The 120,338-nt window shown below is 40.1% G+C and overlaps 1 protein-coding gene and 1 long non-coding RNA gene across 2 annotated transcripts; one reads left to right on the top strand and one right to left on the bottom strand.

Moving 5' to 3' along the window:
• Positions 1-9,502: 9,502 nt before the first annotated feature.
• On the bottom strand, positions 9,503-96,834 carry LOC311275397 (matrix metalloproteinase-17-like). Its single transcript, XM_084383925.1, has 10 exons — positions 96,348-96,834; positions 51,395-51,527; positions 48,610-48,745; positions 33,718-34,004; positions 25,518-25,694; positions 24,760-24,862; positions 22,764-22,846; positions 21,910-22,062; positions 21,492-21,749; positions 9,503-12,371 (listed from the first exon to the last, which is right to left on the bottom strand). Exons 1-10 carry the CDS (start codon positions 96,495-96,497, stop codon positions 12,046-12,048), a joined length of 1,806 nt encoding a protein of 601 aa, XP_084240051.1. The 5' UTR covers positions 96,498-96,834; the 3' UTR covers positions 9,503-12,045.
• Positions 33,953-35,599, top strand: LOC311275398. The gene is made up of 3 exons (XR_014624859.1): positions 33,953-34,080; positions 35,334-35,387; positions 35,534-35,599. It is a non-coding gene; the product is annotated as an uncharacterized lncRNA (long non-coding RNA).
• Positions 96,835-120,338: the final 23,504 nt, after the last annotated feature.

The raw sequence follows: 120,338 nt of genomic DNA, 5'->3' as shown, positions 1-120,338 counted from the left end.
AGAGAGAGCCACACATCCAACGGGAAATAAAAAGGGTTAGGACAGTAAGAAATGATGCAGAATTGTGGCAAATGAGTAGGGAAGTGAAAGGTAATGAGGAGAGGGAGGACTGTTGAATGTTTAAATAGAGAAAAATGACAGCTGAGAGGATGAGATGGCAGCCAAGAGAGGTTGAGATGATGGGAAAAAATGCAAGACAAGATGGGAAAATCTCAGAATAGATGACAGCAGATGGGAGATCAGATCAATGAAAAAAACTATAACTATAGGAGGGAGATGGCAGCAAGATGTAAAGGGCTTTTTTGAGAGAATAGTGACCAATACTTATATTATGTGCGAAATATATCCAAATTGTTCCAGTAATCCCAATTTGTGTCACTGTCCAGCATTATGTAAGCTGTGTAATTGCAGTTTTAACAACTTTTAGTTCTTCAGAGCAGGCAACTTTCAAAGGGCTATTTCAAGTCATGAAAATAGAGGCCCTTCAAAGTGAGGCAGAGAAGAAGAAAAGGGCTGCTGTGGAAGAGAGTTGCAAGCCAACATTGAGAATGATGATTGTCTAAAGAGATATAATGATGGGATCACTTTAATCTGTTAAAAACATGACTAATCATAGAAATATTAGGATTTCACGAGGAAGTATCTGTAACATTTACAACAAGTGCAGAAAAATGTGCATTTATTACTCATCTGTGTTTTCTATATTACTGTAACATAAAGAGTGTTGTTCCAGGCATGACACTAATGATGATAAGGTTAAACTTCACAATAAGTTACTAAGGAGTGAATAAGGAATGAATCAGGAATTAATTGATATTTAATGAATAGTTAATGAGTAATTACAGATTAACTGCGATTGGAGGACTATAGCCAATAATAGTTATTACAGAACAGACTGGGTGATATTATATTAATGAATCATTAGGTAATGATAAGTTCATAAATATCTGTGCCAAAAGAGCAACTAATGATTAAGTAATTCGTAATTAATGAGTCAACCTTGTAACTACTCAGTATTAAGCTTCGCTTTACTTGAAGGTGCACAAGAAGAGTAACTAATGATTAAGTAATTCGCAATTAATGAGTCAACACTAGATTGTGCCTCTAAGTAGCTGGTTCATAGTTAATCAGGAATAACTAATGACGAAAGTGGTCAGTATGTTGATTCACAGATATTTATGAACTAATCATTACCTAATGATTCATTATTATTGACACTCCCAGTCTTTTCTCTAGTATCTCATTATCTATGTATAGTCTTCAAGTCATTTCTGAGTCATTCCTTACTCACTCCTTAGTAACTACTCACATTTGTGTACCTTATTGTAAAGTGTTATCATCACTTTATATGTTACATTATACTAACAACACAGACACTTCATGCTTAATTGTCCTTCAGTCTACTTATAAATGATGAACTCTCCATTTTATGCTAAATTTAATGAAAGGCTTAATCTAACATAAGCTATATTTGTTATATTTGGTTGGACCGGTTGACCCTTTTCTGACAAATACAGATGACTTAATTATGAGACATTGTCCTTGAGAGAAAAAGTCTTTCCACAGCCAGGTGCAGATGATAAATGTGCTCTTAATTTAGTACAGCAACAACAGCACGGAGAGTGTGATATGAATTCATATCATCAAATTAAAGAGTTTCAAAGTGAGGGGTGTATTGTTCAGTGCCGGTGTAGCACCAGCTGTGAAACTATTTCTGTACATAACACATCCTTGTATCAAAACTCTTTCATTTTAAACATTTGGATGCTGAAGGTCTTTGCAGATTCTTCTTACACACTAATACAAGGCAGTTCACTTGCGTTGCATTGAAAGCAATTTGTGTTCATTAAAGGACCAGAGGGGGGCGGTAGAGGACTGCAAAAGGGTGCATGTTTATAGGACTGTGATCTCTTTGCTTATTTTTTTAAGCACTATCAATCAATTAAGGAAACCAAAAAGTGTTACAAGTTTGTACCTTAATTCATTATGTTCATTCTACCTTATTCTTTGGATATTAAATTTTTCTTAAACATGGAATAATTATGGAAATATTGTACTAAGGAAATGTGAATCAGTGACAGTAACATGACATAAAGTATATCTGGAAACATGGAAACGTCAAAAATCGTTTGAGAGGTTGAGTTGAAGTGGACACATATATTAATAAAAATGCATCAATTATTCCATTGAACATGACTGTTTTGACACAGAGTAGCATTTCCAGTAAGATCAGCTTGAAACATCCCACTCTCACTGACAATCAGATGTCAAAGAGCTTTTGCATCTTACCTGACATCAAGTCAGATGGCAGCCAGTCATTGTATAACACTGGTGCAGTATTGTCCAACAACACTGGTGCATGCTGTCATGAATTAGTCATGGCGGTATTCCTGAGCCAGGAATCAGGCTGCATTCACAGCGCTGTGCCGGTCTGCATAATGATGCACCACTGACAACAAGCTGCAGGTATATGCTCATGATGTGTTCATGTATATAAAACATGCTCAGTCAGTTTCTACTCCATTACTCTTCAGTGTGTTAAAAGTTAGACTGTATATGGGACAGTTGGTGTACTTTGCTGTAAGCGGCCCACCAGCTACCATCGCAGGTGTCAACTCTGCAGGGGTTTGCACTGGTTCTGAATATTTTAGCTGCTTTGTGGTTCCCTCAGAATGATTGATTGGTTCTCCCTGGCCCGCATTAAGTCTCTCCTGGTGACAGTTGGTGCAAAGGCCTTGAGGTGTTCTCTCTGGTGAGAGAAGAGCCTATAGCCAGCAGGGTCCCAATATACTTGCACACTGCAAATTTTATCTAGGTTGTCTGCTTAATTACGGTTCCACTGGAATATTTCCACACACAACATATAAGATATTATCTACTACTCCTGTATCCGCAGGCAGACTGGCAGTCATGTACGCTAACACATATGTAACCACACTTACTACACACACACACTCCCACACATACACAAGAGGTATCACAGCTCATCATGTCCATGCAAGGACATAACGACCTGTTTTATCAGGGCACACTGGATGGAGCCATGTTTAACCATACTAATGATCACTCAAGGACAGCCATGCATGTGGAAAAGAACATAAGCTTACATGGCTATAAAGTTTGGTGTATTACATTTTGTATCATATTTTTTCCATTACAAAAGCAAAACCAACTTTCTTTGACTTCTTATTCTACTGATATTTAATTATCTTAAATATATATGATTTTTTCGTTTGTCAGTGTATTCCTTTTTTGTTTCTGTAATAAAATAAATTAAGGGTCCATTGTGTGTGTGTGTGTGTGTGTGTGTGTGTGTGTGTGTGTGTGTGTGTGTAGTCTTGTTTTTCTAAATTTGTGGGATCCCAGAGTGAAAGTCAACTCATGGTGTGAGGTCTGACAGTGTTGTCGGGACCAAAATACTGGACCTCAAATAGCACATCATTAAATCTGAGGGAAAAGACTTGGTTTAGCTGTGTGTGTGTGTGTGTGTGTGTGTGTGTGTGTGTGTGTGTGTGTGTGTGTGTGTGTGTGTGTGTGAGTACCTGTGTGTGTGTGTGTGTGTGTGTGCATGTGAGGACATTTGATCTGATAACACACATGCATTACATGGAAGTATAGACCCTCTGGAGACAAAACATGGTCCCCACAATGTGAGGTCAACCATGTAGTGTTAAGATTTGTTCTGGAAAAGGATAAGGTTGGAGTAAGGGTTGCATTTAGGCAAATGTGGTGTGGTAGATTTAGGATAAGCTCAACCATTTCAAATCTAAATGGAAACACTTTAGATGCGACTAAATGCTAATCATAGTAGCATGAATGTCAGGTTACTTCAGTTTTTTTTTTTCTTTAGTGTGTGAATCAATAAAAGAAAAATCACAAATACAAACATGTTTTTCTCTTTGCAATTTCTTGCTTCTGTATAGCCAGGGTCGTCTAGTAACTGATTACATGTAATCGAGTTTATGTAATCAGATAGAAAAAAAAAAAAGTAACATATGTAACCGTACTGAGCTCAATTACATTTGAAATATTGTGTAATTGGATTGTAGTTATATGATTGTAGTCAGGGATTACTTGATTTCATTTTTGCCATGTAATTTGGATTCAGTGGCTGCCTACATTTCATTTGAGCTACATACTTTGTGCATTATAAAACAGGTTTATTGAGAAAAATGTACTTTCCATACTGAGGGCCTCCAAGGCCGCTTTTAACAGTTAATATTAAGTGTTGTGATACTGTGCCTTAAAATTTAGTTGTTTTAAGATGTTTAAAAAGAAAAAATGAATATTAATACATCTTAATGTTTGTGGCGGTCCATTTTTTAAGTATAAATTTATATTATTGTTTTTCGCTACATTAATTATTATTAAAATTGCCATGTAATTTGTATTCAGTCGCTGACTACATTTCATAGTGATCTCACCCAACTGTTTGTTGCTCCTTTCGTCGTCAGTGTAACCACTTTCAGCTACATATACCTTGTGCATTATAAATCAGGTTTAGTGAGAAAAATGTACTTCTTTGACCAAAAGCCTCCAAGGCCTCTCTCTGCACAGTTTATATCAAGTGTTGTGACACTGTGCCTTAAACTACCCACCAGGCGAAAAAGTTGCACAGTCGAATGGTCGTCGCATTTTCATGTCGAACGACAGCCACAAATCTTGCCATGAAGGTCACCGCTTTTTCAAACCCATCTCCTCGCTGGAATGAACTTTTAGGACTTGATCAGCATAACAGTTTTGTCTGCATACTGCATTTCTATGCTCGAGCATGTGATCCCAGCCAGTAGGTCATGCCAGATAATTAAACTGAGAAGCTGAGGGAAATTCAATACACTCTATTACAACTGAGGGAGCCTTGGACTCAGGGGAGACTTTGGTATTCATAGACCGAATATAAAGCTTTTCTAAAGCATCAAGTAGCTCTATTCAGAACACAAGTTGTTAAACAACTTCAGTGGTTCCACATTACAGATCAGAAAAATTACAGCTGCTGAGTGAAGGAACACTGAAGGGAAAGGTTTGATTGAACATGACGGGCAAAAATCTGGAGCCTACATTACCCAAAATGCCATGCAACCACCAACAGTTTGTTCAGAGATTCAGGTGTTTTATGCAAGCAGCGGCTGATTCAGCCTCAAGCTGCTAGCATCAAGCAAAGACGAAGAGTGGGTTTCACACCTCATTTTCGAACCGCTACTCTCCAACATCAAACGGCGCTGACTCAAGTGACATCCTTTGAGGCACTTTATCAGACTTTGTGCAACTCAAAGCAAAAAGCTTGACATGACTCTGTTCATATATGCAGCCGTCCTCCCCAACAGACTTGAGCTAGAGCTGGATTTTCAGTGGCTGAAACTGTAGCGACTGGTGTCATGACGCTAAATTGTTAACATGCAAAGCAGTACACCTTGTTTGTTTGTTATGGTGCCTTAATGAGTCACGTTCGCCCGCGTCGCATGTTGGATAATAAATGAGACCAGTGAGCTTGTGTTGTTGCTGTTTATCTCGGCTGGATTGAGGGCCTCGGGGGTATTTACCAGTCATTGCCTAATAAAACGCGTCAGTTCGCTCACCAGAGAGAGGACAGACTGATCAGGGGTGTCTGCGCTCTCATGTGTTTGACTTTTTTTAGAATACTGTTGCTCGCTTTTCCTGTATTTCATGCCATTATTAACCTGAGTGGCCTCTCTGCTCCCTTCTTCAGCGCAAGGTTGAATTATGATGCAATGACTGACATTATGTGTAAAGATTGATAGTGTGCTTTATATTCTGCTTGTCTTGCTTATCTCCTCACATAAAGGAGTCATATTATGCTTTTCAGATTTTTTTCCTTTCCTTCAGTGTTGTGCAGTGGCGGACTCAGGATGTTTGAGGGGCAGGGGCGAAAAAAATAAAAAGGGCACCAGTTGTATGCGGTGGGGCACCAGCTCACAGAAAGTTTTAGTTTGAGGGCACTTCACCACATATTGTCACCCTAGAGGACACTTTATCAAATTTTAGCTACCATAGAGTCATCCATGAGGGCATTACCGCAGCAAATTGACTCTGTGACATCACACAACGTCACCATGTCACACATTTGCATAATTGATGCCCATTGGCTGGTTCGGCATATTATTAATAATTTGTAAATTTAGCACAGCTGCCCTGTTGTTGTCAGCAGTGCTGGCTCAGGCGTGTCTCAGCTGACCAATGAGAGGAGAAGAGTTATTTGGGGGGAGGGGCCTTAAAAAGACAGGAGCTAAAACAGAGCGTTTCAGACAGACGGGGGATATGGCGCTGCAACACTGGACAGTGTGAGAAAACTGATGTGTTTTTTGAGCATTAAAGAATGTAAACCTATTCTAGCAGTAACCCAAAATAAAATTGTGACGCTGAAAATGAGCAGAATATGTCTCCTTTAAATTTTGTATTTATCCTTGAGTACCCACATGACATTGTGGCTACATACACTGCTTGTACCTTGTATTTATTTTTGCAAACACTAGCCAACATGTGTTCCATCAAGGTGAGCCTTTCCCTGTCCAGCACTGTCACATTGGTGTACCGAGATGTCAAGGGTGGAGGTGATGCTTCTCCTAAAACTTTCTAACTCAAACGGGCGCTCCCTTCCTTCCTGCCGAATCCACCAGCTTGTGTGGGCAAAAGTCTAAAAAAAATGTGACCTTTTCAGGAATGTGACGGCAGAGGGCTGCCAGAATCCAGCCTGACAAGTCTGCCAAATGATTCTCTCGCCATGCAAGCTTGAACCGGCTCCTTCTCCAGACCCCCGCCTCAACCTCACTGCCATGCATCAACTCGGCGCCGGCCCTCTTGACAGCATCACTTCTCCACAGTGCAGTGACTGTGAGACGAGCTGTTTTTCGGTGCATGCACACGCAATTACACTTGTTTTTAACACTGTTTAACAAAAGACCCTGTGGGTCAGTCCCTTAGCAGAGGCTATTTGCATTGCATTCCAACCTATCGTGAGCTTGGCCTCTGTCTGCCAAGGGGCCACACACATCAGATTGAGTTTTTTTTGAGCATTGATTGTTTGAACACTCGTAGAAACTTTTCCTCTGTTTGTGCCAAATTCTTTTGTAATTAGAAAATAATCGCAGTTATTTATTTTCCTCCGTATGTTATCCGTAGCTGCCAAATGTCTGTTGCATCTGTCCGTCTGTGTGCCTATCTTTCTTTAATTTCCCTCTCTTTTTCTTAAATTTTTCTCTCTGCCCGTCTGCTAAAACCCAAACATCATCATCAGAGCTGTATCAGTGATTTCACAAGGGTTCCAGCCAGATGTTCATTACATAACACGATGATTATTGCTCATTTACATGACATTTTATGAAATATACAAGGACAAAAGTAAAACATTTTACGCCTGATGAATGAATTGTGGATTCTGTGTTTGTATTTGTAATGTATCAGTTCTGACTGTGCTGTAGGTCGTCTGACACCAAAGTCACAGTTCAGAGCCTCGGGAGACATTGTTTTATAAAGGTTCTTATTAGGGATGCATGATATGGGTATTCATAGATTTATTGAGGTAAACTCATAGACTTTCTCTCCAAACACTTGCATATTGCTAGTTACAGTTGTGTTGTCTTCTTCTGAACTTGGAAAACAACTCCCACTCCAGCGACGACGTGTGGCAGCAGTTCTATGTCATGAACGCGACAACAGCATTGTTGTTGTTCTTCTTCTTCTCTGTATTTATTGGTGGCTGGCAAACCAACTTTAGAGGTGCATACTGCCACATACTGTCTGTAGATGCTGCACCTGGGTCAACTAAAGCAATTTGGCTTTGTATTATCAGTGCTATTTATCATTAATAATTTCATTATCTGCCAATAACTGATAATGTAAATTTTTCATTATCGATATATATTGTGCATCCCTAGTTCTTATGCATGTCAAAGGTCTTCACAGTTAAAAAGCTCAACGGGAGCTCCCCTCTCCCACAGACACTGAATAATGACTGAATAAACTGAACAAACAAATTGACCCTAAAGTCAAACACAACTTCATTCTGTTTTACTTTGTTTACATGTGTCGGACCCTGCCACCTTTCTAGCTTTAGTGTTTTTTCTAGTGTTGGGGACCTTATTTTCCTCTGAGAACAGCTTGTTTATTCAGTTATGAAAAGGAATTTGTGTTATAACCTCATTAATAAAATATTGAAATTCTGAGTTTGAATTTCTTCTCCAAACCCTATTCTAGTAGTAACCCAAAATAAAACATGAAACTGAGCATAATATGTCTATTTCGATGATGCAAACCAGCCTGGCTGGAAATATGTCACAGATTTATTAGAGTGCCAATCAAGTGATGTATTAATTCAATACAGTGAATGTGGGACTGCTGATGAAAATCACTTTTCTGGAAACCATCACTTTAAATTAAACAGTTCTATTAAAAAACACAATTGGAAAAATGTCAATTACACTTCAGCTGCAAACGTTTCCAATTCTAACAATTAGGTTTGGTTGAAGTAGCAGCTCAAATAGGATCAGCTGGACAAGCTCCTGAAAAGTGACCCCGTCCTGCTGCATTTGCCCTCGGGAGCAGGTGCTCCCCTTGGTGGCCGCCGAGCCACACCAGTTAATTAACACCACTCAAGTGTGTCAAGAGGAGGGAAGAAAAATTGCTGCTCTTAGCGGCGTCACACCCCGGGCCTGCAAGGCGTTACAAAAGGAGATGCAGGGGGAATAACAATAGATTCTGTTTGTAACTAACATGATAATAAATCATGAGCATTTAAAAAAAAAAAAAAAGTATATTGAAAAGCACAACCTATTACAGCAAAACACAAGGGCGATTGTGTTGATGCGTGTAATCTCGGGATGCAGAACACAGAATGGTATTGTAACACGCTGTCAAGCGGGGACGACAGAAATAACGGTTGAACTTATTTCACCTGAAAACTGACTGAAGTTTGTTGCGCATAATCTGGAAGAAGTCGTCTGTCGCCTCTTTGTTAATTTAATTGCTGTGATTTTGAAGTGAGCTTGAAGTCTGTGACTGACTTGTGGTACGCACTTATCTTAGTTGTCTGCCACCCACAAAGTTCACTTTGATCTCCAACCAAACCATATCCGCACCGCTGAATGTTTTGTGAATTCAGGTGACATTACCTCTCTGATGTACTTCCCTGAAAAAAATGCAGGTGCCAGCAAAAGCTGCTCATAACTCAGAGTGTGCGTGCTGTGATTGACATGACGTGGTTTGCATTCCCAATGAACAGCAGTGACCGTTACAAGAGAAACCACGCTTATAGAACATCAGTGATGGAGAGCAGCTCCCAGTTGGTGTCTGCAAGCTGTCATGTTACCTTCATCTGTCTTCAAGCCTGGGCTTGTTTTCAATGACACTAAATAATTACACACTACAGCCCACACAGCCGCAACACTGAGTACTCCAAACACACATTCATGTGACCACAGTTAGCCCAGAGAGTCATTCAGATTCTTTTTATTTTTCTACAAAAATATTTTACATTAGAAAACACACCTCGAAATATACACAGTCCACTTGGTTTTTGCACTAACCATGGAACATCTCAACTCAAATATATCTGTGTCTATATTTAAACTGTAGGTAAATATATCAGCAAGAATAAATCTGAACGCTATGTAGTGAGGTCTGCGTAACGACGTCACCAGAATGAGCTTGGATCGACGAAGGAAGTCGTCCAGCGGTGAGGAAAACAAAAGGCTCCGTGAATTATAATCTTGATCAAAGCAATATGGAATCACAATCTATCCATATTCATTACAAAAGATACAACAAAACCGATACTGCATCTGATAATGGCAGGGAATGCTTCTGAACTGGAGGCTGACAACGATGAATTTATGGAGATGCATGAGCAGCGTGGGAGGGCAGGTAAGAGATTTAAGCTAATGGCGTTAAGGAAAATGGTGTTGAGAAGCGCTTAACTTTCTGTCATACGTGGAGACATTAATAGGCCTCAGCTCCCACAGCTCAGTGAGCCCTCTCCTTCGTGTACTGGATGGTATTCGCCTGTCTACCTGTTTACAGCCTAGGCTGCCATTCATCTTACCTGTCGACATTCATGCGAGCCATTCATTTGTCTCCTTGTCAACATCCCATGGGGCCATTCATCTGGAAACCTAACTCTCTATCTACACTACATCCCAGGGTACTCTTTACCTGTCTGCTGAGATAGACGCCGGGCTGTCAGTCACCCGTCTGACTACAGTATCTATATAGCGAGTGTCAGTCTTTGCCCTGGGTTGAGTCTTTCAGGCAACTCCTCCTGTCATGCTGAATTTAAATGGTGACTCTTTCTGTAGGATTGGTGGCCCTCTACCATAAAGGTTACATTATCGATCATGGTTACCAACCTTAAGTTAAAGATAACATTTTGATTAGTAGGTCTTCTAGAGTTTAAACAATCAATCAATGTGTCAATCAAAATAAATTTGAACTGATTATTTTAAAAAGCAAAAATGTCAAACGTTTGCTGGTTCGATCTGCTACTTTTCTCTGGCATTTATGATAGTAAATGAAGAGTACTTGGGTTTTGGACTGATGGCTGGACAATAGAGGAAGTCTGAAGACGTCATTTTGGGCTCTTGGAAATTGTGCATTTTCCACTTTTTGTTGCGTTTTATTGACTAAACGATGAACCAATTAATCATGAAAATAATTGGTAGATTTTTAATAGTGAAAATAATTGGTAGATTTTTAATAGTGAAAATAATTGTTAGTTGCAACAAAATCCATATATTGGTACATAACTGTAAAACCACATCCTGTTTTTGGTTACCATAAACCAGAGCCCAGTTTGCTGTTTCACCTTTTCTTCAGTCTTAATGCTAAGCTAAGCTAAACTAACTGCAAGCTGCAGCTTAATATTTAGCAGACATGAGAATGGGACTGATATTTTCAAGTTATTTGACTATGCAACTTTTTGGGGGCCTATAAACAAACAGAGACTGAGTTCTTGATACGAAGAATAGGAGTTAACCAAAAACCAACGTTGAGCTTTAGATGTACTTTAAAGTAATATGTTTACAATTGTATGTGTAAACATGAGAGACAGCCAGTCCTACAGTTCAACAACGCCCCTTTAAAGTAAACATGTACATTGACGATTTACATGATATTTCCCCAGTGACCTGTCTACATCCCACCATGTCATTCATTATTGCTGTAAACTTCTTCTACAAGAAAAAAAGTAATTTTGTTGGGTGCTGTTTGAATATTGTTGTATATCATGCGAACATATTTCTGAACAGTCCCGAGCAACTATCGTCCTTGCAAAAATGAGACAGTTAAGCCATTCAAGAGGAAACTAAGGGATAGAACTTCAGGTTCTGTGTCACTCAAGTTGTAACGCACGGTACTAGTATTGTTACTACCTCCGCCAAGGAGCGTATGCTTTCACCTGTGTCTGTTTGCTTGTTGGTTGGTTGGTTTGTAGGCAGGATTACACAAAAACTATTGACCGCAGTAACTTTTGGTGCGGATCCAGAATTTTTTTTCACTGTCTTTAATATTGCAAGATAGGGAGGTTTTTGTTAATTTCTCAGGGAATAATGCATGGATCTTGATCAAAAGGAGGCTTATTTAGATGGCTGGTATCTATGAGTGAGTACAGTTTGATGCGGATCCAAGATCTGGGGATCTTGAAATATGTTGAAGCAGTAATGGGTGTAATTGAGAGTGATACAGGGCTATCGAGACTTGATTGAATTAAAGGGTACTGTTGGGCCTTGGCGGGGGTATGCGCTCTACAGAGTGCCATTCTAGTTGTCAGTGGATTGATGGCTACATGATATATTCTAGTATGATAATATGATTATGAATGTATGTTTGTATGTATGTACTACCCATACTGCAAGGCGCTTTAGATGACCATCAAATGGCATGTGAAATAAATAACAGCAAAATAATAGCAAAAACATACCAATTGATATTTATATGAACAAAATGTTCCAGTTTGTATTTAGACTGTCATAGTGTCCACTGGCCCTCCACCAAAGAGTCTCTTGATGAGTGAGTCTCTTCTTGTCCTGGGCTTGGTCATCATAGCAGTTCAGAGCGGAGGGCCAGCGAGAGCGTCCAGAGAGGTGGCAGCAGCCACATGGGAGACGGGGAGGGGCGGGCGCCTAAAGGCGAGGCGGTGTCCGAGGTGCAGGAGCAAACCTCGTATCCGTTCTCTGCGTGGTCCGGTTGCTGGTGCACGTTGCCTTTCGTCTCCGTGCTTTTGGGCTCCGCGTCCGGAGAGTCCGACTGCATCTCGGTGCACAGAAGCCAGTCTTTAGCAATGAGGCGGGGGTAACCTGCCTCCACCTCCATGTCACTGCCAGGCACTCGCCAGTACTCCTTCCCCTTGAAGAAATAGGACGAGCCTTCAGAGGGAGAGAGGGCAAAGAGAGAAAAAAATAATAACTTCTCACTTTTGTGTTTGCCAAGGATGCAAATTAGGTTTCAAAATACAGCAAACAGAAAATATTAGCAGGATTATTGAGAAAGACAAATGTATATCTAAAAATATTTGTTCTTTTGCTGCTTCTTCCCCTACAGTATTGTCCGTGTCAGCATACTTCTTATCCATCTCTTAAACCTGTGATTTCTCACTCACTATTCACAGTGAGTTGTCACTCCATCTCCATCTCTCTGTTTTCTCTTCTTCCTGGGCTTGTGGATGCAGCCTAAAGGCAAATACGGACTTTGAAGTGGCTCCAGTTTCCCAGCCCAAAGGTGTGCTGTATGTGAATCTGTGTTCTTGCATATACACTTACACATAATTGTATTTCTTTTCATAGAATTGGGGATTTGGTTGTGACTATCCCTGTTTTCTTTTTTTTATTCGGTCTTTTTCCTTTTTTTTTGGCTTGTTCCTACACACACACACAAAAACACACACACATTAAAGCGCTTGGAGCAGGACCTCTGAAGCTGGCGGTAGCTCAGACACAACACAGACCTCTTAACACCTGACAGGGAAAAGAGGCTTCCACACATTCAGCTGGGACTTGCTGCAGGGGAGAGAGGTGATGTTGCTTCACTCCCATGGAGAGTGGCCTGAAATAAGGACTGAGTACCTCCTGCTAATTAGTTGTTTTCGTGCCAGTTTTGAACACCTACAAGTGTGTTATCAAAGCCTAATCTGTACAGCCAAATGGTGGAGGCATTCATTAAAGGGGATTTGCTTGGTAGAAGCTGCCAAAATAAATGCAAGTTAAAGCAAACATCGCTAATCCCTTTGGGAAGGTGATATATACTCAGCATCTGACCTATTGTGATTGCTTAGGAACAGCAGGCAACCTTTCTCCAGCACCTGGGGACAACTCCGGATAAGGTCCTTGTCTAGTCAAAGGAAATGTCAGGACCAAGCCAGTAAAAAAAATGTTATGCTCCTTTTCTTAGACAAAACAAATTCAATATACAATATAATCTCGAAACGGTTCGGTCTGAAATTGAATTACCCTTTAAATTTTGATTTACACCACAACAGATTTATATTTGACTCTTTCAGCCCCAGGCCCAAAACTGTATTTTTGTCCATAAGCTTCAAATATTCCTTTTCAGGTTATTATGATGGCAATTAAGTCTTAAGCGAAATTTCATTAATGAGAATTCCAACGGATTTATTTCAGTCATGACAGAACAGTAGCACAACTAACAAGTGAATCTATGAGGTACTGCTAACACAGGATTTTTGGACCATGACAGGTCAGAGCGAGCGGGTTAGCATGCTAACTTCAGTAGATATCTTTGCAACACAAAACATAGACATCATAATTTCCAAATTGATATTTCTTCACATTCTGTCAATAATTTTAGCAATTTTTTTGAATGATTCAACTCAAATTCTTACATATTGCCCCTTTAAAGAGAATGGGAACAACCAAACTTTAATGGCTTGGATTGCCAAAACAACAGGCAAGGAGTGGAACAACCAAGAAGGCTCATTTGCTCACAGTATCAGAGTTGTGATATGTTTATATGTTGACTGATAGCAAGATCAACGCCAACACCAGCCACTTCCTGTGCAAGTCTCAATCAATGGACCTTATTCATTGAGTCCTTCTCACTGATAGGGTTAAACTGTTTGTTTTTTTTAAATCTGCAACAAGCAGCTCTATAAGTCTCTCTGTTGGCCAGTTGGTCTACAAACATTTTTCCACACTTCACACAGCCACAGTTTTGCCCCCCTGAGGATGAAATTTGGTATGGAGCTCAAGGCTCAATGCCATTTCTAATTTTTACCCCAACCCTCAGAAACAAAGGGGAAGTGGTTGAAATCTGCCATTATGAAATTAAACAACCCTTCAAGACCCTTGTACATCATCAGTTGTCAACAATGGTGTTTATGTAAATAGACACAGCTGGATATTCCAGTATGTCAGCTTCAGCTGTGGTGATTTCTCTATCCTGGGATTGTCACAATGCCATTTGCCATTTATCTGGTGGAGATAGAAAAGCATGGATGCTCTCAGTTCATTCACACCTTCACGCTATCAAGTCATCAAATAAAAAGAAGTGTTTGTGTGCATGTGAATGCATGCCTGTTTCATAAATGTGAACATTATGGCCTGTTAAAAACGGTCAGTTCACAAAAATCAGTTTGTCCCCAGATGATAAGGCTGTAATGATTCTTTTTTTATTATTTTATTCTCAAAGTAATGAAAATCATCATGTTCATTACTGTTAATATCTTTCAAGACTTTTAATGTATGACAGCTGCGCTTCTAATTTATTTCATACTTCATTTGTGATTCATTAAGTCTACAATTATCCTCCACATCGTCCTATGCGGCACATTCATTAAATCAAGTTCTGAAACAAGCCCTCATTTTCAAACCTTTTTGTCCAGGGAATCTAGATCTCAGTGGGCTTATTAATAAAAATGCCAAGTTTTAAGCTACAGACAAAACTGTACATGGTATGTACCCTATCAAAATACATTTAAAAGGAAAACCAGGAAGCTTGAAAGGCAGACATTTCTTTACATGTGGTGAGACACAACTTCTGTTTGTTTTCAGGGACTTCTACTGTATAAATTCGTACAGTTCAGTTGTAAATTTGATTTGTTGTTTTTATTATTACAATTAATTTTCCAGTGCACACTAATAATGACTCCTCATAATCAGTAATGCCATGTTAATTCCACAGATAATTACACAGGGCCCGCCGTGAGCTCACACACACACACACGCACGCACGCGCGCGCGCGCGCGCACACACACACACACACACACACACACACACACACACACACACACACACACACACACACATATTCACTCTCATATATGTGCTTGGGTTTTATCGAAGGCACTAGACATTTTATAGGAGGTAAAAGACCAGGGTGTTTTACAGGCACAGATGCACATTGTCTGTAAAGATTACTGATACGGCAGATTCAGGCATGACGCGCTCCAATAACGATCACATTACAGCACGTCCCCACTGTAAAGCTATAGCTGTACATCCAGAGAAGCAAGACGAGACGAGAAGAGAGTGGAAGGTTAGGAAAAGGTTTAAAAGTAAATTGTTGGATGTAAATATCACCTGTGAATATAACCTTGGGCTTTTTTACGTATGTATTCATCCGTGTCCGTTTGTTTTTTGGTTGGTTTGACAGCAGGAGTACACAAATACTACTGAACAGATTTCTATGAAACTTGGACGAAGGATGGGTCTCGGTTGAAACTGGCCCCATTAACTTTTAATGATGCCAATCCAGGATTTTTTTTGTCACTTTCTTAAATAAGAATCAAGCATATCTAGGTGGCTGATATCTATGATTGAGTACAATTTGATGCGGATCCTAGACCTGGCGATCTTGAATTATGGTTGAGCAGTTATGGGTTGTTAAAATTTATATTGATATAAGGTGATTGGATTAGGCTTGATTGAATTAAAGGGGATTGTTGTGCCCCATTCTTATGATTCATATTACCTCTGAACCTCTAGTAATTTGTAATAATTGCAAAGGTCGTCTGTGACCTTAATTCTGAACAAATCTGCCATGTCCTTAATTTGAAAAGAATCAAATGTCGAACAGCAGTCAAAAGCTGTGCTGTGAGATTGGCTATATTGACATTTAAAACTAGAAGAGTCCAGCAGTTCTGTTTAATTCATTCAAGCTTAATCCAATATCAAACTCGATAGCCCTCTGTCACTCTAAATTTCAACACCCTGGATCCATGCACTATTCCATGTAAAATTCTTCCCGTTATCCAGATCCACACCAAAAAGTTAACAGGGTCTATTCTGGGCAGACACCCATCCTCAACCCAAGTTTCGTTGAAACCCCTTACGTAGTTTTTGTGTGATTCTGCTGACCAACCAAGCAACCAAACAAACAAACAACCAACCAAATTTAAGTACAGCCACAAAGCATCTGTTACTAAATCTAAATTAGCTGCAAATGTGTATTACTGCTTCAACCCATGCAAAAAGTGGGCAAACAGCTCTAATCTATATTGTTAATGTGGCTGCTGAAGAACAGAGGCTCCACTTCTGAAAGGTTGATGCCTTGATCTGGGAGATAATGCAGAGGAAAATACAAACTTTGTCCCACAAAACAGATGTACTGGATTAAACTGCTCTCTTCCAACCACCTCCGCTTGTTAATTAGAAACATCCAACAAAGGCAGGTAAAGCATGTATCATAGCTCTGGGACCTGATATTAATATCTTCTGTGTGTGTCACACACATCATAGGAAATGTAGATCTGTAACTGTATTGCAAATGCCACACAGTGTTGAACAAACCCCGGTAATATTACCATTTTTTTTCCCTTATTCTTGCTCTGCATAAACAAGTCTTACCTCTGACTCAGAGTTAAATACGAAGCAGAGCTGCACTGATCAAAGATTATAACTGGCTGATTTATGCCTCAAAAAGGTCACCGGGGACGGCTGATGATTTTTTCAAGCAACTGTCAATTGCTGGGTCAGTGGTTGACCATATGTCATAAAACCTATGAGCCGATTTTCTGGCATGTCGCAGAGAACAATCCTCGTGTCGTCCATCTGGCACCGACAATTCTTCCCTGACGGGTTTCAGAAATTTCACAGGCTATAATCATATCCTGGACCCAGTTTAATTATATATGAACAGAAGGCAGTATCCATGCTGCCTCAATGAAACACTTCTCCTGTGCGACCACTCAGTGACAAGAGATGAGTAGGACACTCTCAAAAAGAGAGAAGTCTTCTCTGTGGCCACTGAGACACAACTTCAGCTCAAATGCTGCAAGCTGTAGTCTGTGTGAAGATGGTACTCAAACATGGAAGTTTAACAAACACTTCAAGCTCAAAGTGATGAGCACAGACAACCAGGGAGCTGATAAAATGGTGTTATTCTCAGCGAAAAGCTGCAGAGTGAATGGCCAAACTGAGCAGCATGATGAGGAGAAGAGGGTTCAACTAAAAAAAACTACAATTAAAAAAGCTATTTGCAACACTGGCATGCGTTAATGCTAAGACCATATGAATACTCAAATCTCTACTTTATAATTATCATTTTTGTCTTCCACTTAAAACAAAGGATCACATGACTTGCATGATAAAAACAGCGACTGTGAATGCACCTTTCCAGTGTTATTTGGAGCTAAGTGCAGAGTATTTTATGAAATAAAAGCTTGTTTCTAAATGTCCATCTCAGCTTCTTATGTTGTGTATTTCAGTCACAGTCAGCACTCTGACAAATTATGCCAGAGATATCATGTGGTTCAGCCAAACACAGACTGATGCAACCAAACACGACAAACAGCTACAGCACCAAGCTGAAATGATTAGTCTGCGACGTCATTTACTGACCATGGCAGGCCTAATTTTCAGCATATTAGCATTCTCTGATCAACATTGTAATCTGTGCATGTGGAAGTTCAAAGCCAAACTGGAATCATGACTTCCCCATTACATTGCATTGTAAAGATGAGACCACAAATCTTGAAACAGTATTAACTGATTTATTGCAGGGAAAAAAATACATAAGTAATATAGTACTTATAAATATGTAATTATTTATGGATAATTAATATTTTCTTAACATTTCAAAGATGGCACCGCTCCAGTGGCAGCCTGTTGTAGCAGCTTGCACAACATTTTTTATTTTATATTAATCTTATTTCTTTCCTTGTGTTGCTAATACCTGAATTTCCCCTCCGGCAGACTAATAAAGGATTATCTAATCTCATATTTGCAAACAGATGCCTATTTACACACCCAGCAACTTTCCGCAAACTACTTAAAGCAACATTATTAACTTTTTTACCTTAAAATAACAGCTTCAAAATCAGTTTGATGGTATAGTGTCTTATAATAGGGTGAATGGTGTCACTTTGTTTCTGCACTATCCTACCTTTGTGATCCTGTTTACTTCAAGATGCAAGTTTTCAACACATAACATTGTTGTGACGTAATGAGTTTTGTTTGAAGTTAGCACCTACATTACGTCTGACAAATGATTACAGATCTGGGATTTGTATTTACATACATATTTATGGGTTGATTACAGAATTCAAAATAAGTCAACATGCCAATAGATACAATTCAGGAAAGTAAGGTACAACTAAACTAACATGTTCATGTTCAGATCCATGACTACTCAATACTTATGTCAACTACATATCTGTTGAGTTTTGTGACTGACACAGCTGTGATGCTATAATGTTGACAACATCTATCCATAGAAAAACAGACAGACAGAAATATAAACCTAGCAAAGTACCCAAAACTGCTTCTGTGGTAGTTCCTGCTACAATAAGTGTCTCCAGGACCATGGATGTGGGCCAGGGGTGTAAAATAGCTTCCATGCCCCTACTTCTGCCCCCCTTTGCTTGGACCACGCCCACCTTCAAACTCTTCAGCCTTCATTTTGATCTCGAGTACACACTGTAAAATGTTGTGACTGCATGTTTAATGGCTGTGACGCATTTGCACTGTCAAAATCTGTCCACAGACAGACAGGTAGACCTATGAACACCTGGCAAAGTAGGCATAACTGATTCTGTGGTAGTTCCCACAACATAAGTGGTCTTCAGTGCCACATTTTGCCATGATGACACACACACACACACACACACTCACAAGGTGAAAACATCACCAGCCAACTGTTACTTGTGTGAATAGCTCAAATTACTCTCTATTTGCATATTTGCATAGTTCAGTGAGTTTAAATTGATGTTTATGGTGTAGCTACTGGTGTGTGTCTGCAGGAGCCACTGCGATGGTGACTGGAGGTCTGGCTGAGGAGGATGATGGCTGCAGGGCAGTAACTGATGCTGCAGCAGATAGTGTGAGGGCTAATGGACTGAGGTCGTTCACCAGGGGGCAGTCTGTAAAATGCATGGCTGCCCGGTCAGGGTAAAAGGAGCAGTTTCTTTCATCGGCATTGACTCTGGCGTCATTCAGGTCTTTTACAGGAGACAACTACAAGCTGACTGACTGCTCAGTTCTTCAAAGTCATATCACAAGATGGATCTACAGTGTAGAGGTTAATGCAGGAGGAAGGTTCTCAGTTAGACCTCCTTGATTAGATTAGTAATCTTGTCATTCCATTTTAAGAATAATTCAAATAGCGCTCCCACCACGTATCTGACCGACTCACAGAGGCAACATGGATTAATAAGGGGAGACCGGCTTGTGGATTCACTACATCCAACACGTCTCTCCTCTGTGTTTGCGGTGTAAAGGTCAAGGCTGTTGTTGGCAAGCCGAGATCTCAGTCTTACAACCTCTTTCTGGTAGACTGATTCAGTGTGTAATCTGAAAAGTTTGTTGCCTGGAAACTTCAGCATCTTGCATCCAAAAGGTCCCTAAAGGCAAACATACAGCTATAGTGTTCACTTTCCATAACCACAACTCGCTTTCTGTGGGCCACTTATTATTTATGATTGTGTAGGTCTGTAATATAAAAAGTCAGTTGCCTGGAGACTTGAGCTCCTTGTATCCAAAAGATCCCTAAAGTAGAACAAATGGCTGTACTGCTCATTTTTCATGACCACAGCTCACTTTTTATGGGTCAATGACTATTTGTTATTATGTATGGATACACCATACTTGTCAAAAGCCTATATATCTATATAATACCAAATTGGTATGGGATTTGCAAAGCCCAGAACAGGAGGGCTCTGCTGCGGGTGATTAAAACCATCCAGAGCATGATTGGTACCCATCTACTGAGCATCAGGGAGCCCAAAGGATACTAAACAACTCAGTCGGCAGAATAAATGTTGTCCGTGTATATTTCTGCAAACCACGGATATGTTGAAAGTTCCTTTATGTTGCAACTTAACACATTGATGTGCTTATGGTCAAGTTAGGTTTAGACATGTAAACTGTAATTGTCAAGACGTCTCATTATAAATACCCGGTGGTTCAGTGCTTCAAAATGTTGAAATGCTTTCTTGAACAGTGGTCTGTGGCTTGGCAGCCGTCTCGCCTAGCAAGAATCCTCCTCCTACTCATATGGAAGTCAGTTCATGTTATCCGAACATGGTATGACATGTATTGTAGGAATGATAGACATAAAACGTATAAAATCTAACATATGTCTGTGGGTTGCAGAAACATACAGTGCCAACTTTTTGAGTTGCGAGTGGGCTGCACTGAAAGACAACAGCACCGAGCCACAGCTGATCACCCTGCTGCTGTCTGGCAAGCAATACGGAAGCATCCACTGCCCTTCATCCAGACTACAGAGCAGCCTCTTTCCTCAGGCTGTGAGACTCCTCAATTCATCTTCATCTTCACTTCAACATAAAAAAAAGTATGAGTATGATTTTTCCTGATTATTTAATCATCAATTTACGACATTTTTGTTTTGTAAGTGGCAGCAGCAAGCATTGTGTTATAAAAACCTGTGGACAAAATAATAAATAAAAGAGCCAGAATAAATTTGACATATTGCATGTGTGTGTGCAGGTAGTGTATAGTATTCACTCACATCAGATAATGTAAGCAGTTATTTGTTAAGAATGATGACAACAATCATCAGCTTTGAAAAAGCTTCCAAATTTTACTGGAGGTAATGAAATGGATTGGATTTATGCAAAGATAAACTGAGCTAATTGTTTGTGGCCTTTGGAAGTGGCGCTGCCAGCGACTGCTGCCTCACGTCCACTTCTGCCAAATTCAGCACCGACAGTTTGCTTGAGTGTAATTTTCACATAAAATGAATGTTTCCAACTCCACGTTAAGAACACTTGAGTGAAGCATTTATTCCTCGACTTTCCAGTTTCCTTCCTGCCACATAAAACTTTGCAAACCTGTGAGCACTTTTTGAGTAGTTTTCCACTGATGAGGAAAATCTGTTTGTGTTTAAAATCTGGTTCATTTCTAAAACTCATTTAACTTTATAGGTACAGAGCATAAAGATAAAAATGTTCTGAGTGCCTTTCTTTTACTTAATCTTCTTGTGAATTTACCACCCAGCACAGAACCAATGAAGCCAGTTAGCTGAAGTATAAATGAGAAGTAAAGAAAGTGTTGATTTTATGGCTACTCACCATCAGACCACCTCATGGCGTCATCCAGGTTTGGTGGCAGCCCCTTCCAAAGCGTGCTGTCTTTAGGGTAGCCCAGGTCCATATGTCTCAGGTGGTCGTCGTAGCGCCAGTAGTGGTTGTCCTTGAAGAAGTAGGTTTTGTCGTTGTGTAGCCAAACAAAGGCCGCATCCACTCCCTCCGAGGGTAGGCCAAAGTCAGTGATCGGACGAGGATACCCCTCCTCTACGTTATTGTCTTTAAATACCCAGTACTTTAGACCTGAGGAGGGTGGACACAGAAGACACAATTTAAGGGAGAGACCAGCCTTTATCATCTGGAGTGTATCCTTAAAAAATACACCACTGCTAATTGTGCCTGATATGAGGTAGTCAGTCAACTAAACTAAAATAAACTTCAAATCAGATAGAGATAAGTTTACCTTTGAAAAAGACAATCTTGTGGTCCCCTGGCCTCTCGTACACAGCATCCACACTGTCCAGATTGGGTGGAAGGCCCCTCCAAAAGCGATGGATCTGAGCAGGACGCAGAGACACCAGGTGCTTCTCTCGGGTCAGCCGCCAGAAGTACTTTCCTGTGACAGCGAGGAAGTGGTTAGAGCTCGGAACAAGACAAGTCATGTTTAGTTAGAACGCAGTGCACTTTCCCTGCAGTAATGGACCTACTACGCCTTCACATCGAGACAACTATTAAAGTGATTCCTCTTTAAAAGATAATCATTTTCTTACCTTTGGCTACTTTTATCTACCTGTGAAAAGAGTATTAAGAAATACAGCAGCTGGGCTTGTTCTTAAGATTTGAGATGTATCTAATTAGGTATGAGGCAGAAAATTAGCCAATATGAATTATGTACTGTTATGTTTTAAGACATCATTTTCAAGATGACTTTATCTCACATGTTTTGGTGAATGGAATCTCTCTCTATAAATATACCAGCCACTTTGACCATTAAGTCAAAAAGATCCATTCCAAGCTCAGCAGATAACAAGCATACAGCAAAACAGTCTGGGCCCTGCGGGACCATTTTGTTTAGACTGCAGAATATGTGGTGGTGTGTGAGCCTGTGATACGAGCCCTGGGAGCCACACATGGCTTGGCTTTCTATTGATCCTGGAGCCACCGCTCTGTCCCGTGCCCAGCCCCATGTCCCTTACTCTTCCACTTTATCTCCTCTCCATTCACATCCTTCTCCCTCCTCTCTCTCACTGTCACTCTCTATCTACCTGTCTGTCTGTCTGTCTCTCTTGTTTACTTTCTCATTTTAAGCCTGAATACCTTTGAAAAAGAAGGCCTCCCCTCTTATTTGGGCCACGGCATCAAAGTGACTGGTGCATCTGTCGGGGGCATCTCGCGCCAGACTGAAATGGGAAAATGGAGGACGGAGGGAAGAGAAGTTGGAGAAAGAGAAGTTGGAAAAGTTTAAGAGACACTGGCTTGAAATTCATATTTTGAACATTGAGCTTTTGAGGCTATATCATACCTACCTTATTTATACATAAAACATTAATCAGACTCACTTATTCTGAGGTATGCAGTTCACGGACAGACCCAAGCCAGTTAATGCCATTTGCATACAAAATAACCCAACTATGTGATAATTGCACCCACCTGCTGAGGGAGACTGACTGTGTGCATGCGTGTGCATGTGTTTCCTTCAATTAAAAAAGGCTAAACATTAGGTGAAACGCTATCACGCTGACATGCTGAGGTCCCCCAGTGCATTTATCCCTGGGGCTAATAAGTGATTTAAAGCACTGACGTGGTCAGCCTGCCAATGATGAAGCCATTAGCACCACAGGGCTGCCACTGTGAGTGGGTGGCCGCCCTCGTATTATCAACAAAGATCTCCATTCAGAGCTCTATTAACGCGACACCTCTGCCTAGCAGTCGGCATTTGTGACCCATGTCAAACGTAATCCAGTTTTCCATGCATCATGACCTGAAGGGCAAATACTAGTGAAGAAATTCAGATTTGAAATGCCTGTTTAGTTTTGAACTAATGCAAAGTCTGTGTATGTTAATGTGAGCGTATGCATGGAGGCCAGCAAGCATTGGATGTTGTTGTCAGTGTAGTTAGAAACACAGTTTGATCACTCCCGAGGCAAGTTGCCCTCTCTTGATCCTGCTAATTCAAAAGACACATCAGAGTCCAGTTAGCTCACTTGCAAAGCAACCAGGCCCAGTTATGTTTGATAGTAATTAGCATATCACACTTATTAAGGGTAGTACTATGGTAAGGTGATAAAAAAAACAAAACAAATGTGTTGGTCAGTGCATATACATCCAAAAATATATTTAGCTTGATTGTTCTGCTGATGTACATTATAAAACTATCATATATATATATACGAGCCACAGTCGCAGACATATAGAGATAATACTAATAAGACATTTCTTGGTGGGAAGGAGCGGTAGCAGCATGACAGCCTGGTGACTGCTGTGAGGAATCGTGTGAAAAAGCAGACAAAGGACTGAATTCTAAATTCAGGTCATCACTCAAGATTCACTTATGGTTCATGTGCTGTGTACTGCTGCGCATATAGAGCGGGTCTGTTGGTCTGTCAAAGTCTTTGGTCCCAACTGAGATGTCTTTACAGCTACTGTATCCATGGTCCTTACATAAGGATTTCTCATGCTTTTGACATCCCCATCATCTTTCCTTTAGTTCCACCCTCACGTCAAGTTGTTAACATTTTTTAAGGGCGTTTGAACACTTGACACTTAACAAACTGACCTAAACATTGTTTTATATAATTTTTTTTTGTAACACCTGACATTAGATCCACAATTATATCAGTAACAGCTAGACAAAGGGCAGTTTAAAATCAAGTCAAAGTAACACAGTTGAACAGGACAGGTTGTGTCGATGAAGGAGTCCTTGAGTGCTACTGACAGGGCTGCTGGGGTTTGTCTCGCAGAAAAAAATTGGGAATCCAGTCCTAGCGGCTCTGCACTGCAGTATTTAGGGCCAGTTAGTAAGTCTTTTCACTTTTACCTGCCTGTCTGTGTTCATCTATAGGAGACATTTATTACAGCTTCTGCTGCACCATCTGCACCGAGGCAGTGGATAGACAGCTGGACAGAACAGTGGCCTGAGGGAGCATTAAAAAGGAAGAACCACAAGTGTGTGTGTGTTTTCAGAAAAGAAGAGAAAGAAAATTGGAGAGAATGAACAATGTTGTTGTACAGGGTGAAGTGAATTATTTCAGGTATTTGAAAATGAGCATAGTTCTCTGTGTTGCATTAGACGGGCATCAGATCGTCTACTCACAGGAGGGTGGATCTGTTTTCAGGAAGGTCGAGCAGGACCGGAGGTTCAGCCGTCTGGGAGGGGTTGCCTGGTCTGTTTGTGTGGGACACTGAGTCTCTGACACCTGAGTGGAATATGTGATTAAAGATCAAACAAACACACAAAAAACAAGGCAATTCATTGTAGTCGCTTTGCTGCTTTATTTGTTTTATATCAATGTCAACTTGATTCCAATGAGTTTTTGAACTCAGTTAACTTTTGAAGTCTGTCAGCGAAACGAACACTTCAAAGACGTTTGAACTTGGGATCAGCAAAGTTGTGTGAGGTACCTTTTGTCTATTTTCTGTTATTCCAATTAAACACATAATCTATTAATTGAAAAACTGAACAGTAGACATTCTGCTGTTTTCCTTTCATTGTACCAACGCAGCATGAAAAGCTTACTCTCTGTTTCGTCTTAAGTGTCTGCGCTCTTTCTAATTCAGTCCGATTCATCTCTTCCTTACAGCACCGTCCATCAGCATTCTTTCCTGCACTTTAGTCTCGTCTTCGGGATCATTAGTCTCTCCCACCGCACACTGCTGCTCTCTTTTATCAGTGAGTAGTGTGATAAGGTCATATGCCATAAAGAGCTCCAATTAACTCAATGCATGTTTTCATTAATCAATAAACTTGTTCTACAAAGCTCATCAATTACTTGCTCTCCCTCTGTCCCACGTGCACACACACACACACACACACACACACACACACACACACAGAACAGTAGATGGCCTTACCATATAGCTGCCAGACGCGGACCTTGTCTTCGTAGGGCAGGTCGTATTTCAGAGGGTCTCCGACAGGACCCTGGTAGTACGGTCTCATGATGGACTCTATGGCTGAGGTGTGGACCAGGCCGATGGCGTGACCGAACTCATGGACTGCGACCGCAAACAGATCCATCCCATGAGAGTCTGAAGACACAGAGTGAGAGAGAAAGAGAGAGAATCATTAATGGTACCAATTTTAAAAACAAGATGAAGAGAAAATTGCTGTTTAAGTCTTTTTATCACATTTGTCTTGCTCCATATCTCATCTGTACGCCAGTATCAGGCCCAACAGTGGCAAAATAGCCATTTTGTAGGTATTTTTAATGGTATTTTAGAGTTTGTAACTTTCTGGAAAACATTAAAAATGTTGATGACTCATCCTGCAAGCAAATTTAGTTTTCACTTATGTGACAGTTTCTTCTTGTGATTATACAGTAACAACTTTTGCAAAAACAGCTGCCATGTTCATGTTGTTTTTTCAGTCTAAACATTTGATATTTACATACATGATAATAAAATGTATGTTGAGTACGTGAAATATTTCTAGTTTAGAAGCACATAATAAATGCATAGCTGAGATGATGAGGCTTCAGCTAGGTTTAACCATATTTTGATGCATCAAGATATAAATAGTGGTTAGAAGAATAGACTGTAGGCCTTGGCGGAGGTCTGTGCCCTTTTAGTTAGTGTTCTAGCAGAGTTGATCATTTCTAAAAATAAAAGTCAATAAACTCTTTTTGTCACGCACTTGCATTTCTAATATTGCATGTTTGACCTGGAACTGGAATAAAACTCTCCAGTTCTGCACACAGCATATCTTTTCTTTCCAATGATATTTTCTGTCCAGCCTCGTAATAAATTAGAAGAAAACTGAAAACTCAAAAGCTTAGAGCAGCTCCTCTTTCCTCACTCTCAACATTTCAAAATGACTCTGCAAACTTTTGGGTCGTCAGAAGAAACAGTGGATGTAGAAAAAAGAGGTGCAGCGGTACTAAAGCAGAGACAGCATTAGTACCTTTTATAAGTCATCCATTACTTTAAGTTTAACTGCTGCCATCTCAGCTTACATAGCTTACCTTGCTGCTTAAAGTTTGTGACTTTTGTGGAACCACCACAACCCCTGTTTGCATGTTTATCCCTTTCATGAGTGAACTCTATACATCGTAAGTTAAGAGGCATGACAGGCAGCTCTGGTGGCTGTGAGTGCTGTTAGGCATGTGGTGTAGTGAGATAACTATGGTAATACTGCCTGAGCCCCTGGGCTGCCAATCAAAAGTCAAGTGCGGAAAGACACCTAAAGAGACTGCAGGCTATTAAAGCACATTTCCCTCGATGTTCAACTAAAAAAGAAAAGGCAAAGCCTCCAAAAACTCCTTGTCTGGCTCTGCTAAGCAAGACAAAACCTGGGGTTTAGAGATTCAGATTTGCAAAAATGTGAGTGCTAGCGTGTCGAACCAAGCTAGCTTACAGTTCCTTAGTGGCTAAGCTGAAGACTGTATTTTGTTAACCTTATGTTGGCCTCGGCTTGGGAACATCTCAGCGCTGTGCTCTGTCAAAAGACAAAGGACAATTGGAGACATGCACTTGTGCTTGCAGCACCTGGGATGTTCAGAAGCCAAATGCCAACTCTAATCTACAGGAGCACATGGTGCAGAGAGGAAAGGTGGATAAAGGCAGGGATCGAGGGGGAGAGAACAGGGATTCAGAACAAAGTAGGTACCATGTCATCGTATTTACAGTCCATCAGAGGCTGACGGAAAAAATCATAATGCCCGCGGACAAAGTCAGAGCTGAGAGATTTGGGTGGATGAGCAAAGACTCATTGAGTTAGACACTTGTGGCAGAAAGACAGAGAGCAGGAAGGAGAGAAAGAGAGCCATAGAGTACAGGCAGGAACAAAATGATACGGATGAATGTTAGAGGGCATGAGGAGCAGCATATATCCAACTGTTTTCAGAGTTTCATAAGATATTGTATTAAAAATCTCATTACTCTGATGCACATCTAATATAATATATTAAGGGGAATGTCTACCTTGGATAGAGCATGATGTATCCAGAATGCTACCAACATAGCCTGCAGCGTTGAGTTAAAAGTTTAATAAGGATGGCGTACCATACGGTGGATAGAAAGAAGCAGGAGCACAACTTGCCAAAGGCTATCTTTTTCATTTGATGTGAATCCTTGTAGTATAATGACCTTGCAATACCGTGTGCCGTAATAAATCTAGGATATTTCTACTGAGATACTTGACGTACACAATTGTTTTTACTATTTAATGCAAGTCAAACTATATTAAAAACGCTGGGATTAAACAGCACAGTCACAGTCAGTTTGTTCATTGTAGGTAAAATTAACAGAGGATGACGATAAATTCCAGCAGTCGGCCTTGCAGTTTAAATCACAAGCGTGGGAATATATTGGAATTGAAAAGGTGGCATGTGAAAGTGATTTATAAATCATTAAACCCGAGACAAACATTGATTCTAAGAGTTTAATATCATGAAAATGGCAGCCCGCCCTCGTCCTCGACTGTGAAAGCAGCAGCAAAGGAGGAAGTCAGGCGAAGTCATTAAGAGCAACAAGTCCACGGTTGGGTCAAGTAAATCAGTCAACGGTGAGTTATTTAAACTTCTGACTAATTCAGGTAGTTACGTCACATAGTTATGTAACTGAAGCGACGTATGTAACTAAGGTACGTTCATTACTAGAAAGTAGTTTTCTAGTCTAAACATAGCAGTTAGTTCCTAAAGCCAACCAAAGTACAAGGTCCAGTACGCCTGTCACTGCAACTTGCAACGGTCATGTTGTTTTGGGAAGGGTTATAGATGATGTTTTGAGAGTCCCTGGCACTCAATCTATTCAGTCTTTTAAGTGTGAAGATGTGTTGGAAAATGGTCAAGGAAAAACATTTAAGGGTCTCGATTTTATGCACAAATTGTTCAAGCAGAACAATTGTTCTGATGAGACCAAAATAATTCATGAGTTCCATAAAAATCCACTCGGGCAATATCTGCAGCCACAGTTGACATACATATTTTGTTCTTGCATTTTTTACCCTTAGAGTGAGGATGTCATTACTCTTACCGTATACGACGGATTATTGCAAGTACAGCGAAGGCTCGGTTTTATTCCATGCTCCAGTACAGCTCAGACTTTATTCGCTAAAACTCAAATAAGCTGATGCTGATATAACTTCTTCCCAGGGGGAATGAACTTGAATTCTTGGAAAATTAGACCTCTGCACTTTGAATTATTTGAGTTTATTGAGCTCCATTTCGGCTCCAAGAAGTGAAACTAAAATAGAAGACAGATCATTAAGTTATGCAGTTATGGAACCTTACATTTGATGAATGCTGCTCAAATATGTACTAAAGTGGAACGTTTTATATATGAAAAATAAAGCTGTAGGTACTTTATTATGGAAAAACTATATAATATTTATGATTTACCTCAGTTATATCTTTAGCATCCCTCTACTACAATTCCTTGTTACTTATCCCCCTGGGATGACGACAGGTAATCCTTAATGCCAATGTATTGGTCAGCCTCTGCTATTGAATGTAACATTCCCTTTTAAGCTAGTCGGTATGTGGCCAAGGAAAAGTGGATACAAAGAGCTATTATGTCATGTCAGAAATTAATTGAGAGGAATTTAAGTCTGCATCGGCTTCTTTTGTGAATATTTAATGTGTTAAATTAGGAAAGTTGGCTGCTATAGAAAAAAGATCCTTCATTCCACTGAACAGACTGGATGGCTGCTGTACAAAACAGGAGATGCAGGACTGGCACATCAATGGTCCAAATTTAATTAAGACATTTTCAGTTTGCAACAATGAGCAACAATCAACGCGCAGGCACATCTGGCTCAAAACCATCAATGGGTAAACAACGAGGCAGAACAAAGGATGCAACCTGTTGCTTTTTCTGACCAACAGACTCAATTTCAACACATCAAATGAAGACAAAACAATGTTTCCCGTGAAAAAACACTGGCGGTCCAGTATTATGAATAGGTAACCAGAATTCACCAAAACTATCTCAATATGAAATTACGATTGCAACATGTTGAGTCCTCTCTCCAACCCAACGTGGAGGCAGAGGTGATCATGTGCAAACGACCCTTCCTGGCGCATGTCTCTCATAGCTGCGCTCGCTCAAGCCCTCAGCTAGGCTCAGTCTGCCGCTGAAAATGGATGAAGCAGGTCCCAAGAAGAAGAAAAACGCTTTCAGATTTCACTCTGTTTGGTGCCTTGCCTGATATCAGACAGGACTGTCAAAGTGTTACACTGTTTCCACATTCATATTCAGAATCAGTCAACCAACGGAGTGGGCGGATTCAAACGTCTGGACCCAGGCTATACGAGACCTTCCCCTTTATTGACATTTGCCTCATGTCTCACTTCCCTGTCTTGCCTCCACTCTGCAGACTGAAGTCATGCATAATTTTATCCTTCCTCTTCTTTTTATGGTCTTTTTGGCAGTGATGTTGACTTTTGATCACTTTTTAGACATTTTGTATGTTTTTTAAATCTGTTTTACTGAGCACTTTGAATGTAAGATGAGATAAAAGTAATTTTACTTTCACATCCTTGTATTTACTCTATTAATATGCAGTGTACAACTAATCTGTGTCAGAATCGTAGGAGCTGCATGGAGTAGGTATTGTTTTTGCATTGTAACTCCTGGAAAAATAGGGTGATAATAGGCCTAAATGTCAGACTGAAAAAAACACCACACAGCTTCAGAGTTACACAGTTAATTGGGTAGCTATTATCCTGTCCAGTGCATTATAATGAAAGAGAAGATTTGAAAATTTCCAATTAGCAAGGACCTTGGCCTGGAGGTAAGTCCCAAATTGCTCAAGGCATTTCAGTTCCAAAGCAAGAGTAGGAGAAAGATAGCAAGAGCAATATCTTGTTTTTATAGCATACCAATAACATTTTCTCGAGCATACTATCTGTTTCTGAAATCACATAAACTTTAATTCGGTTCTAAAAGAATGCCGCAAAATCAAAAGCAGCAGTATACAGTGCAGGGTTGTTTTTATTAGCATTGATTGACCATAAGAAACAGAGCACAGCCGGGGAAAATGAGGCAGGTGCCTGATTTAAAAATGAAAAAGTCTGATGTGTTTTATTTGATGTACATTTCCTTTATTGCAGTGAGTGAAAGATGTAACCTTGAATCCGAGAACAGCGGACAAAGTGGGATGATTCACAGCCGGCATCGTTTCACCCTCGCTCGAAGTGAAGGCTTCCTCTATTAGACCGCCGCCACTGCTTTAATGCAAATTCATGGCTGGAAACATAATTCTTCACACAGAGAGTTTACTTTGTTTTATGTTGTTTAAATCATTGTTAATCATTATGTTTTTCATTTCAAAGAGAAATAGATTCGGGTCATTAAGACATGAACAGACCCCTCAGCCCTCCCTCCGTCACTGCCCTGCTCCCATTAACCAAACCCAGATCTATGCAGATGATTCTGTAAACTATTACACCATCATGCCATCATGTTCTGCCAATGCTCCCGCCTGCTGTGAGGTCTAATTGGAGCAGATTGAGTTGCCGTAACATATGGCTCACAGCTTTAATGGGGCAACAGCAAAGAATGGAGATGAACACAAGTCCTGGCTGCATCACAGAGTCACCGGCTGGTACAGTCAACATCATGCACACCCATCCTACACCCCTGCTACAAGAGTTACATTGTATCTCTAGGGAGTAGGGAGGGCAGCATAGTGGGCCTGTGACCCCAGGGAGCCTATTTGTCAGTGAGGTTTTAGCCACAATCATGAATGAGTATGTGCCATGGAGAATAAAAGAGTCTCTATCTGTGTATTTACACACATACAATAAGCATAATTTTTCTTGACATGGAAAGTGCAGAAAAAAAAGCCTTATCTGCACGGGCCGTTACAAGTGTTAGCTTATCAGGACTGGAAGAAGTATTCAGATTCTCTATATTCAAGGAAAAGTTTGACATTTCTGGAGAGTTAGAGGAAAAGATTGAAACCACTCACACATTGCTAATTATGTGCAAGCAGCTGGTTAACGTAGCTTAGCAAAAATACTTGCTCCAACTCCATATACAACTCACTAAATAAAACATGGTAATCAGTTTGTTTAACCCATACAAAAAGGCAGATTTTGCGGGCTGTCCTCGTCAGAAAAAGGACCATATACTGTAGGTTGACTGTGAAAGCAACTTATTACGACCCATATTTATGTTTCTTGTTCTGTATCGAAGTCTAGCGGCCTGACCCGCAGATTCCACTGGATGCGGTACAGCTACGGTACGGCTGCGTTACGGCTCCGGTTCGATTTTGCTCTGTCGTTCTCGTCCGGCAACCCCCACCAGCTGCGTTTTGAGTCCGCCACGGCGCAGCTCCGCCGATCAGCTGGAGTTACGAAACTGAGGAATTCCCGTGATAATTACATAATCACACACGACCGCAGTTATATGTACGTGGTATAAACACAACAACACGAAGTGTTCCCGACCGACGGATTAGAAGAAGAGCTTGTATTTGTCTCTTTTTTGAGGTTTTTGTGTTTTGTATCAACACGGAGTGTTTTATTTTGAAAATCAACCGGATGTCTTGTTGTTGTTTCGTGTCTGACTTCCTGTCTGCTCTGTGCTAAATTCGGCTGAGTTGCTGCATTGTGTTGCGGCGTCCGCCAGAATAGAAGTCCTGCGTATCTGCTCCGCAGGGCTGCGGACTGCCGGAGCTGGGACGCAGCAGACACGCAGCGCAGCGGACCAGGTGGAAGTTAACACATAGACTAGAGTGCTACGGATCAGCTCCGCCGCCGTGGCGGAGCCGTAACGCAGCCGTACCGTATCCAGTGGAACCTGCGGGTTAGAGAGCCACTGATAGGAGGAACTCAATAGCTACATAAAGTCACAGTCCTTCACAAAGAAATCCACAGTCAAGCAGCATTAAACAACTGTTTCTGAAATGTAGAGTACAAAAGTGCAAAGAACCGGAAATACTCAAATTGAGTTCAAGTACTTTCCACTGTTGCACCTCACTATATAGAAAAGCTGACATTTCTGCACAACACAGTGTCCACAACCCTGGAAATCTCATCAATCAGTCTTTGTGTCCAAATCACTCTCTTATCGATTTGTCATCGGAGCAGTTGTTCGTCGACATCAGAGATTATACTGTTGCTTCCACGTCTGGAAGAGACTTTTTCCTGTCATCTTTTCATTGCCAAAAATCAAAGCAAACATTTTGCCGCAGTAAGTAAATTGCTTGATTCACTTTAAATATAGTGCTTTTGTCTTGTTTTTTCTTCTCTTCCTAATTATCTGTCAAGACATTTAAAACACTCAGTTACTGTGGAAATCCTATGGCATATATAACAATCAAGCAGGTTCTTTATAAGTGAACAGTACACTTAATTTTCTTTTGGTCATGACTAAAAACAAGAAATCATGGGTATCGGTGGCACATTAGATCGTTTATGGCAGATGAAGGAAATACAAAGACGCTTTTAATGCCTCCTAATGAGCTTGTTTTAATGATCACCATTGCTTAAATCACTACTCTGAATCCTGCATTTGAAGCCATTGTATGTTATATTCATAGTTCTAACATATTAAATATTAATTATAGTATCTGGAACATGAACAAAGGGTAGAAGCACAGCTTGGCTCCAAAATCCAGTCAGCGCTCTAGTTTTGAATAAGTCTTCGTGAGTGTGGAAGTTTTCAGGTTCTTTTTCAGTTTTCTAGATACTAACTGTTTCAGTCTCCTCATTTTATACTGATCTGGGAGTCTCTAAGAAATGTTCCCCAGACTATTATTCCATACCTACTCTCCATCTTAGTAAACGCCGCCCAATCCCCAGAATAAAATGTTGGCAGTTAATGTTTCTGCAAACCACTGATAGTTAACATTCGTACGTGTACGCAACACATATTGACTTTTTTTTTTTTTCCCTGACTGTGTGGTTTTCGTGCCCATGAGACCATAAGCTTAAGATTACATAAGCACATAACATACATTTGAAAACTGAACCTAAAGAAATGTAAAATTGCAAGTTTCAACATATCCCTTGGTTGCAGAAACATACATACAGTAACCAACATTTATTCTGCCGATTCTGTTGCATAATAAAGTGCAAGTGTACAACACTTGAGCAAAGACGCTCACCTGGTGATCTGAAGGTCCAGGCCTCGTCATCATCAAAGTGCGTATCCCCAGCTGTGAACCTCTCACCGGGGAAAAATGCGTGTGCCACAGTACCCCCTGGCCCATCAAAGGGATATCCGTCATTGTGGTCGGCCTTAGTGAAGTCGATTTGAATGTCTGCATCACTTCCTGCCACCTCGTGGAAGTTAAGTGGTGCGATGTCACTCCAGACCTTCAAGGCGTAGTACATCAGGGCACGAACAGTGTCCCTGCCCAGTAAGGCCGAATCCTTAGGGAACGTCCTCACTCTGAGAGAAGAGACAAGGGGAGGAAGAGGAGAAAGAATGAAAAGAAGTTTATCCAGTGCCGCAATTTCACTCTCAGGTAAGTTGTGTTCATCTCCTCAAATAGCCCTACAGCAGTTTTCAGTAAATTCACCTCTCTGAATAGAAACCGTTTTACACCTACCCTGAGGAAAAAAAGCCCTCTCTACCCACCACACATTTGAAGGGACATACCTATCCTAACACCCTTTGGGTTGCGCTGGTCCATCCCTTTAATGGAAAAATAAACTGTGATAAATGTATAAAAGCATCTTTAATCCTCACACTCGATCTTTAAACTGCCATGTTTAGCTAACAAAATACTTTTTACCCTGTCTGATCATATCTTTTATGATTCATAACAATATTATTTATCTTTTTTATTTATTGAGACTTTGGTGGCCTTTTGTAGTTGTGAATTAGAAAAGGGACAAAGTTAAAATAGCCTGTTTTTTTGCCATCCATATAGGTGGCTCTTTCTGTATAGTTTTTAGTGCAGCTTTGACATAATTTAGCAACAGTTTGCCTTGAAAATTGACTCAGACTCAGTGAAGCAGTTTCTAACTGGAATAAATTACTGCTTCTATGAGGAACTTTCTCTTCAGAGAAAAAAGACTAATACAGTATGTTGGAGCCATGTGAGTGTTAAATGAAGTGAACAATTTAGCAGATTGGAAGTCTGTTAGTTCCAGTTGTCACATTTAGCCAAAAGGCACATTTTTATTTGCTGTCCCTGGGCAGGCTGATGTTAAACATCTAGGTTAATGTAAAACATGTCCAGAGATATTTTAGTGAAAAATGTTTTAACAATGAATACATAGTGTTTGGATTGTTATATTAAACCTAAACAGGTGTGATCTACATAAATGGGTTCATAGAACAAATATAAACATCTGTGTCAGAGCAAAAGCAGAAACTAAAAGACATCCATGGGCTTTAAAACATTTCCTTCGTTGATACAAACATTAATTTGTTGCCATGGAAAAGCAGACTGTAAATGGATGACCAATTCTGCAGAAATAAAATGCATTAAGAAATGAAAAATACAGAAATAAACATGTTATATTAACTTGATAGGGGAGTCGATTTGAGTACTTTGGGTAAAAAAACAAAAAAACATTTAAAAAATAAAAATCTAATAAGTAAATAACCAGGGGAATTAAATCAAAGTTTAATAAATACAGGAGCAAACTAAAACAGAAATATCAATCAAATATCATTCATTTATTTTTGATTTTTGCAGTTTCAGTCCTCCACAGTAGAGAGGCATTTTAACAAAGCTCTATTATATCCCACATCTTTTTTCCTCCCCAGGGTTAAATTACTCCAGATTTCCATAGTTATGCAGATGACACCACAGATGGAAAGGTGAGGTTATGCATGTCCCAAACACAGGGGTCATTCCATTATAACATATCATAGTTCACAGCTGCCAACACAAATTAACCACTTTTCTTAACATATCCTATGAAGTGGACACTACCTCCGGCAAAATATTGTACTGTATGTTCCAGGTCAGCAGGTACCTGCAGCAGAACTTCATGGAAAAAAGACACAGTGCTTTATGGGACTCTTCAAGCTCTACAGACAAAATAAAAAAATCTATCCACTGATTTTGTAAGCTGTGTTTAGACCTCTTTGTTCACCAATCTTAAAGCCTTAATCCTGATGACCCGCGGCTGTTTTATTATTCTTTTTTCAAGAAATGATAATGTCTGACTCACAACAACTTTTGCCACCAGCTACATTTCAGACCTTTGATCCCCACATGAGCCCGGGCAGCAGCTGTTCTGATGACTTGGCTTGTAGCTGAGCTTGACCGGACCTTTGCTGTCAATGTCAAACTTGTCAACACCTGCCAGAGGAGCTCCCACCACGAGAGCTCTTTAGTCCTTTAACTAATCTCTCAAGGCACACTTATACAAGTTCACACACTTAATGCAAGATCTGTTGTTTTCACCACTGATTCTGTTTTTTCTTATTCATCGCTGCTTCCTTTTAATGCACTCATTGATGTATTCATCTATACATTTATAACTACAGACAGTTATTCTTCTCTCCCTTAGTACTCTTGATTTTTCTCTGTAGAATTTGTGTCCTTTTTATTTAATCTCTTTCCTTGTCTCACCTTGCGAGGCCATATGATGCATATGATTGATTTTCCTTTAGCGGCCCAATCCTTGTAAGTGTTGTTTACGTAAGCTTCCTTGTCGTTCCCCTTTTTCTGTGCTAAAACAATCTACCTCAGGGACGATAGGTCCTTGAACAACCAAATATGCGGATTTGTTTGTTTTCAGTGAATATTTCTCTTTGGTTTTCCTCTAAAATAATAATGAAAGTAAATTAAACTGTTTGTTTGAATTGTGGATCATTACAATTAAGCTATGTTTTTCACCATTTGGTTCCACAAGGTCGCTGTTATATTCCATTTGATCTCTGAATATCTGAATAACTTTATTGATTGAGTTAGGAATATTTCAGTTACAATACCAATTTTGCTTGGATATAAAAGGAATTCTGAGCGAACAAATACTGTAAGCTGTACGAGGAACCCTCTAAACCTCTCATTTATACCAGCTGTGACAAATGTTTTCATCTTGAGTCTATATTTGTGTGTGTGTGTCATCATGGTGAAATGTGGTCCTGCAGATAGCTTTTGTAGCGGGAACTAACACAGATGCAGTTTTAAGTACTTTGCCAGGTGTCTGTCTGTCTGTCAGATGTTTGTCAGTGCAATAACTTCACAATAAGATACAGTCAGGAAACTTTACAGGTCCGTAGTTAGGATCAAAATGAAGGCAAAATTCGAAGTGCGTATAGTCCAAGCAAGGGTGCTGGAAGTAGGGGTGTGCCCTTACAGATTTTGTCAATGCCATAGCATCACAGCCATACAAGATGCAGTCGGGAAACTTCACAGGTGTGTAGTTGAGATAAAAACGAAGGTCGAGTCGTCTGGCGTGATCACATCGCAAGATGGTGTGTAGTAAAAATATGAACATTTACATTAACTAACTAACAAAGGAAAATGAGAAAAAAAGAAGAAACGTGTGCGGTTATTAGATTGCTGCACTGAACCTGAACTGAAGTCCCTGTGCTGTGTGTGTGTGTGTGTGTGTGTGTGTGTGTGTGAAACACAGACGGACAGCAGAGGACAGAAGCGGCGAGCCCATAAATGACACTGAAATGCGGAGAAGCTCAGCATAGTTATCAATCACATGAACATTTTGGTAGTAACATTTATCCATCAGTGTGGAGGATCGCTTTTAGAGATTTACTCTGCAACGAGAAAATATTGCGGCATTTTGGCGCTTGAAGGATGTTAATTTCGGTACCTGACACGCATCCACATGAAAAGGCTTATACTGAAAGATCTACCTCAGACTTTTATGAATCAAAATTGGATCATTCAAATGAAGATTTTTTCTTCCCAGTGCTAGTCAAGGCTAATGCAATACATTAAAAGCCTTAAGTAGTCCTATGAACACTCCTTCATAATGCAGTATATTAATGTATAATGCATAATAATAGTAATTTATTATACAAATGAAATGTCTGTCACCCACATTACTTCCTTCCACTGAAACCCTTTCAAGGTGATCTTTGTAGCTTGCTAACACCCATAGTTTCAGCCTACATCAGTTGATACTTTCTCACTGCTGTGCCCACTTTAGCTGCCTGTGCGTCTGCCGCTACCAAAACGTCTTTAGCACACCCAGTGATGCGAACAAGTTCATTAGTGCGGCTAATTAATGTATTAATTAGCAAATATGTCTATGTCAACATGTTGTCACAGAACACATGGGCAGTATTAGCAACGTTAGCTTGAAGCAAGAAGGACGTAGTGGTTTGAAAATGAGTTTCACTTCATTAAGATGCAAATTTATGCAGCAAGTTACTTCGAAATCTAATCAGATCACCTGCTCCGTGGGGAGACCTGTGGTGTACAGTAAGTATGAGGGTTTTTTTTTTTCTCGTGTTGATTTGTTCCTAGTAAAAATGTGCCCACACAGTCCACTTATTCATACTGCCAGAGCATCTGACCCTCACTGCAACACCACCGTTAGCCAAGGTCACCGCTAATGGTTCAACCTCCACAGACAATTCACCTGCTTATTAGTCCTAATTCAGACGGACGAGGGGAGGGTGATTGTGCTCCTCTGTGTGTTTGTGTGTGCGCGTGTCTCTGTGAATGTTGATGAGAGAGAAAGATGGAGAGGTAGGGTGCATGGTTTTGTCAGCGTCTAAGTATGTTTGCAGGTAAGTCCGCCAAGGTCAGAACAGTCCTGCCCTGCATCTCAGATGAACTGAGGAGTCCCAGGGAACCGCTCGTGTTTACATGAGGAGACTATAGATGCATAAAAAATGAAGCGGGTGTCACTTTCATGCGGTGCCTCTTTTTGCAGAGTAGGTCAGGGATCTTGTCAGTTTGTCAATGTTACGCCTTGATTTTAACAACCTCATTGATTATGTTTGAATCAAGTGACCAAAGGCGGTCAGATCTGATGTTTATAAAACGGCTTGCCCTCATGTCTACTCATGTTCTAAGGTGCTACTGTCAAAACATTTATGAGTTTTTATTTCTTCACATATGGACAAACACTGTGTGCATGACAATATCATTCCACTGTGTCATACGTATATACTGTACAGTGTACTGTAGCCCATTTTCTGTCCACAAAAATCTGTCATTTGCCTGAAGAAATTAAAAAAACATGCTGAGCACTGGTTAAATATTTCATCCAATTAAAAACTCTTAAATAATTCAGTGTTTCTGAGCCAAGCCATTTCCTATTTTTCATGGCACAAAGGTACAATACAGTGTCTGAAAATGGAAATGCAAAACTTTGCAAAAGTCTTGGAGCATTTCTTTGTATGCCATGGGTTATAGCTGAGCAGATATATTTACCGTAACGTATTATTTTCCTTAAATGATTACTTACTTTGTCAGTGAGTAATTGAAAGGATTTTATTGAATTAATATTTTTTTTAATGACCAAAAATCTGACAACATTCCTGAGGGATATTCTTGGCCAACCCAGTCTAAGACTGTGATTAAATAAAAATGCTCTAACAAGCTAAAGGGACAGTTCAACCCAAAATCAAAAATACCTATTATTCCTTTTACCTGTGGTGCTATTTATCCATCTAGATGTTTAAATGTGAGTTGCTGAGTTTTAGAGAAATCGGCTGTAGAGATGTCTGCCTTCTCCCGAATATAATGGAACTAGATGGCGCTCGGCTTGTGGTTCTCAAAGCCCCCAGGAAATACAGTTGAAAAGATCAACAACAACGTCCTTTTACAGAAATCAGATTACTCAAGATAATCCACAGACCTGGATGTGAGCAGTTTCATAAGTAGATGCTTATTTCCTTCTGCACAGTGAGGTAGCTCAAGGAAAATAGTTCCCACATGTAACTGCTCACAACAAGGTCTGTTATTATTATCTTGAGTAACCAGGTCATGACATTGCTGTTGACTTTTTTTTAATGTATTTTTTTGGTTCTCCAAAAACAGGTCCATCTAGATTGAATATTTAAGAGCAGGCAGACATCTCTACAGTTTATATCTCTAAATCTCAGCAACTCACACCCAAACAATCCTGATGGATTAATAACACTTAATGTCCCTTTGACACTATTAAAATATCCTTTAAGTAATGACACACATTCTCTTTCACGTCATCCTGTATGGTTCAAGTCAAAATATGTGTTAATACGCGTCCAAGCTGTGGACAAGTTATATTTAAATGCCATCAAACGAGATGTCATTCACTGATGGCAGTGGTCAGTGTTTATTGGCTGTACTGGAGCATTCATGAGTTTCTGGCTCGTGACATACCTGCCATCTGTTTGTAAGGTTATGTAAGTACGCTGTAAAAAAAGTGCTGTAAAAAAACAGGAGATTTTACACAGTACTGTGCTGTTCTTTGTCAATACAGTATAATACTGTAATTATTGATGTCTTTAAGGGTATTTCGTCTCTTCCAGTTAATCCAGCCATTATTTTACGGTAATAAACTGTTTATGGAGATTACAGTAGGAACACTGTAACAATAAATGACAAAAAGGACAAAAAATAAATGTTTCATGCTGGCAACTGTGGCTGCCTGTATTTTACTGTCATTTAACATTCGTCATGTCATTTTTAGGGAAGTTTGTGTATGGAAAAATTCTTATCTTTGAGTAGATAGCTGCACATGCTTCTTTGAAGTCCCCCCCCCCCCCCCGACTTAATCTTTTTCCTGTAAAGGAAGGTTCTGTTAAAAGTTGCTTGATCTAATTTGAACTCTTTCAAGGACAGTGTGATGAAAGCCGAATGCCTTTGGAGGAATTTTTTTTTTTTTTTTTCTTTGTTTAATAAATAAAGACAGCATTGGAATTTTACAATCAGTGCATCACTTTTAATAAGAACATCTTTCATGGAAAGTTTGTTCACAGAGCTGTCGTTGCCTTAATGGGAAAAAATTAAGAAAAGACATCAAAAGTTGTGGTCAAGTTTTCTTTTTTGGGCAGTGATGTAGTCGCAGGTCATTGCATAGCTCTCTCAGCTCGGTTCTAAAAGACTGAACTTGCTGCTCAAACTGATGGCTGTGCAATGATGTTTATTTATTTGAAATTTCATGACCGTGACTGATGAGCAGTTAGAAAGTGATAAACACATGAGCCAGCTGAGTTCGGAGGAAAAAAGTGCAGATGTAAGAGTTTTGTCTGCAGCATAAAGCAGGAATCATCAGTGGCTCAGTAGCTAAGGGCTGTTTAGCAGCAACAGAGCTCCTGAGTGTGCATCATTGACTCACAAATAAATATCTGAGAACAGAGTGTACTGTCAGACGTTTCCACATCAATCAAATATAATACCTCCATAAAGAACTGCTTACATCAAAGAACACCTTGACACTACTGAGCAGGCAGTCCTGGGCAGACTGTGAATCTTTTCGCTATGGTGCTTAACTGACAAACAGAGGATGGAAGAGGAGGAAATCGCTTGAGGAAGAAAGAGAGGAAAGAGAACGGGGCATTGTTACAGGCAGATGGAAATGAAGGAGAGATGAGAGAGAGAAAGCAAGCGAAGAGATGAAATATGCAAAGCAATGTCACAGTATTTCTACACATGATGATTCTACACTTGTGCATTTAATAAAACAATCTTGCTGTTTTGTATTTGTCATTTGTTTAAACCAAAGGAATAATGAACTGTTCTAGTTGATATATCTCAAATGAAAGTAGCTCTGAGATCGCTTTTACATGTTTTTCTGGGCAATCAAAGGAATTTACTAAAGAGGACTCATTGCGAAACAAACAAAAATCATTACGTCATAACAATGTTATGTGTTGAAAACTTGTATCTTGAAGTAAACATGTATGTGAAGCTGTGACCCTACCATCTCACTGAAGTTACACAATGCAGAAACAAGTGATAGGGGGGCGGAGTGGCTGAGACAGAGACACCATTCACCCTGTTACAAGACACTGTACCATCACCATGATTTTTGAAGTTGTTATTTTAAGGTAAAAAAAAACATAATGTTGCCTTAGCTGCCAACATTTTTGACTGGGCTGACTTCAAATGAGGAGGGAAATTAGTTTTGCCATTACAGACTCTATTATGCAATCTTGTCTCAGAGTAATCTTGTTTGGTTGCTATCTGAAGGAAAACAACAGCAAAATTACAATTTGCTGCTTTTTTATAATGGGATTATGCTTTAACACCTTTGGAAAACGTACACGTCATGGTCTGAGACATCCAGTGCAGGCTACAGGTGGGTGCTTTCCCTCACAAGTTACTTGTTATTGATGTAAAAGTATTTGAGGACAGCTCAGAGCCTCTGCACTTCATCTACTGTAGATAGACAAAAAAAAATCTGTGTGGCATCAGCAACTTAGAGACCTTGGAGCTGAATAAAGGCACATATGACAATAGAAGGCAGTAGGTGTGAGATAATGGACGTTTGTGAGAGTATGTGATGATTTTCCACCTCACAAAACAGCGAGAAAGGACCCATACATTTTTCACATCAAACAACATACCTGGATGAAAAAATGCCCTCATTAAATTAAACCCCAAAAGCACTCGTGAGGCAGCAGGTCTGTATAGAATATCAATGTTTTATTATGCTGCTTTATTAATAAAGCGCACCATATGGAAACCTGTCAAAATGAATCTGAAATAATAAAATAATCCACAAGTGTTTATAATAAAAGCACACTAAATTTACCATCTGTTTCTTGGCAGCAGCTCCGGGCTGAAGGAAAATCTACAAAAGACACAAGGTCTGTATATCTCAATTGTCAGTAAAACTTGGCTGAGAGCTGCGAGCAGAAAGGTGGCTTCACTGGTCTGAAAAGACAGGCTGCCTTATTTCTCGAGGCTGAGCGGGGCTGAGCTGAAGGCATCGTACGGCGTGTGATTGGCGGCAGAAAAAGGAAAGGGAAAAAGAGGGAGAGGGAGAGCGAGTGAGTGATGAGATAAGGCAAAACGTTCCAGTCATAAAACAGCAGGTCTTCACAGCAGCGTGCGTCCTGGTCCCCTCGAGCAGATGTTGACTCTGTACAACAGTTTCGGTGCAGTGGGATGCTGGATTGCTGCCACGCGGTTTTCCAGGTCAGCTAAGACCTTGCGAAAGCCCCTGTGCAATCACATCTTGACCCAAAAAAAGTCTGTATCTGTATCGCTGAAAGCTTCCAGTCGGTAGATGTGTGGGATTATTTCAACAAGGCAATGCCACAGGGACAAAGTCACCAGGTAATTTGTTATCAATAAGCCATAACCATCCTGCCCCAAGTGACAAGTGATTCATCCCTCTGCACTCATGCCTCCAGCAGTCTGATCTGGTACTTTAGCTGCTGCAAATCAGTGTGGAGCAGAAAACTCAAATCCCTGTGTAGAAGAAGCTTACTCTCCCCTGTTGATCCTGGCTGGATGAACCAGCCCATCCTTGAGAAATTCTTTTATATCGTTTGTTCTGCATCTCATAATTTATGTTCGGTGCCAATGGAGGAAATAATGAGGCTTTTATGTAACGGGGCAGAAAAGGAGGATATGGAAACTAAGACTACTTTCATGCTTGTGACCAGTCGCTTTTTTTAACCATGACCACTTTGTCTCCCAAACTGCTGTAGGCATTTTTGCTAACTTCCTGTCCATTTTGCAGTTCGCAAACCCCTCCCTCCTCTCTATGTCACCACACCTGCACGACTCGTTTCTTTTTTTCCGAGGCAGCTCTCTTTGACTCTTTCTTTTGGTCAAGTGTTTTTCATCACTTGGCCAGAAGCGCTGGAATTGTTAGCTTTCCCTGTTACTCCATTGTCAGAGTAGATACCAGACCAGGAGGATCCTAGTCTCTCCACCCTCTTCATGGAGTTCTCTGTCTTAATTGGATACAGTGGGCAGGGATACCAGGAAATGTCTTTTTTTCTCTTTTACTGCATGAGCAGGGGTTTGGGCTTTTTTATTAAAGTACGTTTTACCGATTACAGAAACACATAGATCAGCTTTGGAGAGGAACGGCAGGTTTCGGATTAACAGCAGCAGACTTTAAGATGATCGCTGCCTACAGCATCTTTGGGCCATCCAACCTGACCAGTGGGACTGCCCCAGGGAGGAGAGGAGAGAGATCCAGGATGGAAGTCATGCTAAGGTTGCTCCTGGCTAATATCCACTTGCAGTGAAATGAAATGGACAAATAGGACTCAGGCTGGTCAAACAACAGGAAATCAGAGACTGTTGTGTCCACATCTTTACAGAGCCCTGTCTCCATCATAACACCCAGGATCGAGCTGTTGCATTCAACAGGTGGACCGTGTTCCAAGCCGACAGAGGCGGACCCTGAGTTTGTATCAGTGATGCCTGGTGCTCAGTCAGTCAAAGTTGATGGACAGTGTTTCCCTGTGTCAAATTGTTTACATTTAGACGCCGACGATATCATCACCCTCTTCTTGCTGCTGTTTCCACCCTGATACAAATTAAAAAAAATGTATATATTATGCATATACGTGTATAAATAAACTAAACCAAAACCAAACCAAATTTTCATTTTGTTATGCAACCCTGTGTTGTAAAATGACTAATAAATAATTAATCAAAATTGCCAATGAACCTTAAAGAGACTGAGTCTACAGCCATGTCAGCAACCTGATTTTCTCAAACATTTCTCTGGCTCTCTGGATCAGTAGAAAAGCAGACAGATTTTTTCAAAACCATAACTCAACATTATGCAACTCATATTCCTCCTGCTGCCTCATCATCTTCACCGTCTTCTCTCAGATCTACTTTATGTTCTGTTCTGCTTTTACAGTAACTACCGCTTCTCCCCGCTCCCTCGTGTTCTCGCAGCCTTCCATCGTTCCTTCTTATCGACCTGTTTCTTCAATCCTCCAGTGTCCTGATGTCCTGCTTTCCCTCTGCATCTCGCTTCATTCTGCTGTTTCTTCTGTCCTACCTTAGATCTATTAGTCTCCTGGGTGCATCATTCCCATGCAGGTTGCTTCGGCCCATCTGGCCTGTGTTCCCACTCTCCTTAACTTATGTTTGCCTGGCTGAAGTGAAAAATTTCTTCAGACGTTTAATTTAGCAGAACTTGTCCAGCGAACAGATTACTGCTACCTTTGATTTGTGCTCACACGCAACTCATGAGAACATAATGTGACTTCTGAAGATTTATATTACAGTTTTTTTGAGTTAATGTGTCTAGAAGTAAGAAACCAGTTGGTCAGTCATCAACAAAAACAACACTCATCCATAACAACAGCTTGTCATGTTGTTTTTTTATTCCAAGCGCTGTGTGTACACTTGCAAATCAAACTTGATTTCTTGATAAACTGTATCTCCGCATCACATATTCTGAAAGTGTAGCTACGATTTTCACAGCCTACCTGTCTGCTTCACAGTGTTCCTGCTGACAGGTACACACTGCAGCTTGTGGCAAAGCAACACCCCGCTAAACTGAAATGCTGTGCTGACCTGTCAGCCATAAACACCCCGCTCCTCATCTAAACAGAAGCAATTGTACCACTTACAGTCGTGAATAAAAGCTCAAAAATAGAGTAAAACTTAACAAAACGGATAACAGCGCACTCCTGCTCTGATTTGTAGAGCCGCTTTGAGTGCTGCTGTGGTTACTACATAGTGTCAGGTGACACAAATTATCTTTACTTGAGATGTTTTATTTTTTCATGTTATTTTTCATGTGCCAAAATGTCTCATTAGCATGCCTAATTCTGCAGCTGTTAGCTCTCCTAAGGTGAAATCATAATATTTGGCAGATTTCTTTTTCCTCGTGTAATTATAAGCTTTGGAACTCCGAGGCTTACATCCTGTAACGCTGGCTGAGCAATCAACGTTCAATACAAACCCAAAAAAAAAGCTGTGTTTGTTGGAATAAACTATGAGAGGGCAGCTACAATGCTCTGCAGAGCACAAGTCAGCTGTCATTTCTTTTTCAACAAGACTTCAAGTTTATAGCCATGCGAGTGCCTCTTTGTAGAGTAGCTGTATTTAGGCAGAGTCGTGCTTTTCTTTGCAATTACAGCGATTTTCTGTTTTGTAGTACAGCTGAAGCTCACAAATGAAAGTATTGAACAGATTGAAATTTTGACCAGATGATGGCACTAGGTAGCCAGTGAAAGGATCAACAAAGCTGTTCAATTCATCTTGAGGGGGAACCATTGACTGGGAACCATTGACGTTTGTACCCAATTTTACGGTACTGCATTCAGTATTTGTGATATTTCAGTTTGAATGGCCCGTGGTGGACCAACAAACTGACAGACTGATATCACCATCTGTGAAGCCATGTCCCTTGCATGCTTACAGACAATACACTAGGGCTGTCCTGAATACCGTTTTTGGGGCTTCGGAGCTTCAGTAAGAAGAGAATTACCAATTACATGCGGATATTCGAAGCTTCAGCAGGTGCTTCCACAAGTTTTCCTCATACTTCTGGTCAGTTTTTACTCATGAGCTTTAAGGGCTGGAGGGGAGAAAGATGAGCAGCTGACTGCTCGCAGAGCAGAAATGTTCTCTGTGGAGGATTATGTGTACAGTACATGTTTTGACATTACTTGAACTCTACAGGGGAGCTAAATTTCTCTTTGCCAGTGTTTTGCCTCTTTTTTGGTGCAGCAGATGCAACATCTACTTACTCTCAGAGATGGAATGTAACTAAGCATATTTACTCAAGTAATGCACTTGTAAATACATATAAATATAAATATAATTTATTTTTACTTTTTAATATCAGTCACACAATACCTTTGCTTTGACTAAAGAATGACTTTTGGGTGTCATGTCTCGTTTGCTCTAAGGCCATGTTTTTGTTTTTCCTCGTTCTTTCAGTTCTGTTTCCTGTTTTATTTTGGTCTCTAACTCTCCACTTGTTTCAAATCCCCTTCCTGCCCTTCTGAGTTTCCCGCTGTTGTGACTGTCAACCCCTCCCCGATGTGTTTCACCTGTCTCATTGTCCCCGTCTTCCTTGTGTATTTAGTTTGCATGTTCCCTGTCTTTCCTGCAAGTTCGTCTTTGCCCTTTGTTGCAAGCGTTCCAGCATTCTCCTAGTGATAGTTTTCCTAGTGTTTTAGACTTTTGGACCTGACTTTTGCCTCTGCCTGATCCCCTTTTTGTGTATGTTTGCTTCGTTGACTGATTTCCTGTGTACTAAATTATTCTTCAGGGAAGAAACCTGAACTGTCTTGAGTCGTGCATTTGGGTCTATGTCTAGTGTGTCAGACTTTGTCATTAGGTACTTTATACAACAACGCAAAAAACAAGAAACGTTCTTAGTTTCCTCCAAAAGCCATGCAACTTTAATTGTCACCTACCACATGCAATGCGTTGTTTCAACAGGTAATAATAATATTTGGTTGGTCACCATTGATTGAAGTTTGTTCAAGACTGTCTCCTCTCACCAGCAACAACACTGCTGGTGGCTGAAATCTGGCAGAGAGCACTGACCCGTTACAAACACCTCTCACCAGCAGGGACACAGCAAAAAGAGAGAAAAATCGAATCTCAAGTGAGAGTGGGAGGTGTGTGTGTTCCTCTTGTGTGCATATTGTATGCACTGCTTGTATTTTACTGTATTTTTGTGCGTGCATGTGTGTTTGCATCAACTGTAATGATGTGTAGATCTTTTGCTGCACAGATACACACACATTACACAAACTGGTCGACACACCAGCTTAGCTCATCTCCACGTTGACTCACGCTTGGTGTGAATCAGTGCAGGCCAACCATATGTCTCACTGCCTCTTCATCGCTGTTAAACACTAAGCTGTATCCCTGACAGATGGTCCAGCTGCACGACCACTGCATGACCACTTTATTTTATCATGTTCGGTGTAAAGTGTGAAGAAGCTTTTAATCTTCAGGAATCGTGTTAATGAGTTAAGACCATTCCATGCAGCGTTCTTGTATTTCAAATCATTCCACATTTTAATTTAATACAACAACAGCAATTAGTCTCTTTGTATATCATATAAAGTTATTTAAGGTTTATCTAATCAGACTGTCAGTTTTACAAAATGCTCTATGTCTGAGTCAAATGAGTCTCGCCTATTTGTACCACAATACCTGAAAACAACCTGTAGAGAGTAAAAATGGACATCATACCAGCATTTCACTACAGTTTTACTGTCTGTATGTGTGGAATATGTCACCGGCATGAAGAGAACACACGCAACAGGTGAGGGGCAGTTTATTTCCTGTGTATTATCTTTCTTTCACTTTCTCTCCCCCGCCCTTCAGTGGGGTAAAGGAAAATCACGTCATTTATCGATAATTATCAAAGTCAAACTCCATGTAAACAGATAGGGCAGGCAGGCTATGTGAACGGAAACACGGGAGTGAGCAGCAGCAGCTCAGCAACACAGCTGCCACGCAGCACACAGGCATCCAGTGTGTCCAGCCTGTTAGGCTTAGACATCATAGTAAAATAGAAAATACTAAAAAATCACTGAACCCTTTTGTTCCCTCCAGCCTTGTATGATAAATTGGAAACATTTTCAATTGTAATTTGTGGCTTTGACTGCTTGTTTCGAATAAAAGAAGTATCCCCTTGAATCATTTTTTGAAGGATGCTCTGAGTGCTTAAAGGTAAAGATTATTACTGACCTCAAAAATGCTGGAAAACTTTGAAGTACAGTAAGAAACTGTGGCTGCTAACACCAACCTGTTTGATCTAACAGACAGTTACAGCTAAAATCAAATACAGACTGAGGAAGCAGGCAGATTTTTTTTTCTTTTGACAACTCAGAGAATCAATTTTCAGATTTCAGATTTGTTTATTTGCTATCACAGTGTTTGCAGTTGCCCAAACCTCGTTGCTGCTGATTGTCATGGCTTATTATGTGGTATCCAAAAAACGGCAAGACGCCTCTCGCTGCCAGAAACACATCTTTGTGTTCTCGTCTATTGATTCTGAGTCCATTGACTCAATAGTCTCATCTATGTGAAGCACTCTCCAGCAATCAGCACGACTACAGATGTAAATAGTGAATGATCTTGCCATTGATTTCTGGATATTCTGATCCTTGGAATAGTTTTTAAGGTGTAATCTTATACCGTCTAGTATATCATGCGGTTTATTTTTCCTACCTCCAGGACAGATGCCTCTTATTCCATTTGTTCTGAGGAGTCAGGCCTCGTTTCCTGCGGCCCATTGTCACCTCCGCCTCAGAAACATCTGGCAGGGAACATCTGGGTGTTTTCATTAGACCCAGTGTGGCTTGGTCTGAAGGAGAGAGGAGAGGTAAGTGTGACTAATTGAGGTACATTAACTGAACCTATTATTAGTACAACACCATAAATGTAGCTTTATCACTTTGGTTTTATGACAGCTGGAAGAAAAAGAAACGTAACATACAACCCTACAGTTCAACAACGGTTTGCAGATGACTGTTTCAGTAGCTGTAGCTCGTACTGTATGCCCTCATATGCATGTACAGCAAGTTATGAGTGGCCATAAATCATACATGCTCTACCCTCGATACCCCCTTTCTCAAACGCACGCTTTCTCGTAAACTACTGTACAGGCCATAAATTATACTTTCCGCACACTCTCACCACTGTGATCTCTTAAAACCCTTCACACACAGTATCACGCTGTCTGCCCTCCTCTGCGCTGAACGTTAGATAAAGCACTGGTGTGTGTGATAAAGAATAAAAAGTGTTGAGTGAAGAGAATTGTGGGGTGAGTGTGTTTGTGATTCTGACACCATGTAGAGGAGAAGGAGGCTGGTCGTCTAACTTTTTACTATAATTTAAATCCCACTGTAGCCTTAAAGGTGCAATATGTAAGAATTATAGTTTAAAACAATCAAAAAATTACTAAAATTAGCAACACTGTGAAGAAACAACAGCGTTGATGTTGTGTCAAAGATGTCTATTTATTGTTTTGAAGAGATACCCTAATGAAGTTAGCATGCTAACCAGCTAGCCGCAGCTCCTCTACCAGCAGTATAAACACCAACACTCCCTTGGTAGTCTGGCTAGCTGCACGGCTAACAAGCTAACAGTAGCTACAGATCATCGCTGCATTAAAAAATACAGTTAACAACAGTTAGCAGCTATTCTGTTGATATGCTGCCTGTATTTGTTTGTCAAAACAAAAGGGGCAGCTTATCACCGGAGTAACTGCTAACTTCTGCTAAATGTAGCTGGCGCAAGTAAGCTCAGTTAACCAAGCAGCTATCGGTCGAATTAGCTGACTCTGCCCGGACTGGGAGCTCAGAGCACCGGGGAGAGTGTTGGTGTTGTTTACAAAACTAGCTCAGTGCTAGCTGGTTAGCATGCTAACTTCACTAGATATCTCTGCAACATAATCCAGATGTCTTTGAAATTACATCAAAATTGTTATTGTTTCACATTCTGTTGATAATTTCAGTTAACTGTTGAACGACTCAAATTCTTACATAATGCACTGTTAATAGGTTCCCTTCGATGTTTACTGGGAGCCTTAAGTGTCAGGTAAGAATGGAGTGACCGTACACCCCTTTAGCTTTTTCTGTTAAAAAAAATACGGACTGTAAATTATGTCTTGTGCACACAACCATCCCCATCGTGGGGTTGGTAGTCACACACTATTGAAATGGCTGTCCCTATCTTATTTTAATGGGGGATAATAAAAATTGTAGGCAATCTTAAAAATTTAAAACATTTTTGCAAATGCAATATAATATGATATAATATATGCAATATAAATGACATCTCAGAGAGATCCAATGATGTGACAATCAACTCTGTTCTCCCCGATCGTGTGTGAGAAATGATGTGTACAGTATGTGAGAGAGAACAATACAAGGTGTACAAATCAATACACTGTTATTCTGTTGGACAGCACTATCATAAATCATATAGTATATAGCACTGTCATCCCCGAGGAAAATTTTGCTGCTCACAATAGTCTTTTCTTAGTCTCATCACAAATAAATCAGTTGCTTATTTGGAGAAGACTGAATTCTGACCTTTCTCTCCTAACCTCTCCCTTGAGGAGCAAAAGAATAAATCAGTCTCAGACAAATTATCCTGCCCGGCACGGCCTACAATGATGCTCTTGTCTAGAAGGTATTTCAATTGTATTTGTTAAAAAATCAATAAGAAACACCAAGTTTATATGTAGATCTTGTTTCGACTCATTTATGACAGAAGTGAGACAAAATAAAATACCCAGTGTTTACTGTTTCATATATAATCATGGAGACACATTTCTAATATTGTGCAGGCTTGTTTACAAGCTAATCAAGTTTCATTTTGGATCTTTCTGTTCTCTCAAACGTTGATTATGTCAGACAAATAAAAATCAGCACAATGAGAGAAAGAAAGGCTGTTTTTCTGTGTGAGAAAATGGTCACAATCTCATATTGATGTCAAATGATATTGTAAAAAGTCAGGCGGAAACAATGCGGGCGGTAACTGATCAGGCCTGTGAGAGCTGACCAATCAGAGCAGACTGGGCTTTTTGGGAGGGGGGCCTTAAATGTCTACGTCTAACAGAAACAGGCTGGACAAAGAATATATTTAATTTTTCCTTTCCTCTGGGATTTTATTGTGTGTGTGGGTTTGTGTGTCAGCAAGTCGTGAAAAGAAAAGAGAAAAGAAAAGAGCTGAAATTAACATTACTTCTCTAAGGTTTAATAGATGTTGTGTCAGAGTGATTTTGATTCAACACAGTGGAAGTTTCTACAGCCACAATTTATGTTTTCATTGATTGTATTACATGATATTGTATTATATTGTTGGGGATACCTTGTATTTTCTTATTTTCTCTGTAGTCAGGAAGTAAACACATACAAACACACACACACTTTGTGCCTTTATCCATCCAGAGTACCAACCCCCTCACATAATCCTCTCCTTTCAGCAGTCACACACGACAACATACCAAACACTCCAGTCTCCTTCAGCCCTCCGAACTTCTGCATGGCTTTGATGGCCTTGGTCAGGGCCTCCTTGGTCTGAAGCTGACCAGTCACTGGGTCAGGGGGCGGGAGGTAGCCAAACTTACTCAGCCAGTCCTGGAAGGGAAACAGTAGACACAGAGTTCATGAGTCATCACCGGCATTTCAACACCTCCAAGTATCCGAAAGCTGCTGAAAAGGTCTGACACCTGTTCGTGTTTACTGTCTGTGGACGCTGTGAGTCTTTGCATGCATATTCAGGTGCTGTAAGAGCTTCAAATCTGAATGCTACGGTTTGTACACATAGATTTGTACACAACACGCTGTGAACACAAAATGAACGACTCAGAAATGAATTTTTGAAGCAATAATTTGACATGTCATAGAAGGAAAAGCACAGGTGCAATTGATCATTAATAATGGCTGCATTCCCTGAATAGGTGGAATAGGTGGTTCAGTCTTAATATATCATATTTTATATTTTGTACTATTAAACTAAAACTGATAATTAACTTTTAACTGAAGATAAATGTAGGGGAATAAGAGTAAAATATTTGTCTCTGAACAACCCCAGACATTTCTCAGAGGGGGGGCCAGAAGGGGCCACTGAAAATCTTGGGGTGGCATCACGAGCGCTTATTATGGCAAACAAATAAAAATCAGTGCATTGAGAGAAAGGAAGGCTGTTTATCTGGAGCTGAATTTAGTGGGGTTTACACAGCAATTGTGTCAGGGTGACCATGCCCCCTCAGACCTCTCCTTGGGGCTGCCACTGCCTCTGAATTGTAGTGGAAAGCAGTAGAAAATTGAAATACTCAAGTAAAGTACAAGTACTTTAAAATTGCACTTAAATCCAGTACCTTGGTAAATACACCTGGTTACTTTTCAGCATGGACTCTGGTGTTGTGCGTGTTGGCTCACTGCACATGGCTTACTGCGACATTTAAACAGAGCAAAGCCATCATTTTTACATTATTAGTAACACCTGGTCTTTACCTTTTAGCACAAGGTAAACATCTAATATTGTGTATAAATGAAACCATGCTTTCAAATAACACACATACACATAGACCGTACAGTATCGGTTAGAAATCACCACACACTGCAGAGACAAACAAAAAGCACTACTGTAGATTGAATTTTGCAATCGCATGCTATCATAAAAATAAATTTGTCATCAAGTGGTGGAAAATTGAGTAAGAAACTTCACAGGTCTTTTTCACACCTATTATTTTACCATGTCTCAATAGGAAAAGCACAGATGTTATGAATATAATAATCACAATAGTGCCATTCTATTCAAGTGTCCCAGGAAGATCTTTAATTTCATTATTTACACGCTTTTACTTTTTTTCTCTGTAAGAAAGGCCCCACTCATCAGTTTGTTTGATTGGTTTCTCAAACTTGTGAATGATGCTGAAGAGTCGTTCCTTTGGTTGCTATTACAGTTTGGGACATTTTATTTGTATTCAAGTTGTGTCATCCATCCACTATCTGTCTGTCTTTCTTTCTCTCTTTCTGTCTCCCTTTTGCTGTGTCTAGTTCTCTCTGTCCTCCATCTCCACCCGTTCATGATCCGGTCTGACAAGCCAGTTTTTAATGGGTCTCTGATCAGCACTCATCAGAGGTGGCTGACACAGATCGATAGCAAGGCAACTGTTCTCTATTTACAACACGAGGAAAATTCCATTAACTACATGATTGCCTTTAGTTCTTAAAAAGCTGTCTGTGTGGACTGATATTTGCCCACTCATCCTTGCAGAAGATGGACAAAGTTTGCAGAATGTAGTTTGCAGATGACCCCAAAAGTCATCCAGGATGATGAGAAAGAAAAACTACTCTTGTTTGATGATACAGGAGGCAAAGTGCAAAGGATGCATGTCTGAATAACAACTTAGATAATAGTAAGGTAAATTATTTCTGATTTCTTTTACTCTTTAAAAACAAAATAATAAAAGAATCTAGATGTATAAGATAAAAGGGAAGTCAAGAAAAAATCTCATTTTTTTTGTCTTTGCTTTCTGTTTTAAGAATCTCTATAGACTGTGGTGAGACATGTCTTCTTAAAACAGGAAATGCAACACATGGAAGTTTAGCTTAAAGGTGCATTATGTAGGAATTGGCTACCTGTCAAATTCATGCTCAAAACCAATATAGGGCAATATATCACTGGAGTAATTGCTAATGGCTGCTAACTGTAGCTGCTGTTAGCTAGTTAGCTCAGTGAGCAGTGCAGTAAGCATTCAAGACTGGGAGCTTGAAGCACTTGGGGACTGTTGGTGATAACACAGCTAGCACAGGGGCTTTGGACCAGGATGGGCCTTGACTAGCTGTTTAGCATGCTAACTTCAGTAGACTTTTACCAAAATCATGTCAGTGTGTACATTGTGTAAACAAGTGTGCCACTCAGGATCTGGTCTCAAGATTTCTTATTTAATGTAAACCAGGGTATGAATCAGATTGATTGAATTTGAAAATTTAATTTACATATAAAACTCAAGTAATTGTTGATGTAATGATGTGTTTTTAGTATCTGCACTTAAGCCGGGTGGTAGGAACTTGGTGTAGATATAAGTGGTGGATGAGTGCAGGTTCGTGATTAAGGCGAGACATATCCGAGGGGTAAAAAGGGTAGAAAGCTAAGCAAAAAAAGAAAATAAATGATGGGGAAAATGTGGCAGTTGTAGCAAAACTGGAAAGATAAAAGTAAACAGCTGGTTTAGAAGTCTGATACAGTTGAGATGAAGTTTACTGTATGTACAGTGTTCAAGGTCAAAGGCATTGGGGTTGAGGTACAGGTTATGCTGAGCAAGAGGTTCTTGTGAAGCACTTTAAGGTTCAAAAGCTACCCGGTTTCATTTATAAGTTGACATGTCAGCATAACAAACTTTTTCTTCCATGTCAGTCACAGCTCAGGGTCAGCTACAGGATAACACCCCTGCAGCTACTATAGTTTCTTTGCCAACACTTACAACCCTTTCAAAAGCATCATTTCACATCACCACGGCTAAATCTTTACTGCATGCTGTCCAGAGAAGGAATAAAAATGGATGTACATCAGCTAGGATATACAAATCCAGAAAAAACAGACTCTGTGCTTCACACAAATGCCAAATGAAAAAATAAAAAAAGATATATCATATCTACAACCACACTAGGCTTCATTCCTTAGTGGACCCCTTGACAACAACTGAGGATTTTTTTACTCCACAGTTGTAAAGCAGCGAAAGGCAAGGCAATATGTGTTCATCTGTCAAATGTAAAGGCAATACAAGAAGGTCTAATTAAGGCACAGAAATTAGAAAATTTATGGACTAGGAAAATGGGAAAATAACCAGTAAGTAGAAATGAAATGAAATAAAATGAAGCACATAAATGATGAGAAAAGAGTACAGAGCAGTAGCTGCATTTAAATTAAAGATCATTGCCACGATTTAATTTTGCACAAACCCTACAATGTGCCTTTTATCGCTTCAGAAGGAGATTTGCATTTTGCATTGAGACCATGCAAAGAGCCCTTCACAAGATGGAATACAGATCATTGAAACTTTTCTCATAAAAACACAATGCAGTCGAGACAACAGTTGGAATTCAAGTGACCTGCTTCTGACTATGATTAGACTGGTTGTAATCCATATGAAAGTACAACTGCACGGCAGTTTTTGTTAAATATCAGTAGGCCTATATATAGTGGTAGCTTGTATCTAAATCAATACAGAGACATGTGCAGACTAAAAAGCCTGAAACAACCAGCAGCATGTGTAAACCACTGTGAGTCACTGCTGATGCTCAGATGCCTTGAATCAACTGTTCAGTAGTAAAATGCAAGGCACCAGAGGCCACGTTTGATTACACTGGATTCTAAAGGGATACAAAGCAAAGGTAGTTGTAGAAAGGGCTAACATCTCTCTGCTCTCCTGCAGACAAAGAAAATGCTGTATGAAAGAACTGAAGCCACCCGTGCGAGTGCATTCTCTCTAAATCTGTGATTAACTCTAGCACAAGGGGGATGACGCAGATGGCTGAGACTCCCGTCTTCTTTAATCATGTATTATTAAGACAGGCAGAGACAGAAAGCGATGGCACAAAATGATGCCTAACACTCCAAGTATTCCATATTCTTGTACCTCAAATGGGAGGAATGTATTAAGTAAACATACTCTGCCAAAGCCTGCTGCCACTTCAATGAGCTATCTTTTTCTGAAGGCTTGAACCTCCTTTCGTAGTAAGCTGTCGTGTTTCAGTTGCTTTAGTCAGCATAAAAGTTTTGATGCTGTATTTTTCTTGTTCAAGTTGGAGAGCAGAACCAAAGAGCTGACTTGACAAACAAGCAATCATCTGCCCTACAAGCTTAGAGGTAGGCTACTTGTGTCGCGTCTATTCAAAAGGCTAATGACAGAAACTTGGAGGTAAACATAGAAATACTGTAATTGTCCTTGACACATTATTATTCTGTACAAGAAATGTAGGCTATAAAAAGCCCATTCTTACATCTAAACACTTATTGTTTTTCATTTTGCTACACTGAGCATAAATAGCTAATCTAAGAAAACATTATTTCGAGACAGTAACACCATCATCATCATTGTAGTTACTTTAATTAATAAATGTAGTTTGGTCCCAACACCCTGCAATCCTTTTCCTGGCGCTAAAGTGTGGAACTTTCTTGCTGACTTAAAGAGTTATAGTGCTAGTAGCTCTGTGAGGCTGTACCAAGCCAATGTCTGGACTGTCGGTGAGCATCTGTAGCCCCAGTTGTTGTGGTATCTCCCACATTGTTGGCACTAATTAACCCTTATTTGGTGGCTTTCTTGCCGACTTAGCATGTCAAATTGGTGGCGGAGCCCACTGGTGAAAGAAATCACTCAGATTAAGAATAAGAGAAACTGAAAAAGAAAAGTACAGCCCCTCAAGTCTGTTGCTATAGGATCCATGATTTCGACGATTTAGTGCAGTTACTTCTTTTTTTTTTTTTTACCTCCAACTCTTCGCCTGCGCTATTTGCAACTTTTTATCAGATATATTCTCAATTACAACTGGTAGTAGTACAATTAACTGCTTTATCACAAACACAGTTTGTATATTTGCAGTCCTGAGTCTTCTGGTTTTCTTTTTTGAATGTGGAATACAGACAACCGCTACCTGGTGGTATGGAGATGTATTTCCTTTCGTGCCGGCACAAAACATTGGAGCTAGCTGGACGTCAGTTGTAGTCTTTGTGGTGTGTTCAAGGGCAGCTTTTTGCCAGACACAAGCACTATGAGGTGATGCAACAGTTGGCCAGTGTCGCCACCAGTTGGTTGATGTAGGTTTGGTGCGCTTGGGCCTTTAGTTTAGAACGTTAGCATGCTAACATTTGCTTATTAGCGCCAAACACAAAGTACAGTTTAGACTGATGGGAATGATGTTCACTGACCAGGTATTTAGTCATAAGTCAAAGAAATAAACAAGATCTAATGTAACCTGCTGGTGGAAGAAGAGGAAAAGTCAGGAGAGAACCCCTAGAAATTAGTCTCATATCACCATTTCTATACTGCACAAGTTACGCCCAATGCCAACATTCAGTGTCAATGCAGGAATCAGTGGGACCTTAATTTAACAAGGCAGGAACTCAAGAGGAGGTGCAGAGGTGGAGACAAGAAAGTCAGGCACTGAATGTTAAAAACTTTGCCACTGAACATAATCTGGAGTTTTGCAGAATCAACCAAAATCAATGGACTGTCTCATGATAGTGTTGTCTATTAGAAACTAGTATGTCATTGTGGTGTGTGTTTGTGGACACAGAGCAAGGTCATTGTTCTACTCTGTCAAGAGTCCCAAACCTGGCAATCTATCAGGACTGCCTATTGTCCAGAAAGGTGACTGTACAGTGACTGTGACTGACTGCGAGTGTCAGCAGGTACGAGTGAGCGAGAGCGCGTGAAAGCGAAATAATGTCAGAACTTAACCCCACAAAACACTTACACTCTCAAAATCAAGACACAACAGAGAAGAAAGGTGAGAGAAGACGAGGGGGAAAACAGAAGACGGAGGAAAGACACTGAGGGAGACAGAGGGAGACCTCTGATGAAAAAGGGCTTCTTTAGTCTTAAGATCTGCTCGTCCTCAAGGGAGCCTTCTGTTGTACAGCCTTGTAAACATCAAACCAAACCACTGACTATGATTTCACACACCACAAGAGATGGGGAGTCTGTAAATGTGCGTCACGCATGAGCTGCATGAATAATGTCGACCAAAGATAAAAAAAAAAAAAGAAGAGGAAGAAAAATCACACAGATGCACAAACACACACACATTAAGTAGCTCCAATGATTCTTACTGGCCTTATTCCACTTGATCCTCCTAAAATTGATATGTAGTCTTTCAAAACAAGGTTGGACAGAAGGTCAGGGTGTGAAGTACAGTAGTTACATCTACCAGTGTGGGTTTAAAAACCAACCTTTATGGAGACTTTAATAAATAAAAAGGGAGTGCTATGGGTGGTGTCTATCTTCAGACTGGTTTTATAAGTTCCTCTGAGCACTTCACTACTTTTTCCAGTTTTTCCCATTGAATTGGCCCAAGTTCAAGCCAAGAACTTTTTAACAGCCACTATTCAAGCCAAAAAGGGAGCATCTGTACGATAAAAAATATACAGATTTAAGGGTTAATTTTGAAAATGTAACGTCACTGAATCTTAAATAAAATTCAACCACTTTGGAATTCATCACGGAGAAATAAGTGAAAATCGAAACAGAGCTTAGACTGATAAGACGGTGATTCCATAGTTCACTGCGGAGTTTTCAAAAACAAAACTAATTTGGATCCATTTAAGAGAGATAAATGATGAAAGTACTGGCAGAATAATGGGTATCGATCAGTAAAGTTAAAGCCTTACCAGTTATTGTGCATGCGCCAATAAAGACTGTCTTCTTTAGGAGGAACTTAGAGACTTGGGCAGCATGGAGGGACCAATCATCTTAACAGGCTGTTTTAATCAAGTGATGGATGGATTGCTTGACACAAGCAGATATATGGAGTCATCACATAAAAGCATAGCTTGACAGCCCAACTGAGGATGTGGGCGTGAGTGATATCTTGAGATCAACAAATGAAGAAAAATTGTGCTAAACTTCCATGCACTTATGAGTCCAACTAATAGCTCACTTTTTAGCAGTAGGGATGGTATTATCAATCAGTCCAACTTTTTGGTCCAGACTGACACATTGCAACAGCTGTTGGATGCATTGTGATGAAATGATGAACAGGCACAAATGTTCCCGAGAGAATGAATCCTACTGCCTTTTCTAAATGGATTGCCACAACGTTTTATCCACATGATGAAGGGTTCAGTCATTTTCTACTCACCCTCATACCGATGGAAATAAGGTGAAGGTTTGAAACATAAAAATTGCTCCATTAGGGCTGTGTAACGATCTTTGATTTTTTTATGGCAGTGACTGAATTGCCTCCATGTGATCGAGTGAGCCAATAAGCCAATATGTTGCAGCAATATCTAATAGTGCTGGTGATTGGTTGTCCTGAGTTATGCCCAGAGATGGGGCTCACCACATGTATGTGTAATAAAGTCTTTTGTTAAAACGGATTTCATAAAATAGATATGGAAAAAAATATAGTTTAGGACCAGGTATTAAAGTCAAGGTATCGGTATTGGTATTGGTAATGAAATTATTTAACGATACCCAGCTCTAGGTTCCATACAGCTTGCCCAGCGTAATTAAACTCTCCAGAATACCCGAGATCCCAAATTTGTTTAAACCCTCAACACGCGGTCAAACTTGTGTACCCACTTCAGGCTAATGCTTTAAGGTTAGCAGCTACGGTGAATAATTCAGCTTACGTAGGGTCTCTGGATACTTGGATTACATCGAACACTTTATGGAGAAATTTTATAACAGCAATGCTGTTTTGCTCTGAAACTCTAGAAATGTTTTGTGAACTAGGAAACTACACTTGACTTTCCAACAGCATGGTAGTGAGTACATAATGAGTGCATTTTCATTTTTTGCTGAATTTATCCTTAAACGCCACGCTCAGGATTAATTTTAATGACTTTGGTGATCTCTCTCTCTCTCTCTCTCTCTCTCTCTCCTACCTCCCTCACTGACTGTGTTGCTCCTTCACATCCTGACACGAGGTCAGGCAGTGAACATGATTGGAATCAGTCTCTTACAAAACAGAGAAACGGGGAAAAAGAGAAGGGTAGCAGAGTGGAAAAAGCAGCAAACTGAAGAGAAAAGAACAGCGAGTTAGCAAGCACATTTAAAAGACAAAAACATGAGGATAATCTTGTCAGCCGGACGTCTTTATCGCTCAAAAGGTCAAGAAGTCAGATGAACAAGAAGTAGAGAGTAGATGTTAAGACAAGAAAAAAGAGCGTCAGACAGACAACAGAGGGATGAATGCGACGGGGAATGACGTAAAGATAGCAGACACAGGGACATATGGGCAATCATCTTTTACTGGAGAGGAACATTACCTGCACAGCGAGAGAGTGTGCAGAAATTGGTTGAATTAACATAATAACAACAGTAATAGGCCTGTGTTCCAAACAACGAACGTGAGCTCCACAATTTTGGGAATTTTTAAAATGTTTATTTGCTGAATTAAGCAGAATACATTTAAATAATTTGCTTGAAACCCACTCTACATTCATAGGGCGATGTGTGCTGAAAGTGCAGTTGTCTGACATATTGCTGCTTTTTGTGGGATTTGTATCTGCCTCTTAATGAGACACTTTGATCTTCCCCCAGTTGTTTTAATTTAGAAATGAGGCAGTCCGGAGGAACTTCTGCAACAGCAGGGTAAAGATGAAAGAATGCGGAATACATAAATACACACAAAATCATTGCATTAAACAACAATGTTTAAAAAAAGATTAGTAAACAGTAAATCATTTCTGCTTCCTGTTCTCACTATATCTGTACATTGATGTCTCCTCATACGATTCACTAAATTATCTTGTCCAGATGTTTTCTTTGCCAAACATTTCTGTATTAGTCATTACATTTGGCCCTTTATTTGCCAATATTTGCAGCACATCAAACAACTTGGTTTACAGATTATGAGACAGTTACGCAATGATACACAGAATTCAAAAGGATTAGTAAAAGCAGTGTATGTAAACAGCTAGAGTGAAAAAAACACAGCAGAGAATTCACTGATAAAGATGGTGATTTTATAACATCATTATATTTCCCATCACGCTGCACTCCTGCTTCAAGATGGCACACTTTCAATTATACACTGCTTTTCACAGACTGGGTGTAAAATACTCTGCTACAATATCGCACCGATTTCTCACATACTGTTCGTATACAAAACTCCAACAGGTTAGTTGATGGTCAGCATGGAAATGTTTTGTTTTTATGTCATGTCTGCAATTTTTTAAGTGCCACCTGCTTATGGATCACTCGAAATTGGTGCTATGGTAGAAAAGTTTCAAAAAACTTTTGTTCAACCACATCAGGCGGCAAAAGTATTTATGTTTATAGATGTTCTGAGAATTCAGAAAACATTCAAGCACCCAGTTATACATGGACTGAAAAGTACAACAAAGAGTTGTGCAAGAAATAAAAAAGAGCACTTGACAATTCAAACCCTGGCTCCTTTGTTCACCTCTGCATAGCTGGCCCTGGATGAATAAATGATGTACTTGTATGTATATCATACCTTTTTCTACACACAATAACTGCTATTTATTATATGAAGAAAATGTGTGTAACTTGAGCGTACAGTACTTTAGACCATGCTTACACATGGTTATCTAAAGATGGCTGCAGTTGAAATTATGAGGTGAACATGAAACAAAAGGTGAGAGGTGTAAATTCAAATTATTTTGATTTTAAAGTAAAATTTCCAGTATTGATATATCGGCCTATATACACACATTTTTTCGCAATGTTTTTAAGAACATATGACAGAGGCAGGATAGTTTAACAATAACCTTTATTGTCTAAAATGACATTAGTGCACTGAAGCATTTTTGCATTATTATATATATAAAAAAAAATTCTGATAGGACATTATATCAACCAATATCAGTTTTTGGATTTAACATGAACACTCTGATGAAGACTTTTACTGTAGCTTTGAAATATTTAAGGATTTTATTATACTCAGGTGTGCTTGGAAGTAAAATAGGTTAGGAGCCACTGCATTACAGGACGTTGCCACTTGCAACAAGCAAGTCACCAGAGTGTATAATACAATTCTGAAGTCTTGGATACAGCTCCAAAGCACTTCGTTCCAGTAAATAACAAATCCAGTTTGTATTTTATCCAGCGTTCCTCATAATAGGAGTTGAAAATCAATCCACACAATATTCAGAGCCGTTTTGTTCTGCTATAATTTAATAGTTCTCACATACACCTCTCTCATATAGTCATACAAATTGTCATTGGTTATTAAAGTGGGAATTAAATCATCTGAGGTTGTGTTTGTTCTATTTCGCTCCACATTATCTGTGAAATAAAATTTGTTTGCTCTAAAACGCTGAGCCCTGGTCACTGTAATCCCATTACACAGTGCGAACTCCAGCAGGTAAACAGCTACAGCACACATTTCTCCTTCTGTTTCATCTCCTTCTCTCCTTTTTCTGCCACCGTTCTCTCATTATTTCGCTCCTGTTTGTCTCCGTGGACTTGCAGGCTTTCTGAGTGATACTCACCATAAAGATGAGGAAAGAATGCGGACATTGAGACGGAAAGGCCACAGAGGTGGACAAAAACTGCCTATAAACAGCCTTTGAACAGAGCATCCTATATTTAACTCAGCTACATTCCCTCAATGTCCTGTTACTGATTAAAGTCATTCCAACATCATACGACACATCCTGCCAGATGGGACAACCTCTCTCCCCGATTCCCCAAAAAGGTTAAAGTTCACTCTGACATCCCTTCAGCCTGTATAATGCTCAATCTGTTTCATCCTCCCTGTTTGTGAGCTCCTCTGCCTGACAAAACCTCCCTCTGTTTCTCCACAATGAACAGCTGCTGAGTCTCTTCAACCTCAGCCTTATTGACAAGAAATGAGTCGCTGGGAGACGTTTAACCCCCCCGACCTCACTGTCTCTTAAAGTTCGATGAACTGGCAGTGGCTACTTTGGTGTTTACGTTGTTTTTTAATGCCCCAGGGACAGAGGCAAACCTTAAAGGTTATGAAGCAGTAAAGTGAACACAAAGCAGGCTGAAAAGGCTTCATATCGAGTCATTATGGACGACTGCAGTGCCAGGATCCAGCAAATGCCTTCATGGTTCCTTTATACTAACGTTAGACATAAGATATTTTAAGAAAAGGTCCAAAGGTCCAACTGGTGAGTAAAAAGAAGTTTCTGGATTCATTCCTTACAGCAAAGTGTAGGAGTAACCTTTAAGAGCAGCTCTCAAGTGAACAGATGATTAATTGCGTGTATGCTCAGAGAGGAAGAGCCAATCAGATAAGGATTTAACCTACTTCTGCTCCATTTCTCCTTCTTTGAAAATAATCCTTAGATTTGATTTTCAGTGATTTTTCTGCAAAAGCAAGTAGGTTTTTTGAGTTTTTCAATTAATTTGTGAGAACTTTCTGCTGTCTCTGGGAGCAATTAAATGTGCCCAGCAAAGATTATTTGGAACCAATCAAAAGTTCTGTTTACATTCTGTGTATCCTTGAGGTCTTACAAATGTGTATTTGAAAAGCCAATTAGCAAAAAGTATTTTGTATAATTGTTTGTTTACATCTATTTGCTTGCTAGCGGCGCTCTTCCTCGCCAGCTTTGTTAGGGTATTTCTATGTTTGTTTGTGTGTTACCGCCACCAGCTGAATATAAAGATGGATGGCGCGTCCCCACTTCTCGCCACTGAAGCCAAAATATCCTCAAGCGACGTGCTGCCATCTTGCTCTAGTGACATCATTTGCACAGTAGTGATTGGGTTGGAACTGCTGTATTGAGGTCCCACCCATATCTTAATTTTCCATTCACTATTTTTCAGTCACTCCTAAAACAAAACACTGTAGTCTACAAATACATCCTACCCTCCTCCCCATAGGTGCTGCCATTGTTGTGTAACATCAGACAACTGCTCCCTCTGACTTTAACATTAACAACTTTAGCGTTCCATTGTATGTTTTGTAGTAGGAGGTTGGAAATTTTTGTGCTCCAAGTTTGACTGAAACGCAGCATTAGTCCCATCTGCAAACGTGGAGGGAGCCTATACTGCAGGATTTACTGCCATCAGTTGTCAACTTTTTATTAAACTATTTGTCACATGATATACAGATACATAATACCATGGATGTGTGATACAAAACGACATACAAGCCACCACTACCTTGCCAAAGAAAATAGAGACAAAAACAAAAACCAACTGACAAAAAAAAAGAAAACAAAAAAAACCAACACAAAACACAGACAGTAAGTAAGATGTGTGTAAGTTATTGTACAATCTAACAAAGTGACACATTATATTTGTGCAAGAATGTGAGGGGTCGAAAGAGAGCTGTTGAGGGTATCCTAAGTTTTTTCAGTGGATGTCCGTGCTTTGTGGATTACAGCTCATGATCTTTCTATGAGAATATTATCCCCAAATTCAACCATTCTTTTATTGATGGAGGCTCGGGGGAGAACCATGACTGTATTATGGTCTTTTTGGCAGCAGTTAAACCTGCAAAAATAATCTTTCTAAAAACTAATCTGGTGCTAACACTGAGTATGGAGTCATTGTTGAATTAAAATAGGGTAGGTTGTTTAGGGATGGGGAAATTCAGAATATTTTAGATTCTTAGACCAACAATTAGATACAGAGTGGCATTCCCAGAAGACATGAGGGTACGTAGCCACAATATTCTGGCTACATTTAGTACAATCTGTATGCTGCATTTCAAAGCGCCTATATTGTGTTACATGGAATTTATGTACAAACTTATAGTGAATGAGTTGATGAGCTGGATGTTTTGATGATGTAAATAAATATATTGGCCCTTAATTACCCCCAGTGTTTTGGCATTTTTAGAGATTAACTAATGGTGGACACCAGCCTAGCCGAGAAACTTCGAGGGTTAACCCACATGATCAGAGGGTGGGAAGGTAAAGGTGAGTCCCATGGGACATCATGGGTACGGATATTAATGTGACAATATTGTAGGGATGATTTCACAAAAAATTAGCAGACTGAAATTTATGATAAATAATCAATAATGTGGATATAATGACTGAGTGGGTGAAGGCAAGTATCGGAACAAGTAAAACAGTCTGGCAAGTTCAGAAAATGACATCACTTTACTGTATTGCAGGCTTTAAAACCAGGAAAAGACAACACCTCTGCCATATCACGATATAACAATATTCAAAATCTCACACATTATATAGTCTCATATCATGATAACCAAATAGATATAGAATATATTGCCGAGCCCTAAGGTGAATGATAAGGAAAAAAAGGAGAAAAAAAAGCCCAGCCAAACTCCAAACCAAGAGAAAACCAAACGGGAGCAGAACTGGCAGAAAAAAATGATGCTGGCTGAGAATATATACCAGAAAGAAAAAAGCAGAACTCCATAAGACTACAGTGATAGCACAGACAAAACATGCAGAGAAAGCAAACTAAATCAATGCCAGCATTACTATGTGATTTGCACTCCTGACAAATGCAACTAAGTGGTGTAACATCCTTTATCCATTTAGAGCCAACAGTTTACAAGAAAGCAGCAGCTGCAACTGGTAAGCTACAGCTAAACTACTCTGAATTATACATATTGCTCTGGAGGATATCTGGCTCATCGTTATGACTGCTATAATTGCAGTCAATCCAAACCATGTTTCACAAGGTGTGTGCTCAGCTTTGTCTTATCACAGTTTGATGAATACAGGCCCAGATCTAAATACTGGATATGATACGGTCTCACTCCAAAATGGCACACAAAAGATATTCAAAAAAATACCAGCAGTTCCACATATAAAAGATTGATTGTGGTTTTAAAAAGCATCTCCCAGTCCACCAAAAAGTCTATTTAAAAAAAATCATACCCCATTCTGTGTCACATCAATCAGCACAAAATCTCTGCTCTCAGTCATGGAGATTTTTCCAAACCGCTTCTCTCCATAACACCCAGAGAGTGTATGCAATAGCTGCAGCGATGCTATCATTCTCCAAAGCAGTTGGAGCAGCTTTTCATTTTATATCACCAGCTTATTCGGAGAAATCGTTTACTTTAAGCATTACGCTGGGATGATATAACAGGCAGGCAATGACAGCTTGCGTGTTTGACTAAGGCGGTCATATAAACTGAAACCAATGGCAGACTTTTAGAGCAAATGTCATCTCCAGAAGAAATGAAGGATTTGGTCTCACCTGTGCAAACAGAGGAGGTGAAACTCTCAGGGTATGAGAAATACAGGTGAGAGAAATTGCAGGCGTTATAATGGGATGGTTGCACAGCCTTAGAAAACATGTTTGTCACACCAAAACATAGCTGCCATATTGCCATGTAAAATGTGAAAATTAAACTAAGAAAAGATATCATCCGTTTTCTGTGGTGCATTTTCCTCACCTGTTATCTCACTTCTCACGAACAAAGAGGCCTGCCTTCTTCTTGACCTGGAAGCCTGACTCCTCAGTTAAAGAAAGATGAGCCAGACTTTCCACCAAATGAAGATCCAAGCTACAACTGTGATTTAACACCGGGCAGATGACTGGTCTGATCTATGCTTACAGGCTGACGTGAAGAACTGTCTCAGTGGTGTAAAGAAAATCTTTTTCTCAGCGCCGACAAAACCAAAAACATAATCACTGACTGTAAATAGAAAGTCACCCATATTCCAGTAACCACTATAAACAGATATCTACACATGGATGCAGATTCTGTAGTCAAGGGACAATATCCATTAGGCTTTTTTTTTTTTTTTTAAATGCTTCATTTAAAGTTAAAGATTAGCTGAAATGTCTTCTCCAACTCAAGTTGCAAATCGGACAGTAAGCAATGACCGGAGCACATAAGAAGAAGTTTTGGCCCTGACCTTCACCCAGCATCACCATCATATATCCGCTGACTACACTGGTGAACACTGGCTGTTGTCCCCAGAGGCTTAATCGTTAATGGGTTCTGACACTGATATAACAACAATGTGCTGTGGAAATGACCACTTTCAATATTACCTTAACTAGTGTGACTACTGAATTTAAAGAAAGGATCAATACACAATCTTGTGTCTTAAAAGAAATTAGGAGTGCCATTATAGATGCAACATTGGCAGCATAATTAGCAGGAAATTGAGGTATTTAGCATGCTTTGTTATCTCAAACACACTGTGAAATTACAGTTTTTACCTTCTGTAATGTGTCGGAAAATGCAAGCACCTTTTAAAGGAATTTGATCAAATTGTTTGGGGACAATTTGCAATAGAGATCAGACACACAAAAGACAACCAGTCAACAGGGATGAGGGATGAGCTTTGATAAACAGTGGTTATGCATTTGGAAAAACTAGATGAGTGCATTACACCGTATATCTCCTGTGACAAACACAGGGCACAGTGGTTGTTTTAGGTGAAATAAGCAGCGTGAGAGTATGGGATATTTTCATCTTAAGCACAGACATGATTTTTGATGGCACAATGGCTTTCTACTTATGGTGTGAAGTGGTATGTCTTAAACAGCTCGTTGTTACTCTAAACGTGCAGCAGCCTGGTCAGTGGCTGCGCACTTCTAAGTTTGTAGTTATGCTGCAGTTACCGCTATTGTGTAAATTCTGTATGCATCCCACTAGTGTTGTAGTATTAAGAGCAAGAAAGCAGGAGTTGGGGGGCATTTGAAGTAGTTGGATGGGCCATACACAGGACTTTCAGTAGTTTTGGCGCCGAAACCTTACGAAACCCCAACCGTTTTCACAATGTTAATAACAGTACAAAAGTCATAATTGGATGGATTATCATGAATTTACCCTACACATTAATTCACTCAGGGACACCAAACAAGAACCTTGACAATGTCTTTCTTAATTCACCTGCATCTTTAAATTACCTTGAGACTCTAATTAAAATGATTTTCCTGGCTTTCAGAAAAATCTATAGCTTTTCACACATACATTATTTTTCCACTGCAAAAGATTTGCAAAATGCTAAGTGCTATATCGTAGACAACTGGACTTGAGTTTTCACACATATACACACATACACACATATATACACACACACATACACACATACACACACACACACACACACACACACACACACACATATATATATATATATACATATATCAATAAAATTGTTTATGGAGACTGTCTTTTCTGTAGTCCACATATTGTTGTACATCTTTTTCACATTGTGCAAAACATCATCTTGGATCACTTCTATGTTGCCCTCAAGAGTAGTCGAGGCAAAAGGTTTTCACTGGGTTTAAATCTATAATTGTAGTGCAGATAATAATAAATTGTATAAACGTGAACTTCAACTCCCTCCTCTCTATTTCTCCCTAACTCCCACTCGTGTGCTCAGAATGGAGGTCAGTTTACTTCATCGCAACTCTGGAAAAGTAAAGGTCAAAAATTCACAAAGGCCCTTATGTCTTTAAGTGTGTGGCAGAGCTACAGCTACGTCTTTTTATTAATTAAAATCCTTCTTTATCCCCCACAATGATCTTTACAGCGGTATTCCCTCTATAATTCCAACATTCTTTATGTTCCTGTTTTCATATTCTCAATGTGTGTTTTAAAGTAAGAATATCTTCAATCTCAATCTCAAGAAAACATATAAATGCCCAAAATATTAATCAAACGTAAGCGGATGTATTAGACCCCAAGGGCTTGTGGATTCCTTGTGTGTAGCTGGTTACAGTGCGCTGAGTGAGAAAGTGAAGCAGTAGTGCTGTGGTTGCACTACTCGAACAGCATATGTTGACCCCCAGGTCGTGCTTAATCCGAGATGTTCCTACAGTTTGTGGCCCTGTGTGTGCAAGTGTGCGACATTCACACTTGCAAGCATGATGTCAGAGGCGGTAAGAGGGACAAGCTGAATGGAAACTTGGAGAGAGGAGCGTCGTTTCTGTCTTCATGTTAATGGTATGTGTGCTTTAGAGGATAGAGACGCTGCACAAAGAGAATAACTGAAGATGGTTGGAGGGACTCTACTGCACAGGCTGTTCACATCTTGGAACTTCTGGACCAATGTTATTGGGGCTCTTGGACTGATTTAAAATGTCATGCTATTACTCACAAGTTTACTTTTTAGGAGCCGTAACATTAAATCTGTGATAGTTTTTAAATTAACATTGGATCAAATGTCGACATGTTTTCACTCCAAAATTGTCAAATATGGCATTTTGGTCAGTGGCCAAACCACAATGCTCTACTTACCCAAGTCATGCACAAAAACTACTGACAACATCCAGTTAGACTTTCAAAGTAAAGCTTGCTGAAAAACAATTCACATTAAATTACATATTATGACTTAAGGCACCAAAACTACTCTGTTAGGTTTAGGTAAACATCCTGCCAGTCCCCTAGGGGAAAGTCCTGTGTATGACCTACCCGACCACCCCCAAACTCAGAATTGTTTTGCTCTTTATACTATAGGGGAGCTTCCAGAAATGATGCTATAGGGGTAACTACAATGTCAAATTTAGAGGCATTGGGCAACTAACCAGGCTGCTGTATTTGACGCGTTAAGAGTGAAAACGAGCTGCAAATGACTGTGTGATTTTTTTTTTAGCTTAAAAAAGTTGATAAACTCACTGCGTGTTACCAGTTAGTGGAGCCCAAACCAGAGGAGGAATACTGAGCAGTAGTGAATATTTAAGTCATATTCATCATGTGGCTAGCATGATCCCTTGCGTATCCCTAATCTGTTCAAAGGCCAGTTGTAAAGAAAAATTATTGCTACACGTCCACGATTGCAATATGCACGTTAAGGGTGGGGGCAGTGTACAGCCTCTATGGGGATGTGACAGGGTCACAACAATGGTGGAAAGTTAGTTTAGTAGAAAAGATAATCTAAGATGTGCCATCTAGTGGCATTCTCCAGTAACACATGCGATAAATGGGCAGATGTGTGATTAGCTACGTTCAAGACAGAGCTGGTTGTCTAAGCAAACACTTGCTGTGAAGTTTTCTGCCTCCAGTGGGCCCAAAAAGAAAAGAAGAAAATTAATTTTAAAAACTCAAACATAGTGGACAGAGACAGAAAGAAGACAGCTTTGAAAGTGAGCGGCAGAAGATTTAAATCCCACCTTCCATCCATTGTCTTGGAAAATATGCTGTACATAAAGTCAAGAAAGATGGCGAGCAAGATGGATGAGCTCTCTGTCTTGCTCAGGACCCAATGGGAATACTGGCAATGCAGTTTTATCTGCTTCAGAGCAAAGGCTCCAGGAGAATTCAACAGGCTCCACAACTGAACTGACAGTGTTTCAACAGATAGAAGAAGACAGGAGGAGAAAGTGATATAAATAAAAGACCCCCTTTTATTCATATCACCTTGTTTTTTCAGTTTTAAGGCATGCTAGTGGTATGGCTTAAGGCATGGCAATGTCTCTTGGTTGGTCCAGAGACTGAAATATATCAACTATTGTGCTAGATTGCCATGAAATCTGTACAGACATGCATGGTCACTGGAGGATTAACCCACCTGACATTGGTGGTCCCCTGACTTTTCCTCTAGAGCATCTATTAAGTTGACATTTATGGTTCAGAGTGAACTATCTCAGCAACTATTGCATGGATTGGAATGAAATCTTCTACAGATATTCAAGGTCCCAAGAGGGTTGCCGGGTCCCTGTCGAGCTTGATATCACATTGGAAACTAACCCACTCACTTAAAAGATGGGTTACTTTGCCAAGATAGTCTCTCTTCCTATGTTTGTACTTTTTAAACAGAAAGGACATTTTATACTGTGATATTTAGATGTTTCTTTACTGGAAATAAGATACAATACGGCCAACAGCAGGTAGAGATGGTGTGTTTTCTTACCAGAAACTCTCCCTAGCCAGCTGGCACCTTATTTATGTTTGTGTAGTAAAAGGAGATGGTATTGCATAGCTAACTCCTCATATCAAGAATTAATGGTTCAACAGTCATCCATCAACTTTCAATGTGAGTGGCAGAATTTAAAATAGAAACAGGGAGTCGCACCGCATGACACTGTGTTTTTCAGTTTTAAGATGAAGAATTAGAAGTTGATGAGGTGATCTACCTTTTCAGTCTAAAGAACAAAGAATACCCTGACCAGATTAGCACTCATACAGTAATTTCACATCTCAAACACCTCTGTAATGTGTGGATACACCTCTAGTGTAAAACAGTGTTCACACAGGACATTTTGCATCTGTCACATTCACAGAACCGTGATGTGACTACTGATGATGTGGTGTCATGAGCACAAACTTGAAACCTCTTAAAGCGCTCAATAAATTCTAACATTATTCTGTCAAAACCTTTTGAATGGAAACTTTGCTGAAAGAATGGGTCAGATTATTTTTGTGCACTGCACTCTGTCAATCAATGTCACCCATCAACATGTAGAGCTTATTGAAATACACGGAAATAAATTGTCAGTTTCTGACATCTGAAATGGTGACGGGAGGCACATTAAACACAAACTGAAGCAGGCAACAAAAAGTGTTAATGCCTGTCTAGTCATTATCAGTCTCTTTGCAACCTTCATCATGCCTCTGCTCAAAAATAGAATGACTCTCTCTTGATGTCTCACAGGCCCATTTTAGGAAGGTGCGTGATTGATGTGCCAGATTAAAATAGAATAAGAAACACTTCTGAAAGCACATTTTAGTTGCTAAAGGCAGAAGTCTTTTATTTTGTCATCTCTGTCAGTAAGAAGAGTCAGATGTGCAAAAAGTCCTTTTGCATTTGACACATTTGCCTTTGACATGATCACACAGCACCTCCCATTCACCAAAGTCTTACTTATCGGGATTTAAGACGTTTTTGTGGACATTTTTCAAGCATACACCTGGTCTAACAAATAAATGCCAACTGTTACTAAGCTGCAAGGGCATTAGTACATGCAAGCTCTTGAAAAGACATGCTCATGGCTACATCTTAGGTTGTAGTATAAATGACTGAAATCACCACTCAAGGGGACAGCTTTTTCAAAGGTGTGCCAGAAATACAAGCATGGTGAGGAATATTATATGTGACACAGCTCTGATAAAACAGGAACCATTTGAGATGAAATGGAAGGGGAAAAATGAACACAAAGAAGTGACACAGCCTGTGTGTTGATTGAGGACAAGGCACCTCAGGATGTGAAAGCGATAAACACAATGGAAGAATTATGGGTAATAGGCTGCAATGTCAGGCATTCATTCAGGAAAGGATTTGAAATCTGGCCTGATTTAAACATCATCTTCATGTCACATAGATATAAAATGCATTCATGATGCGCACGATAATAATCACACAAGAAGAAAGACAAAGAAGAAGAAGAGGAAGAGGAAGAAGAAGAATCAAGTGGAGAATCAAAAATAATGTGCATGTTTTTAAGATCAAATTAAGGTGACGTCCAGTCTTGCTTCAAGACGGAGGCACTTAGTATCAATGTAGAACTCGGTATTCTTCCAAATAAGATTAACCAAGACTGAGATATTGATTCAATTAGGAGTTTCTTCCTACACGAAGGGTTCAATCATTTATTAAAATGATCTCCATTTTTCCAAAGAACATTTTAAAAAATCTTCAAGACAGCACTAGTTTAAGCAAGTATAAATCATGTCGGCGCCATGGTATGTGTAAGCAATGGTCTTTTAAAAAATGTTACATGATGAAAGATTTGACTCAGTGTGATATAAAATTCTCATCTCAAAAAGAGCATAAAGTGCAAAACAAGTGGGCAAGCCAAGTTCTGTTCAGAGGCTTCAGTCTGTAGTTTGGATTGCATCTTGCTGTCATTTCAACTTCTCATAACTTTCTCAGCATTTTGTAATCTAGTTCTTGTGTAATGTGATAACAGTCTGGGGGCCAACTGGAGCTCTCACCCGTCGATGAAACCTCTCCAAATGTGTTTCATTCATTTCTCATCTATTTCTACTGTGTTGACCTTCTCCTGTGTCTCTTGGCTACGTGACATATACATAAAATATTAAATCAAACCATGTCTTTATTCATCAGTCTGTTTCTTTGTGAGGTTTCCAGCTTAGTCGTTAGGATTTGTTTTCACGGTTTGTGCTTATGGAGCTTTAACGCCACTGCTTAAACTCTTTTTTCCAGTTCCAAAATGTAGATGATACGATCAGTATCTCTGATGAAGGAAAGTTTTTATTTCTTTTATATTTAGGAGGCAGGGACATTGGTCTCGTTTTAGTCTTTGCCACATTCAGTGGCCAGGTTTTTTGCTCTCTACATGCCACTAACATCCGCTGCTATTATTTGGCCAGAGCACCATGTTTACTGAAACTAATTGGAAATTGTTCAGCACACTCTTTGAGTTTTGCTCATAAGAGGGGGTCTACACACTTTTCAAGCTTTAATTATTTTTCACTTTTTTACTTTTCGTGTTATATAAAAGAAACTACCATTGGGTCTGCCTCTGCTGTGCTTCTGTTCTTATCAGTCCAAATGTTCATGAAGATCAGACTTCATAAAAATATAAAAACAAATAAAACATTGCCTCCCATGTAGGTGGACTGCAATGATATCAACCTGCGTTATTACCATATCTCTGAATTTACATTGAAAAAGCCTGATAATGTGTTTGCTGGAACACAAAAATATAGAGTGGGTGGGGAGGATATTTTCCCAAAGTGCGCTCTACATGCAGCAAACTAGACAAAACACACACACACACACTGTGCTTCCAGTCTCCATAGCGCTCAGCATCTGATATATTGCAGTCATTATCTAATAAAATATAGGCATCAGAGATGATACATATACGCTCTTATGTCTCTTCCCAAGTGGACACCAGAGAGCAAATAATCAGTAGCACTGCAGCAGGAATCTGCACCGTCTGTGTTCCATTAAACAATCGAGGAGTTAACTGTGTGTGGAAGGCTGGACACATTATGAGCAGACCAGCTACTACCCCGCTGAAAAAAGACTTTACTTAACTTGGGCCATGTTGTATACTAATTATTGATGTGGTGATATGAGATTAGATATCATCATTACGTTTGTGTGCAACATTCGGCTGTAAGAGTTGCAGTTAATAGAATCTAATCTTATCCTCACAGTTGATATGACTTTATTTAAGCTTAGCAGGCTTGCTGAGCGAAGAGACCACATCGGATAAGGAGCTGTTGATGTGGGAAATATTGCTGGCTGAGATACAACAGCATCGCTATCCTGAGGGGGGCTTCAGACACAGATGGGTGTTAGGGGTCAGCCGAGCTTATTTCTTGGCTCTCGGCCTCATGAATATTCTCAGTTGTAAGCAGCTGGTGGCCGGTTAGCCGCTTTGCCTTGTGTACAATGGTACATGCTGTAGTTTATCCTTGGTGCAAGTGCAGGTTGAGAGGCCACACAGCAGTGGTGCAGCCACAGATGTTCACCACATTCACACACATTTACAGGGGTAGAGAGGGTGAGAGATTTTAACTGAAGTCAACCCTCAGCTCAAGCGTTTTAAGTGTGGTTTTTCAGAGCAACACATCATCAATAGGGCCACCTCACATCTGTTAGGCTGGTATGTTTGTAGGCTTGACATACAGTACATTCACTGCAGAAAGAGGGAACAGTAAATAGACCTGTGGTGCAGCAGTGCTGGCCTTTACGTGGCATCCTGTTCAGATGCCACATGAAATCTGTTTGCTATCAACGGCATTCTTTCTACTCTTCCCTCTCCTATATTTCTCCTCACCAAAATTCTGGGCTTCAGTCAATATCCTTGGGATAGCACAGGAAATCAAGAGCGAGCTGGCACATACGTAAGCTCATACTGAATGAGTAAAAAGCACGTGGCACAGAGTTAAACAAACAGAGAAAGAAAACGATGAATAAGCAGGAGTACCAAAGCACTGGGAGCCAAGGTTGGCTCCAGAATCGCTGTGAGTCAGTGTTTGAATATTTATCTTCACCAAGAAAATATTTAGTCAGAGGACTCTAATGAAGATATTGTGTCCATATAATTTACTTTTCACACTGCAGTAGCGCTGCAACTCATAATCATTTTAATTATTGATCTGGCAAGTTATTCAGTAATATGGCACTTTTCACACAAAACCACACAAATCTTGGAAGTTAAAGTTTCTACAAAACCATGGATTCATTCACATTCGTACGTGTTATTGGCTGCTTATCATTTGCACGTCATATCACGTTCACATTACATGTTTATGACCTAATCTTTACGTCGGGAGGCGAAGGGGATGTTGGTTACAGCGAGAATGCTGCCAAGCCAGTGACCACAATTTGCGACTATGTTTCAACATTTGCAAGTGAGAAACCACCGACTATTTTTGACAAGGGACCACAGTGTTTCAGCACTGTAAGCATGACATCACTTGATGTTTATAGGGGGACCTCAGGACAGTTTTGATGAGAAGTTGGGGCATATCCAGCCATTTTTGTGGAGCCAAACTAGGCGTTATCCACGAGACCTCGTGACATCTCCAGTCGTGTTTGTAAGACAAGAACCGGTAGGTTTGATGAGTCAAGGCATATCCAGCCCTTTTTGTGGAGACTTAACTGGTGTTTTTAATGAGATGTTCGGACATCTGCAGCCGTGTTTGTGGTGACCAAAGCAGGTATTATTAGCCAAAACATGATATTTTGCTAACCCTAACCAAGTGTGCCTAAACCTAACAGGACCATGAGTACAGTGTTGTCACAACATACAATAGAAAACTGAACCTAAAGATAGCTGAAACATAAAGAAATGTAAAATTTCAGTACATCAGTGGTGCTGGCTGGTGAATTCTCACCTTTGAGAAGTTTGAACCAGCAACTGCTTGGTATTTTTACTTAATAAATGACCTAAACAATCAAACAATTATCAGAAATGTTTCAGCACTACACAACTGTGAATGCAGCAGATTGAAGACAGCGAAGGAGTGACATATAGTAATAGTCATCTGTCGAATTCAAAGCCACTGTGCTGAAGCAGATGGCACACACCCCAGCCTGCTGAAGCACTCAATCACCTCATTAGACAAGTGCTTCCATCTAATGTGCTTATAATGGAACACATGGCTGACTTGTTGTAAGGATACGTTCGGTTGGATGTGCTGGCTTTAACATCAAGTTTCCACTCCCAGCCGAATGCCAATGTTTAATTACACATATCTAACACTCGCATATAATTCAAATATAATTCAATTTAGTGGACGCACGTAAAGCAACAAATTGTGTGAGTGTGTGTTTCTCAGAGCGAGAGTGTGACAGCAAGGATTAAAATGCGGCTGGTAAGTGAATCATTTAATCCCTGGTTTAGAGACAGCTGTTTCTACAGAGAGCTGAGACACAACTCATGTCTGTTGACTGAGGCAGGAGGAGGATGGTAAAATAAGAAGGCAGACAGTGAAGAAGGAGGAGGGAGAGATTTAAAATTGGTACCGTTTCACCTCGATCTTCAACACTGAGTGACCTAGACATGACTGGGTAATGGAAGCTGCCATTTGTTCAATCACATTTAACACAGGCAGTGAAAGAGGGAAGCATGGTGGGAGTGAGAGATGGTAATAGAGGGAACTGATCTGAAAGGCAGCAGTGGTGGTATCTTACAGACAAAACAATGTTAAGTAATGACTGTAATGAATAAGGCTGTGCACCTAGGGCAGAGTGACCTAGTGCCTAAGAGACACACAACTGTGCATTTGTCCATTAGTTCTGTTCAACATTTATTATACCATCAGTACCAGTGTAATTGGTAAATAGTGCACTTGCACAACATTTTCCTGGCTGAGCAGGAAAAAGCTCCTCACAACGGTTTCCATACTCCCATGTACTAACATATTCACCCACTGCTGATGGGTCCACCATATAAGGAACCAGCCTACGCTTAGGGAGCAATTTGGAGTTCTACAGTTTGCTCAAGGACACCTCGTCCTGCCACCTGAACCACAGCCACCCACATCCACACGTTACAAGCTGTAGGTCTTAGGGATACAACAATTGTGAAATTCTGGGCTGTAACAACGTTTTTAGTTTTTTTTGTTTTTTCCATTTCTTTTATTTTGTTATTAATACCCCTTTCTGTCCCAGGCAAACAAAATACTTATCTATATTATAAGAAGAAAAATACAACTAACTACTGAATGAGAAGAATTGTTCAGTACTTATAGCCTGAAAAACTGATAGCAAGGATGTCATGGGCCAGTAGCTCATGAATGTGCCACCACAAAAATCATGCCTCACAACAGATAAAACACTGGCCACTGCCGTCAGTGAATGTCATCTTTTTGGCCGACAGCATACATCAAGGCAAATATCAGCCGATACAGATGTTCAGCTGATAAATCAGTGCTTCCCAAGTTGGATATTATCCTCTGTCCATTGATGTTTCGGATGCCAATAAAAGGGAGAAATACTACAAGAGGAGTGGCGCTGGTTTCCCCCATCGTCTGAGGTTGTCAGTGCAGTTCAGGGTAAACATGCAAAAGTGTGCAGGATGCAGGATGTCTGACTTGTGACAAAAGTCAAATAAAGCCACAATCCACTCCAGAAATGGAACAAAGTGAAATAAAAGCTTGGCCGGGCTGCACATTATCAACACTACCAAACCAGCTCATTGAACAGTATGAGCTTCATTAGATGTGTTGATTCCAGTTTTAAATGCTCACCAAATGTGTGCAATAAACTACACTTTTTATAAACATTTAACAAGTCCTTCGCATTGCAGGCCAAGAGTCATAACATGTTTCCATGAGGCAGTGTTTAAAATTTAGTGAGTTTTATTGGAAAGCCTGAAGTCTTTACTTTTCCTCTTTTACAATGTGCATATAATTTAATAAACCGTTTGCCAAACAAGTGATAAAACAACATTTCCATGAATCCAAATCCAAGAAAACAACCATTCTGAGCAGCAAATAAGCACTTCTATGTGGTTAAAAAGTGCAGTTAACATAGGGAAAAGAAAACATTTCATAATACTTGTAAAATTAAACACTGTGTGTATTGTATTGTAACGGAACATTAGGTAGAAACTGAAGTATCAAAGGAAAATCCATTGTTTAATGTGTCCAAGCTGCTATGTGAGGATTTATAAATTGCTCTCGTGGTCCCATCAAAGTGTGGCACTCACACTACAAAGGTGTCAGTATTTCCACTGCTGTCAGAGCGTAGTGCACTTCTGAGGAACATTGGACAAAATTATCCACCAAATGGCATATTTTATGTGAGCTCCAGAGGGGATTCACACAGAGTGCATGCAGTAAAAATAAGTCAGCCTAGGTTGAAAGATAAACAAACTGATGGCTTTTGGAGCCAATTAGGACATGCCCCTGCAACTGGAGTTTATTTTAACAGGCAGAAGATTCAGTGGCTCCACTGAGGGAAAAAGCCCCCAAACCTTCTTTGAAGTTCCTCTCTCTGTGGGCGGTAATGTGGCATGGCACCCAGCCAAAGCCCACAAACACAAGGATTGAATAACGCCTGCCCAGTGTCCCTGCTGTGGCATTCATCCTGTGCGCCACAATAAAGAAGAAATATGGGAAGTCACACACATACAGATATGCATACAAACACATACAGATGCTTGATTGCATGACAGATCTTCTAAACTGTCACATATGCAATCTGCCATGAATAATCTTAACTTCTGACAGGGTGTTAATCTGTGAGTGAATCTCAGTTTTGTGTGACAGTCAAAATAAATCCTGTGAATTAAGACAGACGTGTTTCTTTTCTTCTACTTAGTTTTATTTATAGGTTCGTTGGCGCATATTTTGTTCACGTGAAGTTATGAGTGATGGTATCTCTGTCGGCTCCAAGTTCAAACAAGCTCTAGGAATATATATGAGTGTATTTATGGATGTAATTTATAGGCCCAAGGGTTTAGCTATGGGGCCAGTGCATGACAACACATACTGAGAATTGGTGGCAACTGGTGTTGAACACACCGACACATACACACTACCCAGACCTCTTCCTATGGTGGATTATCCTTCCCCTTAAAACCCATTTAACATTTAGATAAAATAAAAATGGCTCTTTTGGTGTGGGCATGGACAGGAAGCAATGGTTTACACTGGTTCCACATCAACAGTGCAAGATATAATTTGTGCGAGGCAGAGCGTGTAATGGTAAGCATTACTTAAAGCTTCTGCAAAACAACAAGGATGCTATGGGCCGCATCGGATTGCAAACAGACCGCACATTCATTTTCGAACTTTGAGTCTGCATCCTCTTTCTTTCCAAGTCCAAGCAGGATAAAACAGTAGAGAAACATTATTGAATTTGTGTTTCTCTCTACAGTGAAAACTTCTTCATATCATAAAAATCTGCCTGGGTGAGAATGCCTGGGATTAGGGCTTGGCAATAATTTGATATTATATCACTACCATGACATAGGACTTTATATCCTCTCAGATTTTGGACAGTGGCCCCCCATCAGAATGCCCAGCCCCATTCACAAGTGCTTGTTTAGTCTCTTCAATTTTGACTTAAATTTAGTTCAACTTTGTCCATAAAAGTGAGGTGAAAAACTGGGACAGTGTAATGCAATATGTTTGTGCAGTTGCTCGGGAGATCATAGCTTCACTCTGTACTGAAATAAATGCTCTGTGTAGTGTTGTACTTGCACCTTCAGTGTTAAAACAGGGTTATGCTCTCTTGACACAGGATTTTACAATTCAAGATTGTAAAATGGCAAAGTGGTAAACAGTAGAATGAGCTAAATGCTAAAAGTGCTCTAACATGAACCTAATCTGCCGAATGACCTGAACTGGCAGAAGCAGAAGCAGATCTAAATTTGTAACTGGATGATCTTGACATTTTTTTTGGCCTGTTTTTTCAGGCAAGACTCCGGGATAGTGTCAGTCTGAATGCAGCCCAACATTTTGTACTCGTGTATGCTGGTTGTCTTTGATACCTCATGCGTGCTGGTGTGCCTGACTAGAAGCGTAAAACACCCCCATACCTGTCAAACAAACATCTCATCCCTACAAGGCTACAAACTTGAGTTGGTTCATTTCCACACACACAAGCTGTTTCACCCTCCAGCATGCAAAAACTTCATCACATGTTATAAGAAAAGGTCATCGAACAAAGAAGTTTTATTTAGAAACCACCCACTGCTCCCAACAGTACAACACACACCGCACGGTGACAAGCAGTCACACAAGTGTTAGCTGAGAAAAGAGGAGTAGTACCATAAGGGAGGAAGAGGAAGGATGTTAGTGAGTGTTTGTGTGTTGCACCTGCAGAAAGACATGAGCTGTCTGGATTTGTGCGGTTTCATTAGGAAGAGAGGCTGAGAGGAGCTGCACAGCAATAACACCACTGTGGATCAGCTGATTCCAGCACAGCCAGACACTGCAAGATTCAGAGTCTGGCAGTAGTGAGTCCAGAACCAAACAAAGTCAAACTTCAAGGCTGAAGAATGGGAAGTTAAATTGGAAAAAATGAGGTGCAGAGGGAGTGTGCCTCCTTTGCTCTTTGACACAGCTGTAGCCTGGAAATGAAGTCAAAGTTCAAAATCTGGCAACACTTCTGGCCTTGGAGTGAAATGGGGTGCTGTGACAGAGCCACACCTCCAGACTGTTTCTGTATGTATGCACACGCATGAGTATGAGCCAGTTTATTTCATGGCCTATCAGTTACTCTTCTATGTCTCCATTCTGAATGCGTCTCTTTCTCCATGCTGCGTGTCATCGGGATGGTGATGGTGGCGGTGTGTGTGTGTTTTGAACTCACCTCCTGTGGATAAAGCTGCGATGTTAGATGGTAATAAGATGCTTGTCTAGCAGAGCACAGTCCTGCTGCATAGCTGAGTGTGAAACTGTATACCACAGGAATTTTGGTTGGTAGTAGGAGAGAAATCGGAGTGGAGATCAGGTAGCACTGATTTACTGGTCTGGTAGTCGGGTAAAAACATTCCAGTTCAATAACTGTTTTTTTAAACGATGTCCGTAGAGGTTAAAACAGCACTAAAATGAACAGCTGAAATAACACTTGTGTGCACTTATGTGCAGAAAAAAAAGAAAACACAAATGACACAATACATCAACAGAGGTTTGGCACTGTGCTGTGCCTGTCCTGGGTTAAATTACAGTTTTGGCATTTTTTGCACATTCAGAGATTAAATACAAAACAAAAAGCTGTCATAGAAACACTATTGTCACTATTTCAAAAGCAGAACCAATTCACAGGAGCACCGTGCATCACTTTCACTGAAATCCACTGTTCTGAGTGGTCCAATTGTAAAAACAAAACCAGAAATCACACAGAATAATCAAGCAATATGATAATACTTTAAAACTGATGAATATCATACTATCATACTGGTTGTTCGCACTCTGACGATCATTTATATTTCTAGGAATGTTCCTGCTGGTTCCTGTCACGTGTGAAGAAGACACACAACACCTGTAAAAGGTTGCCACACTAACAATCAGGAAATGCTAAATTAAAAGTGCAATATTCAAAAATTTAAGTTGAAAACGTTAGCTAAAATCATCACTTGTGCTTGTGGTGTTTACACCGACATTCCCGAAATGCTCAGAGGTGTAAAATTCTTACATATTGCACCTTTAACCCCAACCAAACCATTCAACAACCACAGAACCTGCAGAAGCTAGTAGATACACATGTAAACACATGCAGTACTGTAATAAATCATAACAGAACGGTTTCCTATCATCACCTTAGGCACAGATTCCTTATCCCCCAAATCTGCTTGACAATTGCACAAAGTATAATAAAAGTAAAGATTTAGACTGAGCCTGTGTTCATGGGACAAAGGCAGCAAAGCCAGATAGAGGAGAGAGAAAGCCCTACAGTCCTGGAATATAATGAATATGTTTTTATCACACTGAGAAAATCTGATAAGACCACCAGATAAAACTGCGGAGAAACAGAGAAGTGTAAGAAGCCTGAGTTTTTGGAGCTACAGACTTTAAGTTTACATCAGCAGTACTTCAAACAATAGAGCAGCTTTAAGCAAGCACAGTTAGTTATCTGGCTGGTGATGTAAAACTGCACCTTCATCCTAATTTTACAGGCATTAAAAATGCATTAGAAATTGCAAAGCACTCCAGCAATCACACTTTGATACAGACAATAGCTTCAAGCATCCACAGGAATAAAAGGTACATACAGTTACCTTTGAAAGGATTGGTTGATTAGCAATCAGTTGTTTGTGGGACAATTAATCAACTTAACAAAAAATCTATAAATGATTAAAGTAGGTTTTCATGAAAAATGCCCTTCAAAACTTTCTTGAAGCCACTGCAGAAGCATTCTTTCAAACCTTCCAGCAGGTGTGACTTCACTGGTTTAAAAAAGCTTATGAAAAAATGACCTTGCTTCCCATTTGATTTATTACCTCAGTAAACAGTTTCCAAATTAGTTTATGGTCTCAATCACTGGTTTCAAGTCTTCTTCAATAAAGCATGATGTTCATTTGGTAAATTATGGTCCCATTTAGATGATAAAGCAGGGTATGCTTGATGGCGTGGCTTTCTTGTGATTGACAATTCGCTACAGCATAGCAATGCATATCCACCCCAGCTGCACCATCATCTCAAATTTGGTCACTTCAGGCTTCAAAACTGTCGTCCACAAACCAAAGGGTGACGTCATGGTGGCTCTGTCCACTATTCTTTGTACAGTCTATGGTTTTTAAAGGTTCCAGCCTGAAGGGTTTGCAGCCTCTCTTTATCTTAGATTAAAAAGTGAAACTTTTTTTTACTTTGTTCAGAGATAACAAGTGAAACAATAAGCATTTTTATACTGGACAGCAACCCACCAGCTTGGCTGAACTTTTTACGGCTAGGTCCGCGAATTTAGAGAGACCGCGATATATTGGGGGTCTGTTCTGCCAATATGACGCCTAGGAGGGTACACTTTTTGCCACCTTCATTGCTATGTAAATCCAAGTCGTCGATGTCCCAGCAATTGCGTGACATGGGCGAGGTGTCGATGACGTGCACTGTTGTGCGACCCACAGCCAGGAGTTTTAAAAGCAGGAAACAGCTGATCACAGCAGTCAGTTCATCATTTCATCCGTGGACGTCAAGATGAGCAACTGGAAAGCCGCTGAGATCCGGGAGATGCTAACCATCACAGCCGAGAGAATCGTCAATAACCACATCACGTGGACTGTGAAAGACCAGTTGTTCTTATTTCTTGGACATTCATTTAAATGGATGACAAATCAATCTGAATTTAATTGTTATTGAATTGATGACAAAACATTAAAAAAATCATTAAAGTCATTAAAAATTCAGCACCAATTGTCTTAGACTTTGATCAGTTATTTTCATCAAATAGCTGCTGTATACCATTTGAAGGGGCAAACCCTAAAAATCACATATTTTTGGGCTTGTGTGCTGTACAATAAATCTGTTTGTCAGAGTTCACTCAAAGTTTGGCCTTGAGTGCGATTTCCCACTAAGGATACAATGCTACTGCTAACGTCTGCATTCACATATGTTGGTCTTGTCACTTTCACTGTCTCTCTGCAGACACTCTGCCCTGTTCAGTCTGAACATACAAAGCACCGGCCACTCACATAAAATCAATACACAGCTAGAGCCTGTGAAAAGGCTCAGATTTCTAGTGAACTATAGCACACTATCCATTTCTGCATAGAAATCACATCATGTCTCTTTAGATTACATTACAATAATCAGTGTTGTGATTAAAAACAAGCAAAAGCCAAGCTTTAGGGTTATGTCTAAGGTCGTGTGATATATTCAGCATATTCTCTAAAAGTGTGAATATTAAAGTAGACATAAAACAAGTTGCTTTGACACTTGCTCGAGGGCACTCTGCTTGGCATCAACAACTCCTCTAGCTCCAGGTGGAGAAGTGTAATGTGAATGTTAGTTGTACTGCTGAAATATTTGATCTTTCCATGACCCAGTTTGCATACTGTACGACTCCTTTCCAGCTCCTTTTTTCCTCTTCAATTTGTCAAATCCAAACTGTGTTCATTAGGATTGCAGGAAAATCCAAAATGACAGCCCAGACTCGACCACAAAGAAACGGCTGAAGACTCTGTTTCAACTTTACATAATGACAACGTTCACCATATTCATAATGCCTATGAAGAGAGTGATGTTTTTATCAGTCAGGATAATAAAGTCTTTCGAAGAACCACAGAACACTTATCAGGATCAGTTAATCAACTTGGTTGAACTAAACAAGATAAAGGGGCAGAATGGCTGTCCCTGATTAACATTACATTCATCAGGATCAGTTAGATGAGACTTCATCATGGTGTATTAAAATAATCGGAACAATGAGGTGAGTAGTCGGCTGATTAGCTGGCGGCTGATGCTTGGGGAGCACTTTCAATTCAAACTGAGGAGTTTTCTGCACCACCGTGCGTATCGATCAAAATAGACTCACAGCGGAAAAAAAAAATGTTTTCCTATAAATATGCAACTGAGCACCAGAAGTTAAGGGATGCCAATTGATGGGACAAAAAAAAAGTAATATTGAAACATGTCACAATATTTACACTTGCAAGACATTATCAATACACAAGTGTCAACTATTGATACATTTTTTAAAACATATTACCACTCAGAATAGATTGAGCTTCTTTGGCCTACTTCTACCTCCTGCCTCCTTTTGGAGGCACTGAATTAATGTCTACTGTAGGTGACAATGAAGCCAGCCTGTTCATTTTGCAGTTAGCAGTCCCCTCCCTCCTCTCTACGTCAGCACATGAAACCGCATCGGTGATTGCCAGATATAGCAGCAAGCAGGATGATCCGGCTCTGTGTTCACGAGCAGACAGGACTGCCTCTTTAAAACAGTGATTACTGTTGGAATATAAGAGTAATTTAACATCTATTCTAATAATAAAAAAAAAAACACACAACATAACTTACACCGGCTTTAACTCACTCGCTACACTGCAGCATTAATACTCTACCACACTGGACATCTACAGCAACCTTCAAGGGTCAAGACTCAAACTAAATTTTCCCGGTCTGTTTAAAAAAAAAATACAGCCACCACTAGGTGGAGACATTGTGTGACAGGAGAGGACAGTACATATACAGTATACAGTATAAACATATTTTTTATTTTATTTAGTATCCCTACAGAACTAGCTTGATGAGCAGAAACAGATAAATGAGGCAGATTACTTCAAAAAGTATTTTACTCTACAATTCATATGCAGTATAGCAATGATGCTGCTCAGATAAAACCACTTGTTTCTGGTAATATGACTCAACATATGCACTCTGGAAGTATATGATTCAACTTTTTCCCATGGTCTTGTGTTAAAAAGCAAAGAAAAATCACAATAAATTGTAATATTGAATCGCAAAACTTCAAATCAAAACATCAATTAAGGAGTGTTACACTATGTTAGACGAGAAGAGGACCCAAACGCAGACAACACACAGGAGGCGGGAACTAGGGGAACCAAAAGTGAGCTTTAAGAAAATGAACTGTAAGAAAATACAAAACACAATAAATCTATACCAATGTTCAAATCAAACAAGAAACAAGAAACCAAACACCGAAACATACCAAAACGGGAGGCATGAGGAAACACTGGGAAGAAATGTGGGGAGGCAACACAGGGGAAGATGGACCAAGACAGTAACATTTAACAACACTGAGCTCACGGATTTACACAGGACACGGGACACAGGAAGGGACTTGGGACGACACAGAGGGACACGGAGGGACGACATAACAGGGAACATCATGGAATGAACTGACAAACACAAGGGAGAACAAAGACTATATACACAGACACTAACGAGGGGATCAAGAACAGGTGGAGTGAGGTGGGAAGAGGAACAGGTGAGGAAGCCAGCAGAAAAGCACTGGGAGGGAAAAACACAAGAGACACATGAGGGCATAATAACAAAATAAAACAGGAAAAACAAGAAGACACTGAATCACGACAGTGGGCATAATATCAAAGTAAAAGAAAACAAGACACTGAATCATGACAAGGAGATAAGTATATGGTCCTGGTTCTACTGGTTACCTGCTCCAGATAACTTCAGTTCTCTAATCATCATCCTAAACTTTGAGGTAATTTCTACATTATTCAAGTGGACTTCACAGTATTTGGAAAAACAGTCAGATCGGCAAATTACTTTTGTTGAGGATATGTAATTAGTTTAATTGTCACTTAGGGAGAAACTAACTGTAATACGTCTTTTTGTTTGTCTCCCATGGGCTGGAGAGAGAAAAAACACTGCAAATACTTAATTAGCCGATGAATAATTGCCAAGCTAATGGGCACCTCAAGATACGATCTTGAATGTAACAGTCACCCTCCAAATTAATGGAACTGTGTGTGCTGCGGTGGGACAAAGCGATTCTGCTCTCAATACCAAAGTCTGATTTTTATGTGCTAATGCTTATTACATCCCAGCTTTTATTATGATTCTAATAAACTCACAGTCATTGGCTGAACACCCAACGTCTCCCAGTTGTGCAGTTTGTCTCTCTGTCTGTCTTCCTCCCCTCTTTCTTCATTTCACTCAGACATACAGACAGGTTTAATTCCAAAGCACAGATCAAACATTCCCACAGAAACAGTTTTTCTTTTCCTTGGGCCGGCAGTGCCCATCACTCCTCTGCCAATGTCAGCGATGAAGATCAGTACACATCTTCCTCTGGAGAAGCAAGAACCTCTTTCTTCCTCCTTGCATGCACACAGACATACTGTATTTATTACAATTCTGCCTGTTTCAGAAGGCAAACTTCAGAGGATCTCTGTTTTGCTTTGGGGTTTCCTTTAGTTCAGTCGGCGGGTGGATTATTTTAGCTTTAACATGCAAGCAGCACCACTCCAGAAACCACCATAATTACAAGATCTGGTCAGTGCTTTGAATAGCTTTGGCAACCAAAAACCTTGATCTGATATGACTAGAATGGGGTGGGGTGCCTCAGTTAAAATTGGACAGCCATACGGAGCATAATTTGGGTTTTTCTACATGGGGAGCCGGAGAGTGAGCCAGCATGCTTCTAACACACACATACAGTAAGTCATGACATGAGTAAGAGCCAACGGGAGAGAGATCACATGCAGCTGAGGAAGAGTAATTCCTGCTTACACAGTTCGATCCATTACTTCTGTAAACTCACCTAGTCTGACACTTGACCATGCCAAAACTCTCTGTCAATGAGGATTAAATGATGTGTGCAAACAAAAGCAGGAAAATGCATTATTATGTTTGATTTATGAAGCCATGCATATGCATGGTTCTGGGTGTATGTACACAAGCCAGATTTCCACTCTCACATTCAGCCATAGGTAAATGTACATACCCTCAATGGACTCTATAAAGATAAAATGCCCCATTCTTCTGCTCCTGAGACACAATTTCACAGTATTGCATTTGCCACAATCAACACCAGAGTGCCAATCCCTATGTCTGGCTGTGGCTAGTTTCAACACCCGGAGGGCCCTATTTTCATAGCACCGCTGGTCATGACCTTGAAATTGGCTTTACCAGACTTTGAGTTATTCTGGTGCCCTGAGCAGCGTGCACGGTGCACATGTGGGGAAATGGGCTCATACAGGTTGAGGCGGGTAAAAAGACTGTCCTTTGTATTTTGGTGGAAATGGGGATTAGACGTCTCAGAAACACGTCTGTTTCGAGTGCAGAGTCAGTCTGCTGCCAATTTGGTGATTTTGAGACTAAAAGCTGTTTCCCATCAGTGCGATGTGAAAATGCGATGCAGCAATATGGAATATCTGCATCTGATTTTTCAGCATGGCAACTATGCACACTGTGTACGTCTCCGTGCCAAACCCCCCCCCCCCATTTGTGGAAGCTGTAAAAAGACCAAGTCTTTCTTGGTCTAAAAAAAACAAACACTTTATACATCTGGATTCTGTTGCCGAAAAAAAAAGGACCTTTGCCTCCTGACTGCTGATGGTCGTTCCAACACCATACTACTATACTTCACCTGAAGTTGAGTGTGTGGCCAAAAGCCTTGTGAGACTTATTTTGCAATTCTACTTGTTCCACTCAACATGAGGGTCGCCTGCAGTAAATCAAGTTCTGAATTTGTGCTGTCAAACTTTATCTGGAAATCGATGTGTTGTCATTGTCTGAAAGTGTCACGCAGGAGTCTTGTAGCTGCCACACATCAGTCCCACAACGCCATGCAACAGTGGCAGTCAACGAGGTGTCAGGGCTCTTGAGACCCTTATTGAATTGGTTTCAGAGGAAAATCATAAACTCCTCAGCAATGCTGACAGTCTTCTCCGAAACTTGCATGTCCCTGGAGAACTTTTACACTTAACAAGGCTGAGGTGGCAGACTGGAGAGGAGCAGATTGAAGGACCTATTTCCCTCTTCCCAAGATGCTGAGGATGTGCTATATATTACACACTGAACATTCACTCTCTGTCAATCTTTATGGAGAAATGTTCTCTCTCCAACATCCAAGTCCTCTCCCACATGACACTGTTCCTGAAATAATCTCCTCGCCCTGAATACGAGTCCCAAGATGCATTTCTGCAGACAGAAGGTCACACAGCTTGATGGAAGTGGGACAGTGGTGCTAAAAGTATCATAATGATTCAGGCTGAGAATGTAGATTTACAGGGAAACTAGCATCCAGAGGGTTTTTTTTACAATCCTGGATACCTTGTTACCCACGTAGCTAATGCCAGGGGCCTTAAGTAGAGAGTCGTGACAACAGAGGCTCAAAATGCCAATTGTCACGTGATTCATGGAGACTTCAGATAGTTCCTGGAATTTAGCAGGCAATTTAAATGCATGATTGATTGATTGATTGTTTGATTGATTGATTGATTTACAGTACTGGGCCTCAACTATTTGCAGCTAACTTCCAGGAACTATCAAGTCTCTACGATCTTGAAAAAAAAATGGTCCAATGGAGTAAATGGCAATGACTTGATTCTCTCTACTCATGGGCAGAGGTGGGAATTGTGGAGTCATCAAGTCATCTCCATGCCATGTATTTGTTCTGTTCATGCACTAAACCAGCTGAGTCCAATCAGCACAGCTCTTCAGCCAGGAAGGTGAGCTAATTAGTGAATGCACCTGGTTCAGTGACTGAGCAGAACAAATACATGGCATGGAGATGACTTGATGACTCCACAATTCCCACCTCTGCTCATGGGCTCTGGCTGATGCTAACAATCAACCAAACAAAGAATATGTAATTTTTGTGGACCTATATTATAGCCAGCCACCAACAGGCAATCCAGATGTGTTGGCTTCACTTTTGGGGAGCTGTCATTTTGTCCATCTTAATGTACAATCAATGGTTTAGGTTCATAGTTGCTTATAAATCAAAGACGAAATGTTTCTAGTATGTTCTTGGGGAAAACATCTTCACCTTCTTCATTTAGCACATGCTTGTCACTGCCACCCCATTTCCTATTTGAGTCTCTTGTGTCCCTGGGCCTCCAGTCTGTAATCAGAAGAACCATGTGAACTACTTGAAGTGCACAGATTAAATTGAAGGAAAAAGACTGAAAGAGTGAAGAGACTGAAGACAATGCTGTAGAAATGTACACAACTTTCAGGCAAACACTGCAGGAATGAGGGCAGTGGTACTGTTGGCTGCCAGAATACTTGTATGAAAAACAGGGCTTGGAAATGAAATGATTTCCCCATTATACCCTTCAGAACAAAAACTGAATTATTAAAATGAACATTTTCCATCTTGCATTCCTGAACCATTGTTGGGTGGAGGATGAAGGATTAATGGTACTTGAAGCAAATGAGTTGGGATTCGAGCAGCGGAGAGTGAGGCGATATTCTTCTATGAGCATGTAGCTATCACTGAATGCTCTTTGAGCCCCTGTTATGGTTCTCTTCAGCACTTACTATTGGCCTAATTACTGAAAACTTCATGGGTATTAGTGAGCCCTATCTACGTTTTCTTTCGAGCAACCTTGCAATTCTTAACCATGTAAAAAGGATTGTAAATTGCCATTTTACATTGAGGAATTATGTGTTGGAATAATCTAAAAAAAAATAAAGGATCCTGGTGGGACATTAACATCAAAATAAGAGTTTTGTTCCAGAATACCTCACCACTTTTTAATGGTTTCAGTCCAAGGTCAAAAACTGTTTTTTGTATCTTCCTCTTTCCAGTTATGTCCTAAAAGTATCTTATTCACTTCAAATATGGATGTAGTGAAGATTTTCCTCTCAGAATACCAAGTATATTTGAAAATAAATATAAATGTAAAATTTAGGTAAGAAGAACTGCGAATGTTTCAAATAAGAGAGCTCATTACAAAACAGTAACACAACTTCCACTGGATGCAACTGTGAGTTTACAACTAATAAATAACACAAGAAAAATGTCACTGACCTTACTGCCTTAATGGGGGTCAAGGTCAGTCCACTAAAGCTTCATAACCGTCATGAATAATACAGGCAACTATTTAATGAACTCTGCCTCATTTCCCATTGGGAAGAATGGCAGGTAGCCAAAAAGATGCACAAATGTTGCTTGGATATTTATAAGACAGAAAGAGGGATTACAACCAGGTGTGATAGTAAATTTTCGTTCATAAGGACGAGGGCTATTGATATGTTGACTGACAGCAAGATAGGTTGATCGGTCCATGTATGAGCCTCTCTTAAACAGTGAGCAGGATACTGGCGTTTTTGCTGGAGTTGATAAGGTGAAACCTTATTTTACCTCATAATCCTGAAAATAATTAGTTTCTCTTTTGCGGTCCTTGACACAATTTCAATACCTGATAAGAACTCATCATTTTGATGTCATGCAGGGAGGGAGAGTGAGTGGCGGAGGAGTGGGAGCCTACTGCTCCAGAGGAATTAATGCCAGATGGTGGTGTCATTGAAGAAATTAAACAGGAAAATGAGAGTGAGAAATGAACTGACGGAGTGTGCATGTCCTTCTAGGGAACACACACACACACGCACACACACACACACACAGTCTGTAAGGTTTAAGGACCATTGGTCGTGTTTCTTTTATGAATATAACCCCACAGGTGGCTGACTATACAGTAATTGAGGTTATTGATCAGCTGCTAATCTGTCCAGCTCGCTCTCGTCTATCAAATGCCCTGAATGTTCATGCAAATTGTTCCTTTGGGAGGCTCAGCGGTTCTGTTTCGGTGGAGAAAATACTCCTCACGAGGAACATATAATACGATGAGCAGGAAAACACAGAGCGTATTACGTTTTACTTGGTATGACTCAGTTCCCCCAAGTGCTGAAATTGCAAATCGTCGCTATGCGGTGATATATCAAACTGGATAGAAGCGAGGCTATAAAGTGAATACCTCTGATCTGTGCTTGACTGTGCGGTTCAGTTACTTAAGGACTCAGCGTGTGGCTGTTAAGAAGACACACACCGTACATAAGTTCACATTCTCTACTAAATGCCAAGTGATGGAGCACCGTGGCAGTGAGGTGTAAAGGGACTGTGTAGGAGCGATGATTAAGTGGAGATTGTTTTGTGGTTGGATGGTTGTTTTCGTGTTTCAAGTCCGCAGCGAATAGCAGTTATGATCGGACACACGTGGACACACAACCACACGTGAATTCGAATACACACACATACATAAATATCCACTGTGGAGAGAGACTGATGTGTGCAATCATATGATCATATCTGTACTTTATAGCCCTTCTAGTGGCGCAGAGTGATGCTCTCTGTATGTCGGATGGCTCCCCTACTGCACCCGTGACAAGAAATCTGTCACTGGCCGACTAATCATCATCAGAGCTGTCGACGCTGATACTTGCTCTCTGTCCCTCACGATGAACTAGCGGCTGTAGCTGGATTACATTGTGTAGATAAATTGGCTTTGCTATCGGTGATTAAACATCAGAATCTCCGTTTTTCCAATGAATAAAGCAGGATAACCCTTTTGCTCTCAGGTGACTGAGAACTCTGTGTGTCTGAATTTAAATTTCTTCCCTTAATTCTAAAAAGATGCTGCAATGGGCTCTACTTCACTGAAGTAGTCCCTTTTAACAGGGCCTTTCAATGCATGGTACGGTTACAAATTTTTGTGAGATAGCTATGGACTTAAAATTCAATACCGCCTCTGATCTCCAGAGTGATGGAGTCACATGTTGCCTCTGAACAGGAGCCAGGAGATCGCCCTTTCCTTGGAGCTTCTACAAAGACTGCCTTTTCTATGTCTTCTTTATAGAACAGAAGAGAGAGTCTGCATTCCTGCTATTTTTTGGCACCCCAAAAAGAAATAGCACATATGAGACCTGTCCTGGACCTGCAGGCATGGTACAAAGATCAGTCCACCTGCTTACTCATAAGAACTACACAAGCCGGGTGACTGGTTTGAAAGTGATGAACTTGAAAGGCACTTTCATGTCTTTGTGGTTTGTAGGCACAGGTTAGGTTCTAACATTTTGCCTCAAGAATAAAGCAAGGAACTTTTCAGATGCTCACATTTTTCAAAGTGTGGGCACAAGGTGAGAAATGTGGAATATGATACTTGGAACTGGTTACTGGTTTTGAATAGTTTCTTTGGCTGTTTGTATTCCATAGATTTATTTTCCACTGAAGCTTCTTCTACATGCAAGAGACTATAAACACATTACAACCACCATGCTAGAAATTTTGGTAGGAACAGTTAGAATGGGCCACCTGTTGAATTCATGCTCCAAACAAATAGGGGCCAGTTAATCACCAGAGTCACTGCTAAATGCTGCCAACTGTAGTTGATACTGGCTAGTTAGCTCAGTTAGCCCTGCAGCTAGCAGTCCTATTAGCTGACTCTACCCGGGCTGGGAGCTTGGAGGAGTGTTGATGTGGTTTCCGTGAGCTTTGGGCTGCCAGGAAGTGGAGGTTTACCGAGCTGGGAAATGCTGGTGGAGAGTGGGGCAGAAATGGGCCCCCTACAGTTTGAATTTGATACCTTTGTGTAAAATAAATCAACAAATTATGAGAGATGTGGGGCTGGACGCACTCAGCTTGCGTGCTCAGCTATAGCACCAGCACGCAGGAACTAAAAATAATAGAAAATGTCCCATTTGTTTGTGGAAATAAATGTTTGAACACAAGTCGAATGTGAATGGTTAACTCACTCAAAATAAGGGGATACTAATGACGCTACTTGAGCCATGGTGCGTCTTTCTGTGTTCTGTGTCCAGCTCTACCCCATCTCCACTCAGGAGGGATTCTCCAATAATTCCAGACAGTTTCTCATCGAGGTGGGTGGGCTGCGTGTCCTCGTTCCTCTGTACCTTGGCTGTGCGCTTTTGTCATCCTCTTTAATGTTGGACAACTTTTATTTTCTGAGCCAGCAGCATCTGTCTCATGTTGCGATCAATCAATTAAATTTTTTGCATTTATAATTTCCACACTGTTTCCACCAGCCAACATCTCTTTCCTTGTCTCAACCTCCAGAGAAAGACTCTGATTTAACACTGTGTGAAATTTCCTTTTTTACCCTTTCTCTTTGCGTTTTTTGTGATCATCTTCATGCAGTCAGTGTGAATGAATATTAAGTAGGGGCACTTCACTGACTATAGGCAATGACGAGTGTTACATGACGCCCGCAAAAGGTGCACCGCATTTTGAGTTGATTGTGATGTATACAGGGAAACCAGCGTAGGACGTGTGTGCACACTGTTATAAATCAAAACATTTTTGTCCATAAGCACTTTCTGTATTTTGTTCGTACACCACTATTTGACGTGAATCCTACGCACACTTTTATAAACGAGGCCCCAGAACTGGAGCACGGCAACACGCAATGGAGCAGGTCTCAGTAGCCTCCAAGCAACAACGGCCAGACCGGGAATGAACACAACCGCCAAGACCGATGGAGGCCAGTGAGACAACAGGGAATACAGCATTGAGGTTATTTACAGCAGCTTCGATGAAAGACCCTTACATATTGCCGCCATAGCTCTTACTGCATCCTCTTTAAAACATACGCAGGTGTACTTACAGCTCCTGTTTGTAAGATAGTTGATTTTTTAACTCTCATTCACAATTTGAAAAACATATTTTATATTAAAAAAAAGTCAAAACAATTTTCAGACTCTGCCTGCCAGTTTGACAGCCAGTGTGAAATTATCGTGTAAAGGGTTCCCTCTCAACAAATAAGCTGGGAAACGATCCTTAACATCAGAGAGAATGGGAACTTTAATTGAATGAACTGTGTGACCTCCACCCAGAGACACATTTAGTGCGAGTCTATAGAACAGATATGGACTTTTTCAGGTGTGTGTCACTTATCTCGGAGTGTTGTTTTGCATTTAGTAGCACATGAAGTGGAGCGAGGCAACCCAGACACCACAACAAGAATAATGGCCCTCAGACTATACTGAGGCTGCAGCACCACTTTGGACTGAGTGTATCATATAGCTCTATCTAGAAATGCAGGAAAGCTTCCACGGTGAGTATTTTTTTCTCTGCCATCGTAAATGGAGGAAAATCGCTGCTGTTACTACAGCATTTCATCTGATGATACAGCTGTGTTTGTCGAGTCATAGATCGACCCAATTTTTCAGAAACAGAAAAGTTTGTGCAACTGTTACTGCACAAAAGTTTATACAATGGTAAAAACCTATTATCTGTAGTCAGGTTGAAATGTCAGTTGAGCGCATTCATGTCATTTCAACCGTGTTTTAAATAAATTAGGCTCCTAAGTTTTTGTATTCTTTGGTAATATCAACAATTAAACCAGGCTCAAGACTTATTTTTCACACTGGTGTGCCTAACTTTTTCATTTAGGTGCACCAGCACATAATTTAGGTGCACACAATAATACACTTAATTTCTCAACAAATTAAGTAAATTTCTTCATTTAAATCACATGCAACAAGAAATTGCGATAATCTCTATTGTTTAAAAAATAAATAAACCTCTAAACCCAGGTGCACTGGTGCAACCAATGAAAATGTTTAGTCGCACTTTTTGGGTGCATGTGGGACCAAATAGTCGCACCCTGGAGCCCAGCTAAAGAAGACAGATATCAGAGCCCTCTAATAATCATTGGGTGATCGGGGCCAGCCAGACTTTTACATTGATTTACTGTCAGCTGATTGTCGATCACAGACCTGACTGACTACAGTCGGTTGTTTGTTTGTTTTTGTACACAGTATGTAATTTCTGCTGCTTCAAAACACTGAAAATGGAAGCAGTAGTTTTATTTTTTTTTATTGCAGATGAAAATCTATCTGACGTGACTCAGGGCGAAATGTTCACAGACCAGGTGATGTATAAAGGTTTTATTCACAGTACATTTAGCCACGTTCGCTGACTACCTTCCTCACTCTCTGACGTATCATCTGGTGTTTTCCTATAAAGTTACACTGCAGGCGAACAAAGCCAATTTTATGTGAAAATATTACACACATCTTAAGTTTCCTTTGGAAGCTTTACTTTAAGACTGATGATAATCCTCTACCCTTCTTTGCAAAAGTTTAAGACCAAGTTCGGCCTTTTTTGAGGCTTTGGTTGTTTTAGTCCAAAGCTACACAACCAGGAAGGAAGTGTGTACGGGTCAGGTTGTGATGAAAAACCTGTCAGATGTGGCCAAACTGACCTTTTGGAAAACCTGAAGAAATTGATTCAGAGCTGAGGCGCAGCAGACCGTGTCCTGATGTCAGGGTTGTTGGCATCAGGCCTCAGCAATGAGTCTGGGTATTTCACACTGATAGAGAAAACATGGATTAACATAATCTTACGGGCCTATTGCGTGTGCTGCTCTCTTAAGAACAACTTCTTAGATTATGTAACATTTGTACAAACCTAGATTGCCTAAATATCTTTAAACTGAAATTCTCTTTGTCTCGCCCACACACAGTCAAAGACAGATTAAAGATGATGGCCCACATACAATCTCAATACAAAGCTTCTGCTCTACCAGATGTGTTAAAAAAGAAAGCAAGTAGCGAGTCAAGAAAAAAAAAGGGGAAAGGGACACCGCCTCAAGGTGGAGGGAAAACTTGAACCAAAAAAAATAAGTAAAGAAATAGAATGAGGTCTATTTTAGTGCGCTTGTTCTTAGTCTTTGTTAAGAAAAACTTAATCCCCAAGTGAAGCTTTCAGAGAGGAGAGATTGAGCGCTGAAAGAAAGCGAGAGATAAGCACCAAAAAAAAACACTGATGTTGCACTGAAGATGAAATCCCGAAGACGATAATTTCAGAAAACTTTCGACTGGAAATTCTGTATAAACGAACCATCTTTAAGGATAAATGGCACGAATACACAAACACGTTAGTATAAACTTCCACACACGAGTTCATTTACAACTCGACTTCAGTCTTCTGTATGCTGTACAAGCTGTGGGTCTCGGGTGATGGTGATGTACACTGACTACTTTACAGTCTGTGTGGCTTTCTTCATCGCTCATGCAAAACACAAACAAGAACATAAGATAATGCATCCAATGTGCCAATAATTAGATGTTTTTTGAGTTGATCTGTTACATATTTCTGTACACTATAAATATGGGGTTGGATTTCAGTTCATATTTGGTTACATCCTTCATTAGTGGTGCTGCCTGTATGGTGGATTCATCTAGCAACACCAGACTACATTGTGTGATCCTTTATTTTCAACACAGCAACTTGGCATCGGGTCTTTCACAGGCTGGACTGAGAAAAGCCCTTTTAAAATAACCTCATATATTCTCTCATGTGGGTTCAGGGAGCCTCTTCCATCATGCAGTGTCTACCACCACTGGACTGCAGAGCGGTGTTAACATTCAGAGCAAGTCTCGGAGAAGACAGCACTTGCTCTTTCCTGGACGTTCATGAGTAGACAGAGGAAGAGGAGGAAAAAAAACCCCACGGCCCCACAACAGTAGCTTATGGTATACACACCACCTCTCGCCACTGGTGCTATAAGGCAGAAAAACTTCCGACCCCCACTCCCGCTTCTCCATAAGTAGGTAGAAAAGAAAACTTACCACCCCGGTGTCCAGCTGCTCGGTGGTCGCAGAAGGAGCCGCTCCGGTCAGAGGTAAAAACCACAATATGGGCACCAGCAGCGGCAGCAGCAGCGGCAGCATCTCCGGAGAAATATTCCTCATCCACTTGTGAACAGCCAGAGACATCATGATGCCCTATGACAGGCTGCTCCTGCAGGGCTCAGACACCGACCCCGACAGCCGCATCCACGGGATCAACCGCACTCCGACACTCGCGTGAAAAAAAAAAAGTCTACCTCACTGTTGAGCGCAAACACATAAAACACATGAAAACCAGCGGCGGTAAAACATAAAAATGAAATAAACAAACACTTGAGAGCATTAAAGCAGTTTGTGTCCCGCAAAAAACTGCCCCCGGAACTCTCAGCCAAGTGGTGATAATCAGAGGTAAACTGCGTGTTGTCGTCCGGTCACAGGTAATATCCCCCGGAGCGAGGAGCTCGAGCCTCCTCTCCTCTCCTCTCCGTCGCTGCGTCTCGAGCGCTGGAACATGAAAGCAGCTGCGCGCGGTTGTGTCGCGAGCAGCGGAGATCAAACGCAAGCCGGCAGAAATACGTTATTCAACTTCCGGACGCTTTTATCAAAATAAAATTCGTCGCTGCTGGACTTGTGATAAATGATAAATGTTATTTTCACCAAACATTTGGGGGCTCTAACTTAAAAAAACCTATCTCGGATAAAGCTTCCAAGCATGATTACTGATATGATAATATAAATGACCAATGTGATTGAACTAATTTATGAAAAATTAAAAAAATTAAAATATTGATGAATACCAGATGAACTCGAATTTTCAGAGATGTTTAATTTATAGAAGCCATAATTATAGCAAACAATTGTTGATTACAGTGAATAAGAGTACGAGTGTCTGCTGTTTTTACTCAATGTAGGCCTAAATAAATAGGCCTATGACAGGCCTGTTGGGTCTAAATATAAACATTTATAAAAACAACCAACCAAACAAACAACAACAAAAAACATCACATCACTGTAAGAACTTGTGATGGGTACCAATCTTTTTTCAAAGAAAAAAGAAAAAAAAAAAGTTTAAATAGGCTAGTTGATCAAACACAGTCTATATTAACAGGTAAGGAAATAGGCCAATCATTTTTTAAAGTTTCACATAGATTTGGTTAACTGCTGTTTTAGATATTGCCCAAAACATAAATATTCTGCTACAGACATTTTTTTAACCATGCCCCCAAACATAATCATTTAAAAATAAATAAAAACATACAGCAGCCTGTTTTTTATATTTGTTTGCATATTTGTCTTTACTCTTGTATAAAAGACACATGTCCACACAAAATATACTCGGCCCCCTTACTCCGATCTACTTGGATACTTTTCCTCATGCTTTTATTCTGAAGAAGGATTTTCAAACTTCCCCTCCACTGCTTTTGAGGTTTTCTCTGACTTTATTTAAACAGCTGTGAGAGAATTTGAATTCAGCTTGAGGCCCTTTCATTTAATCTCATTGGCCTTTAATCTTGACTCATCGAAAAGACAAAACAGTTCACGTCCTAAAGAAGATAATTAAAGGAGTGCTGTGTTGGAACAGCAGTAATGTTATGTAATATGATGCTGGAAAATAGACAATGACAGGGTGATTAATAACAGCTGCTTCTGCTGACTAATAATATTGGTATCAAGATAATAATTACTATTTCTGTTTCCTCCGGAGTCAAACAGATTTGCCCAGTGCTGCAGTATTTGTTCCCTGGATCTGACTAACTGACAAGGCTGATTGCCGTGCCCAAGGTTAAATAAGCGTCATAAAATCCTCATTTAAAATAAATGAAGTCAAAGGAAAGCCCAGTATCGATTAGAAGTCTACAGCTGGCAGTACTTCAACAACAAGCATTTACATTTTATTTTCCCAGTTTGAAACTTTGGACATCTGTGACAACTGTGGCGGCTTAATGACGAGCAAGATCCTTCAACTGTAGGAACCAAGTTCAAGCCCCCAATATGGTAATTATCCACCCTCATGCAATGTCCTCAAGCCAGACTGAATCCTTATTAGTTATAGTGGTGCTGACCTGAAGGTGACCCTGCATCACTGCACTCAGACCTGCCTATGGAAAAAAAGGACATTTTTTTCCCAGGAGGAATTTTAAATAGTAAAGCGTTATTGTTAGCACTGTATAGAATCACCTCTAACTGCCTCCGTAACATCAAGGTGAATTATCCATTTAAGTCTTGAATCATGATGCAGACGCATGCACACGCCTCGGTGCCCACCCACATGCAGCCACCCACATGCAAGCATCTTAACTATTCTGTATCTACTTTGATAGACAGCCTCCTTAACCCCACTGCACTGTTACTAATGATTCACAGTTCTCCTTTATTATACCACAGCGTCATGGCTCGACTGCAAAGGAACACATAATGAGTGCATGGGCACGAGCACCCACGTACACAAATTACGCTTATCAGTTGATCTACTGCAAGAATCGTTGGATTTACATTTCAAATAGTTTTCTATGTAAGATTTAACAGTTATGTCTGTATTCCCACCGGAAGGTCGAGACAACTACATGATGTGGCTCTTTGTAGCGTTAAAGTCCGGAGGCTCCAGAATGAGCTGGGAAACATTGAGGAATGAATTGACACCCAATTAAAATACTCTACTGAAAAAAAAGTTCACGTCTCTGAAATGCAAAGATTTTGTATCCCTCATTACACTTTTTTTTTGCATTTTTTAGAGAACATGACAGTAAAGTGCACGTCTGCTGAACTGAAGAGATCATCTGCAAGAAAACATTACAATTAGGGAGTTTATGCATAACACAACTCCATCAGCCCTCTCTCTGCTTCCTCTGAGGAGAGATCTGTTCATTTATTTCCACATTTCCCGGTAATATTATCATAAATCACAGGCTAATCCAGGAACATTTTATGATCAATCAACAATCAGTCATAAAGGGCCGTACATGCATACATACTTTGGCTGGTTCCATTTCTTATATAGATCCAATACAGCAGTCATTCATCACTGGTCCACAGGAGAAAGGCATGAAAAATATGGGTTTTTTTACTCTGCAGTGTTAAAGGAGACATACATGTACTCTGCTCATTTTCAGATTCATAATGTTCTTTTTTGCGTTGCAACTAGAATAGGTGTATGTTTTAATGCTCAAAAAACGCCTCAGTTTTCTCATACTGTCCGGTGCTGCAGTGTTGTATTCCCACTCTGTCTGTAACAGTCGGTTTTAGCTCCTGTCTCTTTAAGGAATGCCCAGCCTGCTCTGATTGGTCAGCTCACACTCGCCTGAGCCAGCACCGCTCACCATGTCTCAAGTTGGCTCTGTCGTGCTTTCAGCTTTCGGTTAGCTTCACTTCGACCGTGAATATAGACATAAATGACGCAAAATGTGCGTCATGGTGACGTAGTGTGATGTGAAGAAGTCGCGGAATTAAAGGTGGGGCTACTGACGGGGGAGTTTCAGGACCAGTGTTTTCTGTGGGAGAGAGGAGTTCCTGTTGGTGGGACTTGGGCTTTTTCACTTTTAAGAACTTGTACATGCACAAGAACCTATATAACACACTGAAGGAAAGGAAAAATGAAAAAGCATAATAGGTCTCCTTTAAAAATTCTCAACTCAACTGTCTCCAGTCTCAGTCAGACTTGTCGTATAGCCACAACATTATGATAATTGTGGCATCTGAGTGTCTACAAATAAAGAAGCTTGAGTCATTTAATTTTATATTTATAGAAAGTTCAAACTTCCATTTACTCGTGTCAGTGTGCACCTGAAGTGTTTCACCATCTACACTATATTTAAAAATGAAATCTAGCTCATTTCCTTTGGTCACAGTATATAATTATGGGGAAACCCATTGCCCACTGCAGACGTGGACTGAATAGAGTTTGTTGGCTCCATTTGTAACACATGCATTTTAATATTTGTTGTAGCATTTTTGTGCCAAGTTGGCTGCAGATCTCTTGCACTGGTGAGGTTAATATCTTGAGGATAAATGGGTGTTGTCAAATATCTTTCTATACCATCGCATCATGTCAGGTAGTATTACGGAGGAGCAATGTGAATGTTTTTTGTGTGGCTTAGTGGAATGTTGTTTGATGATGGAGGCAGTGTTTCTAATTGTGATTTAATAACATAATTCATACCTTCTCTTATTTTGTATTCACACTGTCAGCCCTGCTTAATGGGCTCTCCCATTAGTCAAGTTAACACTGTGGTGTTATAAACCACCATGGCATTCATTAATCTCTTTGTCTTATCTACTTTACACTGTTGTTACACTTTTAGTGGAGATGGAGCCCCTAATTAAAAGTTTTTTCTTATGTGGAGCACATGGTCGCATCCATCGCAGGTTTGATTCCAGCCAGTGACCTGCGATGCATGTAACACACTTGTGTCTCCAGTGTTTCCTGTCTGCTTGTGTTTTTGTTGTACACACTGCATAATATTAGAAACTTTAAGCATACTCATAAGTAAAATCCATAACCTTTCTCATGTTGTTGGTGGTTCATTGTGACAGTGGTGGACTCCGGATGTTTGAGGGGCAGGGTTGAAAAATTATATAAAGAGGGCTACTGGTGTCACAGCATTTTTTCGAACACAACAACATGGCACATAAATCAATATGTAAATTGTGATGAGGTCTCACTTCAGCTTGTTGTTTGAAACTAAACTCTAAACTATGATATATGTAAAGATTGTTACCTCTCATTAGCGATCTGCTGGAAAGGAAAGGAAATGCTGTTCCCAGTAATATTAATCATCACGATAAAACTAAAGGGGTCATACAATAAAGGAGCATCACAAATGAACAGTAAAGATAACAAACTAACAGAAGTTTAAACAAGTGTAAACACATTGGCATCACCTGTTGGTTTCTGGAGTACCATTTTGAAGCCTGGAAATTGGGATTATCTCTGTCGTCATTTTGGTTTTGTTGAGCTAGAAGTAACCATATTTGGACGAAAGGTCCACTCTGGGGTCACAATCACAAGGTAGCCAAGTCTCAAAGGATACGCTGCTTCATTGTATCTATCTTAGTCTAAATTGCACCATAATGTACAGAATGAACACCATGCTAAATTTAGGAAGACTTGAACCTAGCGATTGAGATCATGGAATTATTCGGAAACTGTTTACTGAGGTAATAAATTAAATGTGAAGTAGAGTCATTTTCTCATAAGCTTACATACAATCAGACTTCTTTTTGAAACCAGTGCAGGTTTAAGGCACTTTTCCATTGGCTTCACATGTCAGACCCAGAAAGCTCTGTCCATATTTTATACAGTCAATTATTTATAACGGTAACGCAGCTACAACGATCTGAACCAGCTTCCCACTCACAAGCACGGCTAGTTGGATGGAACACGCTACCAAACTGAGAAAATATTTTCGTGGGCCTCCGTGGTGCTGGATGGGAAACTTTACCCCTGCACCACCTGTGCACTGTAAGGAAGGAACTTAAAGCAGATTTAAAAGTCAAAACTGCTGTGGATTTAAGATCTCAGATTTGGCTTTAAGATATGCAGACTGTTCCACAGATTAGAGGCTCTAACTGTTAATGCGCCATCACCCTTTTGAGAAATGAGAGGAAACATTATTGGCAGATCCTACATATGAGGAGGATACAAAATTAAAGATCAAGTTTTTGGTTTGTTGAAAAATAGCAACTATTTTCAGTTTGCAAAAACACAGTCCGTGTCACTGCTTTCGAATAATATGTATTGCCCAAAACTTTTAAAAATGATCATTAATAACCTATTTTACCTTGAAAAAGAAACAAAAACAACTATTTATCATGGCTAAAAGTTAAAATAAACAATTAAAATATTATGGAGTGAATAAAAAAGAGAAGAAAATGCAATCAAGCATAAAATAGAATAAAATAAAAAGTAATAACGTGTCTTACTGTATCTGTCATGAGCTCTAAAGCATCTCTTTGTGAAAATCTTTTTTCTTTTCATTCAAGACCATATCTATTTCACAAAATATATAATTGTTTTGATTAAAGGTGCAACATGTAAGAATTTTAGCTCAGAACATTAAAAAATACATTTATCAACAGAATGTAAAGAAATAACAATTTTGACATTATGTCTCAGATATGTATGTAGAGATATCTACAGAAGTTAGCATGCTAACCAGCTAGCCCCGAGCCAGAAAACTTCTTTCCTGTAACAGTCCAAAGCCCCTGTGTTCTAGCGGCGATAACACCAACACTCCCCCTGGTAGTCCGGCCAGCTGCATGGCTAACTGAGCTAACAAGCTAACAGTAGCTGCAGTCATGGTTGTATAAAAAGAAAGCTATTAGCAGCAGTTAGCAGTTATCCTGTGATATGCTGCCTGTATTTGTTTGGAGCATGAATACCGATTCTTACATCTGGCACCTTTAAAGTAATAACAGTTAATGACTTGGCAAAAATAAGCTGCAACTGACTTACACATTACATTTTCTTGCCAAACTGTTGAATAGAAGAGAAGAAATTTGTCAGAGAGCAGCAAGTAAACAATGTATACTCCTCAGAACACTGTACAATACAATACAATGCACATGCACTGGAGTTACTCGAGTTGTTGTGAAAATCTCAAGCCGTGCCACTCACTGCGTTTCCATGACACTCCACAATCGACTAGAAACTCACCTCAGATCTCTTGGCATAAAAGACCATGTCAGTCATACACGAGTGCCACCAGGTTCAAAGCAAATAAGTAAACAATCGTTTTGTTTTTTATTTATTTATGCGGGTGAGAGAGGGGATTTGCTAAAAGGCTTCTCGCACACTGATCCTCACACACAAAGTCATAGTGTCTAAACTCTTTTTCCCTCAAAAGACTGCATTTTTTGTCACATTTCTGAGCAGATCCTGCTGCTCTCTTCAGACTCACTCTGGTGCAGCAGCAGCACAGGAAAAATACATATTATTCTTACATACAAAAGGAGTCTTCTCGAGTTGTTTAAAATGCAGTTTTTCTCCTGTCCCCTACAGAGGGAGCAGAGGGCATTAGAGAAATAATTCTCTATTCACTTCAGCTCGTGTTGCATATAATAATACAGATAAAGACCCCGGAGAGGCTACTGGTCTTCGTGGGTCAAGAAAATTCTGATTTTTTCAATGCAAATCCAACATCTGCTACTCTGGGGATGTCTGAATGTGGAGAAGTTTTCCTGTGCTTCAATTCTGCAAATGTATTTCTCAGTTTAAAGTGCTTCTGAATCAATGACAGCAATAGATAAGTGCTAAATGTTAATGTTTGGTGAAAGACCCGGCACTAAATCAGTATCTAAATAGTATATTATTGTTTCACGTGCCAAACAGTCGCCCATACTTGTTTTTCATAGTCATAAAAAATGCTTCATTCAGAGAGAAGGGCTGGAATTATGTAGGGCTACAGAAGTGCCACTTCAGTATATGAAGTACTGCACTCCTCTCACCATGAGGGCCTCGTTATAATAACCCCTCCAGGGCTGCGTTCCACCATTTTTATTTTACATGTGTTACAGTGACGACTCAGTGTGTGTTAACATATCATTCAGACAACAATGAACTGCTGTAGCTGCTGCAGAGCCATAACCATAATAATAATGCTCCTTCCTTATTCTTAACACCATCATAAAACTAATCAGTTTGGCTATGTATCTCCATTTACATCCTTGTCCTCTGCAAATACCTGGGTATCCATTTAAGACCTGCACCAGAGTCATTTTTAGAGTCTTTCCATGAGGGATCAATAAGGTTTCTGGAAGATTTTATAAGGGGCAAACCTGTCAGATTTTCCCATTACTCCAACACAAAGACACTTTGATTAATAATGGACAGTTAAGGACAGTCCGAATCGATGCCAGATTCAGGCTTTGAAGCACTTTGTCTAGTATAATTCAGATTCTAGTTTAGTTTATTTATACTATATATAGCTATATCAAAATAGATTTTTTGGGATAATAAATGTCTAAAACTTGACAAGACCTTTGTTGCATATTTTGTTGAGTTGCCAACAATGTTCAAAACTCAGACAAATCAATAATTTCATTCAAGGTGATGGTGGGTTTTATCTGGCCACCTGTTGCTATAACTTCCAAGAGACAGTCAGAGAGTGAGGAAGGATGTCAGTGAAAGAGATTGAACATAACACAAATAAAACTTTAAAACATCATCTCGTCTGTGAACATTTGTGGATTTTCATCAGCATTGTAGTTTTTCAACAATGACGATGACAACTCCAACTCATGCGATCCCCACGTTACTTACGTCTTTTGTTTTGTTTTGATTGAGAGACCCCTAGTGGCAGAAGTTACATACTGTCCTTTTAAGCAAATTAAAATAATAATTCAACATTTCGACACTTACCCTTAGCCAATTTCTTGCCTGGCGTCAGATAAGAGGATCAATACTACTCTCATATCTATCTGTTAAATATGAGGCTGGTGCAGGAGACAGTTAGCTTAGCTTAGCATAAAACCTGGAAGCAGGGGGAAACAGCCAGCCTGGCTCTGCCTACCAACACAACTACAGCCCAGCTAAAGCTGCACTACAACCTGTCATTTTTACACTTGTGTTTTTGTACAGCATTAAACGTGCTACGAGCTATACGGTTACATGCTGGCATTCCGACATCCCAAAAGTCTGACATACCGCCATTCCGACATACCACTATTCCGACATGCGAACGTCACGGCATTCCAACAAAGTTTCACAGTAATCCGCAACCCACAACCCTAACCCTAACCCTAACCCTTTTAAAAGATGTGTCGGAATGGCAACACGTTTTAAAAAGAAATAAATACCACCATTCCGACCTTAGGAGGCAAAAAATGTCGGAATGATGGGATGTTTCATTAAAGGTTTAAGTGTTGCCATTCCGACAATTAGGGCCTAATGTCGGAATGGCGGTTTGTCGGTTGCCTCCCGAGCTATACGTGTTACTTAGTGAGATGACGGTAAGTGAAATTTGTTACCTTTGGACATAGCTAGGCTAGCCATTGGCCCCCGTTTTTCCAGTCTTCATGCTAAGCTAAGCTTACCATTTCCTGTCTCGAGCTTCATATTTAATGGCTAGATACTAGAGTGGTATCGAACTTCTCGTCTAACTCTTGGCAAAAAAGTGAATTTGCATGTTTCCTAAATTTTCCAAATATTCTTTTAGGTACCTAGAACCAAGCCCTGTAAACTACATGCAACATATGTGAGATTACAAAAGAAGTAAGACAAATAATCTTTCAGCATGCAAACATTAGAAAGGAGGAAATGTGCAACCACTGTAACCACAGAACTGGTTTCCCTCCTTGTCCTCTAAAGATGGGGTCCTGTATTGACAGTGCTACAGCAGTAGAAGCAGTGAAAGGAGCCCCACACCTGCTCCCCTCTTGTTACATTGACTGCTCTAATAGAAAACGTGCTCTGTGTAAGGAACTTGTTTGTCTCATCTGTAGGACCTCAGCGTGAGCCGTCAGTGAGAGCCATCAATGATTTAGATCAACAGCACTCTCCTTGCTCCTTAACGGGATGCACAGGTGAGTTGGCACCATCATTCATCACTGAAACTTTATCAATTCTCCTCCAGTTTCCTACAGCGGCACTACATGCAAAGGTCCTTCACTCTCTCTCTGCTTCCCTAACAATGTCTAACATCTCATTATCAATCATACTCACTGCCTGGTAAACCATTGTACTGAGAGAAGTTTAATTAATGAGCTGTAATGAAAAGATTTTTCAATAATAAGCCTTTTGGTTCGATTCTTGGCAGACTCCACAGATTACTGGCCGCTATGGGGAGTTATCTGTCTATTTTGCTCCTATGTAGAGTTAGTAAAGAATAAGTGAGTGCACCATTATCTGTATCTGTTTAACCAATTTGATCTGTAACCGTATCCGTACTCGGAACGGGCAGGGTTTGGACAGGAAGTGGGTGGCACCTAAACATGAGGTGGGAGGGGCAACTAGAATTTGATAATTTAAGCCCGAGATTGATAAGGGTAGATCAGAAGTTGCTATATTTATTGTTTATTAGAAACCCATTTACAGAACAACCTCAGGATTGCAATGCTCTCTTTATCACAAAAGTAAGAGGACTATTCACAGAACAAGTTTTTATAAACTTGAATGAATAAACCAAATCATTTTGAGTATGGATATCAACACATTACTCAACAGTTGCCAAAGTAAATGTTGGCAGTGTATATTTCTGTAAATCATGGCTATGTTGAAACTTTACAGTTCTTTAAGTTAAATTTTCCAATTTTTATGTTGTAACAACCCTGTGCTTATGGTCTGGTTAGGTTTAGGCACAAAGAACTCTTGGTAAGTGTTAGGAAAAGATCATGTTTTGGCTTAAAATACTTGTTTTTGTCACCACAAACGTGGCTGGAAAATTGTCCCAATTGAGTGCAATCGGGTATTGGTCCACAAGCTCAGTGGTAGTGAGGTGTTGATTTTCTGAGACTTTCTGAGAGGGCTGTTTGCTTTCAGCTTAGTTGTATTTTACATACAGCCTTGGTAAGTAGCACTCCTATTAATTTTCAATTTCAATGAATGAATAGCATGGTGGTAATTTGTCACAGTGAACTCTATATTAGTGCCACAGTGAATGGTAATGTGTTTGTATTTGTGTTTTTGTTTTGGTGTCTGAAAAACTATTTATTTGTTGTTTCAAGGGTGGGGGTGTTATGACTGCATGTTTCCCGATGCAGTTTGTCCCTTTTCCCCTCCTGTCCTCTCTTGCTCTGCTCAGGTTAGCTACAACTTGATTGTTAATGAGGTGCTCCCGGCCTGGGAGAGGTGCTTAAAAGCTCTCGTGACTCCACTCCAGAGTGGGGACTGCTGCTCTCCATGCCTCTCAGCATGGGATCACGTAGTGTTGTGTTTTAATTTAGTTTCCTGGTTGTTTCTTTGTCTTTATGTTAAATAATCCCATTGATTTGGTCGTTTTGAAGGTGTCTCTTGGTGGTTGCTTTGTGTCAGCTGTGGAAGCTGTGGAAGCTTTTTCACCTCATAGGGCCTAAAGGTTGAAAGGCTTTCTTGAACTGCGGTCAGTGATAGCCATCTTACCTCACTGTAACTCCATCACCATCCCCTCCACCTTCCGATATAAAGATATAAAAGTCCAGTCATAAACACATAATGTGAACATGATATGACATGTTTTGTAGAAACGTCAATATGGTACGTATGACATGAAAAATGTTAAAGCATCCATCGTTTGAAGAAATGTTAAATGCCAACATTTTATCTGGCAACTGGGTTGTGTTATTTGGATGATACTCTTATAGGTATGAAGTATACTCTCTGTAGCAGGGTCTGGTTTCAACTGAGTACTTACTCAACCCTAAGAGTCAGCAACCATTACGGGAGAAAAAGTTAATTGACATTGACCAAGTTAGTGAATTTTGCCTATGCAGTATTTTGCTGCTGGACTGTTGTCTCTTCTCACCAACATTAACTAAATAGCATAGATGCATAGAAAGTGTCTGTGGGGGATTGCCTGTGTGCTTGTGTTAAGCTCTGGTCTCTCTATCTCTGCCTCATCTCTCTCTCTTGTTTGTGAAACAGATTCATAAACATCCAGGATATGCGCATATTTTGTGCAAATTGAAACTAAGTGCAAATACGCACAAGATTTGCATCTATTGCATCTTTCCATTGACGTACTCTACCTCTAAAATTAGCTATGCATTGCATTAGGTCTGAACACACTGTTCAGGTTCTATCTTTTTTATGTAATATTTTTTAATTCATGTCTAATTTTTCATCATGATCCATTTTGGATGCAAAATGTGTGTTTGAAATGCAAGAAAAGAGCTTAACAATAAGACTCACAGCCAGTGACAATGCCATTTTTTTTTTTAGCTAAAATGGAAAGCTGTGGTAGCAGTTGCTAGGATATGTCAGTTATATGTCACAGTTATTTCTACAGGTTGTATAGCTGCATTGATCTCACCCACATGTATCTCTCCTCTCCTCTGACACTTATATTTCATGAACGTAGCTAGGTTTAGTTAGAAAACTTCCACATTCTTATTACGACCTTGGTTGACTTCGTCAAATGGTGGAAACATCTGGTGTTGGGCCACAACACTGGGCCTATTTGAATTGCAGAACAGATGTGGGCAGCGATTCAGAGGTCTGAAACCATGGCCAGAGAAATGTGACTGTTATATTCACCAAAATACAGAAATGTTTGGGAGGTTTCCAAACTGCCTAATGAGTACACCTCACGTCTGAATTGTCTTGGGTGGCACAAAATATCGTTAAGAGGTACTGAAATTTGAGTAATGCATTTTTTATGAGCTTCTGAAATTTCTGTTTGAAAATTGCACAAGATGTCAACCTTAGGTACACAGACAAGAAGATCTGAGTCAACCTGATAGTCCAGCAGCTCCCTTGTGGCAGGAAAAGTGGGATGTTTTGGATCAGCCTGACATCCCGTACAGTGACAGTCAGGTTTGTGTTTGGAATTAGAGCTTGTTGCCCTCTTATCTTTTGCTGAGAAGCTGCTGAGTCCAGACTTGTGATGTCAGTGTGAACAGTTAAATATTTGGATTTAGTTCAGCTGCAGAGGATAATGTTTTAAGTTGTTGCCTTTGAAGCCTAAAGAGCTCCATTAGATAGCTCTGAGTTTTTGAAATCAAACATTAGCTATGCAGTGCAACTCTAGGTCTCTGAACACAGGTTGACCCCTCCAAGCAGGTTACCCGCCTCTCCACGCTTAAAAGACTCCTGTCGGCTAATGCTTATGTACATTTTGGCAAACTACAAATATGTTGAAACTTAAAGTTCCTGTTGGTAAGATAGTGATACTGATGCTTTGGGTTTCCCAACTTGTCAAATACTGATGCTTTGGGATTGTAGGTCTAGTCAGCCGCCATCCGAAAGCATCAGTATTTGACGAGTTGGGAAGTGTCACTTATTGACGAGATGGAAATGAGACTCAAATATCAACTGCCAACTTACTTACCAACAGGAACTTTAACATTTCTTTAAATTGCAACTTTCCTTTTCTTCATGTTCAATTTTATGTTGTGAAAACCTTGTGCTTATGCTCTGGTTAGGTTTAGGCACCGAAACTGCTTGGTTAGGGTTAGGATAAGATCACGTTTTACTAGGGTTTGGGGTTAGGGTTCAATCGCCACAAACAAGGCTGGAAAATGCCCGATGTCTCATTAAAAAACATTTTTTATTTGCCATTGACATAGCTGGAAAATGCTCCAGAGTCTTTCTTAAAAATATCCAGTGGTTTCACGTTTAAAAATGTTGAGACACGGACATGAACAGTGGTCTCAAGCTCTAGCCATCTCACCATGCTGTTATACCATCACCATCTTTTGCACTGCTTGACATGAACATGTCAGCTCATATGCATGTAATGTGGACTTGCTGTGACACATGTTGTAGAAATGCTGGTATGATACATGTGACACGTTTTTCACTATGAAGAGATGAATGGAAAGAGTGGCCAAGCCTTAAGAAGCCTGATGGAGGGTGATCATAAAACTAATGCTGCGCTGTATGCCTATATTATTTTACTTTAATGACATGCATATTGATCACAGAAGGCATTTCCATTTGTTGTTAGCAGCAGTAGTGTGATTACATGCTTGATTAGATCTGTGGCTACAGCAAAGTTGCAGCACACTGTAATGAAATGTGACGTCTTGGCTGGGCTACATGCAGATACTAAAAAAGATTAATGTCGAAAGTTGAAATCTACAACATACTTCGTCTAGGTTCCCTCGAGTCTGAATGAACACCAGCAGGAATGGGATACTTAAATGAGAGAGGTCAGGAGGGTGTAGATCTACAAGCTGTATGCATCTCTCATCTTTGCATGCTAATCAGAGTCTAGTGTAGCTCCAATGGGTACTTGTGCCCAGAGGGTCTGTGAGTGTTTTCAGCCCCCACACACACTAAAGTAGACATGGCGTATTGTAAGTCATTCAAGTTGAATCTAGCAACACTAATGGTTTCAGGAGATTGCCCTTTTGTTTTTCCATTACAGGAACATGGAATGAAATGTAACCCAAGACTTTCTCCAAACTTTCAAAAGTTGTTCTCCTTTGCATTTGTATTTTACAAACATGAATGAATCAACTCAACTCATTTGCTGCTTTTCTCTGTCTCATTTTTCTCAATCCTTCCCATGCTCTTTATCTGAATTCTCCTTCATGCAAGATTTTTTGGTGCGACTTTTCCTTTTTACAGCCAATATGAGCTCCCCCTTGATGAGCCAGTCAAACTTGCAAGGTCATGTTTCATTTGCTCTGGCAGATGCATCTTGTCCCCCTCCCATTAAGACAGATTTCCCTGCATCATGGTCTGTGACGGGCCAATTACAAGTGTTTATCTGTTGACACGATGATAAACAGAGAAGCATCACCGGTCCAGATTTTAGAAAGTCACACATCACATGTTTTGCTGCTCTGATTGGTTGTATGTCTATCCAGTTGTGTCCAGTCTGCAGGTCCATCAAGTACACCAGACTCATGAAACTGAGATCAAACTTACAAAGTAGGCAGTGTTGATCAACTATGAATCAAGATTCTGTTACTGCCAAGACTATTGACAATGGGTACACGTTATGTTATGTTAACCTATGTTATGTTACTGAAAGTAATGTTAAGGTATGTCATGTTACGTTAACTTCTGTTATGTTAACTTGTGTTGTTCTTTTAAGTAATGTTATGTTATGTTAACTTTTGTTATGTTAACCTATGTTATGTTGTTATTTCATGGTATATTATGTTATGTTAAGTTATGTCATGTTATGTTAAGTTATGTCCTGTTATGTTTTGTTATGTTAAGTTTAGTTATGTTAAGTTATGTTAAGTTATGTAAGTTATGTCATGTTATGTTTTGTTAAGTTATGTTATGTTGTGTTAGTAAGGTTAAGTTGCATTATGTTATGTTATGTAATGTCATGTTATGTTAAGTTATGTTATATTAGGTAATGGTAAGTTATGTTATATTATGTTGTGTTAGTAAAGTTAAGTTGCGTTATGTTAAGTAATGTCATGTTATATTTTGTTATGTTATGTTAACATGTTTTGTTATGTTATATTAGGTAATGTTAAGGTATGTCATGTTATGTTATGCTATATTAAGGCAGTGCATACTATAAGTGGTTGCACACACTGTATATGACCTCACACTGTGAAGCAGTTAATATGGCTTGCTTCCCTGTGTATCTTTTTACATGCTGGGTGGTCCATTTACCCTCCATTCTTCCATGTTAATCAGCATCAGCACAGTGAGGGCTAGTTAGCATTGCTTGCTTTCCCTTGGTTCGCCGATGCCGGGACTATGACAGATAACAAACAGCTGCACCATAGGGGATGCAGCAAAGCAATGCATCATGGAAGCAACGGTCTACTCACCCTTCTCAATATTCCCCTTTCATCTGCTCTTCACACATCCCACTATTCCATCGCCCATGTTATTCCCATAATTTGTATTTGTCAGCGTACGCTGCTTGCCTTTGAAGGCCTGCTGTGCAAGACAATAAAAAACATCAGCAACTAGTGTTTAGCAAGTAGAGCAGTTCACAGAAAAGATCAATCCTTCCTCATTTACATGGTCTCTGTACGTGAGGCCTAAGTGCTTGTAGCCTAAGTGCTACAAGGTTACACCGTATTCAACATCCAAAGGAGGTCTGCTGGCCTGAAAAGTGAAAGTACTCAGATAGAAGAATAGCTTTTATGAATTTGAGGTGACATTGGTACAACAGTAACCACTTAAAAGAAACTTTAAGGTACAGGTAAAAGAAAATATGAAAAGGAAAACTAAATCCTCTGTTTCAATGAGTCTATTATTATTATTGGCACACAGCTAAATACATGGTCCCCTAAAAGGCTTGCTTATAAAAATTTATCATGGTAGCTCAGTACACGGCTCTCTACACAAAAGAGCTCTCTCACTTTCTGTGGAACAGACAGAATTAGGCCATGGAAAGGCCCTAAGGAGTCCAATTAAAGACTCTAATATTAGCAAGTAACAGTAAAAACAGTAGGGTTAATAGCTATTTAGTTATCCAGCTTAATTACCAGCCTGCAGCTTCCTGCAAGTACAGATCCCAGGTTTGCATGGTGGTGCAAACCTGGAAAAGAGAAAAAGAGGTTCAGCTTTGGTCAAATTTTAAAGTATGTAACCGTCCTAATGGTTATCAATTCCTTAATTTTTGTTTGATTGGAAGGGAGACAAATGACACAATGACAAAAGAGAGTGGAATAATAAAAGGAGAGCGAGATACTGACGCTTTATGGAATGTTTTTAGGAGTGCCCATAAGGCATTGCCCATTACTTTGTTGGAGGAGTTAACAATGCCAAATGTTTTGACTTTGACAGTTTTGCAGGCCGTGTTAATGGTTTGACATGTCCTCTGGCAGTTTAGCAAATGCTGATAAGTGAAAAGACAGCGGGAAGCTCTGACTGTAAGACCCTGGCTGCCAGTGCCTTGCTACTGTATGTGTCCTCGTCCAAATCCGTGACGGTCGAAGGCGTGACGTCTTTGAAGTGAAAATTGTTGTAGCCATTGTCGCTTGAGGTCGCAGAGGATTTATTCATATGGGCAGCTTATTTGAGACACAGAATGAAAGAACTAAGAACATACGTTTACAAAAACATTGGGGGCACCTTGTTTTCATAAATGAATTAATTAATTACATGCAGTACTCCCAGGTATTTATTAAAAAGACAAACAATTAATCAACCCACACCCCTTAATTCAGTTATTGGACATTGCCTTTTACTTATCTCATGTGTGTCATACAGTCATATTGTTTAAGTGAATAATGATTAAAACCATTCAGTTGAGATACAAATGTGTTTATCAATTCAAGAACCTTATACAGTGAAAACTTGGATTCAATTCATGAATATTAATCCTGCTGTCACCTTTTCCCACCTGAATATTACCTAATTTACAAACTAATTGATAGACACCCATTGACTCACAATGAGGTAACTACAAGTTTAAATTTGCATGTCAAGATCTCTTGGCTCTTGGCTTTGATAACAAAGTATCAGATAATGGACCAAGTTGTTCTAGAAACTGGCATATTGTACGTGATCGACAGCTGGGATAAGATTACAAGGGCCCAATGGCATTCATGGATAAAAACAGTGAGATATCCATCCGCAATGTGTAGGGCCTATTTGTCTCTAGAATTAAAAAAAACATTTTAAAGGAGATGTTCACCCAAAAATGAAAATTCAGTCACCATCTGATCACTCCCATAACGATGGAAAGTTAGGTGAAGTTTCTTAGGCTACTAAACATTTCTGGAGCTTTACGGCAAAACAGCATTGCAGCATTCTCCTAAACAACTGAAGTAGATGGGGATTTGTTTTAAAACGTTAAAAAAACGCGTGTTATTTCAATGCACAACCTGGGTCGAACTCATGAGTCCTCTTCAGACGGGAGGCACGCTAACACTTTTAGCTGAGCAGCTACAGTGAAGATTATGGCTTTACATAAGGTTTAAATAACTAATTTTCAAATCACTTTAGTTAATTGGGGTTTGGGATTATACCTGATGAGCTGTATGTTGTTATTTTTTTAATTAAAAAATAAAAAAATTAAATTAAAACAAGTCCTCATCTACTTTAGTTGCTGTGGAGCTCCAGAAATGTTTGGTGGACTACACAACTTCACCTGACTTTCCATGGGCATGAGGGTGTGATGTTTACTTGAGGTTTGGTCCCTGCTTTGTGAATAGAATCATGCAGTTTATGCATATTTTTCACCTTTGTATTTTTCCTGCAAACCCCCTGTTAATAGCCAACTCTAAAGGCACTGTGGCGAATGGTAGGAAATGGTGAATACTTTGCAGCACATTCTGATGGAAGCATCCAAAAGTTACGCTGTGCCTTTGAATGGATAAAGCTGTCTACAATGCTGAAGTACACTGTGGCATTCAAATGATCCTCATAAGGTGTTAAGGGGCCCAGAGTGCCAAGGAACACTCCCACACAATCACAAGGCAGGATGGATTCCTTTATTTGCGCCACAGTCTTTGTCATTTTAAAGACAATGTGAGGCACAAAGAATCCAAAGTTTGCAGCTGTTTCAGAATTTCTGCAACCGTCACATCTGGCACCAGGAGTCACCGCACATTCAGAGTAGCTTGGATCACACATCTTGCCCTGTGTATGGGTTTTGTCAGACTGAATGGCAGTACTTTGCACAGTGCGATGGTGGAACTTTGCTGAGCTGAGTCAGAAAATGATTCAGTTCCTTGCTGACATCTGTACTTGAAGTGGCGTCCTTTTGTTAAATCATCCTCCACAACTAAAGGGTTTGTCTATTAGCTGTGCGGTTCAGAAGGGTTGTCAGATCTTATACAGAAGTCATTATTCAGTCTGTCAATCCGAAGTCTTAGAGTCATCCCATGAATAAATTAAAATCACATTTTAACCTTGTCCCTTATCAGTTATTGATAAGAAAAAAAAGCGACACATATTTATAAAAAGCCATACTCACTGAAGATACGAAGCACTCTCCCAACAACAGTGGGACCTATTATCTATACGGCTGTCGGTTTAGGTCAGTCTGGTGTTAGAGATTCATCCCATGCACACAAGACTAACCTTTACCCGATTATTTATTCATCAGAACTCAGTTCAGATAAATGTGCCCTGCTCTGGGCTTCCTAAAATATTCCATTTCCTCTTTTGATTCCCCTCTTAAATTAACATTAATGGAATCATCAGGGTGCAAGTAAACAGTACAGCGTTTCCGTGCCGCTTGACTGCATGCAGTTCTGTCGCTGATCTTCCATCTTCTTAAAGTTTTAAAGCTTCAAACAACTAACTGTATTTGATGAGACTCTCTGATTGTTTTTGACACAGGGAGCACTGACCGACCATCAATTCAGCTCCTTGTTTTGAAATTCCATTTGGCTCAATAAATAAATAATGTTATTCTCCATTTTCATTCTCATCTACACCCAGTCCAGCTTATAAATTCTTCTTGTTTACGTGTTTGCGTTGAGTGTTTGTTTTAGGCTGCTCATGGAAATTTATGATGAGTAAAGAAGATTTTTTTGGGGGGGCTGTTTCAGTCAAATGCAGCATGAGAGAAATCATCCTGGAACTTAGAAAGACCAGTGTTTGGATTCAACAGCATCAACCAGCAGCTTTCAAAAATATTCATATCCTTTGACCTTTTTTCCACATTCTGTCATGTTCACACATTTGCCTTTGTTGGAGTGGTTGTGGATGTCAACTGTCTACACTTTAACAGGTCACTCAAAGATAAGAAACTAGTCTCTAGGGTTGAGCCAGTAGAATCGGATACAGATAATGTAGATGTTTAATAAATAGCAACTTCTGATAAATATCAATTCCAGGCTTTGTTGAGAAATTGAGCTTCCTTTGTGTCCAGCTGTTGATATAACAAATATTAAAGTGGTCATGACATGAGCCTTCAAGCCCGTTCCCTTTCAAAGATGGTAATGTGAATGAGTTTGCTCAAATAGTGGCAGGAACAAGTCTGTCCTCACAACATATTGGTAGAGACATGCCCCTACTGTCCATATGCAAACCTATACCCTTGCTTGTCTACAAGCTACTCCTGCATTGTTCTTGTCATGCTAAAGGGCTCCACTAGGGGATTTCAGAGTTGGTCCTGATTTCTGTTTGAGGGTTCCTGGGAGTCTGGGTCCTCATACTTCCAACATAGAGATTAGAGAACTTGGCACTCGAGCCAGAAATCATTTTCCTTGTGCCCAAAATCCTCAAGTGCCTTACAAATCCCAGTTGTGCTGTCATGTGCCAATGACTGTCCAAAATCTTGCCACTCTCCTGCTAATTCTTCACTGTTCAGTGTTTCAGAGGAGCCAAGATGTCGTGTTGGAGTGGCCACTGGGGTCATGATTTCCTCTCTGACTAGCACTCTTCTTGCAAGGGTTCTGGTTGTTCCCCACTTACTGCACAATCATTTACAATGACAAGTCCCCTGTGCTCCTGCCAACTTCTTATTCTTTTTCAATTTCTTTATTCCCTTGGTTTGAAGTGAAGATATGCTGTATCTCAGAAAGGCATTGCAAGCTGCAACTTTATTTAGTTACATTCTGGCTTTCTGAATCATTTCCAATCGACTCAATACAACCTTTTGTGATGGATATCAAGTGCCATTGGTGGCAAACAATTTAAAGTCTGTGAGTAAAGAGTAAGGAGTCTGAATAGTATCTGAAGTCACAATATATATACTGGAAGTTATCAGTCTCAATTCTTTGTTAAAAACGCGTTAAAAGACTGCATTAAGATAAGCTGCCTTTTCAAGAAGCTTCCATTATTACCTGCCTCAGAGAGATTTAGATGGAGAGCACAGTGGCCTTACAATAACATGTGATGCTTTTTGAAAGATAAATGCACCCTTCAGAAGGGTCAGACCCTCAAAATGTCAGTCCATAGATTTAGTAAAGCATATCCCTCTGGCAATCTTTAAGCCGCTTCTCTAAGAAGTTGTTGTCCCTCATAAATCGAGGAAATGTCCTCTGTGTTTCCTTTCAGGCCCAAATGAGTGGCGAGAGATTTAATTTTGTAAGGCAAAGGTTTCCATTGAGATACAGCTCATCACCTCTAAAGGGGAGCTGCCTTAATGTTGGCCAGATCATTTACAGGATCTGGGCAACATAACTCAAATCGTATTTTGTTTTTAGGCTGATGATTTAGCCCATTTGGGGAGAGAAAACTCATACCGGATGTTCATCAACACATTTTTGTGAAACACATAATGCTGTCATTATGTCTCTAAGTCAGTGTCATCTGGAACTTGTGCATTTAATGCTTGGAGTGTACAGACCTTGACGATGTCCTCTTAGCCCCTACTTAGCATATTAAGCACTGACGAGCTCTTTCTGCTTAATTTTTCCGCTCCAGAACCTCTCCTTACTCGTCTTCTATCTGTAAATGCATGGAGAAGAGTCCGCCTGCGGGTATTAGTACACAAGTTTAACATGTGCCCAGGGCAAACTTGCATTTTTGCATCTCCTGGGGTCTTTCCACGTGGAAAATTAGCTTTACATTCATACTGAACACATGTTTGAGGAGCAGGTTAATGTGTTGCATCAAGGGAAATTGACTTTTTCCATTTTTGCCAAGACTTAGACGAGCAGATCAATATTACTCTCACGTTGGTGCCAACTTGGCGACTTTCTCGCTAGATTAATGAACTTTTCAGACCCTCTTAGTGACTTTATTTCTAAATGTGAGTAACAAATTAATTCAAATTTAAATGTACTATATAATAATTGATTTCCATGTATGCTCCTTGCACAATTGCATTGTGGGTAATGTCGTCGCCAAGTCTAGCATTACACTCCCATAACACTGTTGGACTTGTTGTCAACAGTTTAAATTGTGTAAGTGATCAAAATCTCTGCAGCAGAACCAGAGATATCAACATTTTTTATTCCCAATTCTTCTTCCTTTTCAAAACCTGGCACCTAAATTACCCACAATGCAACTCAACTACTGAGTGACCACTGAAGGCAGTTTATCAGATTACATGCAGCTTCCTCTGGAAAAGACTTTATACTACTTTTTTCACATATGTAGTAGTACTCCCCAAGGCTTGCAAACACACTTTAATATGTAAATTGGTGGAGTTACCCTTTAAGAATACTACCTTACATGCATCAGTATTCTATCACTATGAAAAGATCCATTCATTAGGAGCACTTTTACTGATTGGGATGCAGGTTTGTCCCCCGATTACACTGTCGACAACCAACTCGATTAGAGCCCAAAAATTGGTCCTTTAATGTGACACAGACAAACACAAAAAAAAAAAAACACACGGCGGAGCCTCAGCAGCTCTCCCGTCTGACACTCCGTTTAACAGTTCCATTAAACACTAAAGGGTCTACAAAATCTAGTGATTTATTTATGGCCAAGCATCACTGAAGCACGCTTAAAACCCTGCAAGGACTATTTTGTTAAATGTACAGCTCAGTGTTCATTTGTATATCGCAGGGCAGCGGGTAGTATTTCAGCAGGGCAGCACTGAGGGAAGTATTATCCTCAGTCAATCCTAATCATATAAACTATCTGGCTGCATGAATGTAAGAAAGGATTAATTACAGGATGAACGAGGATCCATAGACATTCCCATTTTTCAATTTAACTGGATTATCATCATCTTCTTCAGCTCCATGAAATTGCTTAAGCTGCCCAGACTCTGATACACATTTGCCCACAGACACTTATGTGCCCTTCAGTGAGCAATAGAGGAGAGAGGAGAGGGGAGCCATTATCCTCCACAAGAAGATCCCATTTCCGTATCCCCTACCTTCCTCCTGTCTCACTTTTTAATCTTCCCCTGCCGCCTACCTGTTTTCACTCACTCTTTGTCTCTTCCTCCCCTGGGCTTGTCCTCCCCTCATGCTATTGCTCTTCATGTCTCTTTATTTTTCTCTTTCTCTGTTTCTCTCTTCCTCTCGGGCCTCTGTACTGTCCCACACCGCTGTCTATCATCCTCTTTGCACGTCCTCCCTCTCCCTCTTTGCTGTCACGGTTTCTGTCCCCTCTCCCTTCATCTGTCCTTCCACGTTCGTCCAATCTCTCAAATGAATCTGGTTAATGGGCCCGGCCTTTGTGCAACCGAGCAGAGCCACAAAGATTTATATGTACCAACGTGCAAATGAAAACGCGCACGTCTAATGCGTGCAAACTTGCATGCATGCATATTTTGAGCAGCCTTGCAAATAGAAATGTTCTTGTTCTCAAGCACACTCCCAGGAACTTTTAAACATGTAAGCAAGTACAGTAATTTAACCTTATTTATCTCTTTACTATGTAGTTGCCCTGATGATACAGCAGCATGCCATAGGATAGAGACAAAGTCCTTGATTCATGTGTCCAGTGATTTGATTGGGTAACCCTTTCAGAGCACTTCATTATGTAATTACCAGCTGGATGCAAGTAAATGGCAGGGTGGAGCATGTGAGAAAGGACCAGTGGGGGGTTGGGGCTTTTCCCTTAATTAGCCCACTAACTCCAGGGTCTGAGGAGACAGTAGGGGCATCAAAGAGCATGTGTAATAAAGTCTATAACCCACACAACCCAACCCAAGCAGCAAGCAGAGAATTTCTCCATGGTTCTTGTCTTTTCTGCAGTCGCTGTATCTCTCCATGCTGCAGAGGCCTGTACCTTAACTCAGTCCACACACCATCTTGAAACTCAGGAGACACATTTTCAAAGGGGAAAATTGGTAATAATTTATAAGCATCATTGACAAACGGCACATTTATAGTCAGTTAAACTTTAGTTAGTAGTTAATTCACTGTTAAAAAAATGATGTAATGCTTTATAATCAATTTATAGACCATTTACTCAGTATAAAAACGGACGTATAAAAATAATACAGTGAGCACTTACTCTGGTGATATGCTGCACGTATTGTTGGGAGTATGAATTCAAAGTGGGCGATTCCTATGTACCGCACCTTTAATAAATAGTTTCTAAAACATTTAATTGTTTAACAGTTAACAGTGTTTAATTAAACTTAAGTTTAATGAACTATAAATGTAGGCCTACTGTTAATATAAGCGCTACCAGAAAATATAGCAACTTTATTTTAGTCTTTTAACTGAAAGTTCAGAGCTTTTGTTATGTCCTTGAACCTTTTTGAATAATTCCTCGTTATTCATTCAGCTTTTTCCTGTTTTGCATTTCCATGAGCCACTAGACACGTGCAATTAGCTTACCCCACACAGAAGACTTTTTGAGGTAATCGAGGTAAAAACCAAGGCCCTCAGGGGACTGCTGAGAGCTTGACTGGATAAGAACAAAAGGTCATTGAAAGACTTCCCTCACACTCACACACCATTGTTTCCTCACTCATGAACAAGACCCCAAGATTCTTGAACTTCTTCACTTGGAGCAGCGACTCACTCCTAATCCACCAGCAGATATCAGTGGGTTTGACAGAACAGAGGTACTGGCTCTCATCCAAATTGTCAGTCCATAGTATGTTCATCTGATATTCT

The sequence above is a fragment of the Pagrus pagrus genome, assembly GCF_965226575.1.
Source record: "Pagrus pagrus genome assembly, chromosome: 19".
Classification (NCBI taxonomy): domain Eukaryota; kingdom Metazoa; phylum Chordata; class Actinopteri; order Spariformes; family Sparidae; genus Pagrus; species Pagrus pagrus.
The sequence above is the reverse complement of the archived record's forward strand: the minus strand, read 5'-3'. Positions and strand labels throughout refer to the sequence as shown.

Excerpts from the sequence above, each read along its gene's own strand:
- LOC311275397 (XM_084383925.1), bottom strand. The coding sequence starts at position 96,497 with ATGATGTCTCTGGCTGTTCACAAGTGGATGAGGAATATTTCTCCGGAG. Across the intron at positions 25,695-33,717 it reads CTGGACCTTCAGATCACCAG|ACTCTCATGGGATGGATCTG; the intron begins GTGAGCGTCTTT and ends CTGTGTCTTCAG. Across the intron at positions 22,063-22,763 it reads GGAGGCCTTCTTTTTCAAAG|GAAAGTACTTCTGGCGGCTG; the intron begins GTATTCAGGCTT and ends TCGCTGTCACAG.